Below are 112663 nucleotides of genomic sequence, written 5' to 3'. Positions count from 1 at the left end.
CTCCTGCTCCAAGAAATGATTATTTTACTGGCATGGTTATGTGTTCTGATCTATGCTAGGAATTAAATGGACACAACTTGGACCCAATTGGTTAGTTCTGTCACACACTATTAAGTCATGCTGACGCCAATAAATGCCTTAAATACCTTTTGATTCTTCTACATCTTTGCTGAGCACAGCCGTTTGAAAGCGTATTGCATTCTAAAAGCTGCAGTCCTGTGGTCAGGTGGTCTTTAGGTTGGAGTAGCTTGCTAGTAGTATCTAAGAGAGGTATTTTCAGATGTACGAAAGCATTTAAGTACAACTAATACACTGTTACTGATTATTCATAGGCCTCTCAATCCCATTTAGGGGGGATAGTAGGAAAAGGTGGGGTAAAATAAAAGCCATTTTGAAGTGGGCCTAAGTCAAAGGCAAGGTTGGTATCACACAGCCCTCTCAGCTCTCATATTCAGGTTCCAGTGTTTACCTGACACATTTCTAATGTGTTTCCAATGTGTCTTTTGTTGTAACAGACTTGTGAAACACTAGAGCTTGCAAAAAGGAAGAGATTCTCTGGGGCCAGGGATTCACACTGCTCAACATCAGAATTACCCAAATAATTGTCACTGCTCACATGAGCCCAGTTTAACTGCACTCATTGTGCAAGCCACACCAGCATCCCAGTGACCCTGGAACCTGGGACTGCTTCAGGTAGGCATGCTAGGTCAAGGTGTGGGCTGCTATGATTAAAAGTAAATCATAACCAGAAGGTAATTAAGGTTATTAGTATGGTAGCGTCTCTGTAAGTAAATGGTGATTGTACATGCCCCACACTCTGTTTGTGACTAGAGAGGTGCAGAGAACAGCACTGAGAGAAGTTCTCAGTGTGCTGATTTTGTTTTTTTCCACTCAAGTCTCACAAGTGCTTACTCTGTGCATGGCCTCTTTGAGGTGTACTCTTCTGTAGTGAGGTCAGGGGGATGTTAGCCTTCAAACAAGCTGAATGTGGAACATGTAGCTTGGAGCCATGCGGGTGAGAAGTAAGGGATTCTCACACACCTCTACAACCACCCCCTCAGCTCCAACACTGTCAGTCCCTCTGCTAGCAGAGGGGCTGCAAGCCCCTTCTCAGCTCTGCTAATACGCTGCAGCTGGAGTGCAGGCACAAGGGCAATGATTGTAGTCATGCAAATGGAAGCTGTTGTCTTCATTTCTAAACCACTGTGATAAATGTTTTAATTTCTTAATGTGCTTAGAGAGACATCAGATCCTGTAGTAGAAGTAGTTCACATATTACGTTCCTGAGAATGAAAAGGGTTTTGAGACTCAACATTGAGAGCATTTTTCTAATTGCTCTGCTGAGATAATATTTATGGTTTGGGGTGTTTTTTTTTCCATTGCCATCTTCAAATCTGAAAACACACTCAGTGTTGAAAGAACTGTAAGGGATAAATGTGGAAGGGACACTTCCCCATAAGAATGCATTTGTCTGCATGGTGTTTATGATCATGACCTGGTAGTCCACTTGGGCTGCAGCCATATCTCCATACATCTCACTAAGCAACACAGCTGCTGGCTGCCTCAAGCACCAATGTTTACAGAGCATGTATCATCCAGTTATTGCTTCATATCCCTCCAGACATTCTAGATCATCAGCTAATTAAAGTGTATGGCCTTTCCTGCGCTCGTTGTATCTACTGTTTTGTGAGCACAGCTTCCCATTGGTGATGTGTTTATTATATCTCTGAATTCTACTTTGGAGCATGACAGTGACTTAGTTTCTATCTGAGTAAACTGAATATCAGAGATATGGAAAGCTGCTCAGTAGAAAGGATGGCTCACCTCATGATGTTGTGTACCCTGACACTGCCTAGGGCCCACTTACAGTCAGGTGCCCTGCAGTTGTAGTGGTAGGCTTGGTTTTCAATCTGCCTTTGGAAGTGGTCAACCTGTTGCTCTGCTTTCCCTCTTTCAGCACAAGTAACCTTAATGCATCCTTGGATCTGCTTGTCTGGGCACATGTCCTGCTATCAAATGCCATGCAGGTTCTCAGAAATTCTTCTGGAGCGTAGAAAAATACAGAAATATGGAAATACAACTGTGTTGATAGATCAGCTTCCTGAAGGCAGTTTAGCAAAGGCCCAGGCAGCCAATTTCTTATTAGCTAGCTGTTCTGCTAGTACATTACCTCTGGCAAGGAAAAGTGTTATTAGTTCTAATCCAACAAAACCCAGCTACTGCAGCAGGGAACATGCTTAACACTTCTGAGGCTTACTGCCTGCAAAAACAAAAAAAAAAGGTAAAGTGTTCCCAGACCATAAATGTGGTAGTGTGAGAATTTGCTGGTTTGTAGTAGTGTATTTATGTGGAGAAATAAATATATGGTTTTTAGAGTGAGTCTGTGAGAAATGGTGGGAAAGAAATGGAAAGGAAGGAAAAAGCATCCTTTTTCAGTCACATTCACTGGGAAACTCAGGGAAGCAGGGCTCTGCAAAATTATGTCTTGCTCTCCATTTGCAAAGGCCTGTACTGAGCATGGCCACAGCAGTGACATCTCTCAGTGGAGACAGTGAGAAATGAAGTGGATGCACCACAACTATGGGAGAAAGAGGGCTCAGTAACAGTCAAAGCAAAAGTGCAGAGAGAAAGAGCTGGTGCATGAGAACGTGGTATAGGAGGCAGGATTGTTCTGCTAGGTAAACATGAGGAACTTGTGTTGTAACCCAAGAGCTCGTCAGCAACAGGGCCAAATTCTCCCTCACTGCTATAGCTGTTTGAGTGTAGTGCAAGGCAGAGGAAAGTCTTACTTAGCAGCATCATATGTTTCAAGTGAAAGCAGTGCAAGAAATGAGCATGAGCAGGAGTTTACTGCAATGTGCACAGAGGGTTCTTTTATTATTAGAAACAGCCAATGCATTACACATTATTCATTACAAGCAAAGACTCTGACAGCACCAGCCAAAATGGCCAAGGGGCAGATGAACTCAGAGGCTGCAGGACCACCTGCTTTTACCAAAGGTGGTCAAGTATAAGTCCTTTCCATAAGACAGCTTCTTTTCCATAGAAATTCTAACATTATTGATGATAGTGTCATTTGCTGGGCCCACAGAAGCATTGCTGGGCTTATTGATTATTAGGCAGGACCTGCCAACTGGTTCATGACAGGTTTAATGAGTCCAATGAGCCAGAGATGACTCAGAACACGGACACTTTATGTTTGGCATTTCATTCAGATCCAGCTTCGTATTGGTGTTTGTTTTGTTTTGTTTTAATCCAGTCTGATCTCTTGACCACTTTGGCTAGTGAGATATTGATCCCATTGATAGAGCCTTCTGAACATTGACCATAAGTAAAATTCAGTGTTGAGAAGTTAATTATAAATTAAGAAGAGAAATATTACTAAAGCACGTAAAAATATAGGAGAAAACACTTAAAGGACAACAGCAGAAACAATCATCACTCTTAGCACCCCCATGCTGCTGGTTCCATATCCCTCCTAGAAGTTTCACACCAATATTTCGATACCTTTTACTAGGGATAGAGAAAAGCTTTTCTAGGATTTCTTTAAGAAAATTAATATTTGAGGTGAAACCAAAACAACCTGTTCTGCAGTCTTGCATACCCAAATCTGGACCAAACCCCACAGAGCTGTAAATCAGGACTGAAGCAGTCCTGGATGGATTTTTTTTTTTTTCCTCAGACTTTCCATAATGGTCTATTTTTTTCACCCACTGCTCTGTTTTGATTTTAACAATAGAGCTGAACTAATACCAAGTTCATTTGGCAGCACAGCCGCATGAAAACAGGTCAGTGCTGAGCTGTTCCTAATGATGAACCAGGAATTGGCTCAAGCTCTCTCATCCTCTCATGTCAAACAGCTCAGGTTCTTTCCATCAGCACCTATTGCCACAAATACCAATGGTTTGTCTCTTTCTTACTGCCAGCAAGTTTCTACATTGGTATCTGGTTTCTTCTAATTAGGGCTGTTTCTGCCCAGTGTCCTCTTGAGCCCTAAAGGAAAATGATATGAAGCTTCATCAGTGACTTTTATGTGAAAAGAAGTATTTAAAGAAGTCAGACTCCAGGCCAAGGAACCTGGTTGTTCTTATCATGCACAACTGTGTTTTTCCTACTGGGCAACATTTTTGTTTGTTCAAAGCAGGGTTGGTTTGTTTGTTTACAGTAAATAACCTGTCACATAGCAACAGAAATATTACTAAATAATAATACATATAATGTTAAGCTCCTGAGTCAAGAAGCTTTTAATGAAAAAACATATTCCTGATAAAAAATAATAAATAATGTCACCTTTTCTTTTTACATTAAAAAATATCTGTACATGTACAATGTAACAAAGGACAGGTTTATTTCCTAGGCTCAGGGTGGCATCTCTGGGTTAGATCTTCATCCAAAAAGGGTAGAGGCTTGTAGCCATGGTCCTGCATATTTCCCACTGCAGGAAAATTCTTTTCCCAGTGTTGCAGAGTCTACAGCCTTTGCCTACCCTTTCCATGCAAAAGTGGAAGCAGCTCACAAGGAACATCTCAACATCTACATGCAGGAAGCAGCTATAAGGACCAAGATCTTTGCAAACAAAGATGTGCACATGGTGATATTTGAAAGTCTTGCCTGAACTGGAAGAGAACAGAAACAAATAGAAAAATAAAGATGGAAAATGTCTGTAGAAGTCTTATCTTCCTAATGGAGATAGGAAAGTTTTTTAGATGGTATATTTTTTAAGATGGCACTTGGTGATCTGTTAGACTGACTGTCTCTTAGCCAACCTTTCTTCTTGGTAAGAAAGCTCAAAGTTTGCTCAGATCAGGACAGCACTGGGATTTAAGGGCCACATCCTGTCCATTGGCCTCTGAATGGCAGAGCATGGCCATTGTCTTTTCACAGTTGGGCTGGATTGAAGCAGTGCTTGAAGGGCCTTTTGTTAGTAGTAAAGTATCTCTGTAGGTCCCACTCCAGCTTGTCAGGCAATGTGTACACCCTATGAGTCTTCTACCAATGAACCTGGCCAGGAAACACAATAAAAGCGTTTACAAAGAAAGCTCTGCAGGGTAGGGTGAATCAGCAGCTGATGCTGACCTTTCACAGTAACTAATCAAAGGGCAAGCAGCTCCTCTTCTGTGGCTAAAGAAAACACAGCATCCAGTCACCTATGAGCAGGGTCTTGTGCAGACAAGGCAGGCATTTAGTCTCATGCCATGGTAGGGCTTTAGCCAGAACTTGTAATTTTTAAGACGATGATACCCCAGGACAGAGAGGTGGCTTGTAGACAGATGGCATCTGGGCAGGAATAACAGAAGTTCCTGCACTGGGTACTTTGTGTCTGTGTGCTTCCTTACATGGAGAGAAGTTGGCCCACTCCTGGAGTAAGGTTCTGATGCAGTCACAATCCAGCTGTCTTTAACAGCTACAGGAAAGTCCCCTCAGCTGTTCTGCTCATGTACCTTCCCACGCCCCCATCCATCTACACACGTACAGCTGGACATTCATATGAAGTCAATGCAGGAGGTGTACCATGACAGTGCAGATGAAGGAGTTTTCATAAAGTCCTCCTGTCCTTTGGGTTTCCCAAGAGGAATCTATTCCTTCAGCTGAGCCATTCCTCTTACAGGACTGTGACTAGAAACAGGACTCTTGGGATTCAGGGTCATTGTGGATGGGAAGCTTCTCATGTTCCTGGTGATGCCCATTACGTAAAACGGTGTACCTTGGAGTGGAGAAACATAAAGATTTGTTAGTGCAAGTTAAAAGGACAGGCTTATGTAAAATGTGTTCTTGAAAACCCCAAAGTACATCTTAAGACAATACCTCTTCCAAAATATCCAGATCCACCTTAAGCAAACGTGAAGCCCTACTTTGCTCCGTGACAGGAGACCAAATTTTCAGTTTGATGCAGTCAAAGCAGTCCCTGAAAACCAGGAAACTGTTCTTTTTTATGTATCTGAAGTGCATCTGGTAATGAGAGGAAACCACACCAAAGAACTGAGAAACAGTCATCTGTGGATGGACTAAGCTGAAGGCACTTCAGTTAATGTCTTCAGTGTGAGCATTTAAAGAATCCCTTCACAGCAGCTTGGGAAGCGAATGCTGTTTGAGATGAAACCAAGATGAACATTTCAGGGCATTACCATTTACAAAATAGTCTCTGTCTATTGCAAAGTTTGGTTTAGTGCCAGTTCTAGTGTATCTTATCAAACCAGTGCTGCTCAAGGTTTATGTCCTTTGGAAGTATCACATCATTTACGTACCAATTTTGCAGGCTTTGGGCTAGCTATGGAACAGCAGAATTCAGTTATGAGGAATTCCACGTTGTCTTACACGGTGCCTCAGCTACAAGCTCATTTCCTGCTGCCCATCTCATCATGGCTTTCTGAGCAGAACTGTTGATTCAGTTTTGCTAACGGCATGCAGCTCTTTTCCCTAAGTGGTATACAATGCTTAGCAGGAATAAGCACATCCAAGATGATAGCAAAAATGTTGGCTAACTGGAGTAAACCTGATTAAGCACATCTTTCTAGAATTTCAAATCTAGTCACTCTTGTTTGCAACCCCCCTAAAGGGTACAGAGCAATCCAGATATCTTCCCTTGGCAGTCTGTTTGATTTAAACTAAAGCTGAACCAAACCATCCTTCAAGTAGGCAAAAATAACTGTAAAAACAAAATTTTCCCTAGTCCAAATGCATGCTGGGGAAGTCAGGTCTCTGCTAAGACTTTCCAAGTCGTTAGATATATAGATGGATGTGCATGAGCAGATTGAGTGCACCCTCAGTAAGTCTGCAGATGATACTAAATTGGGTGGGAGTGTTGATTTGCTCCAACGTAGGAAGGCTCTGCAGAGGGATCTGGACAGGTTGGCTGGGCTGAGCTCAGTTGTATGAGGTTTAACAAGGCCGTGTCAGGTGCTGCACTTGGGTCACAACAACCTCATGGGGAAGAGTGGCTGGAAAGCTGTCCAGCATAAAAAAACTTGGGGATGTTGGTTGACAGCCTGCTGAACATGAGATAGCAGTGTACTCAGGTGGCCAAGAAGGCCAACAGCATCCTGGCCTGGATCAGGAATAGTGTGGCCAGCAGGAGGAGGGAAGTAACCATGCCCAGCACTGGTGAGACTGCACCTCAAATACTGTGTTCAGTTTTGGGCCCCTCGCTGTAACAAGGGCATTGAGGTGCTGGAGTGTGTCCAGAGAAGGGCAACGAAACTGGTGAAGGGCCTGGAGAATAGGTCTGGTGAAGAGCAGCTGAGGGAACTGGGGTTGTTTAGCCCAGAGAAGATGAGGCTAAGGGGAGACCTTATTGCTCTCTACAACTACCTGAAAAGAGGTTGCAGTGAGGTGGGAGTTGGTCTCTTCTCCATAGTACCAGGTGATAGAATGAGAGTAAATGGCCTGAACTGTGCCAGGGGAGGTTTAGGTTGGATATCAGGAAAAAAAATCTTTACTGAAAGAGTAGTCAGGCATTGGAACCAGCTGCCCATGGAAGTGGTGGGGTCACCATCCCTGGAGATGTTCAAGAAACATATGGACATGGCACTTGAGGGCATGGTTTAATGGCCATGGTGGTGTTAGGTTGACAGTTGGACTCTTTTCCAACTGAAACGATTGTATGATTCTGTATATTATTTTTCTTCATAGCAAGCATCCAAGACATATCTGAAATATCCACATCCCAATAAAGATTAAGAAAAGAAGAAAGCCTAGGAAAATAGATTAATATATCATTTCTCCTGATGTTAGCACCGGGGGTGCAGGGGAAGTATTGTCAGCCTCAGGATTTGTTTGAATAATCTTTGGAAAAAAAGCCAGGAACTTCTCTTTGTCTACATATTCAAAACCTTATACTATGACATGAGTTACTCGACATTATTAATCTGGATGTATTTCTTCACTGCCTGGGACTTAGGCTCCTCATTAAGGTGCTCACAATGCCACTGAAATGTCTGGAGTAGAGGATCTAAATATCCTGCAAATGATGTACCCATTAGTTCCAGCAGATCAGCCATGGACTCAAAATGAAAGCCAGGGTATAAACTTTACTGCTTGTCAGAATTTGCCCTGGGGAATATTCCTGGAGGAATTTACCCTCTAATGTACTGGATTCTGCTTTTCAACATGGTCAGGCTTGGTTGCCTTAATGCAGACCACTGTATGTGCAGGTATATCCATCAAACATGCTCCCTTAGTTCTCTGTCACCATAAATCACGATCATACATTTAAAAATCTGCACTAGGTCTACCAAGATACAGACTTGATGTGAGAAACAAGACATTTTGGATCTAACACCAAACAGAGTCACTCCAATTAGATGACCACGAGGCATACAAATCAGAATGTACTTTTATATCCCAGGTCAGACATGGCACATTGTGTGAGATGATCCAACAAAGAGACCTCTAACATGGCAAAGTCTCTGCTACAAATGGTGATACAGAGGATGAGGGCCAGGAGACCCCCCCCCTTGCTCTGTGAACAAGGCAGACATAGTTCAGAGCAGCTCAGGACTTGCTCAGAAGCACAACAGACAGGCACTGAAAGATGACTTCGTGCAGGATATCCAAAGAGCCAAACCTTTCTTCTTCTTCTGCAGTAGTCAGAAAACAGTTGTGCAAGATCATCAATTTAGCAGGTGATGCTGTTTGTTACAAAGATGCATTAAGCTAAAGAGAAGTCATTAAGGTGTCCCAGGATCTCTTGTGGCACAAAGTGTCTGTCTGAAGCCTCTGGCAGTTAGCTCAACACTTCCAGCTGTTTACCCTGTGGGGAAAGAGGACCGTAGGAGAAGAGGAAAGAGCATTGGCATGCAGAGTGCAAAAGCTGCAATGCAGGGGTGATGGCTCTGGTACTGGCACATCAGACATAAAAATCTTACCAACAGCTCCAGGAAGCTGTTAAAGGAGTCCTTCTCCACTGGGCTTTTGTGCTGCCAGGACTGTATGCACATGCTGTAGATGAAAGTTCACAGCTATGTGCCTGTTAGAGGGCACCAATCCAGTATTGGACAAAAGACAGAATTATAGCAGCCCTGCTTTTTTCCCACACCATCACATCTTAACTGATCTGCTGTTCTAAAAATACAATTAATTTTTTGGGCATCAGTATCCATGGGAAGCAAGTTTCAAAGAGAAGGCACAGCTGCACCTGAAACTCATTTTTGCCTTACCTACAGGAACACCTAATGTGCCTCAGCTCTCACCCAGCTGAGAAGCCAACCACTGTGGGATTTACCTTACAGACCAACAGAAGAAAACAGCACTCAGACCCTGTCTGTGTGGGATGAACGTTCAAGAGAAATTTATCAGGTAGGCTCAAGTAATGAATACATCTGAGGAAGCCATAATATGTGAGCAGGAAAAAAGATTAAAAGGTTTAAATGCATTAAATAAATTATCTGCAGCAAATTAGTTGTTCATCTTTCCTGCCTGTAATGAGTTCCTTCCATGGGATTTGTATACTCTGGCACATTAAGCTACCAAGCTCAATTGCAAGTGGCATCACCGGCTGCCTCTGCCCTCTGCATCCAACTCCTCCCAGAACTGGGGGTGAATGTTGCTGTCATTTCACCTGACAGCTTTACTCAGATCACAAACACCACCACCCAGCAATAAAGCCCAATAATGAAAAGCCTTTACCACCTGTAAAGGGACCCTGCTGCAGGCAATTCACAGACTTGCCAAATGGTACTTTAATTGTGATGATGACCAATTTGGAGATAATTGCTTCTGCATCTCCTGCCGTTTCTGACAGTCCAACAGACTCTTTAATTAACTAGTTGGATTAGCTTTCAGCACAGCAGAGGGGAGCTATGTGGTTTTACCCTCTGTAAGACCACGACCAGAACAAGGAGCTCCAGTATTATTCTGGGAACATGGCAAGAGCCAGGGAGAAAACACCAACTTGTACAAGCTATCAAAGAAGCAAAACACACACACAAAATGCTGGTCTTTGGCCTTCTCAACCATAATGAAAACCAGTCACTCTTTTCACAGAGCCTGACATCCCTGCTTCGTCCTCTCTTGACATGGAAGCCCCTTGCACTCAGCTCTGTCCCCCAGGATCATGCTTGTCTTGCTGAAAAGCGGAAAGCAGTGTACTTTTGGAGCAGAGCTTCTGACTCAGAACACAAAAGCTAACTGCATCCATTTCATTGGAAGACCATGACCCAGGAGGAGTGGAAGCAATACCCTGATGGTGTGTGTGCCACCCCTCCATCAGAGCTCACAGCCATCAGTGCAGTTTCTCTGTCTGGAGATGGTGTCTGGGGTCCTTTGGACAGCAAGGAATAGGCAGGAATTGGAAGGTATCTGTTTTCTCTCACAAAAATTTCTCTTCCTACCAATGCTTCATGTTTGTGGTATCTGTGTAGAGCTGCCTACACTGGTTACACATACCCACAGATCCTCTGTACCAGCAGAAGTGCCTAGGAAGCACAGTTGCAGTTCTGCAGCTGTTTTACATATTAATTACTCCCCTGTTTTTTATTCGTAGTCCTTGCTCTGAACACTCATATCCATCCTTCTTCCCTCAGCTATGTGGAAACTGGAGTTCATCAGCCTGCAGTCAGTTAATCCTGCTGGCTGCTGTGAAGAGCAAGAGGTCCCTTGCAGGTACAGAAACTCTGCAAGGATTTGGATCACATCGATACCTGCTGCTCATTAATAACAACCTGACAAAGAGAGGGCAAAGACAGTCTTTCCCAGCTACACTGAATCACTAGTGGGCTACAGGACTTGTGTAGCATCTGCATCATCTCCTGCACTTTCCAAAGCCTCTGAACAAACACTGGGTTTAGTGCTCCCTTGACAGTCTCTGTCCCTTTAATTCTGTCAGGAGAAAGAATTAATTAAAGGATCATAATAATAGCAGAGAAACAAAAATGACTATCCAAGCACCATGAAGCTCTCAGCTGGGCTGAAGGCAGTTTAATAGGAGAAGCCACAGCCATTCTAAACCCACTGTAGGTGCACAGCTGTCTTTGTTCTCTGTTTAGTAATCCTGTTCCAATACACCTGCTTACATTATTAATTGCTTCCATTTTTGAACTGGCAGAAGGTGGTTCCTGTTGTGCTGGCATTCACTGGAGGCTCAGGTGAGGTTTTGCAGCTGTCCCTGGACTGGGTTGGAAAGGGTTTGCTTTTGTTGTGTGTGGGATACAAGAGTTTTGCCACTTAAATCCACTCTACCTCTGCCCAGAAAATGAAGGACACACTGTCACCAGGTAGAGAAGCAATAATTCTACAAAAATTGTAAGTAAAACTTTTCATTTAAAGGCATTGCAATTTGTCATTTGTTTTAGGGGGGAAGTGTAATTTTTTAAATTTTTTTTTTCCCAAATGGTTGCATTCCAAATGAAAGATTTCACTTTAAACCAAACATTAAATTTCAACAACCCCCAAACTCTGAAAAGTCTAAATCTATTCATCATTTCCTGAGAGTAGCATAGGCTAATTTAGTTTTCAACTTGGAGATTCAATAAGTTGGAGTGGATGTTCAACAAGGGTCAGAGCAGCTGAGAAACATGCAATTATAAAGACTTACTTGCTAGGTCAAAAATAATGAGTTTCAAGCTAAAATCAGAGTAGTATAGAAAATGCTTTTTCCAATTCTTCAAAAGTTTTTACAGTTTCAAATATTTACCCAGTTTCTGATCTGGATCAAGACTGCAACTTCTCATGAGACAGAAAACAGGGAGGAAAAAAGCAAAGGAAAAAAGAGCAGACTCTTAATCATGTTCAAGGCCTTTTTCTGCCTTTTATCAAGGTGACAGATCTAACCACTGTGGTACTGCCAATTTTGTATGAGTGAGCACCTATCTGCCTGTCTCTCATGTTCTTCTTTTCTCAGTTGTTGATTGCCAGTGTCCAAGTGAAACATCTCAAAATACATTTCTTCATGTGCAACAAGAAACTCCCTTCAGGACCCCAGAAAACTTAACAGTAACTGCTTTTATATGGCAAATTTGCATCTTTGAAGGCTGTGACAATTGTTGCAGAGGCAACCCAGAAAACATTAATATTTCTGGTTATTCTTAGTGAACACAATCAACTTTTCCACTCTTCCATTCCTCCCACTTCTGGTTCTGCTCCCAGTGGGCTCAGACAGACAAGAGTTTGCATTTCTGCATTTCATTCTCCCTTATTTCCTCTGAGTTTTGCCTGCAAAACTCCAGTGACCCCACGGTCAGGCCAGGATTGCTTTTGTGCAGAAGAGGAAATCTTTTGGTCACAGGCCAGCTATGAACTATGTTTCTGTGCATTCACTGGCAGCACAGCCTCGAGAGCACCCACTGAGTAAAGATCTGCCACAAGTGGCATCTTGAGGTAGCCTGGTTAGGACATACACACAAGGAGATGTGAAGGCCAAGAGTCAGAACCTAGATCATGCCTACAGCTGGAGAAATAGAGATTCCTTCAAGCTCAACACAGAAAGCTTGACACACTGTCTCTGCGTTCATCCATGTTCAGACCAGATCCTGAAGTCTTGATATGAAAATATTGGTGAGGGAGATCTCAGAAACAAAATACTGCAAAGGAGCCAAAGTACAAAGAATTGTCTCCAGGTACATCACCTGCCTTGCAAGATTATGAAGCTGGTAAAGTAAAGCTGGTACAGTAAGATGTCCAAGAAAGAAAGCTAAAAGGTGATGATTGCTCCCAGTTACACCACAAAACCTTCTGTTATTTACAGAAGCACCCAGTAAAGACTTGCTGGGACTGGAGGAAGACAAGATTTACTATGTAAGATGTGATCAACTATGAAGATTTATGTTTTTCTTGACCAGAGAATCTCATTTTTAATAATGGAATCTACCATTATTGAACTCAGATACCTAAGACAGTAGACCATGGAAAGCCTTTGTAAATAGGTAGAAGCTGACTGGAGCCACAATTTAAGTGGAGCTGGGATTCCAGACTGAATAAAGAACTGAAACTTTTCTTTCATTTGAAAGCTGTGTTGGTCCACAGTTTACCTTTCCCTGCATTTTTCTTTCACAGCTGCAAAACGTGGGTGGCTTCCCATCCAGAATATACACAGCACTGTTACTGTAACTTCACACTCAATGTAGTGTCCGTTTCTCAAAGCTCCATTTCCTTCAGATGGACTTACAGGGAAAGAATAAATAACTCTCTTCAATATCAAATTGGGATTACAGTTAACAATCACTTGGCAGAGCAGAGTAGGTTATTTTAATGAACACATCATTCTGAAATAAGCTTTCCACCATCTGTTCAGTCCCATAATTACAAACGCAAACAACATAATTCATAAATGCACTATAAAAGAGAGGGACAGAGATAACAGCTTAAGATGACTCTTAGTTATTCCAGGCAATGATGCATCTGCCTACTTTATCCTGTTTCAGGAGTAGGTAGAAAGCAGTGTTTTAATTCTGTATTTTATAGCAGTCACTAACCCACAGTAAATGATTGTCTGTAGATGGTAGAGATGTTGTTAAGCATAGGATGATTTCTGGTTTGCATTATTTGGCCATGTCCATGATGGAAGCACCCAAGAAAGGCATCACAGATTATCCTGAATCTTGGTGGTGCAGGAATAAACTCAGAGCATGGTTTTCAGAACAGCAGGATAGGGCCTGTGGCATTGGAACACTAAGGGTAAAGCTCTCAATGGTACCGTCTCCCTGGAAAGATGCTTTTGACATTTTGGAAAACTGGGGAATCTTGGGGATGAGTCAGAAAGTTGAGAGGACTGTTAACATAAGCATTTCTAGGTGTTGCTATTTAATCTGTGACATTTTTCATTTTGAAAGAGGCAAAAGATAATTTTAAAATTTGAAATGTGTTGTTGCTTTCTCTTTTCCTATTGTGGAGTGTGAATCCACATAATGCAAATTAAAAGTATTTCTGTTATTAAATGCTTGATTTTTAACCCAGCTGCATATTTAACGTTCAAGAGGTCAGTGCAAAATTGCCCCTGGTCTCACAATTTGCGTGGTCACAGACTCCAGAAAATTAAAAGCTTTCTAGTAACTGTGTAATCTCAGGGCTGAATGACTCATGCTTCCAGCCACTAAAGTGAACTTCCATGTTTGGCCATCAATAGGAAATCATTGTAACAGGATAAGAAGAATATCCTCTCCCTTCTCAACACAGCTCCTGGGGCAAAACAGAGCTGGAAATTACAAACATTCTATCTTTTGATATGCATCAATGCTGCAGAACAATCTGAATCAATTTAATACTAAATGCTGCAAAAACAGCAAAATATCTCATACTTGTAGGATTGATAGCTCCTGTTGTTTCTCTGTGGGTTTCTTATTTCTTCCTGTTTCTGAGATGAGCAAGGTACTTGGATGATTTCCTAGCAATAAGGTTTAAGCTGCTTGTGTTTCCTCCTTGTGCTACATCTGATTGACCTGCAATCCAGAGTGTTACCAAAGGTGAGTTTACTAAAGCTAGGTCTCTCACTGCACCTGCATATGACTGTCTGTGACCTGCTTTGTCCTAGAGACAAAGAGACCTGCTTGAAAGAGTCCAGTGCAGAGCCACAAAAATGTTTAAGGGAGTGGAACAGCTCCCTTGTGAGGAGAGACTGAGGGAGCTTGGGCTCTTTAATTTGGAGGAGACTAAGGAGTCACCTTAATAATGTTTATAAATACTTAAAAGGTGAGTGGCAAGAGGATGGAGCCAGGCTCTTCTCAGTGATGCCCAATGACAGTACAAGGGGCAGTGGGTGGAAGTTGAGGCACAGGAATTTCCATGGAAACACGAGGAAAAAAAATTTCACTGTGAGGGTGACAGAACACTGGAACAGGCTGCCCATGGGGTTGTGGAGTCTCCCTCTCTGGAGATATTCAAAACCCACCTGGATGCATTCCTGCTCTGGCAGGGGGTGTTGGACTGGGTGATCTTTTGTTGTCCCTTCCAAGCCCTAACATTCTGTGATTCTGTGAAGAGAAGACAGTTTTCAGAGAGAATTTCTCTTCTAAATGTATGGGAAACCAATAAATATATAAAGAGTGCATGAACTCAGAAAATACAATGGGAACTGCTCCAAGACAACTCTCTCAAAGAGCAGATATCATTTAACTCTGTAGAGATGCACCTAATATTTTTATCTAACGTTTATTCAAGCACAGGGCTCCAACCCAAGTGGGCTGCAGGAAGCTGGATTTCAAACCAAATGAACCCAGGCATGGGGATGGTGAAGTCATCATTGTGTCTGGCTGTGCTGGATGTCAGACGACCGTCTCCATCTACCTCTCCAGTGACTATTTCTCTTCATTGCAAGCTGACAGCCTGCAGAGCCCATATAGATACAGTGTGATTATCTGAGTGAAGTGGCTGGAGCAGATGATTTGCTAAATCCACTCTTGGAGTTCTGGTGGAGAAACAGCTGACCAGACATGTTTGGTATCTGTCTTGTCTCTTTGCAGCAGGCCCAGGAAAGCACAGTGATGTGGCAAAGAATGTGAAATTCAGCCTCTACAACCAGCCTTACAACAGGGGCCTTCCTTTGCTTTCAGTGTTCTTTAATCCAGGCTTAGGGAAGGATCATCATTTATCTGTGTGTATAACCCACCTGGCCAGTGGACTTGATGTCTCAAGCAGCAGCAGCAGCACCAAAGAGGAAATATTCCTAAATTCTTGAAATACCCTGGCCAAACTTTAAGTCTGTCCTAGTCTTGCTGTTCAGTTATTTGTTTATAAATAAAGAGGAGCAAATAGCAGTGAACCATTTCTCCTTAGAGATGACACAATCCTGTAGGAAAACATAGGAAAAATCCACAGAAATCTCATCGCAAGTTCCAGATCTCAGGAAAACATTTGGATTGCTCAATGATTTATAAGGTTATGACAGCAATGTTGATTTTAAAGTCCTTTGTAGTCTAATGTAAATACAAATTTGTCTCTGTCTCATGGCAAGTGTTTATTTTTGTCCACTCTTGACCAGTTACTCTGAATACCTTAATTGCTTTTAAATATAATAATGCTGTTCAGACCTCATGCGCTGGAATTAAGCACTCATCATTCTTTAGTGAATTTTAGTTAGAGGTTTTAAAAACAGCTGTCTCCAGCCCACATAATCCAGCCTTCAGTACATTTTGTAAGACTTCTACATGCCTCCTCAGATTTAAAATTAGCAGACAGTTCTCCAAGTAAACAGTTCTCAAGTGAGAGAAACATGCTGCTGGGGGAAAAAGAATACTTACTTTATTTTTGACAAGTCACAGAAAACAAAGAAAGCATCTCTCAATAAGTTTGTTTCTCTCCTTTCTTTTTTCCTTTGTTCCATCGTTCCTGAAAGATATTTTCCTCAGCTGATGCTCATCTGTTCTCTCACTCTTACAAGCCAGCTCTGGCTGCTGATTGCTCTAATGACTTGCAGCTTCATTCAGACATGGGCCAAGGCATTCTTCTACAGTACCAGGAAAGTCACTGCAGATCCACAAGGGATGACTTTGTCTTCAAAAGCAGGTATGCTGTTAATTCTTAGTGGATATGTGACTGCACTGACACACAGGCACTACTGCTTTAAGTTGATGTACAATAGAAATGTTATTTTTTTAACTTTTTTTTTTTTCTGGCAAAACAAGACCAAACAAGACCAAAATCCCTTCCAGTTCATTTATTTGTGTGCTTACAGTAGAAGCATATCTTTTTAAAGGAGGATGTTTAATTCCTTTTAAAAGTGCAGGCAAATAATAAACTGAAATATGATTTTGAATTAAAATGTCAAAACACTTCAGCATCTTCTTTCCTTTTCTTTTTCTCCTGCTGAAACTATTTACTGAATATGACCCCATCAGTTTGTTTCCCTGGGACTGTAAATGCTTATTACATCTTCCTTCTTTAATTCTTTTTATTGCCAGGCTCTATCAATGATAGCTAGATAGAATATTAATTATGGGAACATATTCAAGCTGCTTTAACTTCAGCAGCTAATCCCAGCTGTTTGCTCCCTTGCTCTGAAGATTCTTGTTCCATGAATCATGTTGGTCTCTGGTAGAGTGCAGAACACAAGCCTTCAGTTGGCACAGGAAATAGATTGGATAGGGATTGACTAATGAAGATAACTGGTTAAGAGCCTGGCCTGAGTCAGCCAAGGTATCAGAGTACTTTAAAGGTTGGAAGGGACCTCAAGAGATCAAGGTCCAACCCTCCTGCCAAAGCAGGATCACTCAGGGCAGTCCACATAGAAATGCATCCAGGTGGGTTTTGAAAGTCTCCAGAGAAGGAGAGGTATTTCACAAAGGTCAGCAAAGAGCTGAATTCAGTATAAAATAGGATGAAGGAACACTTTTTAAATGTCATTATCTCTGGGATCTGACTAAAACTTTTTGCATAAAGTTGTAAAGTCTCATTGTGTTGAATAATAACCTCTTGATAAATGCATTCTGGATAGACATAAAAAATGTAAAAAAATATTTGCAGATAGTATAATGCTAAAAGAATAGACATGCTAAATGTGCTAATAAGAATACAAATCAGCTAAGTTCTTCAGAGAGCTATTTTAAGAAATAGTTGACAGGAGACTACCAGGGACTCAGGACACCTCAAGACTGCAGAGATGGCTTTTCCAACAATCCCTGTTTGATTATGGAAAACCCATGCCATTTCTCTAGTTTGTTTCCATTTAAAAATGTCAGAAATGCTTTCCAGCACAGAACAATTTACAGCTGTAGGAAAGGTGGGGGTTTTTCCTGAAGAACTTACTTCTTCCACTAAATTCTTTGCACCCTCAGGGGCTGGGAATATCCTGCCTCTGCATCACTGAATGTAAAGATGATCTCAGGCTGGTGATATAGAGATAGGAAGGACTTAGTTAGGTTTGGACCTCCTTTAGGAGATGGGTACCACATCTCCACCATGAGCCAGAATCACTGATAGCTTGGTGGGTTTTGGGACATGAGCCAACAGGGCTCAGCAGAACCTTAAATAAATCAAATAACCACGTACCCAAAACATGCCATCACTGTTGTCAAAGTTGTTCTCTGCACTCAGCCTGGCCCAAGCAACTATGCTCAACTGAGAATGAAGTTTCTCTTTCCCAGACAGCTAATAAACCCTCATTGCTGTTGTCCCTGTGCTCTTGAGGCCTGATTGCATTTTCTCTTTCATGCTCAAGCAGGTGCCTGTGCCTTCCAGAGCTGTCAAATGTGGCAGCTTTCAAATAGCAAGTCTCACTTAAAAAGCAATCAGCCTCATTATACCATTAGCGGTTTTGATCCTGTCAGAACAATAGCTGCCACATTTCTCCAGCACATCCCAAATGCATCTCTCTAACCTCATTAGAAAGATTAGCAGTTTGTCTCTCACCTCTTCCTGGCTGTAAGGATGAGAACCACAGGCACTGCTATGCAGAAAAACACCCAACTTGGAATGTGTGAGGGATGCCACCTCTCACTCCACTCCACTTGGGGAGACCTGCTGGGGTGCTGGCAACCCCAGCTTCTACCTGGCAGCTCCAGGGGTGCTGAGCAGTGCTGTGGATCTTAGAAAAATGATGCTAGCTAATGCCCCTCTTGACCATGATGGAGAGGTTTAGAACCCTTCTCACCTTGACTGCTGAGCTTGACTACTGTAAAAATATCAGCATACAGTACAGTTATTTAAAAATAAACCTGCTCCAAATATTTTGTTTAGAGATGCTGAGACAATATCTGGAGAAGCAGCCTTGGCTCTCACGTTAGAGTAAACAGAGGCTGAGGAAGACATCACCAGGAAGGTCCTCAGAACCCTGAGTCAAAGGTAATTTTTCCTCATTCTATCAAGTGCAGTGGAGGCATTAGAGATATATCAGATATCTCTGCTGATACAGATCATTGGTCATTCAAAGGTGGTTCCCTCAAGAGACTGCTTCATTTGCTAACACATATCACTGATGACTGACTTTGCTGACAGTTGTCTTAATTATGCTTGTCCTATCTCCCAGTCTGGACTTGTCTCTTTTCCCAGCCTCCTTACGCTTCCATCTTTCAGCTTCTTGACTTGAATGGTGTTTGTAGGTTTCCTGATTTTCCACTGCAGGATGTTTTGCTCAACTGTAGCACGAGGTTACTTTGGATGATATGATGAACGTAAACGTGGCAATGAGTGGTGATGAAACCTGTGGGTTTCACACAGCAGCCAAGATGATGAAGTCAGTTCAGATATGTTGAGTTTTTCCATCACAGATTTACAATGTGTTCATGTTATGATAGTTGATGTTTCCATAAGGGAAACTTGAGCACTGAGGGACAGAAACTAAGCTAACTTTAAAATCAATGAGGGAGCTATTTCTTTCAGTGATCTAAATCCAGTTCCTAATTATAAACACCAGGGTGAACAAGTAAGCAAATGTGTGGGGCCATTCAGTGCCATACTGCAGAAGGCAGGCACTTTCCCCTTTTTCTCACATTAACTCTGCTCTTCCATTTCTCTCTCTCATTAGTGTTAAGTTTGGCTCTACATTACATACTCTAATTACCTGCAAATTTTGGCCTACAGTTCAGTTTTGCACCATGATTAATGCAGCATTCAGAAGAGGCCCAAATCTGATAATTAGGAGAGTACTTGGAAGAGCTTGCTTAGATAGCATCCTGTTAAGAGCAGTTTATTACTAGCTACAGATGGGATAACTCATAATAGGCTTCTGGGTTTTAAGTAAGGTGCTTCAATTACTGAAGGATCAATTAAGAATATTCAAATAGAAGATAATGAATGGCTTTGTTAATAAATGGAGATCTCATAGCTGGCATAATTAGACCTTTCATCTGCTACCACAAGCCATTTGTCAAAGCTGTGGAATGAAATAGTGGCACTTGGAGCTGTTTCCTTAATCAATGGAGGCACCACAATTTCCAAATGTACTGCAGACCAGCAGCCCTAAGACTGACTTTTGCTTGTCAGGCTTCAGACATGTGCCATGGTGTGAGAATTGCAGCTGTCTGGAAAAATGGGGGGAAATGTAGTGAATTAGCCAGTCAAAAAATGACTGTTGCAGTTTGTTGAAGTCTCCTGACAAAAAGTTCTTTGTCATTTTATGTGCTTACTTTGTGTGTGCAACAGCAGAACTTGTGTGTGTGTGTCAAAACAAGACTTGCTGTAAAAAATTAATTGTTTTATAACAAAAGGCTGGCATGTGCACATTGCTAATGGCAGTCACCAGTTTATGTTCCTTTCTGCATAGCAAACTATCACAAACTCCCTCATGGCATCTGGGACTCATGCATGTTCCCTCCTACTCCACAGCCTGCTTGTAAGTTTTCTGGTCACCAGGATACACATTGTCCCTTCCTGTCAGCAGGGCCAGTTCACACACATGCCCAAGCAGTGTCTGTGGTTTTGTAGCCTGCTAACTGGTGGTGGTGTGAAGCCATACAGATCTCGAGGCACCTGGTGCTAAGATCTGAACATTTTCTTTTCTGGCGGTGGAACAATGACAAAAATGAAAGAACACAACCCCGTATTAAGATCAAAATTAATAGTAAAGATCCTTGTTGGTACCTTTCATATCCCAACTAGTATCTACTTTGTTTAAGTTGTAGTAAGTCTTACTAACTTAAAGTTTCTTTAGCTATAGTAGCTGCTGCCTTTTCTCAGCTATCCAACCTGCTCCCAGGAGAGAAAGAAAACACCAAGTTCATCATGCTCTGTTGAATGGGAGTTGTCACTCCTCTTACTTCTCTTGTTCCTCAAGGTCTTTTGATTATTATTTCTATGACATGCACTAACTAGCATATTCCTGTCTTGAGACCACTCTTCTCTTACAGCCCACTGCATATGTAGTCACAAAATTTTGCATGTCATATTATGCAAAATAATAACATGGCAACATTTTGAACTGTGCTCATAACTAGTCTTAATTTTATAAGCATTTTATTAGGATTAAATGTCATACCACAGATGGTCATATTAGAAGTGGGTGCTTAATTTAAGTAAAATCTCTGTATTCTGGACACTGCATTTTCCCTCACTGCACTGAGGGCAGCAGCTGACCCTTCATACTCTTCATCCTACACTGTTCCTCTATATATGCGCCATTTGCAAACATGAATTTTGTGCACCACTTTCATAGACATTTGCTCCTCATTTTTAGCTTGGTTAAATCAATACCAAACTATGCCAATAAGTACATATTGCTTGGTGGCTGTTGTCATTCCCCTCTTGTTCTTCACTTCCTTTGCTCATCTGCCTTCCCTGCCAAGAGCTCATTCATAGCTAGGTTAGATCGTCTTCAGGAGTGTGCTGGGGAGGACAGGAGGTGCCTTTGACAGCTTCTTCATTTCAGTATGATTCAGTATGTTGCTAAGCCCCATTTTCTGTTAGCTATATTCCCAAACATCCTGTGATGATAGCCTGTTATCTGACTCCAGCCTTTCCAATCTCAACAACAGTTCCTGGACAACTGCTAGTGAGGATCTCATATGAGTGGTGCCAGCTATCGCACCCCTCCAGGCTAAAGGACCCTCTGAACTTGTGTGTGCAAGACAGACTTAAGGAAAAGGTCCCCAGGCATTCCCTTTTGAGACCCTCTGTTACACAAATGCCTTGTATATTGGAACATGACACTGAAGAGCTGTCTGTATTGATCAATGTGTTGATTTTGGTCATAGGAGGAAGTAAGCAGTGCAATCAACATAGCTGGCAATCAGCTGGTAGAAGTGCACACAGTAATCACTGATAAGTCAGATTGCTTCTGCTGCTGACACAATTAAGTTCTCAGTTTCACTGCAGAAATACAAGGTGGGGAAATTAGGCTTCAGGTGAGACCAGTCATTTATTCTAATCGACAGAAAGTGAAATGCTGGCAGAAAATAATCCAAAAATATCTTATGAATATCAAGTCTTTGGATTGACTTAGCAAGTTTGAGTCCTTTAAGCATATATAAAGCTCTGGAGTTTGTTGGAATGGGTCTGTGGAATATATATTTTTCATTGGCATTCAACTCACACATCACAGTTACACCTGCAAATGACAGAGACCAACCACAACAGTATGTGGCACCTAAATCTGAACACTGGCAAGACAGATCATAAACACACTTGTCATTTGTGCTGTGGTAATAGTCATTGCATGTTTTAAATATCATAAAGATTCAGAATCAAGAGAATGATTTGCTTCAGGTGGGACTGATCAGCCCAAAGTCACCAAATCTTGCAGCAAATTCTGTTCTGCAAGATTAGCTTTTCCAAAGGCCCATCACTTCTTAGCACAAGTAAAGCTGTTCTCCACAGCACAAGCAGTTCAGAAAGCACAAGAACCCAAGCACAGGTGCCAGGGAAGAAGAGTGGATATCCCTGCAAGCCTGAGGTGCAAAATCTCCCTTCAGTCCACAAATGAAACTTCTGTCTACATGTGAACTGGTATTAGCTTAATGAAGGAATTTCTTCATAGTCTATCCAGCACAACAAATACCAGTACTTTATTTAAATAATGTTTAAAATGTAAAAGCCAATAAAACCCAAACCAGACATAAAGTAAGCAAAATCCCATTTGTGTTTTTCCTCAGTTTATGCTGGTTTAGGCCCTTCAGCCTGAGCCAATGAGGTTGTATTGGTCAGGTTTACCTTTCAGGGTGAGACTTTGACCATGTCCTCACAGTGTTTTCTTTGGTAAAGACATCTGCTTACCTGACTGAGCCCTGCCCCATCTTTCTAACTAATGGCATCTCAGAGGCTCTTACTGCCCAAGGGTTTCCCAGGCTGAAGGAGGATATTTAAAGAGAAAATGCTGCTCTGGCAGTCATACACAGCTATGAAAACATGCTGGGAATGTTCAGCAAGGACTTAAACATTTTCTGAGAGATCAGATCATGCCTTTTTGTGCTGTTTGCCAGCACAGTGAGAATATCTGCACGTTGCCTTAGAGGCCGATTCCTTCAGGCAGAGCTGGTTTTCCTTAGCCAGGCTAACCACAGAGGCAATTTCTTTCCCCTTTCACATAATGAATCTCTCAATGGTGGGCCCAGCTCTTCAACATCCGGACCTGATGTCCAGAGCACCACACTTCTGTGCTGTGCAGTAATTCAGACACAACAGTGAACCCAACAAACTGCAGCTTTTCTGAGCCTTGGCATAAGCTGGTGGCATATCATCCTCTGTCTCTTTGTGTCTATACCTGTGGATGTAAATACTTTATTTGCACACACCTGCTGTTAACATCAGGCTACTTTTGCTGTTTGGGGGGTTCTTTTAGTCCTGCAGGTCTGAGTATCTTTCAGGGCTCACAAAACTGGCAGACCTTGCCCTTCCACTGCTTTATGTATTGCCTTCAAATTTGAAGTGCAGAGGCAAGCAAGTTCAAACTTCTGAAGGTTGTGATAGCCTCTTCCTTGGGTGCTCCTAGGCTTCTGTATTTCTGCTTCAGGAGAGATGACACAGTCTATAAATCTTTGCCTTAGCCTCTGCTTTGGTAAATAAAATGATGCTCAGGTTTATGTTTGTTCCCCTTCTTGAAGGAAAAAAATGCAATGATACATGTAGCAAATAGAACAGAAAATTGCCTTTTAGCCAGCAAGTTTCAAATGTAAATGACAACAATCACCTGTCCATCCTTTAATAAAGTAAACCAATTTTTGTACTTACAACTCTTTGTGTTACATCAAAGCAATCTACGATGCACTTTGCCCAATAGTTACACAAAAGCTCACATGATCCTTGCCACACACATAAAACACAACATGGTTTTGCCCTCTTTTTGGTGTAAATTAATCCCTGTTTTGTATATAAAAACCTGAACGGGTATTAGCTCTTACAAGAGAAATAATAAGAAGTGTGCTGGACTTTGCAGACATTTGCTCTTTATTTTATCAGTGTTCATCCTAAACCCTCTGCTTGCATTTCTTGGAAAGTTCTCACAGTACTAATTCTTTTTGAAAGTGAAATTATTTGTTCTAAGCCGAGATCTTTGACTTGGCCAAAACATATGGTTTCCACAAACTGCACCTCTAAGCCCTTCACTTGTGCTAGTACTCACTTCTTAATTATAAGTGAGCAAACCTAAATATTTGTCTTGAAGTCTCTAAATTGTTTCCACCCAGAACTGTGCTATCTTATATCTGAGAACAGTATTAACTGGAGAAGACACTGTCACACCCTTGCCTGATGAGCACATTTGATAAGTGTGATTTCAACCATACAGAGCAAGGAAATCAAAAGTTTCCAAACATGCCCTGTCATGCTGAGAATATCAACACTGAGCTCCTGGTTAAATGTGCCTGTTTCATAGCTGGATGTGACCCTGAGAGCTCTGAGTTTCTATGCCAGCTATTCACACTGAAAGAATGGAATGGAATGGATTAGACTAGACTAGACTAGAAGAATAATTCCCTCCCAACTGAAAATCAGACACCTTAAAATGACTACATTTTAAAATTATTATTATCAGAAGGTCATTCCATAACAATCAGCACACTTCCTTAGTTCACCCTTCTAATGTAGTCAGGAAATTACTTTCCAAAAGCAGTACAGATCTGATGGCTCCACATTGACTTGTCACTTCAGATACTATCAAAAACCAAAAAGCAGTTCAGTTACCAACATGGAAGTTATTTCAGCTGACTGTGTTGGTGCAGTGTTTTTCTTGCTGCACTTTACAGATTTTGAGTGTTTGAAAAGTACTAAGTGAGATCTCACAGTGATTAAAACAACCTAAAATACATGGTTTCAACTAGAAAGCTTGGTAAAATACTGCCACTTAACTCTGATGGGAATTCCCAAGCTGGCTGTGAACATTCCAAGAGGGTGCAAAATGAGGACATTGCAGTTCTGAGATCTCAGACTATTTAAGAGGATGCACAGCTTAACAGCACAGCTTTTCTTTTCCTTTTTCCCTTTCCCTTTCCCTTTCCCTTTCCCTTTCCCTTTCCCTTTCCCTTTCCCTTTCCCTTTCCCTTTCCCTTTCCCTTTCCGTTTTCCTTTCCTTTCCTTCTCAGAACAACTAAGTTTCTTGCTTTCTTTGTATGGGAGAGACACCTTAGGATTTCTCTCCTGAAGTAAGAACTGATGACATCAATTACTGGGATTATCCTTTCATTCTGAATTAGCTAAGAAATGCAAATTTCTCCCAACAGCTGGTGTGCCTGGAGTGTGATAATTCTGTTACACAGATAAACTGTGTTGCTATCGGAGTAAAAGATCAGAGAAATTAAGAACACAGTAATCTAGCTGCAGTCTCAGAGAGGGCTTGTAAAGGAAATCATGTGTATATTTTGGTGGTGCTTTATCTGTGCTACCAAGCCTCCAGCTGTCAAGTCCTTAACTCCCAGCTGTTTAACAGGCATGCCTGTGTTTGGCAGAAAAAAAGGGGAGTGTTCCAGGGGCTAAACACAACCTCATTAAATAAACTTACTTAGTGAGGCTACCACAGCAATGTTACTGAACAACATGCTCCTGGTATGTGCCTTCATGAACTCAGCATGTCACAGCCACTGTGTCTAGCCAGTGTTGAATGGCTTGGTTTCATCTTCTCCAGCTGTAAATCATGTTGCTTAATTAATCTTAATGAAGTGTTGCAGGCATCTCTCAAGCTCAGTTATCTCTTTCCTTATTTACGGTGACCTACCATATAATGTTCTCTGTTTGATGGGATGTTTTGCACAATAGTTTAATCCAAAAGCTGAAACAATTAATTAGTTCTTAAAATATGTCTCTAAACAAGTGGCCAAGCAAACAACGTGTTTGTCACAAATGCCTGGACTTGTTAGTCATCTATTGCTGGTGTTATACACACAGCATCAGAAACACATTGCCTGGTTCCTTTCATGGCTCTCATATCTCTGCAGGCTCTTCTGAAGTAGGAATCAGGCTAATGTTAAACAGAGATATCTGGCACTTGCCAGCTGAAACTCTTGGCCACAGCCCAGGAGAGTTTACAGTTTTGCTCTTGTTCCATAAATATTTACTCCCTGTGAACTGGCCTCTGCATCCCTAGCTATGGTCTGTGGTCCAAGCCACCTCTCTACAGGCACAGGCTGCTTAGGGAAATCTGGACCCCCAGAGCAAACTTGTGCTCCTGGAAAAGCATTTCAGTGTTTGTGGTGGCTTTATGGCAAACAGAACCTCTCCTTCCCTATCACTTTCTTGTGTATCTTTCCAGGGCCATACTAATTTCTTTTCTCAACCAAGCCCAGACCTGCTGACCTCCCCCATCTCTTTGCCAAAAGGATGTTCATTCAGCAAAAAAAAAAAAAAAAAACAAACAAACAAAAAAACCCAACAGTACAGAAAATCTCTTGCATCAAAGGCAAAGCTGAGCAAAGGCAGGGGATTGCTCTGAAAACACTGTATCTCCCAAGCTTGCAGGCAGTGGAGCCCTGGGCTCTACTCTGCTCATCATCTTGTCCTGTAGCACCATTTGCCATCATACTTTTCTCACTCTACTGCACATGGCTGTTATTTCTTCAGCAGTACAAGTGGAGGGAAGCACAATGTGAGCTGCACTGGCAACCAGGCAAAGTATGCAGCCCCTGAAGTCTGGTTAAGATGAGCACTTTCTCTCCAGCCACCCAGACACACACACACTCAGGCAAGCACACTTTACCATAAAAGTACAATACTTGCTGAAGAATATCATGCAGAGCCTGACTGGTTCACTGTTAATATTTCCACAAACCTTCTGCTTCTTCTTGAACCGAGCCAGGGAGGTTCAGCAGTTTCTCCACATGCAGGACACTTGGGTTTTGCAGGTTAGGAGGCTGGTGAGAACATGATGATCCTTGGAGACTCAAAAATATCTACTGAGAGGGAATCACTCCAAAGCTTTCATTCATACTTCAGGCATCAGTTTCATCCAAATGGGGAGAAAATCCAGCTGGCCCACAGCCCTTACAAGCATAAATGCTGGTTTTCCAGTACATATGGCAGTACCATTCAAAGAGCTATGACAATGATACTGTTTATAGCTCTGAAAATGGCGCTGCCATCTGCACCATGGTGCCGCGGCTCTCCTCCCCAGGGCGCGACTCTGCAGCAGGACCCTTCCCATGCCCTGCTCTTCTACATGCTCAAGCAGCCTGCTAAAACACAGTGCAATCCCCAGGTCATTGGTTGAAATCATGAGAATGGGAGTGTGATTTCAGTTGAGAAAACCCTGCCATCTTAAGGAAAGGCACCCTTGAGGCTCCCGTTGTGGTTGTCTGGAGGAAAAGACAAGGAGGTGCTGGCTGCACAGTCTTCTGCTGCTGTTGCTGCAGTTGGCAGTCAGGGAAGCACTGCCCTCCTTCACACTATTCCTTGTAAATGCTGAAGAGTCTGCTGCAGTGGTTCAAGCAGAGTACACTGACACGAGCACATGTGCACACACACAAACGTGCCAGGTTCCTCTTTTACCCTATCATTTAAGAGGGAAAAAAATTGAAAGCCTTCCTGTCTTTCCTGATTCCCACCTGCCCCCCCTGCCCCGCCCCCTCCCCCCCCCCCAAAAAAAAAACCAGCACATCTTCTTTCCTTCACTTTTGATTGAAGACACTGCCACAGAAGCAGACTGCACTCCCCTCCTGGAAGAGTTAGCACAACACTGGATGTTAATATCCCCTGGAGGACAAGCAGGTGGCATTGGCAGGGCACAATGGGCACGCTGCACCCATTCAGCTGACTGCCAGATATCCACTTTTCAAGTGATGCCAGGGTGCTGCTTGCAGTGAAGCACTGATCATTATTATTGCCCTTTCCAGCTGGAGGCCAGTTTTGGACTGGGTATTTCCAGTTGCTTTTTGAGACCAGTCTTCAAACCAGAAAGATCTATATCTTGGAAAATGGTACAAGCCCTCATCTGTGCTGCTAAAACATCTTTCCAAGATAACTGTTGTATGACTAGAGCCATATCTTCTGCCAGAGATTATCCTTATCACACTAATGCATTGTAAAAGAAGGAAGAAAGACAAAAAGCAGCTTTTCCTGATGGTGTCAGTGGTGTCCTACCTGCAGTCTCCAAGGGTGATTGTGGGAAAAGGTTTGTGTTACAAGCTGAAAATACTTTTTCTGATGTCTGCAGCATTTGAGTCAGCTGTGTTCCTATGACAGGCACTGACAGTTTTCCTCACAGTGCTTTTAAGCCTTGAAAAAACCACAGCAGGATCTCAAATAACTTTTTTTGCAGCCTTGTCAAGCATCTCATCGATAACAAACATCACAAAACTAACCAGGGGACATAAACAAGGACAAAAAGAGGAGCAGAACAAGAAGAAGCAGTTTTATCATCCCAGTTCTGTCTCTAGCCCATGCTAAATTGGTCCAGAGCTGCTGTGACCTGTGAGGTTGGCCAGGAGACTACTGCCATGCTCTGGCAGAGCTGCCTGTACCATGGCTGTGAGAAGGAAAGCAAACACACTCAACTGGGACAGCCTTCTGGGTATTGACTTTGGCTTTCAGGCCAGCTGGGATGGACATGACAGCTCCAGCCAGCTCTGAGGCACTCCCACATCCCTTAGGGACTGACTGGAGGACCTCACTGCCTCCAATGCTTTTCATTAGCAGTAGCTGCTTGCCCTGCCTGAGCTCTGCATCCTTGTCTACACAAAGCATCCCTGTCCTGTATGGTTTTTTTATTCTCAGTTTAACAATTCAGGATAGCATCACAAGTAATTCAGGTCTTTAGAGCAAGGTTAATGCAATTGTCCTGGCTCTGTAGGTCGTCACCAAAGCTCAGCTATGGCTCAATGAGTCTGTTGAAAAACTTCTCCCTTTGACCATCCCCATGGAGTTCCATGTGGGAACTCCATAAAAGTGTAGCTTCCTGGCCAAAGGAGCTAACAAGTGGGGGCTTTTAACAGCAATTACTAGGTACCAAAGTATTGCAGTGCAGGTTTGTTCTGCCTCAATGCTCCAGCCCTCTGCTTTGATTCATAAAGTGCACCTCTCATTACCTTTCACCAGTGACACCAAGGCAGTGTCTCCTTAACAAAAGAAATGGAGCAATTCACATTAAATGGGGAGGCAGCCCCAACCAAACCCCTGCTCTTATCTAACTGTATTACTGCAGCCTGCCAAGACTTCTCATTTTATCACAATTCCATGTTTTGGAACAGCTAAATTCACTTCTGAATCAGTCGTGTGGCTCAGAGATTGCCTTGGCAGCCCCATGTGGGGTTTTTTGCAGATCCTAATCATCATGGTGACTTTAAAGACTGTGATAAATAGGGACTGGTCTTATCAAGGTCAGATTGTGAAATACAGCTCTCAGTCAGGACAGCAGGAGTCCATCCTGTGAAGAAGCCTGTCAAGCCATAGGGTCAAGTCCTTGATTATTGCTGGTTAGGTAGGGCAATGCCAGAAGCAGTGGAGGGTGCTGATTCACACAAGCAAAACCTGGATTATACCAGCAATGTTTTACTTTTCTCATCTTTCTTTCTTGTTGCTTTCCAAAACTGAGATGCTTTTGCTGTTGTCCTGACCTCTAGGGAAGTATTTTTCACTTTGACCAGGAAATTGTGGAAGCATACCAGACCAGACTGGTAAGGTTTTGCAACGATGTAGCATAGGTACAATTGACTATACTATGGAAAAACAAGATTTACTTTGCTGTGACTAGCAGAGCAAGTGAAGAGCTGTTAAGTGCTAGCAGCTCACAAGATTTGGCAGCACCTCAGTTAGCTTGGATTTTTCCAGGCAAAGTTAATTATTTTACTGGAAAGCAGAGATAGCTGCACACAGAGCTGGAAAGTGTAGATCACCTTTTGCTTGCTCTCTTCAGTTGAGCTTTTTGGAAGAAATGAAACCAAAATGGATTACAGTTAAGTGATGGACATGCAAAGCTATGTTTGTGTAGGGATAAGAGCATGTGGCCATATGATGGGAAATGAGAATGGAGAAACTGCCAAAGGGAGGAAAGCAGACACAAAAATTCACATGAGGACATTTCATAAACAGATGACACAAAGAAGTGAAGGAACAACAGTGCAAAAACTTCAAAAGCAGGTTGAGCACTGTTACAGGGAGCAGATTGCAACCTAATCACAGCTCTGACTCCACATATGCTGCATCCTATCCAGGGAACCTGGCTTCGGAAAGTTGCAGATGGCAGGAACAGAAACTGAGTTCTCCACTTTGAACTCAGCTGTCTTAAAGCAACTGTTGAAATCTGCTGCCTCTCTGCAGTATCTGAGCGTCCTAATGAGGAATAAACAAAAGCTTGGAAGGCAAAGGAGAGAAATTCCCTGCCTACCTCAAATCTGTTGGGATAGTTGGAGATTTTGTGGGTACTGGGAGATGCAATCTCCCAGGAGTTGGTGACTTCATTGGCTGGATACAGAGGACATAGTCTGGAGAGTAGGTGGAGGGCTCAGTAATGCTGAGCAGTTGTGGGTGTGTGAGGCAGAAGGGCAAGATGCACTATGTGTCTCCTGATGGAAGATGCCAAAGGCTAGTCTGGCATCAGGTTTTGTGGCTTGTCATCCCAGTTTCAAGGTAGGGACCACCAGGATTTTATTGGTCCCAAAATGAGCTCTGCACCTTTTTCCTACCTTTTTTTCAGTAACATCTTGAGCAAGAAGACAATTTCACACTTACTCCCTTTTTCTTTTTAATGTTGAGTTAATTGGAGCTGCTTGTATGGAAGGGTCTGGCCCCTGTAGTATCTCCATGCTTGTCCTACTGTGGCAGGAACCCAGCTGGAACCCTACACACCATCTGAGGGAAGAGGAAGCCTCAGAGCCGTGAGAAGGTTTAACTCACCTAAAACAGGTACTGGAGTTTTTCACATCCCTATGAGAACCTCTCATGGCTGTATCTAAATTCTAAGGCTTATTACAAGTCTTTATGCACAGGCCAAGCTTGGTCCAGCCAAGGGCCACAGAGAGCTCTTCTGCCCTCAGCAGTCTGTCATACATGGTGTTGTGCAGCTCTAAGGTGAAATTAATCCCAGCTTGTTCCTGTCCTCTGTATCTTACTCTGTGTGGTGAGATTCTGCACTACTGTAACAGTTCCTTTGGTTGAGAACAACCATTACCAAAGGCAGCATTCCACAGCACTCTGCAGCCAGGAGCCCACCCTCAACGACCTGAGGTGAAACATCCCCATTCAGCTGGGGTTTCTGCCTCTGCCCCACAGATCTTAAGCAAAATGAGGCTTTAAATTATGTTAAAACAAATACAACAGACAGACAGAGAGCTGCAGTAATAAAACAAAGGACTTACAGAGTATGTTCATGGTTAGACAGGAGCTGGTCTACTGCAGAAGAACAGGAGGAGCTTGGAGACAGAGGAACAGCCACTTTTAGCGCAGAGAGGAGGAAAGACAGACACAGTGAGGTAGTAAAGGGAGAAAGGAAAAAAACACAGATTGTTAATAGGAAAGGGCTCTCCAGCTTGCCCCACATTAAACACCAACAGGTGATATTCCACTAGTGTCAAACTTGGAGCTACATCCCCAATACACCCACTCATGGGGAAACCTGATTTTTTACAACAGTGGTGGTGACTGGCTTAGACCTGTATGAAATCATCAGGTGGGGCCTTTTTAATTTATTTTTGTATTTATTGATTCTACAAACCACTCTGGGAATCCCTCATTTTTTCAAGAATAGCCTTTCCCCCTTTTCCTGTCTCAGGAATGCTCTGCTGAGCCCATTTTCCAAAAGCTCAATGTTGCTCTAAGAACATTTGACAGCTACATACTGTCTTCCTCCTGCTAACTTCATGAGTACCACTGGCCCAATTTGTCTGCTTGAAGAATCCTTTTCTGAGGAAGCCACCTGTATCTCTTGAAAGTCTAGGGAGTAGTAACTAGGTTACTTAATTCCTACACGTGGTAAGTGACAGCTTCACTGCTAAATAATTTGATTTATGGAGGCAATGCAGACCTGCCACAGATCCCTGGCTGGTGATCCTTGAGCCCTTTGACAGCTCTACTATGCTGGAAATGTCGATCTGCTTTTTTAAGTACAAACGGGGGAGTAGTATTTGAGCTGCTTGATTCTGTCAGACTGCAGTGCAGGAACACTGCAGTTACTCTTTAATTTTTAGTCAGGTTAGAACTATACCTGGCTGCTGGCCAGCACCAGGTACTAACTTTAAAAATATGCTGCTGTTGGCTGTGAACAAGGTACTTACTGGTCCCTCACCAGTCCTCTGAAGTGTAACAAAGAATTACCAATGTCCCTTAACGCACTACAGAGCTGTAATTCCTGCTTCCAGTCTGGTGGATTTTCCCTGACTGGCCAACAAGAGCCTGATAATGTGCAAACAGAGAAGAAAAATATCCTATATAAAGAGCAGCAGTTCTGATGCAGAGAAGGTGAGAGCTTCTTAGAGCTTTTCACAAATGGGGATTTCCTTGGATTTGATGGATTTGTTTGGAGGTTTTCCCCGTTGTCAAAGTGACTGGAAACTTACAGGCAAGCCTTGGTCCCCTTGTAGATTTTGATGTCACTGTTCTCTTTAACTGGGCTGCCCTAGTGAGGAAAAACACCCTCTTGCCTGTGTATAGCACAGGGCCTTGCTAAAGATTTCAATTGGTTGTATCTTTGGAGGAGAAATTTTTGATTTCTTAAAATGTAAGTAAAAGAAAAGCAATGCTGCAGTTGGTAATTTTCTCTACTGAATACCTATCCTGTTAACAATTTGTGCCTTCTTTTCTGTACAAACGTTGCAGTTTCAGCTTTCAGTCACAGGATCCTCTTTTCACTGCCTTTTATACTAAAGATTGTCTTTGATTGTCTTCTGGAAGCTTTGATTAAAGACCAGCTTCTCTTTTAGGCATCAAAGAGGAGATAATCTGTGAATTTCCCACTGTAAGGCAGGCTTCCCAATATTTCAATTACTTTGTGGTTTGTTCCTCCTGAATCTTTTGTTTCTTTGGGTTTTGTTGGTTTGGGGTTTTTTTTGGGGGGGTTTGTTGTTGTTGTTTGGTTCGTTGGTTTGGTTTGGTTCGGTTTGGGTTTTTTTTATGTTCCTGATCTGGGCACATCAGAACAGGCTATGGCATAGCCTGTGACCACACTGTATCAAACAGCAGTCACTTCATTATTTTTTTCTACTTTTATTTCTTCATTTGTGGACAGGAGAGATCCTTTTGCTCTCCTGACAATAAGAAGTCCAAGGTAAGCACAGCCAGTTTTACAGCCAAATCTTCCAAGGCAAACCCATGTAAGCCAATGCAAAGGGGAAAGAGAATTTAAAATAAATTAATTTCACCTGCAGCTTATTTTAAAGGATTTTATGGGCTTGTTTTAAAAATTAGTAAGATCAAAGATTCTTTAGGGAAAAAAAAAAAGAAAAAAAAAAAGGTGTGTGATTGACATGCATCACTTCCTTAAGTTCCTTGAGCTGTTTTTTATGGACTCCTCTCTTACATCCCATTTTCTTCACTCCCATGTGATGACAGAAGATGATTGGGACTGTGCCTAACGAGGGTGTTCCAGGGATGCTTAGGCATTACAGAAGGTGAATCTCCTTGGTGGGGAGGTGGATGTGAGACTCCTGCTGGGGTGAAGCTGAGCAAATGTTTCCATCTTCTGTGCTAGCAGCACTGTGCTATTGCTGGGGGCTGTGCTGTCGATGGCATGAAACTGAACTCTTTGAAGATCTCTTGGTAACACTTCTTGAAGTGTCATTCATAGTTGCTTTCATGCCTGTGATGTGGTTGCTTTGTGCAGCTCTTGTCTCAAATATTGCAGCAAAGTGTTATAAAGTGCTTTCATTGCTAGTAAATACTAACTACAGTGCTGTAAAACCTTGTCAAAGAAACACCATAGGGCATGAATCTCACTGAATAAATTATATGTGCTTTTAATACATTAAACTGTAACTGTTTCTGTGCACTACCAGGCACATGACTGATCAATTAATGAAAATCTTATTCATACATAACACATGAGCATGAGACACAACCAGCTTCTTGATTTTTGTGTTTTCTTTGGTGCTAGCACTCCAGTTTGCCTGTCTGGCTGCACTCTGTTTCACGTAGCAACGCTGCATCCTTCCATTCTTTCTGAAGTGGCAAATTCATGTCCTGTTTCCTTCATTTCTTAAAAACACCTAACAAAAACCAAAACAAAAAAACCACCACAAAAACCCCAAAACAAAAAAAACCCCCCAACACAAAAACATAATCCCAAAACAAAAAACAAACACAAAACAAACTGCAAATAAAACCCAACAACAACCAAAAAACCCCAACCAAATGAAAACATTACTGTGGTTTGCACTTAAACAGCTGATTTTCCAGATGTGGCTTCACTTCAGTGGTGGAAGAAGTGCTGACAGGACCCAGACCTTTGGAGACTTGAAGGCTAAAGGAGTTTCTATACTTCATTTGGAGAGAGGTAAGGATTTCAGAGCAGTATAATGTTCTTAGGAGGATGTTGCCTTATACAGTCTGTGACATAATACCAAGGCCATGAAAACGGACCAAAAAATGATAGGATATAAGAGCATATGAACAACCTTTTCATTTTTCCCTTCACACAAATGGCTGTGGGTGAAGATAAACTAAATTCAATCTACTATTTACATATTTTTGTTGGATGATTTGGAAAGCAGTCCAGAAAGGGTTATTCTTAACAGTTACCCAAGCTACTTCAGCCTGCCTTCTTCCAGGAGAGGGCAAAATGCAGGCTGGTGCATCAATTCACAGGTCAGGTCATCTCTTAGAGGTGCAAATGCATACTGAGCATTGGATGTTAACAGCTATAATCTTTGCTATGGCAAACAAATCAATAAACTCATCCAAAGGCAAATTTATTGTTTTGAAATGTGCAGTTTAAGATGGGAAGATGGTTATAGCTCACTAAGGACTGAAATCACAGCTGGATGAGCATTGCAGACAGGTTCATAGCAGGCTTAGCAGGTACCTCAATTTGATGAAGCATGTGCAGGAAGCAGGCTGGCAGGAGCAGCCACCCAGCAATCAGAAACACAGGCAACAGTTAAGGATCCATCAAGTAACAAAAGGTAAAAGGCAATCAAATCACAGCAGATGTACTCAAAGTCTTTGACACCTTCCTGGAGAAACCAAAAATGTCTTCAGAATAACAGAGCTCTTCTCTCCCAGAGACACACCAAAAGCCTTACAAGAAATCTGCACTACATCAAAAGGGAAGCTATTCTACAGTGTCACTTCACAGAGAAAGAGGTGGTGCATATAATGTGTAAATAATTCTCCTACAGCAATCAGAAAGAAAGAGGGTTATTGAAAAATGAGAAAAGAAAAAAGAGGTTAACCTAAAATTAAAATGCACTTAAACAATTAGCTCTGAGTTTGAGAGTGTCTGCTGCCACCATGAATCATGGAATATAATAATAATTGCTTAGATTTATATAGCATTTCTAGCCCTGAGGCATGTGAAGCTCTTTGAAAATGCTGATAGGCGTTGTCTAAAAACACTCTGACTGGTTAAAACACATTAATCTCTGGAGAGGAAGGAAACAGCCCAAAACATTCAGCATAGATGTGCAAAGGTCTTGGCTGGGAGCTATGCAAACAGAAAGGAAGTAGGTGGATAGTAAGTTGCTATGCATAGTAGAATTCATTCAGGTACTGAAATGAATTTTAAACCTTGTTCTGGCCCTCTGGAATGAATGGACAAATTCCCAAAGGGACTTGCAGTCACATTCAGTATGCTGGCATGTATTATGAGGGATGTATGTATTTACCTAAATGCAATTGTTTAAGTTGCATTCAATTACTTAAGTGATGTGTTTTCAATAGATCTTTGCTTTGTGGCTTTGCTGTGTGGCAGAGGCTAAGCAGCCCGGCTGAAGGGAGCACAGTGCTGTAACCAGCAGCGCTCCTCTCTGGGCAATGGATCCCAGCTCCTGGGGCAGTGGGCTCCTAATTACAGCTGGAAGGCAGATAATCTATGCATATCTTAGCCCATTCCCAGCACCAGCTATTCAGCTTGTCCTGTATTCCCAGCACAGTACAAATTGCTGTTCAGAAGCTCAGCAAAATATCATTATACAAGAGAGAATTCATTCAATTTTTCAGGAGAAGCTTCCACTTTAGGGGTATAAACTAGAATAAATATCTAGTGTCATATCATTGATTCAGGAAGCAGAGCTGGGATTAAATTAGACAGTCCAAGCATGGTGCTCTGTGTTGGTAAGGACTCAAAATCAGATTAGGGTTGTTTTACAACAGATAGTGTCTTGCTTTTTTCATCAGTTCAAGTTGCCATTCAAATAATGTTGTGTAGAACTAGAGATGCTTGTTTTTGCTGTCAGGAGACCTAGAAGGAAATCTAGCCCATCATTACTGAGTGAGGCCCACTAGACCAATGACTTCCCTATTGGTGTCATGCATTGTCTTGCTGTTTCCCTGCACTGTCTTTGCAGGAGAGAGGAAAGGAAACTTTGAGGAAAGTTGCAAACGCTGGACAGGAGGAAAAGTGGACAGGAGAACAGCAGTAGCTGCAGAGGCTTTGCAGTGAGGAAGGTGTTTTTGAAGCCCTTGGGAGAGCAGAGTCAGAGCTCTCCAAGGCTCCCTGTGGAAATTGTGTTCCTGTTCCAGGCTAGCAGTTGAAAAACGCTGGGGACATTCTGTTCATTATGCAAACTGGCTGAGAAAGTGGAGAGAAATAAGAAACAGTCATGCGTGTCAAAGACCAGAGAGGTTTAATTAGAAAGCACAACAACTAATTTCAGTTACTTAAAAGTTTCCATCTGAATCAGAGAGACAGTAAAGTGAAACCCAAACAATAATTGCACAGAGAAGAAATGTTGACCTGCAGCAGGACTAGCAATCCCTGTGGCTTCTTCCCCTCTTCTGCTTTTCCTGACAGCACTCTTCCTTCCATTACCATCCCCCAACAGCACTGGAGGGGCTATCATCAACTGGGTGGCCTCAAACTTCTGGAAACTAGATTGTTTTCCATTTTCCATAGACAACAAACAGGTTAAAAGAGGTTTTGCAGAGAGCCATGGGGCTGAGCCAGGGGTTTGGCTGTGTAGGCTTTGCTGGTGAAGACTGAGCAGGACTCAGGGTGGTGTGGGCAGGCAGGCAGCTCCTGGAGTCACTGGACTGAGCTCAGTTCCCTGCATGGCCCACAGAGTACAAATTCCCCACTGCTTCCTGCAGAAAGGGCTCCAAATTATATGGATTATACCACAAATGGGGAGGTACTGAACCAGGTTAGGCATTCTCTGGGGAGATACAAACCAGGGCAGCAAACAGCAAATCTCAGATTAGAAGGAAAGCCTCAGCTGGGATCCTGGCCCACCTGAGTACATCAATGACCTTTGTTACCCGAAGCACAAGTCATGCAATTAAAAATAGCCAAAAAAGAGTTATTTCAGTCATTTCCTAGCTCAAGGTGCCCTTCAGTGCCTTGGCTTCCCTACCAGAAAGAAGCCAATGCAGAAGTTCTGTTCTTGAGCCTTGTGCTAGGCCAAATAACAGAAAGGGGTTTATCTTACCACTAATCTCTTTTTCCAATATACAGGCATATTGAAAGAGATTACTTTACTAAAATTGAAGGAAAATGTGGTGCTTTAAAACCCTAATCCCCTCTTTCTATAGGAAAGATGATAAAAATCTTGATTTCACTCAGTACAATTACAAGAAGCTTTTCTCTTATCAAAAGTTCTCCATTTCCTCTAGCGAGGCATTTTATGAGCTGTGTATCAGGCTTCAGCAGTGTCCTGATTATTGGCAAGATAAGTGGTTTGGGGATGAAGAAAGGTATGAGCCTCCTCTGACACAAGGTGCAGGGCAGAAGCCAGTATCACCTTACCCCAGGAGAGGAGTCCCCACAGGAGCTGGTTTGTACTGAGAAAGTCAGTTTGCTTTGGCAGCAGGTTTTGGGGGGCTTGGCTGGCAGGTGGGACTGGTGTGAAGCCAGTAAGGACTGAGGAAAGGGTGATGCACACACATGCATGTTGCTGGCAGAGCTTAATCATCCCAGTTTGCTGGTGTAATGCCAAGCATGGCACGGGAGCCAAGGTCACCCCATGACCTTCCCTAGACTTCAAGCTTTTCGCAGAAGAATTTTGAAGTGTCAAAAAAAAAAACCCACCCTACAAAATCTTAAAACTGTTCAGCTCTTAAATTTAGCACAGATCTCTAGGAAAGAAAAAGCAGGGAAGGGGTGGGAGGAAGAACCTTACCCCAGACTTCACAGATGACAGCTGAGAGAAAAGAAATTAGTGACTCGACTTCCTACCCTGGGGATAACCCAACCTTAGTAAAAAGCCTGTTGCAGAAGAAAGGCTTCAGCAAGAACTTCAGAGAACACCCACAATAAAAAAATAAGTGCACCCCCAGGCAAGCTGGAGGTGCACTGTATGTGGTGATGCTGCTGGTGGCTTCAGTAAGCACAGACATGCTTTGCCTTCCCAAAACCACAGCAGGGCAGAGCAGGGGCTGTACCTCAGACACTGCACTCAGCTTTCCAGATGCTCCCCTCTACCATGCCTTGCCATAAGCTCCCACCCACACACAGCTTTTCTGGCTTCAATTAATGGTGCAAATCCTGCTCTTCATTTTTCAGACTGTGCTGGAGCCTCCCTATTCTGCAGCAATTGGTCTTTGGGACTCTTTTTCCTGATGATTGGATTTTAAGTGACATGGGAAGCAGGAGCTGCCTGCACAAGGGTGTTTGTGCAGTGAGAGCCCAAAGGCAATGCTGTGACAAACACCAAGACCTCTTGGCAGCTCCTGCTCCCTTCCCCCTGGAGTATTACAGTACATTACAGTACAACAGAGACAGCCTGGAGATGTGTGTGTGTCACAGTTAAGTCCAAACTACCCACTGACACCCACTCCTGTTGATGCACAGCTGCAAGTGGGTGAGTGTTTCACTAGCTGAGACAATCAGCCTGGCTGTAGCACTGGCCTTGGCTCTTCACCCCTTGTCCCCAGTTCCCCTTTTTAACCACTGCACATCAACAGTGAGAAGAAAGCTGCTGGAGGAGAGCTGAGAAGGCCAAGTGGTCGAGGGCTCAGTGATGGGAGCATCAGTGGCAGGTGAGCACAGGTGGGAAGGGACCCTTGCTGCACCTTCCCACCAGCCCAGCCATGGCTGTGGCTGCTTTGCCCTGAACACATCCCTGTGTGTGCTACCATGCTGGGTGTATGTCCTGGCCAGTGCAAATGCTTTTGCACATGGTGGTAGAGAAGGACACGGGGTGCCCTGTGCAGTCACCTGCTTGTAGAAGTCAGGAGGTACAAAAGCACACACATCTTTCTTCAGATGCAGGAGAGGGGAAAGGAGGGACAAGACAGTTGTGAGGATGGTGATGTCTCATCTTTCATTGTGTAGGTTACTTGATGCTGCACAGGACAACACCTGGCCAAGCCCTTTGTCATGTGTGCAGCTCTGTTTTTATGGTGCTAACTTCTGCTGTTGTGGAACAGCTAAATTTGCAGGCCTGAGGGCTTCTCTGCTCTTGCATCCTGCACAGCAATCTCACCTTGCACTTCCTGACTCAGCCTGTATCTCCTGGTTGAGCTATCATGTACCTCCTGATATTTATAGCTGTGTCCTGCTTGTAATCCTTCACACCTCTCAGTCACAGTATTTGTGACTGTTACACTAGAAGGCTGTTACTGTGCAGAAGACTGATGCCAAATCATAAAATCATGCCAGGGAAGCTGGAACATAAGTTTGATTGTAAATATTGGCAAAGCTTCATCGAAAAAATTACAAGAAAGCTCCTCCAAGAAATTGCAAACCTCTTTTTTTTTTCAGTTGTTACTGAGTCTAATCTATATTTTTACAGAATACCTTTTCAGGTTTGCAGCTAATGCAATTTCAGTGAAAATCAAATTATCTCTTGACTAAGATTAACAACAGTAGCAAAAGGGAGACTAAGTGCTATACTCTAATTCCCCAGTCTGAGCCTTTTGCCTGGTACAAGATTGTCCCCCTGTATTATTTTAAACTACTTTGTCCAGCCTAGCTTTAAAGGGCAGAATAGGACAGGTACAGTAGGTACTTACTGTACATAGAATCACATACAAATTCTGAATAATAAACTGGGAAATAAGAGCAAAGGCACAAAATAAATCTATTTAGAGACATAACAGAGGTTATTTCAAGGTCAGTGAGAACCCTTGTGCCAAACTGAACTCCAACCAATATACTTGTGCTGCCTCTGCTAATACTTCAAGGACAGAGGTGGAAGTTGATTTGCCTTTCTTGCTCTTATCATTCCCCACTGGGATGCAATAAAATACTCCAGCTGCTTACAAAGCCACACACTGCTGAGAGCTGGTCGGCTCAGGCTGTAGTCTAGCCTGCCAGTTCTGTGCCATGCAGTGTCCCTCTGCTCTCCAACTGCTACCACCTGTCTTTTGCTTGTCCTGGGCACAGCTGCTGGGCATTTGGGTTGTCTTTATTCTCTGAAATCATGGAGTACCCAGCAAAACGGTGAACTTGCTCCTGGCTGGAAGTTGCCAGTACAACAAAGCAATGGACTGAAACTAAAACAGCTGAGGACATCCCTGTCTTGGAGGTCAGCTCACTCACCTAGCAGAAGCCCAGTACATCCTGAACACAACAGGCTGCAGGTCTTCCCTTCTTGCTTTGTGTTCAATACCCTTTCTTGAACTAGAGAGGTTGTTACAAAGAAAGGCAATCTTCAGTCTTAAATTTCTAGTGGAAGAAACCTGCATATGATAATCTGTTGTCATGGCTTATGGTTTGCAGAGTTAAAAATGAACACTGTGTTTCTGAATCAAGTTTGTGCACTTTGAACTTCCAGGTATTTCCCTTGCCACACATCTGTGCACTAGACTTCAGTACCCAAACAGACACTGATCTCTCTACCTTCTCTAGTATAAGATCAACAGTTGCTGTGGTAGGACTATTTTGTTACAGCTTCTTTTGAAAGCCTTTAATCGCAGTCCTTTTTTTCCCAGCCTCTTTTCAGAGTGTGATCCCCCACTGCCAGCCCTGCCTGGGCAGGGGCAGCACTGGCCCCATCACCTCTCAGGCTCAGTATGAAGTGGGAGTTCAGCATGGAAGCCTGTTTCACACAGGCTGCTCATTTGATTAGCCTGTGGTCTCTGTTCAGTATGCTGGAAGGCACAGCCATAAAGATCATGTTTCTGTAGCCTGTGGAAACATTTTCCCTGTGCTCAGTTAACCAAATAATTCAGAGCACAGAACATCCCTGTGCTGTTCGCTCTTATTACTGTTAGTCCTCTGATTTTGTGATATCTGCAATCTTATCATCAATTATTTGTTTTCCTCCAGAGGGGAGATAAAAGTAAACAGCTTCTAGCCAAAACTTGTTCCTTAAGAGTCTTGACTGGGAACATACCCACTAGAAGATGGTAATTTTATTAGGCTTTACAAACTACAAGGCTGAGCTAGTTAATATGTGCCATGCTGATGTAAGCACCAAGTCAAACGTGGCACAAACCTTGCAAATTGCAACCTCATAAAATGAAATTAGTTTGGGGAACTGAGAGCTACTTTTCATAATCTCATGTTTACCAGTGGTACAGACATTGCTCTGTCTTTTGAGATTTTTTTTTTAACCTCATGCTCTAGATCAAATAGTCTGACCATTCTCACTTTGAGGCGTTGTAGGCTCCTGAGGCAGTTTCCTGCTATCACAGTCATACCATGTAATGAGAAGATTTTTGTAAATTCATTGGACTGCAGATTGTTAAAAAGTAATTTTCCCCCTCTAGTCCTTTTAAGAGGTTGGTTTAAACTGTCACTGCCATGACAACTGGACCCTTTCATTGAATTTCATGCTTAAATTTATTCCTGGCTACTTTATGTCCATTTGTTCTTGTGTCAGCATTATTCCTTCGTTTAAGCAACTCTTCTCCCTTCCCAGTCTCTACAACAATCAGATCCCCTCTCAGCTGCCGTATTACCAGACAAAACCAGACAGCCATGCTTTGGCTGTGGTATGGAGCCACATGGTGCTGCTCCTGCCAGCACAGGGAACTGATACTTGAAATTATCAGAGTGGAAAATACATCTTGAGCAATCTCTGGTTGCAGTGCTGGGGCTATGCCAAAATGAAGGCACTACACTCTTTTGTCACCTCTGAAGTCACCATTTTTAAATGTTGATATAACATTTCATGCCTTGGGATAGAGAAGTCTTGGGAGGTTTCTCTCCTTGGCATGGCTCTGTACTACAGTGGAATGAGCAGCCTCCGGAGTGACCCAAGGAGCCACCTGCTCACTACCCTCCCAGCAGTCCTGATGCTTCATGGGGTAAGCTTTTTGGCCTTGCCTAATGCTGTTCTTGCAGACTTGTGACAGGGCAAGCATACAAAGCTGGCGAAAAGAGCTGCCTGACAGCACCCAAGGATGTCAGCACTGCTTATCCAGGCACCAGCAGCTGATGAAAAATGACACTTCTGCAACTGAAGTCAATCCACCAAGATTTATGACCATTTAATGAACAATTTCATTAGTTTCTCTGGTCCCATTTGCTAAGCACTGGTTGGGTCCCTGAGGACAGAGCCCTCCCAGTTGCAGAAGAGGACATTCCTCCAGTCCTCCAGCCACCACAGAGCAATGCAGTAAGGCAACTGTGGGGTACAGTCAGCTGAGGGTGGCTGCCCCCAGTCCTGCTTGTCAGAGTAATTTAATCACAAAGATCCTGATGGTTTGCATGCAAACACAATGTTTGTGTCTATTTGCTAAGAAGAAGCAAAATAAATCCCTGCTATCAAGGACAAGAATCAAAATCCCAGCTCAAACACACACAAAGGTATTAGCTGCACATAGCAGTATTTCATCAGGTTCTCTGAAAACAAAATTATTTGTGTCTCTTAACAAGGGACTTCTGTCCTTTGAACTTCTGTCAAAAAGAGATGAAAAGCAAAATTTGCAGGGGATGGAGATGTCAGGAGCATGCCAACATTTGCTGTGTTTGTTGATCTTTTGCTTGGAAACCTCCTAAAAAGAGCTTAGTGGGAATGTGCTTTATTAGCATATTCCCTGAGAGATGAAGTTCTTGCCTATTGGTCTCATTAATAAGGTGACTGCTGGAGACATTACAACACACATCCTAAAGCTTGGTAGCCTGTAATTACTCCAAGTCTCACAAGCACAGCAAAATAGACACTGCCTACACTGTGCCTCCAAAATCACCTGTGGAAATCCAGTGTGAAACAGCAAGCAATGAGGCAATGAAGGAAAGAGGTGACCAAGTTTGAATGATCCATCCTGGGGCTGATGACTTTGTAGTGAATATGTGATAACACATGTCAAAGCTCTGATTCATCTTGCAGGATCATTAAAATTCCCAGGCAGGTCCTGCCAGTCAGAAGTTCGGTCTGATCTTGCTCTAAGTAATTGTAGCTTGGGGCAGCAGCATCCTGCTACTGGAATTCTTTACCACATGAGACTTTAGCAATAGGAAAAAACCCAATGGACATCTACAGAAAAATCTGGTGTGTGTAAAGGGGAAAAAAAACCTTTTAGAATGGCATTCATGTTAGTTAGTTAGCACTCAAATAAAAAAAAAAAACCAAAACAAATTCAAATCAAAGATCTGCATCTTCCGTGTTTAAAAACTGAGTCACAGAGAAGCTTCACTTCCACATCAATTTGATCAAACCAAGCTAAAACAACATGTTGTAATTGATGGGGTTTTGTTCCCTGCCTGGGGATGCTTGTGAATTTTGTGCAACCAGGTGCTGCCACTTGCCTATTTCTTAACAGCAAAAGCTACAAAAAACCCTTCAGAAACTCTGAGAGAAACAACAAATGGTTTTTACCCTTTCAACTAAATTGGTGGAGCCTCCATGCAGCCTAGCTGAGTGAGGAATGCAAATAGCTGGCTTTGAAGCTGAAGGCAGTCACAGTACTCTCAGTTTGAACCCAAACCTTCATCTTTCACCTCCTGGCTAACTGTATATCAGAGACTTTCGGGAGTTTATCCAAGCAAAGTTGTGCTTGTACTTTAATATCATTTGCTGTGTTTTTAAAGCAGCACCAAAGCCCTTCCTTGCCCAGCCTGGCTGGTTGCTGCTGCAGCCTGGAGCTGAATTCCAGGTTCTTGCTGCAGCCCTCATGCCACCATCCTCTTTCCAACATCACAAGCAGGGCAGGGTGTAACATCCCTCAATCACACAGCCTGTAACATCTCCTTCTTTCCAGAAATAATTTCCCCCTGGGTTACAGAATTGGTCATTTCCAAATGCGTGCACACATGAGAGAGAAAGGAAACAGGGAAGACAAACTCTCAGCATCATGTAGCAGCAGCAGCAGACCTGGGCTCAGACTCCTCTCCATTGCTACTGAAAAGTTTTCTTGGGGACTTCAGCAGGGAGAGCTGCCATGTTGTCCTGGCTGTGCCAGACCTGTCCCTCTGTGCTTGCTGCTGTGGCCCCTCCTTTCTGCAAAACACCAGTGCCAGTGCCAGCAGCGGCCGCTCCGTCGTGCGGGGAAGATGTGAGAGTGAAGGCTCACAGCCCTGCTCAGAGGCTAAAGGCTCCTCAGCCGGTGAAGCGCCTGCGCCAGGACAGCTTTCGGCTTGCCCAAAGCCAAGGAATGGCTCTGCCTCAGGAGAGCTGGAGAAGAAGTGCAAAGCAGAGGCTAAGGAGACTGTTGGCCAGGCTGTCAGCTGGAGGTTGGCTGGGCTGGGGTGGGAAAGCCCCACTGCTGGTACCAGCCCACTGCTGCTGTGGAGGAGCGGTGGGAGATGCCAGGGCTCTCCCACCCGCAGCACACAGGCTGCTATCCTGTCTCAGGAACCTCTGCAGTCTCTGCGGCTGTCTTAGTGCCTAAGGAAGGATAAGAGATAAGAGGAACAGAGCAGGAGGCAGAACAGGAGGAGACACTTGTAAATCCCAATCCTTGAGAGAGAGAGAGAGACCTGCCAGTTCCATCAGAGTAACCTCTGTGTTTTGAGTCAAGCCACAACTGCTGCCCATGAAATCCCATCACGGGCGGGATACCTGTGATTCCCTATGAACACACGTGAAATGAGCCAGGCTGGGCACTGAACCTGCTGCATGATTTAGCCCATACTCACTGCCTGGGCACACAGGGAAACTACAGCCCTCTTTAATCCATCTCATGAAGTCATTTCTGAGCCCAGGAGCTCGGAAATAGCCAAAAGAGTAACACCATGGCCGCCAAATGTGCTCATTCTCCTGAAGGTGACTTTGTAGGAAAAGGAGACAGTGCATGGTGACACAGGGTCACCTGGCCAGCTAGGATTTGACCTGTGAGGGGGTGACACTGATGGAGTTCATGACCTTGTGAAATTAAAGCTGTCAAAAAGGCATGGCCATTCCAAATTAGCTTTGAAAATATACAAATTGCTTTGCTTCCACAGCAGTTGTCATGTGGGCATCCTGATGTGTGTTTGCTGCAGGCAGCGCCCAGGCAGTGGGGTACTTTTGTCAGGGTGTTGGCCAGACCCCAGGTGCAAAGGGAAATGGAGCGTTGAGCTGGCAGCCTTGCAAAGCCAGGAGGGTTTCATGATGGCAGTTTGTGAAAAGCTGCCTCATAAACAGAGGGGGAAAGTCTGTAACTCACTCATCGTTTTAAAGCTGCAGAAAGCAATAGAATGCCATCAGCCCATCCATCCCACTTGTATGTAGTGGCATTTACCCCAAAGGCTCCTCTGTTTCAGGCCAGGAACAGGTGAGAAAAAAAAGAAAGAGCTCCTACCTTTGTCTTTATGGACTGGAAGTGGCAACACAAAGCTAAACCTGGGTGCAAATTTGCCCTGAAGCCCTGACCCTGCACGTCAAACCTCTGCAACAGGAGGACCTGGCCATGCGGAGCAGGGGTATTGGGTGCACAGGCACCCATGGAACTTCCTTCACTGTGCAGACACCACCAGAGCCACAACAGCTCTCCCCTTGAACTGCAGCAGACATTTCACAGTGTATATGTGCCAGGAGGGGCTCCCAGCTTCGAGTTGGGGCAGCTCTGTGGGAGGGACTGAGCTGTGGGGCAGGACCACCCCTGTGCACTGCCCTTGGGGAAGCATTGCCAATTGGCAAACACCACTTCTCCCTTAACTCCATGACAGCTCTGACCTCTTCCCTACAGCCAAAGTGGATATATTCTTATTCCACCAGATCTGAAAGCTGTGGAGTTGCTAAACTTCTGAAAACAGGAGACCTGAGTCACCTTTTCCAAGAGCAGCAAGGAAGCACCGGGGCTCACAGCAGTTCAGGAGATTTACTGCCACAATTACTCAGGTTCCCTATAGGGACCAGTAAGACCCTGCAGCAGTGCTCTGGTGCTGAGTGCTGGCACCACAATGATTTACTGCATACTTCCCCCAGCATTGTGTGCACCTTCAGAGTGCTGACATGAGTGTGGGCTGATTGGGTCATTTATTTAATTTTCTATTTAGGAAGATGAGGAACTTCTGCCCCCCATGGTGCACACTGCTGCCTTTTTTTTTTTTTTCCTCTCCTTCTTTCTTTCTTTTTTTTTTCCACTTTGTTTCTCTTGGCTCTTCAAAAATGAAAATCAGGATGTGTTTTACCTTGGAGAAATAAAATTGGCATCAGCCCTGTCTGTGAAGACCTCTCTGCAATGGAAAATGAGTAAATAAACCACTCATTCCCTTGAAGAGACTAATACACTGTCTTGTGCTGAACAGTGCACTTGTGAGAGGAAATGGGGAATACACCAAAGTGACCTCCTTGACCCAAATGTTCCAGAATATGACTACTCTCATCATGAACCAAAACATTTTACCCAAAGTCATCTCCTTTACTGTGAAAAAAATTCAGAGCTTGTTTTATCCAAGAATTCAAGCAATGCTGGTTTGGGCTCCTATCCACTTGTGCAGTACAAGAGTTTAATGATTCACAAAGGCATGAGTTTGTTGGTTTGTGTTGAGTAAATATATATGCATGACAAAAGCAATAAAGCATTTTACAGATGATTATGGCATTTTGCTTTCAGTTTCATGGTGCACAGAACTCCTGACACATGCCACAGCCATCCAGAAACCCTTGTCTACTGCAGTTATTGTACTCATTTTTACCATGTTAGCTGAGTGCTCATTCTAAATCTTCCTATCCACTCACTATTGAGAATGATTCCCAAGTCCTTTCAATGAATAATGTCCCAAGCCATAGGTTATTAGAACTATGAATGGCAAATGTTTATAACGAATTACACAATTTGTGCCACAGCCACAGAAACAAACCTTTGTATATGACCTGTGAGTTGCAATTTCAGCCACTGAAAAATGAATAGGGCATGAATTTTGGATTGTAGCCACACCTGCAAATTTCAGTTCACCATTTGCTACAGTCCTGCCTGAATTTCGCAGTAAATGGTACACATCAGAATTTAAACAGATGAATATCCAGGGGTGCTGGCAATTCCTACATTTAAAGAAAGCAAACTTGGACAACAGAAAAATCAAAATGTTCTTTCAAAGCTGAATACTTAATTCTAATACTCTTTCCCATCTTATAAATAGACCCAGCTCTAATCATATCCTGTCTTCTGGCTGTTCATATCTTCAAAACACATTTTTCACCCTATCTTACCCCACCTAAGGAATAGATATCTCTCACACCAAGAACAAAAAGGGCAACAGGAAAATCTTTTCCCACCTTCTATTTCATACCTTAGGGATAAAGTGGGGTGGTTGCCAGGGGATTAAGAAAGCTGTGGTCACCCTCGTACCGATTGCTGAGAAACTGTGCAGTCTGCTCCCTTGCCCATTGCAACTGTGGCTGCATCTGGTCCCATGTGTGCTGTAGAAAGTGCCTCCCTGCCTCTTGTCACTGCCATGTTTTTCTGCACTCTGCTCCACCACCTTCTTTTTTTCCCCCCATTCCTAAAATAAATGTGAAAAATTTCCAAATGGGAATATCAGAACATTTTGACACTAAAGTTATCAGATGCAAAAAAAGAGAAGAAATGCCTTCCCTCCCTCACAGGTCAGACACATCTAAGAGCACAAGCCTGAATTCTCACAGTGACAAACACATTCTTGCACTTGCAAACACACCAGAGAGATGATTGTGAGCAAGGACTGAATGGTTTGGACAGGCAGAGCTGAAGTTCAGATCTTCTTAAGACTGGACGTCAGAAATTCCAGACCTATTGTCAGCCACTTCTGACTCCATTTAAGGCTCAATGACTCAAGTCAATTTAGTACAAAACTGCAAATCTCTGCAGGTTCTGGGGGAGGAACTCAGCCCTGGATTCAGCACAAGGTATGTCCTCTTCACTGCTCTACTTGCCAGGTTATAAAAAGCAGCTGTAAAATCCCACATGTGCAACTTCCCCATCTGCAGAAGCTCTTGGTTGGGAAGAAATAACTTTGAGGTTGGAAAAGAACTGTGTAAACCTGGTCAAGCCCCTATGCAGCTTCTCTGTTGGGTTGGTGTGAAGCCAAGTCATACAGGAAGGTTTCAGTATTTCAGCTGCTAGGCACAAACCACTTGTATTTCCAAGCTAGTAAAGAGATGAACATGACACCTTGAGAGAATCTGCCTCACTGCGTTTCTCTTCCATCTGTGCTGGGACCAATCTTTTATTTTTTTTACCATTTAAGAGAGAAGCGCTGAAGAAATAAAATAAAAATTCCTCAAAGGAGATTAACTACCCACAGACTACAATTAGTTGGTTTTGCTTTAATCCTCACACCTTTATCATCAGCACATAATCTGCACCAGGGAAAGAAGTCACACTTTTCTCATCAGTTACACAGTTGGGGAAAACAGAAAGTAATTGCTCTCTGAAGTGCTGATGTGGAGAGCCACATCCCTCTGGCACAGGGAGGGAGGAGGGGATGCAGCAGTGGGGAGCAAGTGTCTTCTGCAGAGCTGGGACAAGATGGAAAGGCAGGAGATAGTCTGACTTGCACATGCAGTATCTTAAAGAGAGGCAATTCACTCCTCCATAAAAGTACTCATAAAAGCTAGATGTGGACAAGAAGCCCTGTACAAGCTTGGTACTTATGGGGCCTTTTGCAGTGGTTGTCACATCTAGATTGATAGGATTGTTAGACATTTCCAAGGATATCCTGTACGTGGGAACAGAGTGGTGCAAGTGGAAGGGAGAAGCTGAAAATGAGGAAAGCCAAACTGCAGCTCTATGGTGGGATCTACCATTTGCTGTGGCCCACTAGAAACCCCACAGTTGGCCAGAGCAGTCAAGACCATGACCACCTCTAGCTTTGGAGGTTAAGTGACTCTTCACATATGTATGGGCTACCCCAGGAACACTGGTGTGTTTAAAAAGTCACAAAATTAGGAGTTTGCTAGCTTAGGGACACTCAGCACAGAATGAAGGAAACCCCCAGCAGCATGCAGAGTCTCCTTGCCTGCTTGTACTCTCAAGAGCACACCCAGAACAATGAGGTCTCACAGAAAGATAACTTAGTGCAAAAGCAGCAAGACAGTTTGGAGACAAGAGGAGGCACTGGCACTGCTATCTACAACACTTAGAGATCAAACATCAGCAAGCACTGAAGCAATTCACCTTCTGGACTGATGAGTTCTCTGCCCTCCTCATCTCAAATACACACCTCAGAAAGCCTCTGTGTCATCTCTCTGCCTTGTATACTTAACAAAAGGTATCTTCTTGCTGTGCTTGCTAGCCAAAACAGATGCCACTCTCTGTGTTTAAACCACCAGGCTGATCCCTGCAACTGCTGGGAGCAGTCATGAGACTACCCCAGTTAACTCAGGATGAGAGCAAGCTCTCCCTGCCCTCCCCTGCACACAGTGCAGGGGACACCTTTCCAGTGCTTGCCCCTGCAGCTCCCCAGACAGAGGCACTGGTTGGGTCACCATAGGATGATGTGCTTTGTCCAGCAAGGGCTGTTCTCTCAATCCTCCTAACCACAGCATCTGGCTTGTCCCCAGGAGCACAGCTCCAATAGAAATACAGGCTGAGCATGGCACAGTGCCATGCATCCATCACAAGAGGGCTCTGGGACCATGGCCACCAAACAGCTTTTAATCAGGAGAAGATAAATACATTGTCATGTCCTTCATGACTTAGAAAGCTTGAGAAGTTTGTCTCAAGGTTGCTACAAGCCTTGCCCCATCTCCCATTCATTACACAGCTCAGGACTCTTCCAAAACTTCAGAGATCATTGCAGAAGGGAGCTTGGGGCAAACCAGCAGATGAGACTCAGCTGGGAAGAGCTCAGTGTCTGATTTAGTCTCTGGATGGGTTTAGCTCTGAATACAAATACAGTTACCAAGTCCTTATCTGCCTGTGAAGAGCCATGAATCCATCTCCCAAAAGAACCAAATCTCCTCTAGACAGCTGCAGAGAGTCATGTATGGTTTTATTCAGACTGCAGTTTGTTCTGACACTACACAAGACCGTTGTTCATCCCTTCCCTCCTGTGTTGTGCCTCCCACTTCTCAGAGGGTGCCTCATACCACAGTGCCCTCCAGCAGCCACTGTATCCCAGAGTACACAGCCTACACACTCTCTCCTGCAATGAGCACATGGTGGTACACTGTGAAGGGTGGGGGTGTGAGGTATGGGGATCAAATTCACTGGGACCCTGAGCGTTCAACCAGCAGGACTGTATCATGTAGCCCATGAGAGGCATGCTCAGCTCCCCAGGTTCACACAGAGCTGGGTGTCTCTGCTTTGCACAGGGACAGGCTTTGACTGGGTTACAGTAAAAGGCAGACACCTCAGTACTTACAGGGCTGCTAAAACCTGATGGCACTATCCCTCCTCCCACACAGCCATGGAAGTGAACCCACAGAGTCAAGGTGTTTGAGGAAGTTCATACTTTGCCTTTCAGTAGTTCAGAAGATGCAGATGTGTCTGGTTCTCAGCAGAACCATAGAAGGAGCAATGGGAGAGAAGACAGCCTCTCTCAAGGTGCTCCCTGTGGGGTCCCCTCAGACCAAAAAAGCAGGGCTTGCCAAAATGCACACACAACTTCTGCATTCTCCCGACTCTATCCTGAATGCACCTCTGGAGAAACTGTGGACGCCAGCACTCATCTACAGACTTGGGTTGCTTTGAGCACCCTAAAGATTTCTGGACACTCCTCTTGCCCATTCCCTTTTTAAACAGTTCATCCCTCAGATATTTCAAATGCAGAGCAAACCCAACCCTTAAACCAAATCTCCAAAGTACTCTTTCTAGTGACTCCAGGCAGTTCACAGCACCCAAGAAAGGCTCACCTTAGTACATGGGTCGATCCGTTTATTGTGGTGGTAGAGCAGGGGACCGTCTGCCCCAGGATGGAAGGCCTTCGGTATCGCTCATCACCACAGCAGAGGATGATGAGGAAGGCACGCCTGAAAGACTTGTTCAGGAAGGCGTAGAGAAAAGGGTTCAACCCTGAATTGATGTAGCCCAGCCACAGGAAAGCCGTCCACAGCTTTCCTGGCACCGTGTAGTTTATGAAAGGGTCCACTATGTTTGTGACAAAGAAGGGAGCCCAGCACAGGCAGAAGCATCCCATGATGATGCACAGGGTCTTGGCAGCTTTGGTCTCAGTCTTCATGCGGTGGGTGCTGTGCTGGTCGGGGTGGTGCTGCCGGCCGTCGCTGGGGGCCCCTGCGCGCTGCAGCACCTGGATCTGGCGGGCGTGCTCCCTGGCCGTCACGTAGATGCGGTAGTAGGCCAGCACCATCAGGAGGAAGGGAATGTAGAAGGCCACCACGGAGCAGGTAATGGCATATGGCTTGTTGACCATGAATATGCAGTAAGTAGAATTGGAAGCCTTGTTGAACTGCCTTTGCTGAATCTGGAGCAGGGGGAGGAAGGACAAGGACAAAGAAGGAAAGAAGCTCAGCACTGCTTGTCCTGTACCAGCAATTTGTTTGCCAGGACACTTCATCAGTTCTGCCTCCTCCCTCCCCTCTCCCATCTGTGGTACCTGCCTTACTCACTTCTGCCTCTCCTGCCTGTGCTCACACTATGCCGGTCCCCAGCTCTGCAGGACCAGTCTGTATGGCAGCGTTGGTATCCTAGAGCACACCTCAAGCTGGACAGTGAAAATCAGCTCAACTGCCCAGTTCCAACACAGCAAGGGGGAATAACTTCACTTTTTTTCCAACGTTCATGGGTCTGTTCATTGGGGCATGGTTTGAAACCAAGGATGCACAAGTTTCACCCAGCTGAGTTCCACAGGGGTATTAGAGAAGAAGCAGATGGACAAGGAAGAGACTGGGCTGCAGTATCCAGGGTGCAGCTCCAGGCAAGGGGTGATATTGAGCCTCCCAGGCACAGGGACGATACTGAGCCTCCCAGGCACAGGGACTATGGACAGCAGCCTGGGCAGGAGAAGTCTGCAGGCTGAGTTCATAGACCAAGACCTGGTCAATGACTTCTGATAAAAACAGAGACAGAAGACGAAGAAATGGGTCCCACATGTAAGTTTGGGGAGCAGGGGACATGGGACAGACAGGATGTCTCTAAGACTACCCTTTCTACAAAACAGTGTCACTGCAGGTCCACCAGCCCCATAATTTCTGATATTAACTCCAACAAGAGAATAACCCCTTGTCCTATTTATAATATCAAAATTATTTAACTGAGCGTGTAAGGAAGATCACCTCTAGAGTAAACTCTGAAGCACTTTGACTCAGTGGTGTTTGAACCCTGCACTACCTCTCAGCATGCAGCTACTGAATTGTGCACAGTAAATGCCAGCAAAGCCACAAGGAAGGGCAGGGCTTGCACTAATGTTTAGAAAAGCTGGTACAGACAGCTGGGCATTGAGTCTTTCCTGAAATGGTGGAGGCAAGGAATCAGGGGAAGAAATCAGATGCCTGGCATGGTTTGTTAAACAAACAGAATGCGCCTCCCTCATCCATCAGCTGCACGTCCTAAAGGTGTTTGTCTGGAAGCAATTTTGGCTTTTTCGCCTTGCCTGTGGAGATGGCAGCTTGCACCTGTTATTTTCCATAAGACAAAGTATTCATAGCTCCTTGACTGAGACTTGGCATAGAAGATGTCACATCTCTTTAAATAAGCTCTTCTAAATAAGGTGTTTTCACAGTTTGCCTTTTTTAACTCCTGCATCTCTACAACGTAAGCAGAGCAGATCTGCAGCTCTTAACTCCTTCCCTGTAGACAGGATTCTGCAAGTGAAGCCAGGCTGTTTTGGGGAAAACTTGCTCCTCCTGAAATGACTTAAACAGAGAAACTTCACCTTCCCCCCTCTTCAAGGCTCACACCAAGACAGGGAATATTGATGGGACTAGCCCAAAGCAGTCCTATCCTTGCTGGGGAAATCTGGGTTTCCTGGCTCACCAAACCACTGCTGGCAGGACAAGTGAGCCAGTGGTGACCAGCACTTTCCAGCAGGGGCCAGGACAACCAAGAACTCCTGAGGTGCCCCTCAGGAGCCAGCCAAACCTTGGCAGATTTTCAAACTCTGAACTGATTAGTAGATGTGGGTAAAAGCCTCTCCCAGAGCCACCACTGTCTTTGTGTCAAACCTTCCAGGACAGAGTAATTCCAAAAGCCTTTAAAGACATTTCCAGAAATTCAGCAGCCCCTCTGCATTGCCAAGAAGCTTCTCCTTCAGCCTCTCTTGCCTTCTTTTCTCTGAACAGTGCTTTTTCAAGATTGAGGTACAGCCCCAAATATATTTGATGGGAGGTTGGTGTGCCTCCTCAGCTACTCACCAGATCAATGATGCCAATGCTGTTCCAGCCTTGCATGATAGGGAGGAAAGAAATAAACGTTGGGATCACCCAGCAGCCTCCGAGCATCACAGCAATACGCAGCGGAGTCATCTTGTTCCTGTAAACCAGAGGCTGGCAGCAGATAGCATAGTACCTGCAAGGAGGAAAGGAGGAGAACAATCAGCATCTAAGGAGACTTCCAAATCTTCTAAACAACACTATAAAGCAGTTTCTACAGGTCGTTTCTCCTGTCTTTCAAAATAGGGAGAAAAAATGAGTCTATAGCCTATTTCCATTGACTGCCTCTCACAGGGAGCTCAGGGTTTTTTCATGGCATGAGGGAAATAAGGTTTCCTAGTGCCTTGTACTGGGAAGCCAGTATTTGCTGTTTTCCAGCTGGGGAAAAGGAGGCACAGATTAATGCTGTGGTTTGTCTGAGCTTGTAGAGCAAGGGAGTGACTTCACATTCAGCTTTCCTCTCCACCTGCCCTTAGCCACAAAGCTGTCTGCACCCTCCTCACCACGATGAATGAGTGTGCCTGCCTTCCACTTAGCTGTGTAAATGTTGGGGGGTTCCTAACCTCAATTTATTTTGACAAGACTGCAAAAGTTGCTATTGCAAATCAACAATGTGTTTCAAAGCTGTGAAAACATCAGTAAAGTGAAGTGTGTTTTTCCATAACCAAGCTCCCTTTCTACCTCCCAGGAATCAGCCTCTTGTCTGGATGGGCTTTAACTTTGTGCCACAAGGACAGCCTGCAAGGGGCTTCTAATCTTTCCACCATCAAGGGGAGATGTCCTGCCTCTTCTGTTTTCCTCCTCATCCATCCAACATATTCACAGTACATCAGGTCCTTGCTCTTAAAGTAAGTAGCTATGAGCTAAAAATGCTTGGTCTCTGTGCTGCCCACTTGCTAGCAGACTTCTGCATCAGGTAGGTGCATCCAACCCAAAACTGGCAATCTTGATGCTCTGAAATTAAGATATGTCCATAAACACAGCAGAGTGGCAACTGTATCACAGAATTGTTTTAGTTGGAAAAGACCTCTAAGGTCATCAAGTCCAACCATCAACCTAACAGCACCAATGGTCATTGTCCCAGAGAGCCACATCTACATATTTTTTGAACATCTTCAAGGAGGGTGACTCCACCACCTCCCTCAGCAATATATTCCACTGCACAACAACCCTTTTCATAAAGAAATTCATTCTAATATCCAACCTAAACATCTCCTGGTGCAATCTGAGGCCATTTCTTCTCATTCCATCACTTGTTCCTAGGGAGAAGAGACCAACACCCACCTCACTACAACCTCCTTTCAGGGAGCTGTAGAAAGCAGTATCATCCTATTGCAGATTTTTGGTGGTCCTGACCTGACAGTCTGTCTCAGGTTCCCAATGAAATATTTCTGACTTTTAGATGTGTGGATTTCAGCACACTGTGTAGAAATAGGCCAATACTGATGTCCTCACAGCTGCAACAGGGAACCAGGAGCCAGAAACACAAGAGGTGCCCATAGATTCTCAGGTCTGCTAAATAACTCAACATATCATTCAGCTATGTGCCTGATGAATACATTTTCTTAGTGAACGAATAACAAGCATCTGGTAGATGATTTGGTAAGCACAGAAATGATGCAGTATGATCCCCCCCAGGATACCAGCACTGCATTGAAGGGCTAGCCACAGTTGTAATAGCTATTTATAAAGGGAATGAATGATCTCTGATGGAGGTTTTTTTGAGTGAAGCCTCAACATCAAGGTAAAACAGGTATGTAGAGACAGCTTCACTCCTATATGCCTATAAAAGTCAATTTTATGAGGGCAGGAGAATCATGAATTAGAGACATTAAATTAGCAAACACATGCTCAAGTTGGATCACTACCCTGAGGAGATGCTTGTGAGAATTTCTAAACTGCAGCAGCACATTAAAATAAGACATATGCACATTAAAATAAGACATATGCACACCTACACACAGTTTGTGTGTGTGTATTAAGAGAGATGTCCTTGAGGCACACAATTTATTTCATTAAGATTCGAGTGGGAACCAAAAGCTTTGTGCTAAACAGGCAAAAAAAAATATCTGCAAATTTCCTAATTTTTCTAAGACTTCTTTTTTTTTTAAAAAAAAAAAGTCCTGTGGAGTCAAGTGAATTGCTTTATTTTGATAAAATCAGATGATATATTCCACACAAAGGGTTGAAATGATATCAAAGTGTCAAAAGAAAACAGGTTTTTAAAGTCTCTCTGAAACAAGATTCAAAATGTCACAGGGGAAAGATGTTGAAACAAGCATTCAGCTATTTGATCATTTCTACCTTCTCTTCTGCTTTCATGTGTGCATGAAAATCAGCCTGTTCCTCTGAAAAGTCTCACTTTCAAAGAAATTACATCTTTAACAGCAACTGTTGTTTTAGAGCAGAGGGTGGAATGTTCCTCTTGTGGTGTTCATGCTAACAGCCACAGCACTCAGCAGCTCTGATTCCTGTTCCCTCTAGCATGGCCCTCACATCCCTCCCATGAGGGAGAAGGAGAAGCTGAACAATTTACAGGAACAGGATTTGCTTAGTTTTGGAGCCTGCCTTTACTGGATCACAAGTTGAACAAGTGAGGGTATCCAGCCCAGAAGACATGCAAAATGCAATTAGTCCTGAGTGACCTCATTAAAGCAGGACAGATTTGAGTTTGGCCGTATGTTGAGAGGAGGTCTGCATCAAAGACCTCCAGAGGTTCTTTCCAACCTGCACTTTTTTTGAGTCTACCTGACAATGGGGACTACCATGCTCAGATTTTAATATCATGATGATTTCAGAGGATAGAATAAAATATTTCCTGTGTTCCTAGGATAATTATCCTCCTCGTGACAGACACAGTGTGTTTGTGTAACCTTGTTCTGTGTTGCTAGGGCTTATTTCATTTGGATCTCCCCCTGCTCTCCAGATTTCCTTCCCCCAGAAAATAAACTGACCTTTGAATTCAAACAGGTATTTTCAGTACTGTTTCTGACTGCTTACTGGGACAGATGGTGTTTCTCTTGACATTATGGGCAACTGCTCTTCTGACACTAAACACACAGGAGATAGAGCTGGCATATTTAATTGCTTACTATCTGACAGACACCTGCTGGAAAGTGCTACCCAGTGCTGGACATCAAAGGATGCCCATGACAGACCTGATGGCAAGTTCCTGCAAGTCACAAGAGACTACATTTATTTGCAGAAAGGGCAAAGAAGAAATTCAATAAATAAATGGGAAGGAACAACCAAGAGACCAGCTACCCTTTCACAAAATGAATAAGGAAACTGAAGAGGAAAACCATGATACATTGCTAATTAACTACAGCAGGAGAACAACTCTTCCAAGCAGTCTGAGTTACTACATTTCTGTATTTCTCTCTCTGCTGCAGCTGACAGCATTACATTGGTAATAGTTTGCTATTAAAGGCCATTAGAGTAAAAATTATGTCTGTAAGAATGACATCTTAAGCTCTCATATTTCTTCCCTCCTGGTGATTCAGCAGCAATTTTCCTCCACTTACATGTCAAAAGATTTTATATATATGTGTATATTTATTTATTTATTTCTACCTAACTGCTGCTACCCTGATTTCCCTTGTACTCAGCTAGTTGAGTTGGGCTCATCCTGCCCTACACTGCTAGCAGTGACAAAGTCCCACAATCAGAGTGTGGGTGACAACTTTGCTGCTGCTGAGGGAGGCAGAGAACCACAGTGTCCACTTCCCACAGCTCAGCAGCATTTCTATTCAATGGCCTTGAGAATCAGAAAATAGAAATCTGAGTATGCAAACAGAAGCCATTTAAGTCACACCAATTTTCCAGCATCTGATGATTTACTATATATGATGGTTTGGGCATTTAAGCAGTTATTTATTCAGTGAGAGAAAAATAATTAGATCTCTGAGATTATCAATAGTTTTAGTCAAAAACTGAAATAAAAACATTTACTTACTCTACATTTCTGCTTCCTTTCAAGGTAATGCTGTTTTTCTGTCCTCATAAAGAATAACTATTACATCTTGGTTGGACAGTGTGATGGATGAATAAAAAATGTAATACATACAGATGATTAATACGATGTCCACACTTAATTAAATACGCAGTATTATCAGTCAAGACCCAGTTTCTGCAGTTCCTTGAAAATGTTAACTTCCCTCTTACATACTGCAGAGCAGATGATGCAAAACACTTCTCTGTTATGACATTCTTCACTGAAGGGGAACTACAAGAATCCCTCCCTGGCATTGAGGATCTCTAGCACCATAAAGCAAAGGTTATTAAAATACTTTTTCTTTCCCATATCAGACATTTGCCACATGTATCAATCAAATGCTAACATTTTACAGATAGCTCAGAAGAAGAAATCCAGAGCTCCTATGGCCTTTGCACTGGGCTCTTATGGCCCCTGCAGCTATGTCCACCTACTGAGGATTTCTGACCTGCCCAGCATCACCTGGTAGCTCCATGAAACAACACAGTGGCCAGGCTCTGTCTCAGGGAACATGAATGTGATGCTTCCTGGTTTTCCCATGGAAGCTGTAGTGATATGGATGGGGGGCAACTGATTAGCACTAAGTGGATTAATTCCCAAAAGTAGACCTCAGATGTTATGAACACTCTCCCAGCACCTCCAAGCGGATTCAGGTGCATCTCTGTTGTGTTCACAAAAGCTATAAAAACCAGTCAAGGTTCAGGGACTCAGTGTCCCAGTCTGTGGGGCAATTTCTTCACGTTCCTACAGGTACCACCAGCAGGAGCTCATATACACACTGTCCACAAGCTGTAAGAGCAGGACTGGTGATTTGCCTGCCAGCCAGCTCCTCTTCACAGACAGTGCTACTCAAAAAACCAGAAAGCAGATACAAATGCCTGATGAACTGGGCATCAGCAGCACATTTGTACCTAACAGCCCTCAGCACTTTGAGTGGAGAAGACATAATATCCTGTTCCTCACCAGTAGGATTAAGGACAGCTTGCCTAACGTTAAACTTGTTGATATGTGAAGACAGGAGATGGCAGTTATAAGGGAAGCTGTGAAGCCAAAGAGAAAACAGACAGAAAAAAGAATCTCAGTTAATCTCTTGCCTTGTACAACTGAATGCTGACTCTGCTGTGTTGGCCCAAGGCTTTCAAGCAAACATAAACGTCATAAATCAGGGGTGTTTGTTGTTGCCATTTTGTCTGTGTGAAGAACCATAACCTGCACACAGAGGTATGCACACTCCTCATAGCATATCCTGCCTTTCCTCCAGGGAAAAACATAGCAAACAAAGATTCTTGAAAAGCACATTGACTTTGAAATGATAGCTGCTCCCTTCTTGTAGCCAAGAAAGGAAAGACTGAGAAACAACATTGCATTTCAACACACTGGTGACCTAGATCTGACAGCACCATGATTTAGCTGTGGGCCACAGGAGGATTGTTATTTGTGGTAGTGACTGTCTGCATACGCATCAAGTGCCAACACAGTGAGACACCATTAGTGACTGGGATCTGTGGTCAAGGCTGAAATCAAAGGTGCAAGGATCTAGATAACCAGCTGGGCCAACAACATCAACATACACTGGTTTATGTGGTTAAGGAGAAGCAAGCAGTGGTAGAGCAGTCAGCACATGGCCATTCATCTGTCTAGAGATCAAACAGCCTCCTCAAGCCCATGGCAGCAGAAAAGCTGCCCTGGGCACATCTCCAGAGAGCATATGGAGGTGCTGGTCCTGATTCATAATCAGTGATATTCTAACCACACCACTGCTCTTTACTTGCCCTCCGGGCATTACAGAAATGCAGCTGCTGAGCTGCATTAAGATAATTCCTTGCCCTTGGAGAAAAATTAAACTATCTCCCTGGTCTGCAATACAATTTTGTTTGAGCTATGGGTATGCAGAAACTACCTTGCAAGAAGCTTCTTAGCTATCACAGACAGACAAACACACACCCACCTTTACTAAACAGACTGGTTCTGTGGGTGGCCCACATTTAAAACCATTTGGTGTCATGTGCATGTATAAAATTATATACGTACCATATGCTTTATCATCACTGGGGCCAAAATGAGCCAGAGAAAATGTACTGAATACTCACAGTGAATAATTTTTTACCCTCCTTAAATAACCTTAAAAAAAGAAGACAAAAAGGGAAAACTGTGGGTGCCACAAGCTCTCTCCCAAAGTTAGGGTGCAACAGCTATGCCTATGTGTCTACTGAAGCATGCTTTATACACCAAAGTGGGAACAATTTGTTTGTGAGTTCCTAAAGAAAGAGAAGCCAAAGAAAAGCAACAGGAGACTGCTTCTCCTCATGGGACACAAGTTATATAAAAAAAAGGATTAGGCTAGTTGGGAAAATCCCCTTCTTTGTCTTGTTTTTGGAGCTCTACCCTGGCAGACTCCACAAACCCCAAATCTGAGTGTGGTTTTGCACATTCTCCCTCTCCCTCAGTGAATCCAGAGTGGGGCAGAGTCTTCAGCTGAACCCTGACCAAGAGATGAAGTTTTAGACTTCAGCTAGGATCTCAATTTACTTGTGCCTGTGTGAAATTAAAATAGTGCTAGTGGCTTTGCTAATATTCCAGTGAAATCAGGTTCTGACCCCTGCATAACCAGAGTTTTACATATCTTTTGAAAGAACAGCTCTTTCTCTTCTCCCCTTACCCACTGAGAAGATAAACTATGGCCTCTGTCTGTGCCAAATAAAACAAAGTTCTGCATTGCTGGTCCAGAAAAAGAAATGTCCTAAAATGATTATATCTAACAAAATTAAATTCTTATTAGAAAAATAATGGCCTGCTGGTGTTGAGATAATTACACTGAGAAAAATGCTAAAGAGAACAGTTAATTGGAACTGGATAAATTTAGCTAGCAATACAAACAAACGTATGTTGCCAAATGGAGATAGAGGACTTCTGCAGGGTCCCCCTGTGGGTCGGTGTGTGTGGAGGCTTTATTGGCAGCAACAGCGGCAAAATAAATCACCATAGTTCTAGAGGGTTTGTAAAGATTAATAAGGACAGTGCATCCCTCAGGCTGTGCCATGGCCATCTGCTCTGGTATTTTTCTTAATGCTCTCAGAACTGAATTCTGCAAATCCTGTGCTAGTTTTCTTGCCGAGCTGCATGCCAACAGAGAGAACTCTCCGGTTTCGTTTCACATCTCGCAGCCCTCGGGGATGGTCTCCATTTGCCCTTGCTCAGCCCCTTCCCTTCCTGCCTCTCTGCTCCTCTGCCTAAGCACCTGAGAGTTGTACAAGAGGAGATGCTTTTCCAGTTGAAAAGGGCACAGGGGATTTATGGTCTGGTTCAAAACTATAGCTGGAATTTGTGTCATATAATCAGATTGCTGGCTGCCTAATCATTACTTACTGATAGCTATTTAAAACGTAGTAAGTCTCCCCACTAATAACCTCCCCCTGTCCCTGATCAACCAGTAGAGGTTTCACAGAGCACCACTGAGCACAGCTGCTTTCTCCCCATCCTTGGGAAAGACATCGTGCTCCTGACCTCCAGCCCTGGCATGGCCTAGGCATACTTTAGCAAGCCAGTTGATCCCCTTCTGCCTCAGCTGAGTCAGCTCTAACATCGTGCAAAAGAGCCAAGCATGGAGAGCAACCTGATGCTGAAAACAGGAGGCAGTGGGCCGGGTGGGCAGAGACAGCAACCACCCAAACCTCACCAAGACTCTGCCCCTCGCACCGTGCTCTCCCACCCGTGCAGGGAGAGGGCTTCTTCTCCAGAGGGACTGCCACTGCAGAGCACTGGGGGTTGGGAGTCTCTACAACATCATCTCCCTCAAGGGATTGTGATAATTTGATGCCTGAACGGTACACTAATGTTAATTAACATTTGTAAATGGCGCAATGAGCAGCTGTCACTCTGGTGCTCCAACGCTCTTCAGATACATCTGCTTTGCTTTAGCCTTCATTTAACAGTGATTATGTGGTCTGTTTAAATTCCAGCAAGATCAGTGTTGAATACACAAACACACAGTTAGGTCTGTTTTGTTGTGGGCTACATAGCAAATCTGCAACTGTTTCAAACATGCCAGGCAAAGGCTACCAAGTGCCCAGCAGAGATGTGGACTTGGAGAAAGTTTCATATGCTGGGACACAGCCAAGAGAGCTGGAGGAAGCAGGAAGAGGGTGCAAGATGCTTTAGTTGCATGAAGAGCAGAGGTGCCAGATGTACACCTAAGCCCAAGAACACAAACATTTAGGACCCGTTTAGAATAGAATCATAGAATTATAGAATCATTTTGGTTGGAAGAGATGTTTAAGTTCATCAGAGTTCAGCTGTTAACCTGGCACTGCCAAGTCACCACTAATCCATGCCCCTCAGCACCACATCTACAAGTCTTTTAAATACTTTCATGGATAGTGACTCCACCACTTCCCTGGGCAGCTTGCTCCAGACCTTGACGACCCTTTCAGTGAAGATTTCTCTGATTTTGGTTTGTTTCTCTGTATTCTTTTTCTTTCTTTCTTTCCTCAAGAATTTGAGAAATAACTGCATTGTAAATTGCACTACAAACACTGGAGAAGAAAATTGCCTTTCCTGACAGGTTAACTGTATTTGGAGACTCTATCATAGCTTCTTGGTCTATTTATATGCAGTGCAGTTATTTTTATTGCATAGGCACAAAGAATGGATCTGTATGCATAAAACATGTGATGCATAAATAATTCAAGGCTAAATCTTCCTTTTATGTTAGAATACCAAAGAGATGATGAAAAATCATAGCCAAATGACAGTAAAATTTGGATTTGGTGAGGCCTGTGATACCTCTGATCCCTTGGGAAAACAGTTTTGCAGATGAGACTGAAGGTGTCCCTAAGTCTCTGCTGTGCTTTGTTCCCTGTGTCTGACTTGGAAAGAGCAGTTTATCCTGTGGTGATTTATCCAGATTTTCTCTGAGACATTCTCTTTGAGAATTAAAGCCTTTCCTTCCTTCTTTTTTAGAGGTAGTAATGGAAACAGATACAAGATATTATCAGATAGAAGTCTTTTCAAGCAACAATTTCTGAAAATGTTGAAGGGAATTACTTCCCCAGCTGGGTCCTGAGGATTGGATTAATCACTCTGTTTTCTGGAAAAAAAAACCCCAAACCCTCAGTTGCATGCCCTGCAATAAAGCTGAAGGCAGGAAACAGATGAATCACAGAGAAAACACCATTTAGAAGCAGCACACTCAGAATGAAGGGCAACAGCTACCAAAAATGAAATCAAACTGTGAAGGAAGCAGTGCTGTCATTGCTGCAGCTGCCAGGACAGGTGAAGCAGTGCTAACGGAGAGCAGGCTGACAATGGGCTGAGTCATCCTTCCCTACGCAGGCACCCAGGCATTCATCTACCTGCTCAGATTTTCTCAGGGCCACCCACCATCATCTCCTCATCTGTTCTGTCCTCTTAATAGTGTTTGGGAGTCAGTTCTCACTGTGGGAAAAAAACCAACCCCAAAACAACCAAACACTGTCACAGAAACTGAAGTTTCTGCCAGCAACCTTTGAAGCCTATGTCTGAGGGAAAAGAAAGACTTGTTGCTCTCACTCATATCACAAGTGAGTATTTTGAGCTGACCTGAGAATTATTTGGAGGTGACAGCAGAACACTGCAAAAATTAAACTGCCTGGAAGTCTTTTCAAATCTTAACTAATGTTTGTGTGGGACAAGCCTGTAGTCCAAGTCCCAAAAGGAAAATCAGGTGCAGGCAGCTAGAAATTAGCAGACTTTGCTAGCTGTGAACAGCACGTAGGGGTACACTGCTCATTCAGGTTAGAGGATGGTTACTCTATCATGAATCACTATTAGAGTGCACTGCCAGGCACCCGCATTTTAACTAATATGCACCAGGAACAGCACAACCTTTTGAGTTCAGTCTGCAAAAGGAGTTTAAAATTCGGCAAAATGCTCAAGAAATAGGTGGAACGTAGTGGTACTGGTATCAAACGTGACTGAAGTCTAAATATTTTCTCTTTTCATCTCTAGCACTGACATAAAGTGAGGTCAAAATTCTTCCCTCTGCCCTTCTCAGGATGGTCAAAGACCAAAACACACCTGGAAGTGATGCTCCGAGGACACACACAGCAAGGGGCTGGTACATTGGGAAGGAGAGAGTGGCAGATCTAAAAGGTGGAGTTTGTTTCGCCTTCTCTTGGTATGGAAAATTAATCTATCATTCTATATCCAGCACTCCATCCAAGCTGTGAGGAAAACCCCAGTTGTTCTGCTGGCCAAGGAAGCTTGGAACCACAGCCAAATTCACAGCAGCACAAAAGAATTAGTCTCTGCAATAAGGACAGAGGAGTGATGAGGGACTGCCACTGCTACCAGGTGATCTGCAGCATGACATGGCACAAGTGGAATATCTCCATCAATGCAGCAAGAAAGACACCAGGGTGTATCCTTAGAGATGTGGCAAGGTCCAAAACAAACTGTCCAGGTTCAACCTGTGTTCTCAAACCCACTCAAATGCTTCCTATGAGAAAGGAAGTGAAAGACCTCGAACTTCATTTCAGTTAGAAAATGGTTTATTAAACAGGCCCAGCAGGAAAAATATTTCATGTCCTTAGTCTTTGTGACTGTTTACACCTACCAGTGCTGCTAAGTAAGGGGTATCAGGTGTTGGACCTGCAAGCATCTGTGTGGTGGAAAGCAATTGCTTTCACACAATGTGGTTTCTGATTTACCTAATCAGGCCACCAGACCATGCCAGTGAGCAAGCACTGCAGAAAGATGAAATAACACACGCAGTGGTATTCAGGAAGAAAGAAAGTGTTTTAAATAGATTGTTTGGGACTTGGGCACGTTCATGAATAAGCAGAGAAATTCCTGGTCAGGTTAGGGCTGTTTCTGTGCTCAAGGGCATGTCCAGGTGGATGTTAAATAACTTCAGCAATGGCTACAGTACAGGCTACAGTAGGATGTCCTACCAACTTGTATTCTGAAAATCATGTTAATCATTCAGTCAATCAATCAATCAGAGGAAGTAATACAGCTTTAGGAGAAGATGACTCTCTTTTCATTTACAGCAGTTCAGGAAAGCTAGTCCTGTGGGCAAGAGGCTGGGTCTGAACTTGACATTTGGTCCTGGGAGAACCCAGAAGCTCCTAATCTTGGGACTCAGTCAGATTCATAGTGAAATGTCTGAGCAAACAGAAATGATGAAAGCCTTGTAGCTGACTTGGGATTCTCCTCTTCACAGAAGAAAGAAAGATCTTGGGCTTTCTCTTTCTGCTGATGCTGTCAGCAAACATAGACATAATTGTGTCTTCTTGTGCTGGGAGAAGAAATAGACCTTTTAAGGTGTCAAAGATGAAATCCTGGCATTTTTCATGTCAGTGGCACACCTCCAAATGATTATCCATAGAGTCACAATAGCATACAAGATGAACTTCTACAGCAAGACTGAATAGCTAGGAGAGGTATATATGCCCTGCAGAGATTATATGAGAGAGAAAAGTTTCTATGGAACATTCAAATGCTTTTGGAGAGGAGAGCCTGCCTCAAGGATTGTACTGCTCTTCTAATGGTGTTTTGTGTGGTGGCCATTGCTCTAACAATCACTAAACAAAGCCATTTTGAGAACAGAAACAAGAAAAAGACAGTACCAGAGAATCACCCAAATTTAGATCAGCTCTGCAGCTAGTCTGCAGAGGCATCATTCTTCACATGAAAGCAACAAGCAAACAATAAAGGCTGCAATAGTCATCCAAGTCAGGCTGCACACAGCCTCTCTGCCTAAAAGCAATGAACAGCACATGTATGGGAAATACACGTGGAAGACAGAGAGCACTTGTGTGCTCTCAAATGATTCCCTGACATCTGGCAATTTAAGATTTATCAGTTCCCAAAATTCACCACTGTGTTTCTGTATCCCAGACAGTGCAGGTCTGCTCTCCCAGCCCTGAACTTACAAAGGTTTTTGGCACACTTATGACTCAGAAATTAATTCACCCTCTGCTTCTTTTCAAGCAATTTGACCACTGTTTAGTCAAACATGGCCAATACTGAGAGGATAACAAATATTGGTGGATTCCTCTCTGTCAGTGCATTCATGAAGCATTTTCTGAAAACATTTTTTTTCTGTGACACTTCAGATGATCTTCAGCTCCTTCTAATTTAAAGCTCTAAATACTTTTGCTCGATTCCTTCTACTTTAAAGAACCTTTATAATCCAGAAGAAATAGGAAGATGTTTCTGTACCAGCAACAGCTTCAAATACACTCAGTTACCAGAAATCTTTAGAAGCAGGATAATCTTATCACAAAATGATAAGCCACTTAGATTGAATGAATTCTGCATCAACATCACTCCATCACAGAGCACCAGGAGCCTCAGACCCCAGTGCAGGGAGTGCTGCACCTTCCCAAAAGCTTCTCAGAACACTCATGGAACAAGCTGAGAGTTAGCCTTCTGCAAAACCTGGCTACAGCTCCTGCTTTCTTTCAACACAGCCATTCTCTTCTGTGTAGTATTCTAAGGATTAAAGCAATGGTTTGGGGTGGGGGGATGGAGTATGGATGTCTAGACTCAGCGCCCCAGTTCCATCTGTCCACAGCAGTGAGAACAATCTATGCTGGGCAGCAATGCTCACCCTTTGCTACAGCAGCTCTGCATCTGGTAGAAAGAATTCAAGACTCCCTGGACAGAGAATAATAGATCATAGAAGGAAGACCAGAGCTGTAGTCCATTCCAGGTGTTCACACACTACTCTGAATGTTTAATTTAGTACAGAATAATCTAATCCATTTTATTGTAGGGTTTTGGGTTCTTTGGTTTTGTTTTTTTGCATCTCCAGTTCCTTCTACTGAGCTGGGTGTTTGCAAATTCTGCCTCAGGTCTCTTTTCATAAATAAAATCCTCCTGTACAAAACTATGATCTCTGTTCTGTATCTCTTAAAGATTAACTCTGAGCCAAACATTTTGACATCTGTAGTCCCAAGTCTGCCCCAAACCCTTCACTAACCCCAGGTGAGGCTGTTCCAGGAGCATGGGGACAGGTGAGGATCCATGTCAGGAGAAAGAGCTCAGGACATGGTCAGGGGTGGCATAGGCAGGAGAACAGGGCAGTCTCCCTTCTGTGTACCCCTGTGTACCCCACACAGGGAGTTCCCATCCCCTGCAGGTGTCAGAGATCAGGGGGAAAGGGGGAAAACAATGTCTTCTCTTCCCATCCCCTTCTCTACACAACCTGCCACGTTTAATTAAGAGCCCAGAGAATCAAACCCCAACATTTCTTGTAACAAGGGCCCATCCACAACACAGTGCCTAACAGAGCACAGTGCTCTACTGGTAATTGGCTCAAAGTGGCAATTTGTCAACATTTTTAAGATAATGAGCTTCCTATTTGTGTTCCAGCCATTTAAACTTCCAGATAAAGAAGTGTGCTGTAGCTATTACACATCAGCTCCTTGCTGCATACAATACTGCCCTTACCACTCTCCCACAAAAAAAAGGAGTCCTACACATCAATGGAGAAGTTTAGCAAGTATCTTTTGAAGTCTAGCTTCATGAAAGATGCCATTTAAATATCATTTGTCATGACGACAAGAATGATTATGGTTTTTTTGGCCACATTTATAATACTAAGTAATACTTTCTTCAAAAGTATTGAAAAAAAGTATTGAAAAGTATTGACTTCAGCAAGGCCTTTGACACTGTCTCCCACAGCAAACTCCTGGCCAAGCTGGCAGCCTGTGGCTTGGACAGCAGCACTCTGCGTTGGGTTAGGAACTGGCTGGAGGGCAGAGCCCAGAGAGTGGTGGTGAATGGTGCCACATCCAGCTGGCAGCCTGTCACTAGTGGTGTCCCCCAGGGATCAGTGCTGGGCCCCATCCTGTTCAATATCTTTATTGATGATCTGGATGAGGGGATTGAGTCCATCATCTGTAAATTTGCAGATGACACCAAGCTGGGAGCAGGTGTTGATCTGTTAGAAGGTAGAAGGGCTCTGCAGAGGGACCTTGACAGGCTGGACAGATGGGCAGAGTCCAACAGGATGGCATTCAACAAGTCCAAGTGCCGGGTGCTGCACTTTGGCCACAACAACCCCATGCAGAGCTACAGGCTGGGGTCAGAGTGGCTGGAGAGCAGCCAGGTGGAAAGGGACCTGGGGGTACTGACTGACAGCAGCTGAACATGAGCCAGCAGTGTGCCCAGGTGGCCAAGAGAGCCAATGGCATCCTGGCCTGCATCAGGCATAGTGTGGCCAGCAGGAGCAGGGAGGTCATTGTACCCCTGTACACAGCACTGGTTAGGCCACACCTTGAGTACTGTGTCCAGTTCTGGGCCCCTCAGTTTAGGAAAGATGTTGAATTGCTGGAGCATGTCCAGAGAAGGGCAACGAGGCTGGGGAGAGGCCTTGAGCACAAGCCCTATGAGGAGAGGCTGAGGGAGCTGGGGTTGTTTAGCCTGGAGGAGAGGAGGCTCAGGGGAGACCTCATTGCTGTCTACAACTACCTGAAGGGAGGTTGTAGCCAGGAGGGGTTTGGTCTCTTCTCCCAGGCAACCAGCACCAGAACAAGAGGACACAGTCTCAAGCTGTGCCAGGGGAGGTTTAGGCTGGAGGTGAGGAGAACGTTCTTCACAGAGAGAGTGGTTGGCCATTGGAATGGGCTGCCCAGGGAGGTGGTGGAGTCACCATCCCTGGAGGTCTTCAAGAGGGGATTGGACGTGGCACTTGGTGCCATGGTTTAGGTAGTCATGAAGTGTAGGGTGACAGGTTGGACTCGATGATCCTTGAGGTCTCTTCCAGCCTTCTTGATTCTATGATTCTATGATTCTATGAAATCTCTGCACAGAATTCAGATGAAAGCCCTAAACATTGCTTGTTAGAATAGCTGGTCAAAATGTTTTCTTCTAGGTATTTATCCTGTGAAAAAAAATCTTGCTGTTCTGTATGGAATAAACCAGAATTGTTTCTCATAAATTACTTTAGATTTGGGATTCATTCTAATTTTGCAAGAAAAGTTTGAAAGAAAAGGAAGTTCTTAGGATCTCCCACAAAGCCTGTGCACCCTTTTCACCAGCTTTGTTTACCTCCTTGTTAGCAGTCACTAGTGGAGATGTGAAAATGGACACCCTACAAAAAACAGCCCATAAAATATGGAGGTGTTTGCCTCTTCTTTTTCTGCTCTTCCTCCAGATAGTCTGGTAACATATGCCAAAAAGTGTCACTTCACTATACTATCAGTTTTCATCTGCCTGTATAGCAGCTAGCAGCAGGAAGAGCAGTTCTGATAGCACTTGAAAGATTTTTTTGACAAGAGAGAGTTCAGTGTTTCAGTTCCTAGGAAGACAGGACTCAGCATGGCCTCCCTGCAACCCCTGGCAGTGATCAATACCTGACATAGTAACAAGAGCAATGTTCCCTTGCATGATGCATCTCTGTCTGCAGCAGCTGCAGATCTTTCCTTCAGATGCATCTTGAAGGTGCCTTTTCTTTACCTCAAAGAAGAAACTGTGCAACATCTGATCGGTGATGCAAACAGAGCTGTGCCACACAGCAGCTGAGAACCTGGCTTGCTCTCTCAACAGAAATCTAATTCCTTTCTAAGTTTTCCTACACTGATGAGGACTCAGAGAGCTCTCTCCAAAATGAGCTACTGAGAGAGAATTATTGTTCTGTGGTTCCTAGCAGGTTCGTAGTTTGACCTTTGCTGACAAGCAACAACAGTGAAGAAACCCCAAAGCAACTCTAATTATTCTCTCTGCTCTTCTGTTCATACCTGTCCAGTGAGATACAGCACAGGTGCAGGATTGATGCTGTGGTGAGCAGGACATCGAGGGATGTTCGGACCAGGCAGAACATCTCTCCATAGATCCAGTTGTCCTGAACCAACTCAATGGCTCCAAATGGCATCACCAGCACCGACACCAGCAGGTCCGCAAAGGCAAGGGAAACAATGAAATAATTGGTCTTGATTTTCCTGCAAGACAGACCACAAAATTAGGGTGGAACAGTTTCAGTGCAGCATCCTCTACATGTGGATAGAGATTACAGCTTGCATTTGAGTCTGATTTGCTCAATCACACTAAAAGGTCCTCCCTAACTTACTTCTCATTTTCTATGGTGAGCCTTAGCTTGTTCCTGGTTTTCACAGGTAAAATCCACTGTGTTCCCTGCACCAACACGTCTTTCTGCTCAGAGAGAAGAGGCCCATAGATGCTCACAGTCCTCTGCAGCTTCCATTGGAGAGTTTGAGGTGGAGGAGAGGAACTTTATTTTAACTTGTAAATTGAGAAAATCCTTCCAGAAAGAACCGAGAAGAATCTAGATTGAAGCTGTAATTTTAACTTGAAGAGTACTTTTTAAATCATAACAATAAAATAGAATTAAATCCATTAAAAATCCCACGCAGGATATGAATAGAGGCTGTTGAATATCTCACTCTGCTTCTGGGGCTAGTCTGACAACTCCTGGGGGTAGTGGCAAGCCTCAAGGAGTTTTGCCTGTGACCCCCCCAAATCACTGGCAACATTTCCCAAGCTGCAATAGAGCAGCACAACTGCAACAAGACCTTGTTTTCTGATGGGCTTGTTAGGAAATGGGAGATGGAAAATAGGTAGAGGTCAACCTGCTTCTCCAAGGAATTCCTGCTTAGCTGTTTTTCCCTGATTTGTCTGGTTTTTCACACTGAGAGTGCATAGAGGATGGATACTAAAACAATCTCACCACCATGGTGTCAATCCACATGCAGATGCACTGAGGTCAGTGTGGGAGTCTGACCTTGCTACAGTGCAGTCCATGGCCAGAGACACCCTTCACCACAGCAGCTTCTGCCCTCAGCTGTGGGCATGGGGCTCTTTAGGCAGGACTTTCCCCTCAAGCCCCTCCATGGAAGGAGTTCTTTAGGCAGGACTTTTCCCCCATGCCCCTCCATAGAAGGAGTTCTTTAGGCAGGACTTTCCCCCCATGCCCCTCCATGGAAGGGGTTCTTTAGGCAGGACTTTTCCCCTGTGCCCCTCCATGGAAGGGGTTCTTTAGGCAGGACTTTTCCCCTGTGCCCCTCCATGGAAGGGCAGGCAGTGGCCAGCTGGGTGGGCTCACCTGAGCTGCCTGTCGCGGCACACAGCCACCATCACCAGCAGGTTCCCCAGGATGGCCATCAATATAACAGCAGAGATGAAGGTGAGCAGCACGATCTTCTCCGCTATGCCGAAACCCTCACTCGAACTGGGAAGCACATGGGGAAAAAGAGAAGAGAAAAGAGAAGAAAAGAAGCTGCAGTGGCACTGGGAGGGGGTGGCCCAGGCAGTGCTGAGGTGCCAGGCACGGGCACTGCTTTTGGAGAGCATGAGAGCAGCATCCCCACACCTGTCACAGCCTTCCCACCAAGACCATGAACAAAGGGCAGCTCATATTTGTGAGAAGGCTGGGAGGCTTGTGTCCATCAGCAGAAAGGTTACAGGCAGAGGACACTCACAGTGCCTGCAGCTGCCCAGCTCTCCAGATGGTGAGAAGCCCATGCCCAAGAGCTGGAGTCAGCCTGCTTTCTGATTGTTCCTTCCAATACAGAGTTTCTGGCCAAAAATGTTTGCCTTCTCTTTTCACCCCAATAAATAATGTTATTTCCTAGGCAGAACCATTTTGGGTGTCTTTCTTTTGTTTTTCCCTTTTTTCCCCCCACAATTTTCCTCAAGAAGGGCGTTTTATATCTTGAATTTTTAAATATTCTACATAATCATTTCCCTTTTTTCTCTTCCCTTCATTCTGTGCCACAGAAGAAGTGGCAGACTGCCTTCTTCTTTAATTTTTCACTTGGTATTTTTTCCAGAATTATGGAAAAGAAAATATTTTTTTTTAAAAGGAAGTTCCAAATTTTCCCCTGCCATGCACAATTTCTTTCAGTTAATGAAGAAGAAAAGAGATAGGAAGGATAACATGAAAACAAAACGTTGGACATATTTTAAGTCTGCTTTTCTACAAATGTCTTGTTAAATGTTTCCAAAATGGTGCTGGAGTTTTGCTGGGAGCCTGCAAAGCAAGAAGGTAATGTGTGCAACAAATAGCATCCAATTCCTCAGCAAATTTGCTTTACTACTAAATTTTGAGCCGCTTTCCCTTTACAGACATTTCTAATTTTGTATCCAGAACAACAAAATGCATCCTAAACCTTTGCCTGCTTCTGTAACCTCCCCTATTACATTACAGGGATGAGAGGTGGGGTTTGTCAATGTTATCAAGCATGGCTGGAAATCAACTGGCTTCCAGAGCAGCACTTGACACTAATTCAGCAGGGAAATTTCTTCCCAGCATACGGAGCCAGTATTGGGCACCCAGGATTTATGCTGGGACGTTATTCCGTTAATTGAAAAATCAAACTGTTATTCTCTTTTACTCTGACTTCCTCTGGGGTTACTTTTCATTTACTAACCACATTCCAGACTTTTGCTTTTTATCTCACTGAATTCTTCTGCTTTTGGCAAAGCTAAAAGAGATTAGAGACTCCTGAGGCCCTGCCTTCACTACCTGTGCCATGTTAATGAGCCCGCATTGCGGAACATCCACTGAACCACAAGCTCCACTTTTGTCTCTACAAGCAAAGCTGCTCTGAGTGTGACTTTTTTGCCTCCTGCCAGTTGCACCAGTGGGTGAGATGACAGCCTAGCTAAGGTGGACTCTTCATATAAAAACTCAATGTTTTACAGAGAAATGCATCACTGGGTAGAGGTTAATCCAGGTAGGTGAGGATGTTTATAACCAAATAAAAAAGAGGAAAAGAGATATTTTAGTATCACAATAGTTTCATAGACAAACACAGCACTATAGACATGCAAGTTCAAAAAATAAGTACAATGATATGGCTATAAGAAGAAAGAAGTCCAAGGCAACTGCATATCCTAGCTTCATAAATGTATGTCCGTAGCCAAGTAGAGCTTTCTCTCCTGCAAGAGCACAGGTAGCTTTTAAATCCACACATCCTATGTTGAAGCTCAGAGGTGAATAAATATAGAGTAGACAACTGGGTGTATCCCACCTCTCTACAAGGTTTTCAGGCAAAAAATCCCTGAGCACTGCCAGGTATGTGTGCTTCTGGAGGTGGGTTGTTGAAATACCAGTGTGCCAAGAGAGGGGATATGGGTGGCTCAGGGTGAAGGGTACCTGGTAAGGAAGCAGGTTTTGTCCTGTATTGGAATGAGCTATCCCAACCCAGAGGCAAAGGCTTCTTTTGCTTCTGCTTCTTTTGCCCTGCTGATTTGCAGTGCTAATACTAAATCAAACTCCAGCTTAATGTATGAAGTTCCCTGGTGCTATGCTGAAGAGGTCAGACATAGCCATAGGTTTGCATCCCCTGAGACACTTATTTTTGTTCAGGCCAATTATAGATTATAGCTTAAGATAAGAGAAAGGAAAAGTCAAGAGGAGTTTTTATTTAGCATCTGAAAGACCGTGCTTAATTAGAGTTGCCTACAACTTCAATGAGGGCAATTAAGGCTCCAAGAAGCCAGTTAGCTCTGGGAAAATCCTTTGGTGCATTCAGAAATGCTGACATGGCTCTGCCTGAACTAAATGTGGCTTTCCTAGTTTTTTATTGGAGAGCATTGCTTCCTGACACCTTGGGTCATTAGTTCTCAGACAATGCTTGCAACAAGTGGATTTTGTTCCTGCAGTTCTTGCAGTTACCCTGCAATCGCTCCCTGCAATTTGCTTACACTGATCCAGTCATTCTTCCTCCCATCTGACAGAGGAAAATCCCTGTCAATCAAAAGGAGTGTCTCATCCATCATCCTATATGGCAGTGGCATGCAGGAGACAAAAATGCCTTCATGCATAGAGTAGTGCCTCCCTTAGATGCTCTGTCATGCCACAAAGGTCTGTGAGACAGCAGGCTTGTGTTTAACAGCTCTTGGTGGATTCCTTTCTCTGGTCTGCCTTTTGAACTCTCAGTACATGGTAAACACTGTATCTGGGTAGCTTTCCTGCTTGGTCTTGTATCAACATGCTAAATGTAAAATCAAGCAAATGGCATCAGTTTCCATGCTTCTCATTCACCAGTGACCACCACAAATTGCATACAGAGGTACTTTCCTCAAAGCAAAAGGTGATTGACATCTAATTCCTTATCCTAAAATCCCAAACAACCCTACAGAACCAGTCACTGGTCACACATCTACTCCTAGAACGGGATGTCAGACACTTCCCCCTCCCTCTCACACCCATCTTCACATACACGTGATCTGAAAGAACTTATTTCCCTCAGAGGAAAAATGCTGCATTAGATATTTTGGGAGGCAGGAAGCTGGGAGCTGCTGCCATGTGAAACATCAGCAATGTCCTCTGGAAAAGGATGAGCAGCTGAGAGGAGGTCCTTCCCCATGGTCACCGTGCACAGCAGGATGCACAAAGAGATTATGCTCTGCAGGAGCTGCAGAGACCACCCTGGGCCCACCATTTGCCCTCCTGCAAGACAGCTGCTGCACACATGGGGAAGGTCAGACACTTGCCAAGCACCACTGTTTTGAGCATGACCGAATATCATAGCTTTCATTAATAACATTCATCAGCAGAAGACACCACCATGAAAATTAAAGGGAAATGGAAAAGAAGCAATTTCCAAGGCAGGTGTCAGTACAGGCCTTCTAGCTGGGTGCAGGATGGAATGAAAAGCCTCAGGAACAATGGGGATGCCAGGATCAAAGGCTCCTCCACTGCTGAGAAGTAATTGTACCTGTCTAAACAAGCTTTCACCATAGGCTAAGGTTGCTCTGTGGCTCCATCTGCGAAACAAAAAGTCACGGAATAGCACCACACAAAAGATGCTCCTTTTCTTCCTGAATGAGCATGGCAGCACACACATGCCGGCACAGGGATAAAAAGGATGATGATGGTTTAGTTTGTACAGAGCCAGGCTGTGTTAGATTTATATTTTGTCTTATCTAGCTTTGTCTGTCATTCTGTTGTCCCTAAACAATTCTCATGGCTGTGTTATTTCAGCACCTCACATCTGCACTGTGCAGCGTGTACAGAGGGGGACAGACACCTCCCCTGTTCTTGAGTCCTGCAGGAGCAGGACACTGGCTGTGGATGTGGCTTCTCACTCCAGTATGCAGTGCTTTAGGGGGGGGGTTGGTAGCCAAGTCTGCTGGGTTTGTCCCCTCCCTGCCACATGGATGCTGGCTTTCAGGCTGGTGGGCTGTGCTGCCCAGGGAATGGCACTTGGTTCCAGCCTGTCCTGGGGCCTCATCCCACAGAGTGAGGTAGAGAGGAGTGAAGTATTTTGATTTTTTTGTTCCTTGAATGAGCTGCTGTAATCCTAAAGGCAATGGGCTTGCACTTGGATGCAAACATGACACAGTGCTCAGTACAACAGGGAGTAAATGCACAGGTGAATTGCACTGCTCACCCACCTCCCCTGGAGAGCAGCTGTGCCTGTACAGCAAACCCTCACAAGTGTCAAGGTTGCTGCCTGCTAATGTCACTGAAAGGACGGCCCTGTCCCCAGGCTCCAGGGCAGGCTCTTCACATCCATTCCTTGGGAGCACCACAACTCTTCTGTCAAGGTGGACCCTCTGCCACTGCCAGCAGTGACAACACCCATGTGCCACACAGCTGGACAAGACAGCACACTGGGGACAAGCCAAGGGCCCTAATGTGCTGTGGACTCCTCAGCACACACAGCTCCCCTAAGGATGGGCACAGGTGGCTCTGTGGAACTAAGAGGAAGGAAGGAGCTCAAGGGATACCAGAGAAAAGGGCTCTGGAGGTGGCAAGATGATTTTCACCATGCAGATAGGACAGAAATAGCTGTAGGCACTCCTGTGTTCTTCCTTAGCAGCAGCTTCCTTTCTGTTGTGAAGAGAAAACTCCTACAGCTGCAAGGAAGTTCAAACTCTGAAGTTCCAACTCAGAAATTAAAACTGGTCAAGGTTGGTGCTAGTGAAAGCAGCTCTGAGACACTGGTAACCAGATATCCCTACCCCATTCCCAGATGGGGAATAAATCAATTGCAAACTAGAGATGCTTTCCTTTTCCAACTCCTCCCACATCATTGCAGCAGTGTACTCAAGTGGCCAAGGCCAGCAGCACCTGGATCTAGGAGCAGTGTGGCCAGCAGGAGTAGTGCTCTTGAAGACAGACAGGGACTATAACAGCAGGTGAAGACTTAGATCTACTCTGTCCTCCCAGACATTTTCCTCAGTGAACAAGCTCACTGCCCAGTATAGCGTCCCCCAATCCTTCTGACTTCATCAGCTGCAAAGAGCCATGCAAATGAACAGGCATTGAAGAGAACTGCCCACCTCAGGTCTTCTTTGGTGCATAGAGATTTTGAATTTTACTCATAAAAACAACCTCCAGAAATGCTGGAGAAGATCAGCACTGAGTCACAAGCAGAGCAACATCTGGTGAAGACCGAGAGGTGCTTCAGTTTCAGCCAGGGAGCAGGGCAATGATTTAAGCCCACATTTCCTACCCAGTGTACACATGCAACCTTGCCCTGGAATTTGAGGCATCCTGGTCTGCATCATTTGATTTGGCTGGCCACAGCCCAGGACTCTGAACAGAGACCAGCGGGTCAGAAACACAGACTGGCACATTTGTCTGTGCAGCATTTGCTGTGCAGCATTTGCTGTGCTAATAGTTCTGGAAGCATCTGGGAGATCTCTGCAGAGTATTTCTCTCAAGCCATGTTGCATTGCTCCCCTGGGAAACATTAAATAGACATATGCATCACTGGGGGTGCAGGAAGGATATTCATCTGGGCAGCGCTTCTCTACATCTGCCTTTTGAATCATCTATCATCAAGCAGGAATATTTGTTAATTATTCAGTCTCAGTAATTCAAAGCTGTTAATAATGGAAGAAGTGGATATTGCTGTAAATTAAAATCAATGGTTTGCATAACATCTTTGATCAAATCTGAGTGCTCTGGCTTCCAAGCATGCTTCCCTGTTTAATAAAGCAGAGATTGATGGGTTTGCTATTATGAAGAAATGAGATTCAGACAAAATGATTGCTGGTTAGTAGGAATATAGAAATCACTTAAGGAAAAAGGTGAAATACTGATGTGGAATGAATGCTTAAAGCCCATATATGGACACATTTAGAAAGCTCTTCTCTATAGTCATCAATGTGTAAAAAAAAAAAAAAATTATAATTATTTTTTTCAAGCTCAACTTCTCTAAATGACCTCAAGTGTTTTTGCGTATTTTATGCAGCAATTCAACTACATAGATCAGTCATGTTGGTAAGACCATGCACATGGCTCCTCTGGTTTTCATTACACACTATCACACTCTGACCTCCCTGCCACCACAGTGGGGGGAAAAAAAAAAAAATCACTAATAAATAGCTCAGTGCTGAGAGCACCCTGGGCACTGCACAGACAATCCTGCGAGAGGGAGAGAGAGACAGGAAAAAGTTTGAATAAAAAAGACTTTGCTGCTGGGGCCAGAGGAGCACAGCTGATGAAAGGAAGCTGGATGGCCCAAACTGGTGGGTAGTAACTCTGCCTGCAGAGTTAACCTGGAGCATCTCCTGGAGGCAGCCAGGGACCACAGTGAGCACTTCATAAGGGGTGTGTGTAATTCTTGCTTGAAGAAGATGAAAAGCTCAGGACAGGGGTAGCCTAGGAAGGAGCTTTAGTTTTGATTTATCAGTGGCCTCAATGTATGGGGAATCCATGGGGGGGGGGGGTGGGGGGGGGGGGAGGGGTGGAAATCAGTCTGCTTTGTCTTCTACAAAGCCATGGCATCTCCCTCTGTAACTCCAGCTGATATGGTATTTCAGATATGTCTTTTACTACAAATAGCTGTTATTTGCCTCTCCTCCTTTCTACTCCCCCTGATCATTCCTGAGCACAAAATCCAAGGCTGAGCATTAAACCCTTAAATATCAAGGTATGTTATTTTATGAGTAAATGTAACAATGACTGTCTCAGTACAGAAACATGACAATAGGGAAGATATTTGATTTTCCAGCTGTTACCATATCCTCTTCTAGTGCCACCTAAAAATATGAATCAGAAATCATCATTAATCCAGAAGTATATAATTCCTTTTAATGCCTTCAAATGCTATGCTGCTTCTGTCACTTCACTTCCAACTGTGCAGATGGCAGGACAACTTCTAACAGATCCAAATCAATTACGTACCTCACTTCTGTTTTAGAAACAGATTGAAATTAATTAATGTATTGACAATCCAGAAATAAACATCATTCCACATATCAAAATAACTCAGTCATATGACTTGTTTGAGTGATTGATTATTTTTTTTAACCAACTCATTCATGGCAGTGGGGCAGGTGGGAGGGAATGAGGGTTTCTCCTTTTATGGTTGGTTGAACCTCAAAGATGTTCTGGAAACCAACTTGCTTCCACTGACGGTGTGGGTTGGAAAATGTAGCACACTACTGCAAACAACAGCAGCCCAAGTAGGATCATGAAAGATGAAACAAGAACTTCAGGCCACCTCTTCCTGGCTAAACATAGTGATAACATCACTGATCCTGTATCTCCACTCCGAGTATCTCCTGGAGGTTGAATGCTGTAGTGCTTCAAAGAACTAAGTGTTTTATGCAGCTGATAATACTGATTAAAATCAACTGTCAAGATGAAGCAAAGAGACAGGCTATTTAAATGTTTTTTAAATTGCCATGTGTGGGCTGTGCAGTCAATCAGTGCTAGAAGTGCTTTCTTGTTTGGGAGTGGATGCGTGCTGGAGCTGCCAGACACAGGGATATTTGGGCCAGGGCAAGGGCACACACCTCAGGCTTTGAGACTGCCCAGATTTGGTCTGACAGGCAAGAGGGGCTCCAATTAACAAATCCAGAGGAAAAAAATGAGCCTTTTGCCAGTCTATGCAGTTTCCCTAGTTATACCTGCAGAAGGTCTTGCCTTTTCTGGATGGAAATCAGATCTGTGTCTAAAAATTGATCTTGAACAATCCAATGCTTTATCACCATCTTCACACAGATGAAAGTCTGAGGCCTCAAGACCTGGTGAGTCTCCAGGCATTGCTTAAGCTTTTGGGTCTCTCCTTTTTCAGGGAAGTTAATCCAGCAGCCAAATCCATGTCTACTTCCCATACAATGAAGGATAAAACATTTGCTCTGCTCTTTCCCAGGCAGCAGATTGAGTGTTACATAATTTACACCCACATATGAACGGATATTGCTGCAAGGCTGATGCATGCAAGTACAATCCTTAAAAACCATTAGACTGTCACCTAAAACATAAGATAGAATTAACTTAGAAACTAGAAATTAGATTAAGATTGTGGTATTTACATGCAGGAAGGGTAGCTGCTGCAATTACTTTGTTTGGGATCCACTTACAACTACTGCAGGAGAGCTCTCGTGCAAAGCCCTGTCAATCACAAATCACAGTCACAGAAGATCTCAAGTTGGAGGGGACCCATAAAGATCACCAAGTCCAACTCCTTGGCACTAGGTTTTGCTCCTTATAATATACTTCCAGGTCTTTAAAATTTACTCCAAAACTTACTTCAGCTGATGAATATTCCCCTTTTATTTTCACATAAACACAACAATGCTCTTCAGATTTGAAGGGTCTACTTTATTTAATGAGGTTAACAAAAACTCTATACTGTCATATTCTATGAAAGAATCAAATCTCTGGCCTAGGCATAGGTAGGAATTTAGGCACACTACAAAGTGCAGCAGAGATGTTGTAACAATCATTTCTGCTTTGTAAATGCTGAATAAAACCAGAGATCAAACATGCCTTTAATCAGAAATGTCTTGATCAGTTCCTAATTAGAATTGCTCCTCAGAAGCAAGACAATTGCATCTACCAAACTATATGTCTGTTTAATGGAGAACAGAAGATGATGAAAGAAACACAAAAATAGACTTGATTTTCAGTCAGACAATATTAATAATGTGATTATCCTCTGTCTTCCAGATAAGTGACTCTTGCCTATCTCATGTCATACAGAAGCCTTAATCAGAGCAGGCTGTGTGTTCAAATGACAAATACAACATAGCCATGCTCAAAAGATCTGGTTGAAGGAAGCTCCTTATTTCCCAGCAGCATTCCCATTAAATGTCATTCATTTCACTTCCTTATTCTGTAAATGTTGAAGACAGTCTAGTATGCACTTCCAAGCAAAAATTGTACTTTAGAGAGACATAAGCCACATCACCATCACATACACATGTACAACCACCTCAAGCTTTATCATAGCAGTTTAGAAACAGGGAGTAACTTGATATAACCTCCCCTGGCACAGGAGTGAGCTTCAAAAACATCAAGGTCTAGACTCATGCTAAGCATACTCTGAGTGCTCAGATTTCTCACAGAAATCCATGTGACATCTGCAATAACCAGGTCCAAAACTGGGGTGCACTGAGACTGATTGAGCAGAGCCTGCTCCTCTTCAAGGGTGAGCTGCTGCTCCCAGGGTAAAACCATTTCTTTCCCTGTCTTATTATAACCATTTTTTTTTTTTTTTGGTGGGAAAAGTTAAGTGCTGTCCTATGCCCACATTTCCCCAAAGGTAACTCTTATCAAAACACCATAATGCTTAGTTCTTAGTCTCTCTGTGTATCGTACAGAGTTCTCATTCTCAACCCAGGGAAAACCTTTGTTCCCATCTTTGCCAAAAGCCTGGAAGTTGGAAGACTTTCAAATCAAAAAGCACAAAGTTTCTGCTCTGCTTTTGCAAACAATATTTGCAGTCAGGGAAATATTGTTAAATGAGAGGCATTTAGTCAGAGCTGGTGGAATAGTGCTGGCATCAGGCTGTATATTAAAACATCCAGGCTGTGCACTTTCCCACTGCTTGTTTACACCTCAGACAATAAAAGACAAATACCACTGTTTGCTGTCTAATTTCTAATATTCCTGGATAGGTTCCCAGTTTCAAGAATACAGAGGAATGAAAGAGTTTCTTGTTGCTATCCCTGCTAATGGAAGGCTTGGCACAGAGAAGATAGTACACTGATTTCTGGAATCATTCTATTTGAGACACCCCCCAGACACCCCATGCGGGCTCTGAGCCACACAAAACCACTTTCCAGCTCATTCATTACCAGACAGTAGCAGGAAGTGCTTTCACTTCTTCTGTGAAGACAACATAGGACAACAATAAGCTTAAGGCACAGCATGGTGGAATTCATCTGTCCAGCACCTAAGGTGTGTGTCCCTTGAAGTGTTTGAGTGAGTGACTGCCTTGCATCCCCAAGCAATGGTGCATCTCCTTGGTACCTTCTTCATTGCCACAGTTTCTGAGCTGCCCAATCAGTTGGCTGATTTGTCAGTCCCTGACACAAAACACTTTGGCTGAGTGTGATAAAAGGAATCTGAGAGATCACACATTTCCCACTCTGCTACCTCAGTCAGAGCTTTACCAGAAAGACCAGAATTTGGTAAAGCTAATTCCAGAAGCGTCAACCAGAAATCTTCCACCCAAACGAACATTCATCAGCACATTTTGTGTGAACCTAGCTCATATATAGGCTCCAGATAGATGTTCCTTCTCAGCAAGAACATGGAAAGTCCTTGACTAAAGAACAGAGCACTTGAATTTCTTGTTTTATTTAAATCTCCTTCTATGTTCCCAGCTAAATACATCTTTTGAATACCCCACAAAAGCCTCCTCACATTTCTCACTTCAAATAAACAAGAGAGGATGTCAACCCGGGCAACCAGCAGGACAGAGGAAATGCAAACAGTTGAGGCTGCTTTGTAGATAGTAAGCACAGCCATTCAGCTCCTATGCAACCCAGATCCCACCCAGGCCAGCTCTGAAAGTGTTTGATCAATTGTGATTTCCTTTGGCTAACCAGCGAAGGAGCTTCCAGGAGGAATATCTCATTGGGATCATCTGCAGAAGCCTTTGACAAAGATTCCTAGAAGCAGTCATTCGTGGAGAGCAAGGCAAAGGGAGAGATCTTACTTCCTCAAAAAGGAGTGAATGACCTCGAGGTTTCTTGGTGGCACCAGGTAGGGACCCGTCACGCATTCTATAAACTTCAAGTGTGGGAGCTAGCTGCTGCCTCTCCCGACTGTCTCGGTGGAGGCTGATTTTAAAAATCTCTTTCAGTTTGGTAACTGACCACTGGCAAATCAATGACACCCTGATATTCTGGGGGACATAGGTCTATAAATTTCCCTGCTGCTGACTGAGGAAACTATCTGAGAACCGTGAGGGGAAAAAAGAAGAATCAGAGAACTGTTTCATTTGGAAGAGACCTTCAAGATCATCGAGGTCAACCTTTGACCTAAGAACACCATGATCATTAAACCATGTCCTGAAGTACCATGTCTACATGTTTTTTGAACACCTCCAGAGGTGGTGAGTCGTTTGATTTGTGATTAATTTTCTGGCCATTTAAACTTTGGAACTAATGTCAACAGGTATTTCAGGTGAAGGACACTGCTATCTGAATTGCTTTTACAGCTTCAAGCTCCAATGAAAAATTCTGTTTTACAGCATGTCACAGAGTAATTCTAAACAGAGCCTCATGATGATGCAAGAAGACATCAACAATAGCATCAACACAGGCTTCAAGTGTGGCTTACAGTGAAAAGTATGTGCAATACAAAACCAGTAGGTGCTGGCATTGGACTAGACATAGATCTCCTGGGTTCAGCAAAGCATATTGAGCAGTAGCTGAATTGCAAGAAAAACTCCCCATGTTTCATTGTAGCTGCCAGCTCTGCCCAAGAATCACATCCTTATTATGGCTCATAAAAATGGAAATTGCAAATAATGGCAGTAATGGGACCAATTCTATTCCAGCTGCTTGGGAATGAAAATAAATAAATAAATAAAATGGCATTTTTCCATTCTAGCATCACCCAAAATACCATAAAAGCAGTTTCATTCCCAAAGAAGTAAGATAGTTTACTATTTTCCAGAGATGTCTACCAGCCCATGCCTTCCACCAACTCCTTTCCCACAGAGAACTCAAAATCAGCCTGAGCTCCTGCATTACCTCTACTTGCCCTGTGCTTCAAATACCTGAGCTCCACTTGAGTCTGTTCAGAAACATGTCAGAGCTCTTGAACAGTCTCCTCACCACTCAGCTCTTAGTCCTGAGAACTTCTTAAATAAATTAATATGAACCACCTCCTCCCTGCCTTATCTTCTTTTGCTGTATTTATTTATCATCCTGTTATACTCCCTGATGAATAGACAACAGTCTGTTCTCAGACAAGTCCTCAGAGCTCTCAGGAAGTTCATGAGAAAAGCAAGCCCTGGATGGGTTGCCAGACTAGTTGACCAACAGCAATGTGCCCTTGCCATGACATCAATATGCCCATGTGGCCAAGAGGGACAATGACATCCTGGGGTGCATCAGGAAAAGGGTGTCCAACAGGTCTAGGGAGGTTCTCCTCTCGCTCTATTCTGCCCTGGTGAGACCACACCTGAAACATTATGCCAGTTTTGGGCTCCCCAGTTCAAGAGAGACAGGGATCTGCTGGAGAGAGTCCAATGGAGAGCTACAAGGATGACTGGGGGGACTTGAGTATCTCTCCTGTGATGAAAGATTGAGAGAACTGGGGCTGTTTTGTCTTGAGAAGGCAGAGAGGGGATCTTATCGATGTCTAGATACATCTGAGAGGTAGGTATCAAGATGAAGGTGACAGTTTCTTTTTGGTGGTGCCCAGTGATAGGAGAAGGAACAATGGGTAGAAGCTGGAAGACAGGAGGTTCCACCTCAACACCAGGAGAAACCTCTTTACAGTGAGGGTGACAGAGCCCTGGAACAGGCTGCCAGAGAGGTTGTGGAGTCTCTTTCTTGGGAGGCTTTCAAAACCCACCTGGATATGTTCCTGTGCCCTAGGTGATCCTGCTTTGGCAGGGGGGTTGGACTAGATGATCACTAGAGGTCCCTTCCAACCCCTAACATTCTGTGAAATTCTCCCTACAGTCCAAGTGTCATATCCTAAGAAGGACCTGAGTTTTACTTTTCTAAAATGACCTGCCCTACAACAGATTCACCCCAAACTGCCACAGACTCCTTTGTCTCCATAAGATTCCTGTCCATCAGATGGCAAACCTTGTGTTCAGACAGCTGCTGCTTTTACCTAATGTTCTGACCTTGGGAGGCAGAGGCTGCTGCTTGGAGGGCATGCCACAGCAAGTCATCAGTTGACAGATGGGGGAAAGACAGCAAGTTCAACCACCTACTGAGGCCCAGACCTCTGATGGTTTGTCAGGTCAGGGAGTCACATCACTGCTGACTCACCACCACAGTACCGTAAGGGCAAAAGTAGTGGGAAGATTGAACTAGGTAAGAGGAGCACATTTCTTATCTGCACTGCAGATGTACTCTGTTCCAGGGTAATAGTCTATCAACAGTCATTTATAGTACCCAATAACAGGTCCTAGACACATGGCCAAGCACACAGCACAAAATGTTTTGCTGCAGCATCTTTCATAGCCAAGATGGTAGAAATACTCTTTCCCACGCAGCAAAGGGCTCACTCCACACTATTGCAGCAGGATCTGGAGTAGCTAACAGCTCACTGCAGCTCTCAGCATCACAGCCCTACTCTTCAGACAGCATTCCCAGAAGAGATGTCTACCCAGGACCTTGGGACTGTCTTTCTGTGCTTCTCCAAAAGCAACTAAAGGAAATTTAACTCCCTGAGAGGAGAGCAAAACCCAATAGATTTCCATCTACAGCCAATACCCTTTGGTTCTGACACACAACATTACCTCTGTTCTAAAGGGAAGTACAACTCTGTCACTATGACTCACAGTGTCCTATTAACCCTGACACAGCTAATCTGGTCCCTTGCCTCTCAAGACATCCTAATACTCTCTCCCAGCTTCCTTACTCAAAATCTCTGAGCACAGCTGGCTCAAGAAATACCAAACATGGAGATCAATTGAATTTTGCCAGCCTAATGCTGAAGGTCAGCCCTGAAAAGTCAAAGTTGGTGTCCTGGAAAGAATCTGGCATGCAGCTGCCAGCCTTGCCCTTCCAGACAGCCTACACAGGCAAAAGCTGGCAACAAGGTCCAGCCTATTTTCCCACTCTGGGCAATCTGCACCTTTCTTTCCAGGCTCTGGGATATGCCTCAGGATATCTCAGGCTTTGGGACTGTTTTTTAACAGCTTTACATAGATCTTCAGTAGCAGTCACTCAGGGTAAAGAAAGGATGCACTGACAGACACCAAAAAGTTAATTTTTATGGCCCAGCTCTTTGTTCGGGGCATTTTCATCTGTGCAGATTCCTCAGGGCATACTCATAAAAGCAGAGTGAGACAGCACAGAAGTGCATGACAGCCTTACAGCCCAGGGAGGACTCAGCACATGCAGACAACTGGTGGAGCTGCCCCTCTGCCTCTGCACCCACTAACTGATCTCAAGGAGTCCGTATGTCTCACTTGCTCCACCACTGCCATAAAGCAGCACACTATTAATTTGCTGAAGCTGGAGCCAGGCTTAAAAATTCCATTAATTAAGTGTTGGCGGAGGTGTTTGGAAAGACATTCTGACAAAAAATAGTGCTGTAAAGTGTTTCCCTAGAAACTGAGGAAAAAGTCAAACAATATGAGAAGTCCCCAGGCTGATAACAGCTATCCCTCTTGCTCAGTGGTGCCTGTGCTATAGGGAATGTTCAGCAGAGAGAATTTCCTTTGCAGGGCTCTTTTGGCTACCGAGGGTTTTTGGCTGGTAGCACAAAAATATCAAAGTGAACACCTATGCCATGCCCTGCTTCCCTGTGCCCTCCTGCTTCACCCCAAGTGTCCCTGCTGTGCCCAACCACCCCAGCACCCTCAGACACACAGAGGCCAAACCCTACAAAGCCATCAGCTTTCAAATAGCTACTTCTAAATGGATCACTTTGTTCAAGAGCACAGTTCCTCATATATGGTCATATCTACAGCTGATGTAAATCAATGTGGCTACGTAGGTTTTGCCTCATAAGGGATCTGTAGAGTTTTACTTTGCTCTTTTCTGCACTGTGTGTTCTGCCTGACATTATCCTCAGGAGAAAGTGCACTCATCCCCATCAGCTCAACAAGTGGAACAGGACATTATCTCTCTTATACACCAAGGGATGAAAACACTCAGCTCCCATCTGCGTGCTCCTCTGATGGCTGCACCATTCCTGCCAAGGCAATGCAGGCTCTGTAGAAAATCTTAATCAGTATGTCTGTCTCCACAGAAATGCACAAGAAATACCTTTCTGGATGGATGATGCAGGTCTTAGAGAAGGATTAGAGTAGATCTTCCCTTACAAAGGGGACTTGGAAAAGAAAAGCGCTGTTAATGACATTTTAGCCTGGTACTGCTCACCTAAACAGAAATGTGATCAAAGAAGTGAAGATAAACAACGATTTAATGACTCTAAATGTAGAAGTAGGTTTTCAAAAGAGCTTGTGTGTATATATAAGAATAAACACTTTTATTTCGATCTGTGCAGAAATCCTGAGCCATTTGCTTCTCATGAATCCCCACTGGCAGGACACTCAGAGCACACAAGCTCTTTCCTAAAACTCTTCCATTTTACGCATTTTGAGTCATTAAATCAGACACTTAGTTTGTTCTAACCACTCATCACAGCCTCCTGCTTGCCCAAATAGCCACCTCTGCTTTCAGCCCAATTTTCTGCCTGCCCTGCTTCACAACTCGGTTCTTGGCCCCCTCACTGCTGGCTGCCAGCATCCTAAACAAAGAGAGCACAGGGTCCAAAGGCACACAGCAATTCCCTTCTTAGGATGTCCCTTAGCTACAGAAATGGACCTCTTTGTGTCCCCCTCTCTTCCAGTACTGATTATTGCTCCAGCTTCCCCCAAAGTCTGGATGGGAAGAGAAGACACAAGACTTTGTCTGCATCTTTCTGCAGTCAGCCATCCTGTACCAGCTTTAGGTAATGAACCTGTTTAGAGCCAGCCATCAGCAGCACCACTTCTTGCAGTCGATGGAGAAAGCAGCTGCTTGGACCAGCATAGCAAGGCTCCATATTTGGGACTCAGTCAAACACACAACTTGATTCAAGAGGGCATATCTATGAGGTCTGTTGTCAGAATTAATTTTCAGTACACCTCTGTATGAGGACATTTGGAACAGTAGCTGGGTTAAATAATGAATGGTTGTTTTTTGGGTTTTTGTTTGTTTGTTTGTTTTTGGTTTTTTTTTGGTTTTTGTTTTTTGTTTTTTGCTTCCAAACAAACACAACTGATTTAACCAATTTGATTCCTTGTTCTCTCACCTTGCTTCTCATTTCTCAAAGTGAAGACAAGATTAATGAACCCCCACAGAACAGTGCTGGAGGACTCTGCATTGTTCAGAGTAGTTTAAGCCACAAAAATACCTTCAGCAAAAAACTGAGAAACCTAAAGACAAGAAAGCCAGGTTTGGAAGCAATTAGCATCAATCTAAAATTCATCTGTTTGGGGGGCAGTCTGAAAATAAAAAAAAAAAGAACAAAACACAATTACTGTTGTGACAAACTCAGATAATACATTGGTTCTCCAGAGTTGATTTAGCATAGGGAGTCTGCCCTCACCACAGCTACAATTAAAAGGCTTGCCTAAAAGCTATTTGCTTGCACTGAACCTTCTCATGGTATTTTTTTTTCCACAAGCTTTTATCTCAAGCATTTAACAGCCTCTCCCCAACACCTGAGGAAACAAGAAACTTTTACAGTGTGAAGTACACAGAACAACCCTAAACACACCCAGGAGTACCCATTCAAATAGCAGAGGTTTCTCCTTTTTGCCTGGGAGCATGAGGAGAGCTCCAGCCAGCAGAATCACAGCTCTGCTCACCAGACTTGGCTGTTAATGCCAGGCAGCTGCTCTTCCACTTCTTCCCTCCCAGCTACAGCCTTGAAGAGCAGCAAGAGCTGCTAGTGCTGGAGCTTGTATGGGACTCCAGTTGTCACAGTGGGGAGAATCAATCAGTCTTGAAGATTTGCCCATGGGCATACAAAGAATTTGGTGCAAGAACTAATCTAGTTTTGAAAGCCCAGAGCACAGGCTCTTGGGTTAAAATGCTAACAGAAATATTTCAAAAGCTGTCTGAAACACAACTGTGTGGTCAATATTTAGCATGCAAGTAGTATAGTGCTTACTCAATGGGAACACCAGCCAGCACATGAAAATCAGTTTGCAGCTTTTGAGAGGTATTCCAATGGCCTCTTGTTGGAAACTGTGACTTCCCAACATATTGCTCTGATGTAAAGCACATCAGACCCTGCCTGTGCCAAAAGCTTTTTGAAAAAGCTTGAGACAATATTTTCAAACAGCATCTGCAGAGCATCTCCAAGTAGTCAACTGAATAAAGTACCTGAGCACTCTGCAGCTCTAGGGTGGTGAGAAATCTGCAGAACTACAGCATGGAAAGTACTCTGTCATGCCTGGACAGCTAAAACAGAGGCAGACCAGGAGCTAGAAATGTTGGGTTTGCCATGCAGCACCCACAGCAATGGGATTGAAAGAGTGAATGATGATTGCTGGAGCTCACAGAAGGGAAAATGCAGAATGGCCAACCATCCCTTTCAGAACTGGTGTAGATTTGAGTCACCTCTGCTCCCAGAAATGCAATGTAGTCAGAATAAGCTGCTATGAGATAAGGAGATACTAGCCAATGGAAGCTTTACTTCATTCCTGACTACAAGGAATGCTCTGTAGTGAGATGAAAATCTTATCAAAGATCTAGGAAGGATTTAACAGTCTTTAATAAGGCTCACTCCCTGTGCACAGCACGTTTGCAACCCATGCCAGCAAGTGCCAAAGAAAAGCCGAGCCCTCCTTGTTCAGGCCTGTCTGGATTGCTCAGCAAGGTCTGCAGGTGCTGTTCCTGGTCCACAGAAGCTCCTCTCAGTTTTCATGGGCAGAGTTATTATGTACCTACCCACACTCTGTAAGAGACAACTGCCTGGTTTGTACACAGCAAAACAAAGAGTCCATGAACTCCCAGGTGATTTCTGTACACACACACCCCCCATATAAACCGTGTCTATTTTACCTGCTAATTTGGCATAACAAAATCAGACCAAAGAAGTTGGTACTGAGGCCCCTACATCTCCACTCTATGCAGGACACAAGGGGATATTTTGTATCAAATTTAGCCCAGGGCATCCCTGTCTGAAGGTCTCTGCCACACCTGAATATGGAAGCCGCGTGGTTTGAGCCCATACTTCAAAACCTGTAGTCCTCATGAAGCACAGACTGTATGCTGCAGAGCTGCTGGTTTAATGTTTTCCAACAGGAAGGCAGCTCCCAAGTCCCCTTTCTACTTGCTGTATGATCTGAACTGATACACCACGTGTGGGGATGACCAGGGGATGCACCTTACCACTACTCTGCGCCAAAACGCAAGCACAGGCACGGTAAAACAAACTGCACCAAAACCACCTCTCTGCAGACTTTCTTTTCAGGCCTAAAGAGATTCAGCCCTTCTCCACTTTCTCCAAGGCCATCAAAATAATTGTGTTTGCAGCAAACATCAAAAAGCAGAAAGACTGAGAAAGTGCAAACGCGTTTTGAAGGTTTGTCCAAATTCAGAAGAACCACAGGCAAACTCTTTGTCATAATCAGGCAGGGCAGCAGCCTGCTGCTTGCTAAAGCCACTGCACCAGGTCTAGCTTCAAAGAAAAGATTCAAAGTGGTACACCACAACCTTCAAATGGAAGAAGACATTTGTGCCAGTGAGGGTAGCAGTGAAGGTGTCCGCAGGGGCTTCCGCTGTTCAGCTGGAGGGCAGCAGCTCACAGTTCATTGCCTGCCTGTTGTGCTGGAGCAGGTCAGTCAGGACCACTGCACTCCTCTGTACTGTGCCCAACTAGTATTTTTATAAAGTTGTTTGAAATTAAGAGAATGAAGAGAACGGCTTCCCCCCCCCCCCCCCCATCCATATTCTAACCAATTAAGGGGTTTGAGTTTTCATTCCAAACCACTTGACAGTATCTCATTGACCTACTGCCTATAATAAATGTGTCCAATAACAATCACCAAGTCACATGAAATTAAAAAATTCTATAAAATATAAATCAAATCTACTTGCAAGGTCATTTATTTTTTTTCTACTCTAGAATTAGAGAAAATGAGGTCTGCCACCTGCCTTAGCAGTGAAAAATACAATTCCCAAAGCAGACTGTCTAACTTTTCCAGGACTGTCTCTCTCAGGTACTCATACTGCAGCCTTTTTAAAATTCATAACCATTTTTTTTTTTCCCCACAGAAATAAAATGTTTGTACAGTTGAATTTGTCTGTAGTGCTTCAGGTAGATACAGAGACAAAAAGCTGCTAATTCAGCATCCTTTGAGGAACCTCATCCAAACTGGCCCAACAGCAGAAGCCCTGCACCCATGGCCATCCCAGTTGGCCAGAGCATGGCAACTGTGGCACTCATTGCTCTAAACCAGGGAGCAACGTGCTGAGGGCTCAGCTCATAACAAATTCATCCTTCTCCTCCCACAAAACAAGGACTGCCTTAGTCCAGCTCAGAAAGAGCCCCTAGGAACACAGGAAAATAATAATTCCTGAGGTATAACAAAGTTAATTCTGACCACAGTGTGTGAGCAAGAAAGCTGGGGAAGAGTGAATCAATATTGATTCAGGAGAGCTTCCAACTACCCCTGAATTTCCATTCTTCAGAACCATGTAAATACTCTGTGTTGCCTCTTTTAACATCCAAATGGAAAGCTGGATGACAGAATTCATCAAGGAGAAACTGCACCTCTGAGATCCTTCCACTGCCCTGCCAGGGTCAGACCACACCAGCCAGCCACACTAACCAGTCTCCAGGAGAAGGCAGTCTCTTGAGAGAGTCTCCAAGAAAACCTTTCCTCAGGCCTCTGCAGTGGGCTTTTTGTGCAGCAAACAGACCAAAGGAAACCCTCCAGCTCCCCCTAAGCACACAGACCCCTTTTCTCCCAAGCACTTCTCGTTGTATCCAGGCTACATCACATATTGGAAAGTATCACAAATAGAGAGAGAAAGTCTAATTCTGATAGGAATCAGTTTCACAGGGGTTTTGTTTTGGATGTTAGGGGTGAGTGGAGTTTTGGCTGGGTTTGGGGGTTTTGTTTAGGGGTTTTTTTGAGCAGGGTTAGGGCTGATTCAAGTGCTAGTAAAATTTAAAAATGGGAAGAAACAGATAATGATCTGTTAGTTCCTACAAAGATGGAATTACAAAACTCCAACAGACCACTTCAGAACATCCATGCTAGGTCAGACCTACTCAACATTTGTCAGTACTGGTGGCAAACAGAACATTACTGAAAGAAATGGGAAGGAAAGTAAACTTCACACTTCCCTCCCAGTAGAGCTGCCCTGTGCCCAGGCACTCACTGAGCCAATTTCTCTATGTTTCTTGGTGTTTACAAACTGACAGATTTTCCTTTTATGAGGAAATGTAGAGTTGGGGATTTTTTCACCATAATGAGAAACAGATTCCCCCCTCCCCCCCCCCCCCAGCATCTTTAGAGGAAGGAAAAATTAGTGGGGAAAATTGCCTGGTGGCAGCACCTTAATTCCCTTTACAGAGAAGCAGCAGTAGGCTAAGCATTTAGCTACACTTTGAGTATTAAAAAGGCAAGACATTTTTCATTAAGCAAAACACATTACCTCTCAGCATTGATTACTGGGTTATAAATGTGACCTGCTAAGTGCACACGCAGCAACCTGGAGTAGCTGGTGACTTCCCTGACATTTGAGTAGCTGAATAAAGACCAGAGTTGTTCTCTCAGATAGTGCAGCACTTCGAGATGGCTCACTAAGAACAGAAATCATCTCCACAATGTATGATCTTGCTCTGTGCATGCAATTGGAGAGAGTGGGTTGGGCTTTGCATAAAGGTACAGCCCAGCCTGAAAGCCCAAGAGCTAGAAAGCTACTAGAACAGGGTGGCACAGCAGGAACCCCTTTGAGGTGTAAGAGCCTGTTCCCTCCCTTTTCTGTTCTGTCTTTCCTCCTGATCTCTGTTCAGTATCTCCTTAGGGAAAGATTTCCTGGGAGATCAGAGTACATACATTTGATCTGTCTCTGTCGCACGATTTTCTCCAAAACATTTCCCCATGAACTTGCCACTTGACTGTCCAGCCAGAAGAAGGGTGAAAAATTAATCCCCAAAGTAAAAAACTGAGACATCAAACAGATGCTCCCCGAGTGGATTTTTATAAAACTCTTTGGGGAAACACCTCTTGCTGCAGCAGGAATACTGCTTCCTCCTGTGCGTGGGCCAGCAACATGGGGTTGGTCAGAAGTTTGATGCCCTTGTGTGAAATGGATTTGGTGGGTCTTAGTTCAGTTCCACACACATCTCAGCATCACCAGCAGGCAGCCATGAAACAAAAGGGACAAATCCTAGTCCTACAGAAAACCCTGCAGATCACACCTGAGGAAGAATGGCAGGAGTCGATAGCCAGCCCTGTGTCCTGATGACAACTGCCAACACAAACAGGAATTCCAGCCTTTTTGAACAATTTCTGTTGGCATCACATTTACAAGATCAAAGTAATCCAGACTGCAATTTCTCTCTCACTGATACCAGTAGTGTGCCTAGGGATTTGAAATAACTCCAGAGATGCCTGATTGTTTTGCTCGCCCCAGTATAAGGCAACAGAGATAAGGTTGTAGGTTTTTTAGACCATTGCACCAAGATGAAAAAAAAAGCTACTATCAGACTTCTGAAGGCACAGATAGGCCTGTGCCTGGTCTTTGATGGGGTCTTATCCATCCTACTACAAGGAAGTCCTTGCCTGGGCTGTGCCACAACTGATATTTATACAAATAACAGGGTGACACTACCACATCACAGAAGCTCCAGGAAACCCCAGACCAGGCACTGCTATGTGAGCAGTGACCCTTACCTACAGGCAAACAGAAAATACCATCCTGCAGCTTTGCAAACACACAGTGTGGCCCTTGCAGTTCACCAACTGGATGAGATGCAGTACAGGAGGAGCTGTGTAGTTCATCCTACCTCACATTAACATCAAGTTCTTCCATCACAGGCAATAGGCATAGGTAGCTGGGAGTTCAATGTTCATAGAAGAGACCATGTCCTGCAGTAGAGAGTTAGAAAAGACAGTTATAAATTAAAAGATCTCACAGGTGGGTGCATATTTCCCCCAGTGAAGACATCCATACACTGCATTTTGTCCCTCTGCCCTGGCTTTTCTTGAAAACAAAACTCACATGACCACGTCAAAATGAAGTCATACCATTGCAGAGAGCTGTCAAAAAAAATTTCTGTTATCTACCCTCAGATATTTGTATCTCACAATGCTAAGGTGCATGCAGGGAGGCATGAAATCAAGCTGAAGTGATAGACAATCCCTTGTGGTTGTGTACGCACCACCCATTCATGCATAACCTAGGGCTAACAGTGCTTCAAGGTTCCAGGAGAATGCTGACTCTACTGAAAACAACCCCAAAATCCCCCTTTTAAAGAGCTTCCATGTCTTTACCTGGAAGCTAAGTTGAAAAACTAGGCTTGTGTTCAAAATTACATGTGGCAGCATGTACACATGCAAGCTGCACTGGACCTAAGTTTCATGGTAACTTTTCGAAGCTACAATAAAAGTATTTTAAATACAATCAACTGAATCAGTCTTGTAAAACCTGGCAGAGAAAACACAAGCAAGAATACTTGGTAAATTACCTTCTGCTTTTACACAAAATTAAAACATTGACTTACCACTAAATTAAAAGAGGTTTCTTGTGACACTATATTGTACAGCCTTATGAATACTTAATAGCAGCACTGTAATTACAAAGAACCAAGTGATTTGCAGCTCATGTTAAAATAAATGTACTTACTCCCAATAACACTGAGCTATAAATATTAATGGGATTGTTAATTCAATCAAAATTCCATCATGACTCCAAAGAAGTGAATGCACCATCTTAATAGAGAGTTTGTGAATTTACTGCTGTTAACCCAGTCAAGAAAATAGGATAAGTTTCTGAGCACTTCAGACTGTTGATTGCCCCTCACGTTGTGTCTCTAGAGAGCCAAGAATGAGGTCACTCCCATGGCACTATTAATGACAACTCAATTGCAACTAATGCCATGGTGGTTGGTTGGCTCCAAAGAAAAGACTGTAAGAACTCTGACTCAGCCTTCCTAGATCTGATGCCAGCTTTGTACTGCAAATGAACACCCACTCTCCAGGCCTGGTTCAGTGTTTAGCAGAACCAGTACTCCAGTAGGTACAGACTAGACAGTTTTGCAAGCAATACTCAAGGCAAAAGGGTGGCTTTATCTGAAGGTGGAAAGCCTCAGAATTTGGCCACTATTTACAATGTAAGCCTTCAACTGGTGCTTCTAAGGGCTCTGTGGAATCTGGAGACTTAAAAACTACTGCTGTTATTTTGCAACTATAAGGGTGAGAAGTCTGCAGTTTCTGATCAAGTAACCTCTGTTGTTCCTGGGATCTGACCTCCAACTTTAATTTGGTGGGAGAAATATCTCTGATGTGCTTCTGATCTGGAGCTCTTCCATAGAACAAAATGCCTTGTAAGCTCTTGGGACAGCTGCCTGTCAGGCAGGAAGAATATCCTGGAAGATGGTCTTGGGGATGTAAAAAGACAACCAATAGTCTCTGAGCTCAAATGGACAACAAGAAACCTAATTATTTCATCTCCAAAGACATTTAAGTAACCACCTACTCCAAAACATTTGTCTGGCATATAGGTCAAATTAAGTTCAGTTAATTCAACCACAGATACAGTAGAATAGATGTGGCACTGTGCTTAGTTTCACTGAGGACAAGAATTCATTCTTCCCTCTCCTGTAATTTCAGGAAGGATAAACGTGAATCTAAGAGGACACTCCATAAACTGCAGTCAAAACACGGGACCCTGACCTCTCTCTTCTGCCTGCCAGGGCAGTTTGTGAGCACTGCTTAACTGCTGCCTTACAGCAGCCTTCAGAAGCAAGTTGTCACCTTGGTTTACCACAGAGGCACAAAGAGGTTGACTGAACCCCACCAAGAGGATTCAGAGCAGGGCACAAGCAGCCTGTGGACATAAGATATAAATATTAAACTGATCTTAGTGTTGAAATAGCACAGACATGCCATGAGGAAAATCTGGTCAAATTTTGTTGACACCAGTTCAGGGGAAATTGTTCCTTGGCCGTGCAGGACAGAGGCTTTAGTCCTTTATTCTACAGTGGGAGGTGATCAAACTGCTTTGCTGCAGGTCACATCTGTTACTGTTCTGAATTACAAGGGAAATATGGTGTGGGGGAGAAATCTTCCTTCCCTTTTGCTCTCCTCATGACAACACAGTGGTTAGGCTTGTAGTCACCGGAGTCCCAACAAAAAGTGACGTCAATACCATGTAATGGGAAAAAAAAAATTAAATAAAACCCCTCTCTCTCCACAAGTTATTCTGTCACTATCTCTGCCTGATAGAGAAGGCCTGGTGCTATTCTTTGTTATTCAAGTGATTACTCATACTCAATTAGCTGTTTTCTGCTGCAGAAAGATAACATTGAACTCCTAGCTCAACCCTTACATATATATGTAAAATGGGTTGGCTTCTTCAGCACAGAAGAGCTTCTCTGCTGTTCTGTGTGACAGTGATTGCAGGCACACAGAGCCATGCACATCACCACAGCAGGTCATGTCCTCCTAAGCATCCAGCATCACACAGCTCACAAGCAGTCAGTCCCTGCTCTATAGCATGGGATGAGAGCAACAGTCCTGCAAACCCATGGTCTGCCTCTCCTGGGCTCCAGAGCCATCCCATGGTGGGCTCCAGAGCAGCCCCACACACAACCTGCTAGGGAAGCCAAGTGGGGCTCCAGGTCTGGTGTCTTGTATGAATCGTTCCAGGCTTCTAGGACGAGCTCCTGCTCAGACCTGGGTCTGCTCTGCTGGCTAAGCTGGAGAGTCAGACTGAGCCTCTGCACTCCAAATACATTTCAAAATGAGTCTTCTCATGTGTTCTTTTCAGATTTGGTACCAGGGACTGCAATGAAAAGCTTATGACAGCAACCTACCTAAGGACTTTAGCTACCATTGAGGGACTCAATACAGGCAGTGAAGTGAAATGGTGTTGCTCTTTTAGGTGTCAGCATGAAATTAATTTTGGCAGCTCCTGTAAAATGGAGGAAAGTGATATTTCTGTGGAAAAAATCTAGCACAGGATCATCTTGTTCGCTTTATTTTTCTGCAAAATTTTGTAATTCTAATGTGCACTGAAGCTGCACAATATCTGTACCATCAGGCTATCATGGAAACCTCTATAATAGCTGAAACTTTCTGTGTTAGAATAAAAGTAAAAAACAAACAAAAAACCACAAGACCACAAATAAAAAATGCAAATATAGAACTCCTAAACAAAAACAAACAACAAACCAACAAAAAACCCAAACAAACAAAAAGCCAAACCCAAACAAAACCCACAAGACAAGCAAACAAACAAGCAAGAGGGGGAGAAAAAAAAAAAACCAAACAAGAGGCCTTCACAAAGAAATGTTCACCCAGAGAAACTTAACTGAAGTCAGAACTCTTGGCAGTGTTCTCACTTCAGCAAAGCACAACTTTTTTTTTTCTTTTCTAATGGAAAAAGAAATGCAGGCACATCATCTCCAGCAGGCTTGACAAGAAAGCTCCATAGACTTCCCTTGTGAGGCAAGAGTACCTCATTTTATTTTATTCCCCACTAATCACTGCCACCAAGAGCAAGACAGATACACTGTGTGTGTGACTACTGCTAGTCATCACTGCACAGGAGACTGGCTCTGGCTTTGGGAAAGGCAATTCAGTAATAAGCCTTGACAAGGCTGTCCTGATGGCACTCAGGGACAACAGAAACCATCCACCTGTCAAGAGGAGATCAGCTTCATACTTGTGCCTCACTGACACACCTGACACCACCAAGTCACTTTAGCAGATGCTTCCCTACCTCTGCCCTTTCTCCTCTCCTCCTCCACAGTGTTGTGGGTAGGAAAAGAAAAACCTAATGAGATGGATGAACTGACATGTCTTTCCCAATGACTCTGACAGCAGCTTTACTCTGTGGCTTTAAGTATTAAACAAAGAGACCATGAGGAGTCAGCTGGTGGCCAACTAATCCTGCCTTTTAAATGACAAAACTCTCACCCACTCTACATTGTAGCCTTGGTCTGCCCAGTAGAGATGAATGTCCCACCAAAGGACAGCAACAGCTACACAAGACTTGCAAGACATTTTCTTTGCAAGGCATTGATTAACTGAGACACTGATACTTTCTTCATCCAATTTATTTCCAACCCACTCAAGCCCCTTCCAGTTCCACTTCTGTCACTGCTGAGGTGATAACACCAGAGGAGTTGAGTCATTCTGGAAAACTTACACCCCCATTTCCTGCAGGGCTGGATTGTGCTGCTTCATCATCGTGACACCTTAAATGAAGCAGCATCTAGGGTGGACCAAGGAGCCTGAAAAAGCCATTTCACTTTACCTACAGATGAATATTGTACTGTTTCTTCTGCTCTGCCACAGCAAAGGGAAGAAGGATGTAAAAACCCCTAAATTCAGTTTCTGAGCATTTCAGGCTCTCTGTGAAGGATAGGACTTTTCACTGCAGCTCTCCAACTTCACATTTCTCTTTATAAATGCAGAGCAAAAACTGCCTTTCCCCCCCATTCTTTCCCAGCTATGTCTTCTTAGAACCCACTGTGGTGTGCAGTGACTGTGATTCAGCCTCTAACTTCAGCATAGATGTCCTCCAGACACCTATCACTCTAGACTAACACAGAACAGTGGACTAGTGGGGAAAAAAAAAAAAAAGATGCTGCAGATATTTGGAAAGCCTTCCTATAGAAATTCTGTCCTCCACATCTCAGAGTATAAGTTCTAGGAAGAACAGGGAGTCATTTATCTTTCCTCCAGCATCTGTGATTCCTGACTGAGGCCAGATGAATCACTAACATAAATATAGATTACTACTACTACTGAATGTGTGATTTCAAGAGGCTCCTTACTTTCAGTAGTGAGCATCTGCCAAATTAAAGCTGTGATTGAATTAAAAAAAAAAAAAGAAAGAAAGAAAGAAAAAAAAGCTGTTGCTGGATTCCCACCACATTTCACATTTGGGGTTGTGATTGTTAATGCAGCTCCACTGACATCATTATTAGAGAAAGAGAAGTTGTTAGCAGAGCCTAACTGGACAAGACCTTCCCACTGATGCTGCAGAGTGACAGTCACCTGAATCCAATGATAATTTCTTACTCATCACTGCAGGGCAGTCCAAAGCCCTCCAAGTGTTGCAAGAGAATATCCTGCCCATGACAACACTTGAGAAGTAGGAAATACCAGATTGCTCTCAGATAATGCAGCTCCATTTCTACCACCCACTTCTGATAAAGGCACTGCCCCCTCCCACAGCACTTCTTGCCTTCTCTGTCATTGCTGTCTCTTCTCCCCATGAAGGACAGAGCTGATAAGAAATCCCTCAGTTGTCAGAAGAGAGATTGCTGGACTGATTTTAATCAAATGTCATTCCAGCAGGTTAAAATGCAGCACTCTGCTTAAACAGAGACATGACAACATCATCTGAAAACTGAGTCCAGCTTTAAACAGAAAAAGACACAAGAAATGTCTTTTCACTGGAGGTTTTTTTTTTTCCCAAAAATAGCTCTTTAAACTCACATTGGGAGCCTCTGCCTTGACAACCCAAACCACAGATGCAGTTTCACAGGCTCATGTCCCCAAGGGATGCAGGAGGTGCAGGTGGCACACAGGTCATGGCAGAAGCCAGCACCTTATGCTCACCTGGCTACAGACAAATGGGCTTCTCTTTATGGCAGTCTGGCCTTCAGGGTTTCTCAGCTGTAACTTCTGTCTTTTGCAACCTTACTCCAAGGCATTTTGCACTTTTGAAAAAATCAAAGTTTAAATTCCACATCTGAGTACCAAGAAAATACTAACAGACAGCACAGTATAAGGGCTGTTCCCTTGGAAAGGGCATGTGGAAGCAATTGTGCCTACCTGTTCTCTTGGATCAAATATTTACACAGTAAAATTTCTATGGGCTGCTTGAGGGAGGCTTTGTTCCACTGCAAAGCCACTTGTATGACATCCTTGTCTATACCATGCTATGTTTAAGAGGTATGAGGAGAGAAAGCAACTATAGAACCTTATTTACTCTGACAGTAGCATTATGAAATTTCACAACTGACTGATCTCACCTTTAGCTATCACCATCAGTTGGTAACCAAAACACTGCAAGTCTTTGACTGCAGGATCAAATCCTCAGCATAGGATGCCAAGAGAAACATCCAGCACGAGACTGAGGGTTTCTTAAAAAGCCCAAGATACAGTGAGAGAGACCAATCAAGAGATGAAGGCAACCAGTGTGGCTGAGTTCAGCAAGTGCATCAGGACCATGGGTGGAGACACAGACAGGCATGATTTCCATGCCAGTGTCATGAAAGTCACAATGGTAGTGCTCCTCATCACCACAAAGGGCTAGAACCCATGTGTGCCTCATGGGGATGTGTGCAGGGCTTCTGGGTTTCCTTCTTGCTCTCATGTCATAAAACTTCCCCATAATTTACTGTAAACTTTCCCTCCCTAGAAAATACACATCCAGATGCTTCTGTTCTCACTCCAGCACAGACCCCGGGTATGGAAACCAGTGCCCCAGAAAGGCACCAGCTGTGCTTTCTGTGCCTGCAGTTAAATAAACTTACTTTGTTTATAGAGCAGAGAATTGCACACTATAAATGCCAGGAAGTATGGAAATCCTTCAGCTCTGACATGGTGTGATATTAATGAAGGTAACTCAGGGCTTGCTGGACGAGCTGCAGGAAGCCCAGCACCACCACTAACTCATCTCTACCTCTGCAGATGGCTGCACACATACAGTGACCTGGTGCTCACTGCAGTTGAGAGCAGCTCCACCTTTTACCTCAGATCCTTGCTTTACCAATTCTCTAAGAAATTATTAGCCAGCATAGTGCCCTTCTACTGCAAACAAACTTTAGAGACAAGTGCTGGTGGTCTCATGGCAGAGGTTAGCTCCTACCCCAACAAGAACATGGCAGGCAGTGATGGGCAGTGACCACGTCACTCACTGGCAATCCTCTGGGTTACAGCAGCCTAAGGCTCCAGCCACTTGTTTAAAAAGCTGCCCTGCTCCAAAGCAAACAGAAAAGGATCCATGGAAAACACACATCACTATGGGCATTCATCTCATCAGAGATACACTGCTGTGGTGTTCTGAGCTCTGCTAAGAGTGCACACCAGCAGCTGCCACCTCGAGACAGCCAAGGGAAAGAGCAGTGAACTGAGCTACATCCCTCCTGCCACCAACTACTGAAATGTCACAGAGAAAGCTTCAAGTCTCTCCTAGGTGCTGTGTTTCAACACACAGCACTGTTCTGTGCTCTGCCAGCTGTGCAGACCAGCCTTCTTCACCTGCTTCTGGTCCTTGTTTCCTGCCTGCAAACCCACTTGGGTAGCACTGAGTCACCCAGGCCAAGGAGGGGAACCATGACTCAAAGCAGGTGAGCAAACCATGAAAGATTCCTCGCTGTGCTCTGCAGAGAGGAGCCCTCTGAGGCTGCCACTGCACCGTGGGCACCATAAGTCATTAGTAGCACAACAAGAGGGACTAGAACTTAACTTAACTTTTACATTAGCTCCAACTCCTGCCTAACTTTCTACATGGGCCACTGTATGTTGAACATGTTCCACTCCCCACCTGGAGGTCATGCTTTACTCTAACTTTACTATGTTGGGATAAAAGTCCTCTGCTTTATTTTTATGGCTGCCATAAGATGGTTTTGTAGCCTGTGAAAGGCAAGCAGGAAATAACCTCCTGCTTTGAAGCCCAGTGCCAAGACAAGGCAGTTGCTGTGTTTATGGTTCTGCAACCCCTGGACTTCAGCAGAAACAAGAGTATTTCCTGGCCTAGGTATCTGTTGTAACTACTCCTGTGTAATTCTAAGAAATCAGTAGGGTCATGCTGAATTACATCTTCCGTGATTTCAGCTGTGCAAAGGCTTTAGGTGAAGCATTAAAGTTCAAGCATTAAATATTCCCTGTTACATCTGTCTGCCCAAACTGACTATTGATGGGGAGCACTGGGATGCATCTGTCTGAATGGATCCAAGGTAGAGGAGGGTAGATTTAGATTAGACACTAGGAATAAGTTCTTCAACATAAGGGTGGTGAGACACAGGTTGCCCAGAGAGGTGGTGGATTAGCCCTACCCCTGGATGTTTTTAAGGCCAGGCTGGACCTGGCTCTGAGCAACCTGATCTAGTGGAAAGTGTCCCTGCCCATGGCACAGGGGTTTGAACTGGATGATCCTTGAGGTCCCTTCCAACCCTGACAATTCTGTGAATGCCTTTGTAGCAGAACACCTCACAGAGGCTTAGCTGGAAATTTATAACCCATGGTATGAAAGCATCTCTAAGCACAGACCTTCCCCTCTCTCACCCAAGGGTGTCAACAGACCTGCTCTGATACAAGCACTATCCTGGCTGGGACAACAAAGAAACAAAATCCTCCTAATGCTGTCTGTACGTGGAGGGTTAAGACAAAAAAAAAATTAAGGCAAGCACAACGCCATCATCAAGAGACATTTCACTGAGCAAGATACTGACCCCACAATTTAACTCACTGCATCACACTCACACTTTCTCATCAGCTTTTCGATTGCTGCAGGCAGAGCAGAGCCAGGAAGTTTCTGCTGCTCCTGCGCAGTGGTGGGAATGCCATGACTCCCCAGGACAGTTTAGAAAATGAAGCGAAGACAAAATCCCCAGAACTCTGAACTGCAGGTACATGTAACCAACCCAACTGACTCATGCCTCTGCTGCCATTTCTTCACACTCCATTAAAGGATGACAGCTTCTGGAGATAAAACCAGCTGAGTATGTTCATCTTAAACTTGATCTGCCCCCTGGCTCCTTTCGAAAAATTAGTTGAGCAGCAGGCTCAAATAATCACAGTCCCCAAGAGCCTGTGTGATTCCCCAGATCTGTACAAAATATATAAAGTGCACAGCCATCATCTTTTCTGGTTCAGAAGCTGACACCATCAGGGAAAGTCAAAAGATTAATTAATTAATTACTTTTTTTAAAGACAAAGATGATGCAAGAAGCATGGTGCTATACTACATTCCCAGCACACAGGCTCTGATGTTACCCACCGAAGAGTTTGCTCCAAATATTTCACAGCAGTAACTACTTGGAGATGATTGTAGGCACCTACCTACTACAGCAGCAATGCAGTGACCTTCTCTGGTGGTGGTCATAGAGGAAGAACCAGGCTATGCAATTTGTGTTGACTGTGCTCACTCAAGAAAATCACTGCGAGTTCAGTACCTAACTAAGCAGTGCTGGTAGCTACACCACTACCCTTGCACTGCTAGGGCAAGGGGACTCAGACAAGAGCCTGCAGGCTTTACCAGGTCATCATCCCAGCTGTAAGCAATAGGAGATCACAGAGCAGGTATTTGTTAAATCAGGATCAGGCCTCCTGGGGCCAGCATGGGATCAAGAGCTGTATTGGCAGGAGCTGAGTAGAAATTGAGCCTGGTGCTCCTGTTTGGGAAGGTATTCCTCCTTGCCACATTATGCTGAGCTCAGTGTCTTCTAAGATGCTGCTGATGGTTTCAACTTCTTTAAAATTAAATTATTGAATCCTTCTCAGGTCATTAAAAGTGAAGGAAGCAAAATAAACTTGGGGCTATGAGACCTTGAGGGTTGACCCTGAAGGTCTTTTTTTTTTCCCGGTGGGCTAAATCTGTGAGATTTGTGTCACTCCTGATGGGCAAGGGGGAAAGGAAAAATGAGCTCATGGAGCAAGCTGCTTTCAAATGGTTATTTCTAAAGCAAGAATGACAGGCCATGCTTTAGTTGGGCTGTGAGTTCTCATCAGCCAGGCTCGCCAGGTAAAACAAGCTGTCCAGACACTAATTGTGTGTCTGGCAGCTATGAGATGTCATGTGGCTCATTTCAATGGTTTTACACAGAAAGTTATTTCTCCCAGCACACATACTTTGAACAAGTGCACTTTTCAAATTCTGCTCACTTCAGGCTGGTTTCTGTCTGGGTCTCTATGGTGTACCCTTTGTCACTGCTTCCCTCCAGGGAGTAACAGTGTCATGCAGGCTTCCTCAACCTCCTGCATGCTTCAGCTGTGCAGGGAACCAGCAGATCTCCAAAGGAAAGAACTGAAAAGCTAACAGGACTGAGTGCAGAAGGCTTCACCCCTTATTTCTGATGGTACTGGGGGTATTCTTGGATGTATATCACACTGACAATGAGATGTGCTTCTTCAGCCTACAGTTACCCTGGTCCATGCCATCTGTGCGTCATTCCCTTATCCTGATGTGGAAGAAAGGATGAGCATGATTGCATTTGGCCAAGGGTTCTACATGGGACACTGTGGTGCTACGCTAAGAGGAAATGTTTGCTGGAGCAAGAAATGGTGATCACAGCAGCTCTTTGTTTCTGAGAAGCAAACAGAAAAAAACAAACAAAAAGGCAGGAATATATGAAGAGACAGTTGTGTGCGTTAAAGACTTTAGGTAATATCTAATGTTTTTTAACACAGCTGAAAACAGTGAGCTAAAACAGCAGAAGGAAGGATGTAAACAGAAGAGAGTGATAACCACCAGGTCAGAGACCTGCAGCACAGAGAAGCCTCTGTGCCAACAGCCCAGGTTGGATGTCACAGCTCTGTAGTATTGTCAAAAAACCACTGTAATGACAAGAAAGGGGAAGGTGGTAGCTGTGGGTATATGGTAACAGCTTGGGAATGGTCAGAGAGCAGTAAGAGATGTGGATAAATCTGTAGGCTGAAGAAGAGGTTGGTTTTGAGCATACTGAGAAGAAAAGAAATATTAAAAGTTAGGTTGATGAGCTGGAAAGTGGTGGAGTTGTTGACCATGATTCAGGAAAAGCAGACACTGCCAATAATACTTCTATTTTGGGGAGCCATATTATGTGGTGATGAACTTTTCCATCCTCACTGATATTAAACAGAATGTTCAGCAGCAGTTACTATTGCTAGACACTTCAAAATTAGCAAGTCCAGAGAATGGCAACTTTTGAAAGAAAGTTTAGAGAGCTGGGTAAGGAACTTCACACATGGTTGATCTTGATTTCCAGTCAACTTGGACAATCAGAGTTAACAAAAAATAATGTACCAATATTTTGAAAGAATAAAGTGGATAATCTAGGTAATTATAAGACAATCAATCCAAGATTGCTCTCCAGCACAATAATAAAATGGCTCATAAAGAATAGAATCCAGCAAGAATTAAACATGGGGAACAGAGTTTGGCAAATCAGTGGGGATTAGAGGAGAATAAATTTGCTATCTCACTATTTCAGTGATAATCAACAACAATATTGCCATAGTAAGTTGCTGTATTCTCTGGGTTCTGAAAAGCAGTGATTTGGTATTACAGGAGGTTTTGACAAAGCAATGAGGACAACACTGTACAGGACTCGAGGAGAGTTGCACCTAGTATAGCAAGAGGTCCCAAATATTCATGCCAACATGGAAATGCTGCCTAACAGTTTCTAAGTCTTCTGCTACTCAGTTTTTCATCCATGTCAAGGAAAAATCCCTTTAAATCATCACTTAAGAGTTTGGTGGTGACACAGATCGAGGAGGACTGATGAATTTAACAGGCAGCACACAGAGCAATCTGTTGCACAGATAGGTTTTGCAAGGAAGCAGCATGCATTTGAGTACAGCCAAGGTGAGGCAACGTATTTGGAAGACAAAATAAAAGCAGTATTTACAGGGTAGGGAAGATGTGGCCTTGGAAAGATGACTCTGAAAAAGATATTAGGTCCTTATTCATTGTCAGCTCAGTGAAAGTGCCTACTACTGCTTGTCTTGGCTAACATAATTCTCAGGAGGATTTTGAAATGAGAAAGCAAGTATGTGGCTGCTACAGTACCTTACTCCATGCTGATGTTAGTATACAAGGAAGATGCTGGATAGCTGGACAGACCTAGGAGAAAAGCCAGGAGCCTTATGAAAAAACTGGAAGAAAAAACTGGAAGAGATGTTTTTACCATAGCATGCTTCTATAGAGTAAACTATTTAGTTTATCCAAGCAGAGGCTGAAGAAGGACTTGAGTATGTCCTGCAAGTAGGTACTCAAGAAACAGGACCTTGCTGATAGGACAGAATGTGGTGATGCTGATAGGTGGCAGAAAATGTTCTGGGGGCTGAAAGTTGAAATCAGGCAAATTCAGACAAGCAAGAAGATGCCTGTATTTAGCTTGTAGTGATGACAACTGCAGCAGTCAAGCAGTGCAGCATGACCAAACACTCTCCTGTTGGGAGGCAAATCTCTGCAGATAATGGCAAGGCAAGATCTGTCAACAAGCTGATGAACGGAGAGCAGACATGGGAGCAGCTCCAGACAGTCAGGCTAATGGAGGGGAAAGCTATGACTGAAAAGATGAAATTACAACCTGAAAGCACTGCAGGAGCATCCAAGGGTGTGAAGATAGAGTGAGGTATCCAGACTGATGTGTGGCATTTACCCAGTAGCTATTTGGCAGCACCAGTCACTGATTTCAGTCCTTCATTCTTTAAACACAGCAAATCATTCAGTGGAGGGAAGATTCAGCAAAAACCTGTGAATGCAGTTAATTGATTGATTTTTCTTTCCTTTCACATATGAGGTGCCAGAATCTCACTGGCTGTCTAAGCAAGAGAAACTTCTGATGTTCAGACAATAGAGCTATTGAAAGTTGATTCTTAAAATAGCAAGAAGAAGGAAAACAAAGAAAGGAGAGGGGAGGGAAAAAAAAGAAGAAGAAGAAGAAATGACATATGTAAAATATAAACACCAGAACTTTCCTTTCTCCCCTTCTGTAAGAGGAGAGAGAAGAATTACTCCTTTGTACTCCTGGAGATTTCAAGCTCTTTCAGATGAGGCTTAATCACTCAAGAGAGTTGTTTGGAGATTTTGTTCAAGATTTCATGCAACTAAGAGAGAAGCAAGTGCCACTTCCAGAGCCTTGTGTTACGTTAATTGCTAGGATAAAGGGAGGCAAAGAAAAATATCTGCATGCTCTCAAACAGTCCTAACTGTGCCTGAAAGCATTTGCTTCCTAAACTAATCCTCCACTTACCCCAGATACTGGATGTAAGAGGGAGCTAACTGCAACAGACTAATTATGGCATGACTTGTTGCTAATTACTGTTTGACTAACCCACTGCTGTGGTATTATTGCACTAAATAAATAATATCCACTCTCCTCTAGCAATTCTCTCCTTACAGGACTGATTTCTCACTCCCTCTCAACTCAAAGCTGTAAACAGTCCCCAGTGACACCAGCTATTCCACTTAGACCCCACAGGTGGGGAGCCCTGCCTCACACAATAACAGTGAGTGATGGACATGAATGCTGAGCAAATATGACAACCAGCACCTTGGCCAACAAACCAACAGTTCAGCTGAGGTGCTCAGAGCTGAAAGTATGGACTGACAGTGGCTCCAAGGGAGGTGCTAAGGGTCCCACACATCCCAGAGGTCTGGGAGTAGGCTAGGGAGTTCTAAACACAATGTTTTCGAGGCAACACACCATCTCATCAAACCCCAGCTATTTCATCTCACCATATGCATTTTGGGAATACTGTTGGACAAATCCAGCTGGTGGGTCCTGCTCTGCATGCTTTCCAGCCACTTCCCCTAGTGACCTCCTCAGACTGAAGGACAGCAGCCTCCCTGGACCATCTCCTGTGGAGATTGGAAGGTCCAGTTCATATTCTGCCAGGAGTCCTTAAAACCCTGGTGCCACTTGGTCAACACTTCTTGATGCCCTTTCTCCAACCCCCTTACCACCCAAGCAGGGATGACAGCCACACTCCATTTCACTTTGAAGTGTTCAGAAAGAAACTTCTAAAAAGCATAATGAAAGCATTTTGCAATTCTCATGTTGCTTATAAGATTTGAAATCTCCACTTTTTAATCCCAATTATAAAGAATCTCTGGCTTTTCTGGTAGCTAGAGCTACCACTGTAAATATTCTAGCAAATAAATTAGCTGGTTAAAAAAAAAAAAATCTCTTGAGAACAGCAGATTTTTAACTGAATATTGTGCACTACCTAATAATAAGTTCTCAATTTGCAATGGCAAGGAATAGCAGGTTTAGTCACTAAGATAATCCAGCTGGGCAAAGGAATCAACAGTGTGTGACTCATATGTCCCATGAAACTTAATAAAAATAGGTGCAATATCAGCTACCAAAAAATCAAAATGAATGGTGCACAAATTGAGTGAGAAAGAATCTGCATGTGGTCAGCAACGTTTGTCATTCATATTTCTTAAGCTAAAATTAATCTACATCTAAAATTAACACAGGTATTCAATCATACACCCTCCACAGTTACTGGGAGTAAGACATTTCTTATTCTTGAGCTCAGCTGGACTCGTGATGTGTTCCTTCTCTGCTAAATTAGCTTGGAGGCTGCAGCATGCTCAGACTGCAGGGATATATGGACAGGAGAGTGTGACACTGGAAGGGGAGCCTGATATCAGGGCATAAGCAGCATCAATAAAGGCCTTTATTATGAAATTGTGCAGTTTTAAATAAGAAAAAGGTTTGCTCACAGCCAGATAAACCAGCTTAAGAAAGAGCTCAAGTTTCTCAGCTTTTATCTCTGAAAAAAATATGGCATCCAAAACGAATCCACGAAGGACGTGCTGTGACAGAAGCCTGACACAGGGAAAGAGCTTCTGCTGGCCAAGGTCAGCCACCTTTTGTCAGCTTACAAGATACTTTTTGTCATTTTTTTTGCTAATATTCCCTTACTTTCTGTCTAAGTTTCTTCCTTTCGTGCTCTCAGTGCTTAAGCCAAACCTTTGCTGTACTGAATATGCATCAGTTGTTGTCTAAGTGTGACCAGCTCTGAGCATCTGCAGAGACTCTGAATTGTTCCACACAAATAGGAAAGCAAAAATGGGCAAGTTAATTTTAAGAAGATGCAGAGGAAAACTCACACCTTGCCCAGCACATCTGTAGGATGGCTGCAGCCTGTACAATTTCCTCCTTGCTGTTTCCAGGCATACCCATGGCAGTGCAGCAAGTACAGCACTGCATGGAGATAATTAATACAGCATTGCACAGGGATAATGAACACAGCACTGCTCTGCAAATTGTATAGCTATTTATAAAAACAAAACCCACAAAAGGCAGCTTTCACAGTTGCTGTTCTGACTTCCTGTCACTTTGTACTCCCTTTATAGATAGAGTGGTGGGGTAGAAGCTGCAGCCTACAGATGCAGTTTAGTATTTTGAGACTGCTTTAAAAAACTTCAGTGTGGGTGTTTGCCAAAGAATCTCTTTATATTTTCTTCACTGCTAGTGAAACAACCAACTTTTACTCATACTTACACAGTCCATCATAAAGTAAATAAAAAACCTACTTGTCCTAACAAGTTGCAAAGTACTAAATTAGCCAAAAATGAATGTTCTGGTCGGGAAACAAGCTCCAGATGTGTCTGCAGGACTTCTTCCATCCCAAGCTGCAGTATTTCAGGGTCCACAGCACATCCTGGATACAAGGAAAGACATTTCACTGTTGTTGAAACAAAACCAGGTAATTTCTTCAGAGGCGTTTCTATCCATGCTCCCTGGCATGTTTCCCAGGCCTGGAAGGGAAAGTTAATAGGAACATGGCTCACTTGTTAATTAGCAATCTGCAGTCCCTGCCAGGACCTCTTTAGGACACGGGTGCAAGCAAAGTTGCAACACCAGAGGAAGAGCCACAGGGAAAGAATGAAAATGAAGGGTTTGTACATGCACCTTCCTTATGCACAGCCAAAAACTGCTGCTAGCAAAAGGTGACTAAGTCACCAGTTGGGTGATTTTTTCAGGAGCTGTCCTTATCCCTCCATCACCTGCTACTCCAATGACAACATATCTGTCTTGTGGGTCTCCTGCACCCTTAGGAAAGCAATTTATGCATTTGATGTCTATTTTCTCTTTCACCTTTTTTATCCATTTGAATCAAAACCTGTTAGGTAGGGAGGGGACAGTATTTAATGCAGCCTTGGCATCCTGGAAGCTCCACAAACCAAGCAGGCCACACAGTAAATCCATTAGACCTGAGAAGGGCTCTTAGGGCAACCTGGAAGTCCTCCATGAATGTGGCTCAGGCAAGGACCTCAACAGGGTTCCTGTAAGAGCTACTGCTCCTTAATCACATTATGCTGCTTGTGTGGAACAGAACTGAGGGCTCTGATTTTTGTTTCTAAGTTTCTGTTACATGGAGATTTACCAACAGGCTCTACATGGAGGAGGCTGTGGGACGCCTGAGCCAGCCAGCACCACACTGGACACAGAGAAGACATCTCTCCTTGCAGGTGTGGCTCTTAAGTGCTGCTAGCTCCTAGAAGTGATTTACTAGGAGATAAAACTTCCCACACTTGGTTCTGACTTGAAATGTGGCAGTGGCTGGCTGACCCAAATTTTCCTGTCAGCTCCTACCCAAGTCCTGTACAGACCAAGATTCTTTCTCACAGCTTATGGTGTAAGAGGCACAGGTCATGAAAGCTACTACTGAGCATGAGATGCCTCAGGGTCTGCACTGCACTGCCACCAGGGCAGTGCAGCTTTTTGCTTTGACATTTGGAGAAGAGTTTCCTTTCCAGAGGTGTCTCCTGTTATCAGGAGATAACTCATTTCCATGGTTCTGTGAGCTTGTCTGTGGGCAGGTACCTAAGGAGCAGAGCCTACCCTCTGAAGTGACTAGCACCAGTCATTTGACCTTCAGTTTAAATACAGAGCTTAACCAAGTGTTATTATAAAGTGAATTTTAAAAACCTATTTCCTTGTTTTGTATAACCTACACGACAGGAAAGTTACAGATCTGTCTGCAAAGAGAAGTGGTGTTTACAGCATGAAAATTCCACTGGTGTCAGTGCAAGAGAACCATCTGCACATTGAGCTGCCCTGGCTGTGCCCTCAACTTCCCTAGGTGCACATTCAAGTGCCCTGTGTGCACGTTGAGATGCCCCAGGTGAGCCCAGGACTGTTCTGGGTGCGCATTGAGGTGCTCCAGCTGAACTCAGGGCTGTCCTGAGTGCACGTTGAGATGCTCCAGCTGAACTCAGAGCTGTCCTGAGTGCACGTTGAGATGCTCCAGCTGAACTCAGGACTGTCCTGAGTGCACACTGAGCTTTCCTGGGTGTGCTCTGTTTGCCCCAAGATGTACATCTGGGCATGATCTGGCACAGTAGTATCTACTCCAGATGCACCTCCAGCTCCCCATGTCTCCTTCGCTGCCCACACAGCTAAGTGCAGGCTGCAAAGCATCAGCTTGACTCCTAGCTCTGGCACTGCCTCAGGCCCACGTGTTTACACTAATTCAGTCTTGAAGCTTTTTGAAGTGCTCACCCGAAACTGCCCTCCCAGGTATGTTTGTGCTAGTACAGTGAGGCAGCTTTGGGACCACATACATCTCATGCCCGACTGCCCTGGAGCCACCTGATGCCAGACATCTCCACTCAATGGATGGAATGTTTTTTATATTTTTTTTTATATGTCTGGACAAGTTATCTGAGAGGAAACCGCAGTGTTTAAAAAAATAAAATAAGAATGGCTTCAAAAGTATAAACAAAAGCAATCTTCTCCCAAAGAGCTGTAGAGGCAAACCAGACACAGCTCCTCTCCAGCCTGTCCTCCCATCCTTCCTGTCTCATAACTAAGTTTTTCTGGTCTAAGTGGGAAGAAAGGATTACATCCTCTCCTGTCTCCAGCACCACACAAAGTGTAACAGCAATCACAAAGAGGATTGTAAACAAATCACAAGACTGCAGGCAGGAACTTCACACAATTAGCAAGCAAAGGAAATTAACAGTACTGCATTCACATGGACCATGGGAAACCCAGACACAGGGAGGTTAAAGCCCATGACCAGGACTACAAGACCAAGCTAGTAGGAGAGCTTTTTCCTACTCTGAGCCCACACAATGTCTGTATTACCAACAGGTAATGTCCTCTCCCATCAGGAGCAAGAAACAAGACTCCAGATTGTGGAGTGCCTTTAAGTCACTGGTTAGGCCTTACTCTTTTCTCATGAAGATAATCAATCATGGGAAAAAGGATGTCATGGCTACAGAACAGTTTTATTAACACCCTCTAGATCAGCTGAGTTTAACAGCTGGCTCCTGGGCAGTTTCAGATGTGGTGTCCCTATCAGGGCTATGCCACAGGAGCGGCCCCAGAGCTGTGCTGATCCGAGTTCAGTGGCTAAGGCAGCTCTGCATTGCCTCAACAGCCCTGCTCTGGGAGCCAGAGTGTCCTTCTTTGTAGTTCTTCTTGTGACTCTTGCTGTCCAGGGCTGCAACCTGCAACTCCTCAGTCAGGTGAGCTGGATTCTCTTCTTCCAGAGACTTCACAAGAGATGCTCCCTGGTGCAGCTGGATTGCCCAGAGCATCACTTCCATTGACCCAAGTGACAGACACTTGAAGTCTGAAAGAGGCTTTTGCCCCCCAGAATTACAACCATTTGGATGGTTCTGCATGGGCCTGTCACTGACCCAAAATAACAAACGACTAGAGACTTTCTCTCCTGCAATGCAGAGGTGCAGCAGGAAATCCCTGTGGTAAATTGCCACACAATACTAGAGCATAAAGAGGCCAGAATAAAGTCCCAGAGCCTTTTCTCACTGCACAACTGGAATTTCTAATTCTTGGTTTGCTGTCAGATTGTTGTGCAGCTCAGCCTGCCAGCCACGTGGTGGCCATAACTTATCCTGCTGCACTCAGCAAAGTCTTTCCAAGTCCACCACCATCAGATCAAACGACTGTAAACAAACTAAACAGCAGCACAGCTCTCCAGGGCTGTAACTGTCAAGATGTTTATTCCCTCTGTGAGCAAATGAACTGCTCCTTTGGAGCACTCAAGACTACTAACACTTGTCTAACTTTAAGAAGCTTTTTTAAGACTTTGTAAACTTGTATTATTAAATTTACTTTAACTTCTATCTACCAGGCAGCAACAATTTTGGGGGGAAGGGAGTTGTTTTTAACTAAGATTATTTCCTGCTTAAGCGAAAGTAAATCACTACACTAAACAATGAGGCTGTATTTGTCCAAAACCATGAGGGGAAAAAAAGTATAAACATCTTCTGACTTATTTTTGTGTTCTTTGGGAAATCCTATGAGAAACAAAATGGTGAAAAAAATGCTTGAACTTAAAAGCTGTGGCAGCTGAGAACTTGACCTGAGGTTCAGGTGAGCTTTAGGTAAGCCCAAGTCTCTCACCATCAGTCCAGAGTAGCAGAACATGGAGCTAGAAGTACCATTCCAATCAGGACAGCACCTCAGCAGTCTGTGCTAACTGTATTTGGTGGTCTCTGTTCAGAGGCATCATGATTCTGATTCTATGCAGATATTCCTACACACCTGGGGCCTAGTGGACATGCATGTTAGTGGCAGCAGGAAGAACTAAATTCCTAAGCACTTGACCTTGTCTTCAGCTTCCTATGCCCTACAGACCTGCTGAAACCAAAAAAAGTGTAAGTAAGGTGTTTCCTCACAACAGCACATGTAAAGGGGGAAAAGCTTAACCCTCCCCTTTTGTACAAACCTCATCATTTTCTCAAAGCTCATCATACTTTCAGTAGGTCCATTAGTGACACAAGCTAATGAACTCTCAGCAGCAATGTTGTCTTGCAGGGGAAGAAGCCATGCTGCATTTGGAAGAGATGAGCTCAGATTAAAAGCCTCAAGGAGATGGCCTTCATGAACAATTCAAGCAGAGACTTCGTTTATGGTTTAGTTTACATTTCATAGCTAAAGGCTTGCCAAATCTCTCCTGCTGTTCTTGTTTTGTGTTCTGGTGCAGCAATACCTGAAAAGCTGGTACTAAGGTGTTGGACTTCTTGTTTGCAGTATGGGACAGCCCATTCTAAGGGCTCATTTGCTGTTTCCCAGAGTCTAAGTTCAAAAGATAGTTTCACCTTGGGCTGCACCACTCATTGCAAAGTCAGCAAGAACAGTGACACTCTTTTCCCAGCCAAGCTGGTAGAAACACTGCCATCAGCTTGGCTTGAGCCCTGCTAAAGAATATGCAACACCAAACCTTGCAGAAAGCTTGAACGAGGGTCAAGAAATAGATATCCTCTATGGAGGATTTGCCAAGTGCAGCAGGAGATGGCAGTCCTCCAGTGAACATGTTCTCATTCATCTCACCTTACTACTAGATACCAGTTCACAAACTATCACCTTCAATACAAAGTCAAAAAGAGAGGAGAAGGTCATGTAAGGCTTGTTAAATGTTCATGACACAAGTTTACTCTCTCTCAATAGGAAACAGACAAAACAACCATCTGTAAAAATTACTTCCAAGCCTAACAAGCCTTCCTGGTCACT

The 112663-nt window shown here is 43.9% G+C and overlaps 1 protein-coding gene across 1 annotated transcript; it reads right to left on the bottom strand.

Annotated features, from left to right (window-relative positions):
• Nucleotides 1-5616: 5616 nt before the first annotated feature.
• HTR4 (5-hydroxytryptamine receptor 4) lies at nt 5617-76258 on the bottom strand. The gene is made up of 6 exons (XM_054389247.1): nt 76233-76258; nt 70466-70591; nt 69144-69344; nt 53406-53559; nt 50949-51517; nt 5617-5704 (listed from the first exon to the last, which is right to left on the bottom strand). Exons 1-6 carry the CDS (start codon nt 76256-76258, stop codon nt 5617-5619), a joined length of 1164 nt encoding a protein of 387 aa, XP_054245222.1.
• Between the last annotated feature and the right edge of the window lie 36405 nt (nt 76259-112663).

This window comes from Indicator indicator, chromosome 18, assembly GCF_027791375.1.
Source record: "Indicator indicator isolate 239-I01 chromosome 18, UM_Iind_1.1, whole genome shotgun sequence".
Lineage (NCBI taxonomy): Eukaryota > Metazoa > Chordata > Aves > Piciformes > Indicatoridae > Indicator > Indicator indicator.
Note: the sequence above shows the minus strand (reverse complement) of the source record. Positions and strands in the feature narration are given on the sequence as shown.

What these genes read in the sequence shown, in the direction of transcription:
- HTR4 (XM_054389247.1), bottom strand. Translation starts at nt 76,258, where the DNA reads ATGCAAACCATTGATTTTAATTTACA. An exon ending in TGCCGCGACAGGCAGCTCAG is followed by an intron (nt 69,345 to 70,465) that starts GTGAGCCCACCC and finishes TCTGTCTTGCAG; the next exon opens with GAAAATCAAGACCAATTATT. An exon ending in GGATCGACCCATGTACTAAG is followed by an intron (nt 5,705 to 50,948) that starts GTGAGCCTTTCT and finishes CTCCACTCCAAG; the next exon opens with GTACACCGTTTTACGTAATG.